The sequence below is a fragment of the Crocodylus siamensis genome, chromosome 5, assembly GCF_052110815.1.
Source record: "Crocodylus siamensis isolate JL-2025a chromosome 5, ASM5211081v1, whole genome shotgun sequence".
NCBI lineage: Eukaryota > Metazoa > Chordata > Crocodylia > Crocodylidae > Crocodylus > Crocodylus siamensis.
The window spans coordinates 11,853,549-11,979,980 of NC_143399.1; the positions used below are offsets into that span (position 1 = coordinate 11,853,549).

The window sequence follows — 126,432 nt, forward strand, 5'->3', positions numbered from 1 at the left end:
AGCCAGGAGCAGGAGAAGGTAAATGAGGCCCCAGCCCGGCCAGGTGGTGGGAGGATTGGAGCCTGGGGAGGCTACTCCAGGAGTGTGGGGGGGCTCCTTCCTCATCTCTGTGGGGGTGGAGGTGGAAGAGTCTGCTGCCACTGTGCCTTGAGTCCCATTGCACCTGGTCACATGCGGGCAAGGCTCAGCTCAGGAGTGAGGACTCATGTGGGGTGGCTGCGGCCAAGCCAGGTCTGGGAAGATCTGGTTGTCCAGGGGCGCATGTGCGCGGGGCTTGTGCCACTGAGCACAGGCAGTGGACCTGTGTTTGGGGCACAGTGGGAAGCCCGCAGCAACAGCCGCCTCATCCCGAGCACAGGTGTGGGCGGCATTGGTCCTGGGGCCTTTGCCAGGCTGTGCCCAGTGGCATGAGTCGCAGCCCCTCATGTGTAGAGACTTCCAGACCTGGCTGGGCCAGGGCCCAATGCTACACTTCTCTGGCTGCCAGGCAGGCATGGCTCAGTGCAGCCACAGCGCAGAAGTGGGATTGGGTCCTGGCCCAGCTGGCTCTGGGACACTCCACAGTCCAGGGGTATGTGGGACAGGGGGTGGGGAGGTACAGTAGATCCTGCGGTAACCTTTAGTTCCAAAAAGTGATCATCACCATAAAAAGGTTGAAGACCACTGTCCTAGGGGGTATGTGTGGGTGGGAAGGAATGGAGCATGCCCTGGGCATGGCATCTCCCCTGATAACACTGGAGTTTTAAGCAAAGTGAATGCAACGTCGTCTATCATGTGAGTATTATGTATTTTCTTGAAATTGTATTTGTATTCCCTTTGTGAGGCCTCAGTTGGGGTCCTTTTTTAAATCCGTTTGATACTGTCTGGTTTCTAATAAAATGTTACCAAAAAAAAAAAAAAAAAGCATTCCCGCACATCGTCTTGTACCCAGGGGAGGGATGCATTGTGCACCGCTGGCCCCATACAGCACACCATGGTGCCACCCCGCCCCCTACCCCAGCTCGCTCTTCCAGCCAGGCCACCACCTTCAGCCAATAGCCAATGGCGAGGATGTGCCACAGGTACCCCCTGCCTGCGGAGCCATGAGGGCAGCAAGGCACAAAGGGTCTGAATGATGGGGGGAGTGTGTTTCCGTGCCCATTCCCAGGAGCAGGGGGTGGGGTGTGAAGGCAGTGGTGCCCTTCTGCGGATGGGCACCGCTGCCGCCACCCACTACCCCGAGTCACCGCTGTGCACCACTTCCCCATGGCCAGTTGCATGTGCAGCTCCACAGGATGCTGATGAGCAGTGCATGCCCAGCCTATCACATGCCACTCATCAGCAACCCACAGAGCCACACGTGCAACTGGGAAATGGGGCGCAGGGGTGGTAGGTAGTGGTGGCATGGGGTGTTGGCTGCGGTGGCTGCGCGCGAGCCCCATCCCCTCCTGCCTCTGGCCACTGCTACCAGAAGGGGTACACTTGTTAAAAAAGGTTGAAAACCCCTGGTGTAAGGGGTGATTGGAGCCACTTAATAAGCCCCTAAGGCAACAGGTGCCTCAAGGCATGTATGGACTGCAAGAGCCCAGCTACAGACAGACTAGGTTCGGGCTGGTGAAGTCCTGGAGGGGGCCAAAATAAGGACTGCTGACAAAGGATAAGGACTGGTTCTAGGACTTCCAGCCCCCTTTCCTTTCACAAATTAACAATTACATCAAGGCATAGCATGCAAGAGCTGAGGGGAGAGTACCCAGAATCAGGCTGAGGCAGTGGCCATCTGGCCATGGGGGGCAACAATGTCATGCCTGGGTCCTGGTCCTGCTACAGTGTATAAGAGAGAGCACACAGGCATGACTGCATTAAAAAAATCTGAATAAGTAGTCTCATAGATTAATAATGATATAAGACAGTCTCATTTTATACATCTATTTATTGGATTTTCTGTATGCTACACATTTAGTGGTTAATAGCAGGACAACATAACCCGCACTTAGACATGTATCTCTCTCTTGTTCATAAGTTGCTGAAATTTTCTCTCATGGAGAGACCTGGGTATTTCATCCACTTGTTTTATAAGGAAAATATGTTTCAACTTGTATGACTAAGAAAAAAACATTGATATTTTTCACATCTGGATTCTTCATCTTAGCCTCTTATTTCCAGCCAGTTGTTCTGTGTAATTTTTTTCATCTGCTCTTTTCAACTAAGGGTGCATGCAGTGGTTTTGGGGGGGGGGGGGTTGGTTTAGGTGTATTGCATCATTTTTATTATTTATTTTTGAGGGCTTTATTCATACTAGGAACTTTTTGAATGTTCTGATAGGATCAAGTTGGTGCAAACAACTTTTAGGGGTATTTTTTACTTCCAAAGTAATGTAAGGAAGACAAATGAGAAATGGGCTCATTAATATCTTTTTACTTCTTGTGCTAAACACCCCCCCCCACACACACGTATATGTATATGTATATGCATATGTATATATATATGTATGAGCTGGAGACCGTGAAAGAAATAGAAAGGGTAAAGAGACAAAGAGTGTGATCCAAAGCTTGCTCTCATTTAGGGGAAATGAAAATGGCTTATAGAGAGCAAGGATTTGATATTTTCAGTGATGAATGGGAGGAACATTCCTGCCCCTGCTTTAAAAGAGATGTATCCTGTTATCTGTTTATATTTAAAAACATTCCTTTCTGGACACCTAGGATAAAGACATATCTGTTCAGATTAGCTTAATCAGAGTTGTTAATGAACTACCCTCAAGGCCAGCATTTTCCAACCTGGGTGGTTAAAATTAGGCTCCTTGGCTCTGATCCTGCAAATAGTTATGCACTTGCTTAGCCCTGAGTTTGTGCAGAGTCTCACTGACTTAAGCAGACACATTAGACTGGGATCTTAGACTGATTTTTGTGATTTACTTGGCCCTATCACTGCAGTATTTGAGCATCTCCATGTCCTTGATCCAGTTGTCCTCAGAACTTTGAAAGACGCAGAGAATTAGCATCACCCCATTCACCCATGGAGACTGGAAACACAGAGGGGCAGATTTGTCAGGGAGTTTAGGCATCTAAGATTCAGATAAGTAGGAATTTCAGATGTCCTTCGGCAGAGGCGTAACAACCAAGGGGTCTGCCCTGAATGGCAGCGGCAGTGGGGACTGGGCTGGTTGCAGTGGCTGTTGTTATTCTGCCCCTTCTAAATGGGCACTGATGGCTGGAGCCCCAGGCACCCGCCTCTCATTACACCACTGTCCCTTGGTCCCCGACCACTGCTGATTGCAGTTAGCATGAAGTCAGCTCCCAAGAAACTAGTGCTTTAGTGTTATCCGCTGGAGCAGTGTGCTTCGTGCAATTTGTCAAGAAAACGGACACTGTAAATGTTTGACTCTGTTGATGCCACAGGCTGAAAACTTTTGAAGCGCCAGCTACTCAAGCTGGTAAAAATCAGAGACGGTCCAGTGATGTCAGTGCATATCTTTAGTGTTCAACGGGAGATGATTTAGACCAGCTAAGGATCTGGCCTTACAACCAGTTGCCTCCACCCAGTAGATTCCTAATGATCTAATGAAATGCAAGACAAAGAGCTCACTTTGTAAATATATTATCCGTCATGTGGAGTTTTTCCACTGAGTTTCTTCCATGAGAAAGGTACGTGGGGCCCTTTTTGCAAAACTCCTTTCCTAAGGGAGTAGGTGGTGTCCTCTTCATTACTCAACTCTGGGGAGCTCAGGCCAGAATGAGAACATACCCGGCCAAAGAAGAGTTGTCCTCTACCCAAATAGACTGTATCACTGAAAACACAGTGGAAAACACTCTGAAAAGACTTGTTTCTCACATGTTTTCTGGGATTAGCATTCTCTTACACAAGGAAAATGCCACATCTGTAGAGCTGACGGGTCATTATTCTCACTCTGTCTCTCCCTATGTACCATGCTCTGACCCATGCCCCATCCACACTATGGAGCTGGGACACTGGAAGCCCTCAGAGTCCGACTTCTATCTGGGGTCTGGTTTTCAGCTTTGGACAATCTGAGGACCCTAATTCAATCCACAGAGTCTGGAAACTCTCATCAGAAATTCCTTGAAACAGGTACAGTTCCACAAATCATTTCCGGTTTAATGAATTTGCATTTTCCAACCAGAAACTGCTTTGTCAGAAAATGCCCTGGCCATCTGTATTCAGGACACAGCTTGCTGATTTTATAGAGATATGTACACTTTTTCGGGCTAGAATCACTGTCGGTTTTTGCATCTGTGTGTACTGTTTGACATATGATGTAAATTTACTTTTACAACGTACATACTTAAAAGCTTCTGCACGTGCTGAGCCTAAAATGTACAGATTGTAGACCCTGCCTACTGGATTGGCTTGTGCATATCTTTCCTCCCGGTGCAAAATGCTTAAGATGTGAAGCATGCAAAGGCAAATTCTGCTCTAAATCACACCTATCTGACCTTCTTAAATGTCATAGTTATAAATGAGCAAAGGATTTGGCCCATATTAGGTTTTAGTGAAGGGACCTTTTTTTTTTAAAGAGCCCATTTTCAGTGCACGCTCTGTTTTTACTGTCTCCACACATCTAACAAGATTTGGTTCAAGAAAAAGGTCTGTATGTGAGAACTATAAGACATAAATGTCTCATAAAGAAAAGATATTTAACAACTATTAAACAGAAAAGTATCATGCAGCTGTAGGTTCAGGCACCCATGAATACAAGGCCATACTCTGAAATCAGTGGGAGTAATGTCTGATTGAGAAGCACAATGTGGTGTTTATAGCTATTGAGCTGGTGGGGTTGGGGTTTTTGTTATTCCTATAACCTGGAGATTTAGATTTCTATGAACTCTCCATGTGCGTGGACACTGCAGCTGTTTTGTCCTCAGAGCTCACTGCAGAGACTCCCAAACCCTGCTCTTTGTGGCTTTTTCCTCGACTGTTCTCGTGCGTTGAACGAGGAGGCACTAGACTGTTCTTGATGTGTTGGGGAAACATAATATACACAAATCTTGCCTGTAGCTTTTATCAGCTTCATGCTAGGCTTATATCTAGTCTGACTTTACATTCAGACCAGTTTCATTCTTGCAAACACATAAATAAGCTATTGAATGAGCCATGCGCATATGCATTCAAGAGAATGTGTTTTGCTTAAAAGTATCATTAAGGCAATTTCCCATAATGTCTGGCAGGGAGTAAGTTTCTTTTAATGATTTTATTAAAAAAGTGAATTAAAGGCCAAAGGTTGCTTTCCTACAGCCCTTAATTTCCTGTTCCAGTGCCAAATGCTGTGTGCATAAATTGCTTGGAGCACCAGACAAGTGAACTTGCCTGGAAAATCAGCTTCCACGGAGACAGGCACTCCAAAGTATGAGCGCTACGATGAAAGTATGAATCCAGCTCCGATCTCTTCTCTCAATACTATTAAACATCAGTCAAACACAATGACAAAGCACCTGATTATCAGTTAATTACAGATACAAGCCTGTGTATGCAAGGAAGGAGTGTTATAGTCTAAAAATTAGACCCAAGCATTCTTGTTAAAGTCCAGGACAGGATTTCTTTTTTCTCTCAAGCACACATTACTTCTACATCTGTTTGACTCTGCTGAGTCTTACAGAGTGACAGGAAATTCAAGCCCATTGTCCTGAAGGAGACCCATTCCTGAGGCTTAATTTACATGCTGGGATTATTAATATAAGATGGGTTGCATCTTTATACAGTGCAGCCTTAGTCAACAATTTATGTACTAACTTGCAGTTCTGTTGGTAGTGTAAAAGTGATGTTGTAGCCGCTATGATGATCTCTCAGAGAGCCCTGATGAAGGAATGTCTTGCAGTCAAAAGCTTGTCTAACTTTATTCAAAGGACATAGTTGGTCCAATAAAACAAGTCCTTGCCTCTTACAATCCTGAAGCACGGTTCGTGCTTTAACTTGATTAGCTGCATTGGGAAGGCAAATCTGGAACAAAATTTGTCTGCCAAGAAGTGGACAAGTTACTGGAATAATGAAAAGACATGTGCCTCCCACCTAAGGATCTAACAGCTTTATGCCACCTGTCTGCAGGCAAAGTATCTTTATCTGCTCATTATACAGGTAAAGAGCCATTAATGGTCCCAGTGTTGAGAGGCTGACCTGAAATAGAGCCCAAAAGACCAGATTTGTATGGACCACAATATCTCATGAGTATGAGGAATCACAGAGGACCAGCACTATTCACCAAGAAGCAACACTGATCAGAGACACTGTCCAGTAACTGCATCCATTCAGCACTTTCTTTCAATAGCCTTAAAAGGTAACTTTTAAGTAACTTTTAGTAGTTACCCCCTGAGCGGAAACTGTAGGGATGGATGACTGCTTGATCTGCCTTGGGTCCCTTTTCCTCCACTAGGAAGAGACATCAATAACTCCCTCCAAGACGTGAAATTTGTATCTTTTTAGCTCTGCAGTTTAATGTGGACCTGGCCCACTGTTGGCAGGCAGTAACTGTCAGGGGAAAAAAAAAAACTTCAAGCTTTACAACACAGTAATAAAGCAAGAATAATTTACCCCACTGCAAGAACCATAAAAATGTAACTTAATAATGTGTTTATAAGAGGGTTTTTTTTTATTAAATGCTTTTATTGTTACTGAAGAAATACAGTACATATGACTATCTAATTGCTAAGGAAACAGCCTGGCTATTATGTTCCATATAGTTAACAAACACTAGTCACTCTGAGAAATGGAGCTGCATGCTAATAGGGAATAGGGAAATTCGTGCAGTATCAGTCTCTCACTGAATGTCCCAGAAACGCTGCTTTGAGATGATATTATGCCTTGTGAGTGCTTGAGCCACGCTGATAGCTGGTCTACATGCTTGGTATAGGAAGTTATTACTCCTCCTTGTTTATGGACTTGTCACATAATCCACTGTACGTTCAATTCAAAAGGCTGCTGATTTGAACAGGAAATGGAGAATCCTTTAGCTCAAGAGAAAGAAGAGTCTAGGTTCAAACCCTACTCAAACGTCAAATGAGACGCGTCCTAAAAGTGGAGCACAGCAAAATGCTTAACTCGGAGACGGCATGAAATGGCTGGATGCCCAGGGAAGCTGCTACACACAGGGGCAGCAGCAATAACTGGGTGCCACTGCCAGCATGATGGTGTGGTTGCAGCAGCAGCTGTTTTCCCTCCCCTGTCCTTCCCCTGCCCCCGGTCCTCCCCCACCCATGACAAGTCAGGATTGCCCTGGTCACCTTTATGACCAGTTAAGCCACAGCTTGAACTCTGCTCAGTCCCATATATTGGTGGCCAGGGATGTGCGTAACATATGTTAAGAGAAACTAGGGAGCTGAGTCTTTGTCCCATCCTAGTGTCTCTTCCACAAAAGAGAAGCAGCTTGGACACTAGACTTGGGACCTGGGAGATTCAGGTTTTATTTTTTTCTCTCCCTTATTCTGCCACTGCCGTGCTGTGTGACCCCACACAAGTCACATTACATTTCTGGAACGATTTTACCTTTCACCCATTTACAGTCATATCTATTTAAACTACAACCTCGTTGTCAGCTGAGAACTTGGGTGTATGTGTATATCTATATCTATTTCAATATATGTGTGCATGTATGTATAGTGTGTGCATATATATACATATATATCCAAACATGGGGGCTGCATGTTTATATATACATACAGCATCTAGGGTATGTGTGTATATATATATATATAATACATAAGCACATACACACGCGCATATTTATATGTGTGTGTCTGTACAGACAGACACACACTATACATACATGCACGCATATGCACATACACACGCACATATTTATATGTGTGTGTCTGTACAGACAGACACACACTATACATACATGCACGCATATGCACATACACACGCACATATTTATATGTGTGTGTCTGTACAGACAGACACACACTATACATACATGCACGCATATGCACATACACACGCACATATTTATATGTGTATGTCTGTACAGACAGACACAGACACACACAAATATGCTAGATGCAGTGTATTCTATAGATATAAAGGGCTTAGTCTGTTTGTCTGTGTGTCTGTCTGTCCATAATGCTTTCGGCCAACTGCTCGTGCACTGCCGAGAGGCCAGGCGGCGATTCGCTGCATGGGCCCGGGCTGCACGGGCCCAAATTTGAGCTGGGGAAGTCTGTGACACTCAGTGAACACGCCTCAGCCACCTGAGCAGTGCAGCTTCCCTGTGCCTCCCTGCCTGGGGGTGAAGGGGGGGTCACAGCAGCAGCGCCTCCTCACTGTCTGTCCCCGACGTCCCCCAAAACAGCCGGCATAGAGGAGGAGGCAGGGAGGGGAGCGGGGCAGGGACAGGCAAAGGACGGGTCATGGTAGTGGCTGTTGTCAAGGCCGGATGGTGGGGAGGGAGGGAAGGAGAGAGGGGAGTGGGAAGGGGGACCCAACAATAGCCAGCAGGAACAGGGAGGCGGTGGGGAGGGTGCATGGGCCTGGGCAGGCATGGGGCGGGGGGAGGCAAACGTGGGGGGGTCAAGGTGGCAGCTGTTGTTGGGGCCAGACAGCAGGGAAGGAAGGAAGGGAGGGGAGCAGAGGGGGTGTCAGGGTGGCGGCACCCCCCTGCTACCCAGCCCTGACAACAGCTGGCAGGGAGCGGGGGATGGAGGGAAGTGGGGAGAGGAAGAGAGATGGGGGGAAGCCCCTCTGCGAGGTGGAGGCAGGCAGAGGGATGGAGCCCCTGCACCGGAGGCTGGAGGAGGAGGCGACAGCAGCAGAGGGTGTCTACATGGCAGGCCCCGAAGGGTGAGTGGGGGCTGGGGGGCCATGTAAACACTCCCTTAAATCCATTATTCTTGATGGGCAATTAGCTAGTATATATATAAACATGCAACCACCATGTCTATATATATATACACGTGTGCATGCGCGCGGGCGCACACACACACTACGCATACCTATATACATACACATACACATACACAGAGGGCATCTAGCTTATTTGGCTCACAAATTTCTTGGGATGCAGGGGATGCAGAGGTACCGCCATTGCAGAAATAATAACATAATAGCAATCACCAACATTTCTGAATTCTGTTTTGCATATTTGACTATTTAAAAAAAAGCAAACTAGCTATGGGTAAAGTTCAGAGGGCCTTTTGCTCTATTTAAGAACCATGTGAAGGGACGAATGCTTGTGTTACTGAAGTCAGGCCCTGACCCTTAACTTGGAAATACAAAGCTAAATTTTACCCTAATATTCCCACTCTCGTATGCTCCTGGTTCCCTACATGGCAGTTGTGTATTATGATCCTTTTAAATAAGCAGCCTGTCATTAGCCTTTATCCCAGTGCTTGCTCAGCCAGAGTAAAGTCTAGGGCTCTTTGTTTTTAAGACTTACATGGTGTGTAAGTGCCAGATGTTTCCCATCTCTTGGCTCCTGGTGAAATAAACAAGAGCTGCCATAACCTTCACCTTTCAACTTTTACATTACCTATTCCTAAAGTACAAAAAATGGATGTGTGTTTACGCAGGGAGGCTTTGAACTACCTTCCAGGTTTATGTCAAAAGTCCAATTCTCTGGGCAAAGACAAGCACAGGAGAACAAACCTCAGTGTGACTGCAGAATTCACCTTCCCTGCGAGCAAAGATTCAGACTCGTAAATGGGGGGAATTGGGGAAAGGGACATCTTAAGAAATTACAGGCCCAGTTTTACCACGTACTGCTTACCTGAAAGTTAGGGCACACGGGGCGCATCTACACGAGACGCTACTGTGCATTTATTTAGTACTTGTATAAGCAAGTACTAAATAAATGTGCAGTAACTGGATTTACTGTGCAGCAGTGCTGGCACACGGATTTTAAGTGATGCTACTGCACATTAGGATCACACTACTGAGCAACAGCATGTTAGCACTGTCAGTGCTGCGACAGGCTACTGGGCAGTAATATTTGGCCATTGCACAGTCAGCATCTCGCGTAGACATGCCCATGCAGACTGGTGCAATGGCATGGAGACTCGACAAATTAAGGGAGAAACAAGGTTCTTTTTGCATTCAAGTTAATGAATACTGGAATACCTCCACAGAAGGCCATGCAATCACATAGATGTAAAACCAGTGTCATGAGCACAGAATGAGAGATTAAGTGTTTGTTCAATCTGTCCCTGCTTGCAGATACAGTAAACAGTCATTTCTTTCTTGCCCCTTTTTTTCTAATACTCTTTCAGCCAGGGGTTTTCCTTCCCAAAATCCCCAGGGAGTTTATATATAATCTTAGGTGGTAATTGAAAATTTTTTGTTGTTGTTCATAATAATAAATAGTATATTAATCTAAATGTATTCTGGGCTAGCTTTTCCTTCTGGTTATCCTCTTCTACTTCCCATTTTACAACATCCATCTTGAAGGTACTTTCAGCACTTGTTATGCAACTGAATGTAAAAATCTCCATCAAGACAGCTACTCTGTGTTTTTGAAGGAAGCACCGAGGCAAGGTACAGACATTGTACTTTTACCAGTATACGTGATGGGAAACCAGTCTATACCCAGAACAGAACAGAAGTTTGGCACGCATAGACTGGATTCAGAATGGCAGAACCGGGTCTAAGATTTGCCCCTACATCCCCACCAAAAGGCTAATATGTGTTGCATTCTGATCTAGACTTCTCCACTTACAGAAAACCACGTAACTTAGATTCTGCCTCGGGCTTTTTGAATGTCTGTCTCTGGGCGGAGAGTGTGTTGCTTCAAGGCCAACTATCTGGTGACACAGGCTTAGATCTTCCAAGAAATGAAAATCCATATCTAGCTCCCAACATCAAGTTTACTGTATGGAATTGTTTGACAAAGCCCAAATACTGATTTGACCTCAGCTGCAGCCTTTGCCTTTTCCTCTTGATTATGTAACCTGGGTGTACCGGAGTGTGTACTCCCCTCTCCTATAGAAGGGGATGGTCAGCAGGGTGTACATGCTGGAGATGGAAACTGCAGCTTGCTTGCAGTTTCCCCTTCTCCAGCATCTCTATAAAGAAAGACCAGGATACTGTAGCTTAACTATATACAGCAAAAGCTGTGTTAACCAGCACCTTACAAGCCAGCATGCTCTGTTAATCAGCATGCCAGCTTGTAAGGGGGTGTAAGAGAAAAGTGAAACTGGAGGTACCCACTGTGGCATCTCCAGTTTCACGGAGCCTCCACGGTCCAGAGGAAAGCAGCTTGCGCTGCCAAGCCCCCATGGCCCAGGGGCATAGCAGACAGCACAGGTCACCCCCCCATCCCTCAGAGTCCATGGGGCCCATGGAAGGGGCGGCGATGTGGCGGGAGGGGCGACAACACCCTAGACATGGCAGGACAGGCGGTGGCCCGAACAGGCAACGCGCCTGTCTGGGCTGCTCAGTTATCCAGCATATTTTGTTATCCGGCACCCTCCATTCCCCGTGAGTGCCGGATAACAAAGCTTTTACTCTACATGTTTTATTCAGGTGCAGAATAAAATGGAAAATGATAGAAGAACTGGATAGGTGATAAAAATAAATATTTACATATAATATATTCAAGTCAGCAAATAACAGAACAGGTAAGTATAGCAGTCCCCAAGACCCACGAGGGAAACCTTGCCCGCGGATCCCCAGAGGTTAAGTATGTCCCAACAATCGATGGGTAAGCACCCCAACATATAAGACACAGCAAACAATCAATAAACACTCCAAAATGTAGACGCAGCAAGCAATTACTGAACACCCCAAAATATATGGCACTCCTGAATACCCCCCTCCTCTAGAGGAGTTTCTTTTTCTCTGTCAGGAACCCTCTCTGATGGGGCTATCCACTGTGTTCCTCCTCAGTGGGAAACCCCTAGCCCGAGAACTCGCACTTCCCGGCAAGTAGGGGTCCAGCAAAGGTTCCTGGTGCTTCATGCCCAGCTAGGCAAACGGCTCCCGCGGAGGGTGTTCTGTCTCGGTCTCCTCGTGGGGCACGTGGCTTGTTCACATGCCTGGATGGCTTGGCCTCCTCAACAGGTTGCGGGCCAGGGCAGCCTCATGCGTGCCCAGGGCCGGGGCTCCAGTACAGGACTGCCGTGCTGCAGAGACTGCACTGCCCAAGGCCCCTCACACCCAGCAGTGGCGAATGGGGCCTAAACCGCCCCCTTCCCCCCCCACCAAAGGCTCTCACCCCATCCGTGACTCAGTGTGCCGTGGTATCTGCACTGGTGCAGGGCTTGTGCCAGGGTTGGAGACCCGAGCTGCCTTGAGCGGCTCCCAAGGTCCCGGTCCTTCTCAGACCCTCCATGCAGTGACACGTGCACTGGCTCGCCGTGCTCTCTCGCAGTGAGGATTTGGGCACACGGCCGCCTGCCACTCCTGTCTGATGGCAAAGTCTTCGGGCTCTTCAGGGCAACTGGAAGCACCCCTTGGGTAGCTCTTTTCCAGCTCTTCCTCAGCCCCAGCTTCTTCTTTCTTCTCTGTCCCTCTACATGCTGTGCATGCAACTCCTTATATACACTTTTGGGGCCCCGCCCCAAGATTGAAGACTGGCCAATCGGGGGGAGGTGGAGTGCAGTCAATTAGGTCTGCTCTTCACTTGGCCCCAACATAGGGGTGGGGTGGACTACTGCTGAGGCTCCTCTCCTGCTGATCTCTAATTGGTGGGTTTGCCTCACCAATTGCTTGGCAATTTTCTAAGCCCGAGGAACTGGGCCAAGTTAGGCAAGCCCACCACAAGTAGTATAATACCATTAAATGAGGAGCAAGTGCTGTTCTTAATTGCAAAAGAATCTCAATTACAACTGCCTTTGTTTGTACTGACTCAGCATGCCAAAAGACCCTCTCCTGGGACTAATATTTCCCATGTTTAGTCTCAGTTACAAGGTGAATTTAAAAAAAAAACAGAGGGGAAAAATATTTTATCCATTTATCAGATGCACATAGCTGAAAAATATCCATTTTTCCTCACTGTAAACAACATTATTGCTATACTTTTTCCCATAAAACTAAAAAAACAGCCATCTTTTAGAAGCTTAGGCCAATGCAGAGTGACCATACTTCAATGTTTCTTCTATCTGAAAGCTTCTACCAGTTTGAAATATATTTTGCTATGTTTAGAATAGCCGAAGATGAATGTTAGCCCTCAACCCATACTTTTGCAAACGCTTCCATTTTGAAGCATGTCCATTTTGGAGTGTGCCCATGGGAAAGGTTTAAAAATATTGGAGCTATTAAGTATATAGTAAAGGATATTATAAAATTGAAGCTTGAACACTAGCTGCCAAATATTCTCACTAGACATACGGAAGATTCTCAGCAGGGCTATGGAAGGCCGAGACACTTCTAGTATGACATCTCATTGTGTGGTTTCTTGGCTTGGCTTGACTTAGAGATCTTAGGCAGAGACCAGAGCCGCTGTTGGGATAACTTGACTGACAAATTTCAAAGGTATCACTGAAATGTACATAACGAAAAAACCTCACGTTTTTGCCGTAACACCTGGTCTACACAGCAGAAATGGATATTAGATAGTACTAAAAAATTAGAAGACAGGAATAGGCATGGCAAAAGGTAGAAGTAAAAGTGTTCTCACTGTATTGTGTAGTATTTGGCACGTGTCATTCAAACTTTCTATATGCCCCTCCCTACTCGGTTAGTTCTAAACCAGTGGTTTTCAAGCGGGGTTAAGTTTAGGCAAGGGGTACATGCCTAAATTTTAATAGTGACAGTGGAGCTTCTTTTTAGGTTAACACATAGAGTAATGGGGGCTGGGTTCCCTGCTTTACCTTTTGTCTTGCTTACCTATTTACATTTTCACTGACATCCTACCACACTTTTAGCTTCTCTCATTCCTTGGGGTCTCAGACCAGCAGAGACTCCCTATTTCTGACCAAGGGTGACTGCCCCCGAAAGCTTGCTAAGAACTTTTTCCCAACTACTCAGCTGGTCTAATCAAAGATATTACAACTACCCAAAGTACTTTGCCTGCCACAAAGAGTAATGGCATTGCTGCCCATTGGCGTTGCGTTGACTCTCTTCCTAAGGAATGAACACACAGAGACTCATCAGCTCTAGGGAGCAAAAGCAACAATATTTTGCAAGTAAAGGATTAAGGATTCAGTTATATTCTTAGAATCTGTAACTCTTATTCATGCTGGGTAATAACTTGACATTCAGAAGTGGCCCCTACTAAACTTCAAGGGAGTTTTAAGGTGGCCAGCCCTTTAAAGTATCAGCTGGTTATACAAAGCCTAAATATGAAGTTTTCAGCGTGGTGCTAGGCTCCTGCTTTTTAAAATTGTGGCCATTGGGGTTTGTTCCTTTGAGGTACTCATCTGTGAAAGTTTTCAGTGCAGCAAAGCGTGACTATCTTTAGAGATTTCTATGGTTTCTGCTTCAATAACTGATACAAATAATGTCCATTTCCTCTATTATTAATCAAACACATTTGTATCGGTACATGGTCATTTAGCAAGAGATATTTGCCCAGGAAGCAGCTGGTTGCTCTCAAAAGAACACAATGCCCCACAAAATCCAGGGCAAAAGACCATACAGCCAAGCCAAGAGCAATTTTGCTCACATAAAAAGATCATTTAAAGCCCTCACTTGGCATCTTCTTAGTCGAGTGAAAGATGACTTAAGTGCCGCACAATAAAACAAACTGGGATTGCTTTATTACTTGAAGGCTGTAAACTGCTGAGTTACAGATGTTACCTCAGCTGGGATTAAAGCCATCACACTTTTGCATTGGTTTCAGTAAAAACCTGTATATTCTGTAATCACCGGCCAAAGTTTCTGGCTGGGGTGCTTTGGAACGACTACTACACACTCGTTTGCCATTGCTCTCTGGAGCAATTGTCTGCCTGTTAATTTATGCATGTCACCGGGAGTCTACTTGACTCTTGCATGTCAGCATTAAACCTTGTCTGTTTTTGTTTCATTAGCAATGTTAAATGACTTGAACTTGAGCGATGCCTGCAAAGGAATGAAAGCAGTTGAGCCCACTGCAACTCACCCGTAGCGAGTACTCGGCTTTCCTCAGGAGTCAAATTGTTTCTGATATGACCTCAGTGTCTCTGCCTTCATGACTGTGCCTGGCGCTGCAGGTCACCCCTCACGTCTCTTATCCTTTGATGGGAAAAGGGCTGCCTAATGCTTAGCCCCTGCATTTGTTTTCGCCAGCTTCCCTTGCTTCCACCTCGGCCATGATCTTTTAGGGCTAGCAGCAATAACTCTTACTGATGTTATCTACACCATTTAAAACTTAGACACATCCCAATTACTCTCCCCAGCTATTTTAAGGTTTTTAAGTTGCAAGCATTAAGAGCCTCCAGTCTCTTCGTGTAGCTCATAACTCTCTCCGGCCTAGGTCAGCTGCCCCGTTCTTCCCTGCACTTCATTAAGGTTTAGGTTTTACATTTGTATATGTAATTCTTTGGCTTGGGAGGTCCTACAAATTAAGTTTCTATGTCTCATTTCACGTGTGGCTTAAAAAAAAATTCCATGTTGTGAATCTTAAACTCTTCAATGCATTAAGAGAGAAATTCCTAATGGCCTTTTTTTTTTTTTAATTGCCACTCTCCCTTTTGTTCCTATTTGTTTCTATGTAACTCAATTATGAATTGTGGCAAATGAGCAGATTTACCCACAAAATTATTGACAAAACAACAGGTACCAACACAGATAAGAGCGTGTGCTATGTACCCATGCGCTAGTTTTATCATAAGACTAGTGCAAACTCTTCCTTCCCCGCCATCTCCTCAACATGCTTCAGTGGGGACTCAAGGAGCTGGCACAAGGCGGTGCCTTTCACTGGCGCCTTTCGAAGGAAGCGATGTTATTCTTCAGCATCTCAGCTTTCAATTAAAAACACTGAAGTCTCTGGCTGTTATGGCTATGAAGAAAACCTCAAAAATGTGAACCAAGTGGAAGGGATGCAGAGACAAATCTGACAGCAGCCTGGAACAATACCTCTGAGAGGTGTGAACTTTCTCCATCGCTTACCGTGATTTTAACATCTTGTCCTTATTAACTCTTTCACTCCTCAGCTGAGAGAGGAGAGGGAGAACTATACAATTTCCAATGGGTGGTGTCCCCTAGTGCCACGGGTACAAAGCATTTGGAAGATGCCTTCAAACGTTTGCGGGAGAAAATCAGGCCCCAGGACCATAGCACCACCCTTGGGAATAAGCAAGCTGCACTCCTGGTGCAGCAAACTCAAGGAGTACAAGGGAGCTCAGAAAGCTCATGTAGCTGCATTTGAAAAAATCTGCACCATCTGCCCTGCTGGCATCTCATTTTGACCACTCTCCTGGGTGGAAATGATTCTGTGGGCAAAGCTGGGAAGAGTACCACATTTGTGTTTCCATTAGCATTACCAAGAAGAAGGCCAAGTAATTTCAGCCACTAAGATCCTTTTGTAATGTGGCTATCAGCCCATTAGGAACCAGGGCTTATTAACTGCATTTGAATGCAACCTGGGGCTGTGGATAGAAGGGTGCCTTCTGATAGATGTCTGTCCTGATGGGGATTTTTGTTCCTCCAGGTCTCTCTGCCTCATACAAGCCCACACACTAGCCCTTTCTTTTTGCACAGGCATTTCATAGCGCTAACGTATGAGCGTGGTAAGTGGCATTATTTATGGATTCTCAGACTGCCTCCCTTGTGCTAGTCACTTATTAATGAACCTATCAGCTTCAGCACGTGGATTTGGTGTAAAGGACAAAGCCTGTTTACATATGGGAAATATTTCCTCCTGTAGCAGCAAGGGAGCTGCATTGTTTCTGGAGCAGCTTGACAATAGATTGCGAAGCTGCAAGTGCTGCATCTGCTGCAAACGTGCGTGGGTGAAAACAGCAACGCAACATTTGCTGTAAAAGAAAGAAACATTCATTATTATTTTTATTGCTCCCAACTACTGTAAACTGTGGAGGAATAGAGCTGCAAAGCTAGCCATTAAACTGTCTGCTCTTTCCTGTTTAAACAAGGCCTCTCCTGGGTTTTAGCTGCCTCAACCACTGTGGGTCAACATCCAGGAAGGAAGACGTTTCTAAGGTAACCACCGTGGCCTTCTACTAAGGTGGTTCCATGAAAGCGCAGAACTGGTGAGAGTGACAAAAAGCAGTTCATTGGATAATGTACAAAAAGGTAAAACGTTATTGCATGCAGACTGTTTTCATAATGAGGCCATTCAGGCGTAAAATCACTTTAAATAGGTAGTTTGTTTCCACATTGCAGAATTATTTTTGTCCTACTCTTTCAAGGGATAGTTTATCTAGGCACGGGGGTGTATAAATAATTAATAGCCCTGGGGGCGAGATGTTTTTTCTCTCCCCCACTGGCATCCTGTTGCAGTTGGTCAGAGGCGGCAGAATAAAGTTTGGAGGGTGGGGGTGTTAAATATTATTTGCATTGAATATAGTGCTTTGCAAAAGGCCACACATTGTATTTGCAGTTGCAACATCCCCAAACAAACAGCAAATTCTCAGTCCGGTATTGTCATTAAATATTATTTCTGTGGCAGATAAAACCATCAGTAAATGCAAGCGCAGTTCATTCAGACCAAGGATACTTCTGTGTGTAATGATTCACCTACACACCAATAGGTAGGAACACATGAATGGATACTGTGAAACCTACTCTAGGTACCAAAGGAACAGGCGTGGTACAAAATATCTGGGTAACAGTGGTAGATGAACAGATATTATGCTTGGGTCTGTTCCTTTAGGAAGCATTTTATGCATAATTGTCACAGTGTCATCCAGTCAGGTTTATCAGCTGACGATGATCACATCTATACAGGAAATATATTTTAAGAACAACAACATCCAGGACGGCAGCCACCAAAGTGGTGGAAATAATTTAAGCAGACACAGTATAATATCTGCCCTGAGGTTCAAACACTCTTGAGAGCATTTGATAGCCCAGTGTCTGGCAAAAATATTCAAGAACTTGTGGTACTCAGGTGGAGTACCCAAAAATTGGAAGAAAGCCAATGTGGTGCCTATCTTCAAGAAAGGGACGAAAGTAGATCTGGGGAATTATAGGCCAATCAACTTGACTTCCATCCCTGGAAAGACTTTGAAAAAAATTATTAAAGAGACCATTCTAGACAACTTGGCTGATGGCAACATCTTGAGGGGCAGTCAGCATGGGTTTCTTGCAGGTTGGTCTCGCCTGACCAATCGCATTTCCTTCTATGACCAGGTGATATATCACCTGGACAAGGGAGAAGAGATTGATGTCTTATGATCTCCTCAGGGAAAAATTGGCCAACTGTGGCCTTGGATGCTTCACAGTCTGATAGCTGGGGAATTGGTTCCAAGGTCAGACCCAGAGATTGGTAGTCAACTGAAGTGAATCATCATGGCCCTCCATGACCAGTGGTGTCCTTCAAGGCTCTGTCCTTGGACCTATACTCTTTAACGTCTTTATTAACAATGTGGACACCAATGTCAGAAGCGGACTGGCCAAGTTCGCCGATGACACCAAACTTCGGGGTAGAGTGTCCATACCCGAGCATAGGCTGATGATCCAGGCTGACCTTGATAGGCTTAGAAAGTGGGCGGATAAAAACCTGATGACAGTCAATATGGAACGATACAAGGTACTCAACCTTTAGGGGAAAAAACCCCCACATCACACTTCTAGGCTCGGCACTGCTACACTTACTAGCACCATGGCTGAAAGGGACTTGGGGGTCATGACTGACCACAAGATGAACATGAGCCACCAATGAGATGTCACAGCTGGTAAAGTGAACAAAGCTCTGGCTTGCATCCATAGATTCATCTCTCCATATTAAATTCCATCAGGTTTTCATCCACCTTGGGGGAATGATTGGGGGTCATAGTTTCAGAGTTAGTAGGATCGGAAGGGACCTGAGCAGATCATCAAGTCTGACCCCCTGCCATGGCAGAAAAGAGTACTGGGGTCAAACAACCCCAGCAAGGTGATTGTCAAGCCTTGTCTTAAAGACCCCCAGGGTAGGATCCAGTACCACTTCCCTTGGAAGTTGGTTTCAGATCCTAGCCGCCCTGACAGTGAAGTAGTGCCTCCTGATGTATAATCTGAATTTACCCTCTGCCAGCTTGTGACCGATATTTCTAGTCACTCCTGGTAGTGCTCGGGCGAACAGGGACTCCCCCAACGCCTGCTGGTCCCCTCTGACTAGTTTGTAACAGGCCACTAGATCCCCCTCAGCCTTCTCTTGTGGAGGCTGAACAGGTTCAGGTCCCATAGCCTCTCCTCGTAGGGCCTGCCCTGCTGCCCCCTGATCATGCGAGTGGCCTCCTCTGGACCCTCTCCATGCTGTCCACATCCCTCTTGAAGTGCGGCACCCAGAACTGGACTCAGTACTCCAGCTGCAGCCTGACCAGTGCCGCATAGAGGGGGAGGATCGCCTCCTTGAACCTGCTTGAGATGCATCTGTGGATGCATGACACGGTACGGCTGGCCTTCCTGACTGCATCCCCACACTACCTGCCCATATTCATCTTGGCATCAATGATGACTCCAAGATCCTTTTCTGCTTCTGCCCTGACGAGAAGGGAGTTCCCCAGCCAGTAGGTAAGGTGCTAGTTCTTCCTCCCCAGGTGCAGCACCTTGCAATTGTCAGTGCTGAATCCCATCCTATTCTCATCCTCCCACCCCTGTGACCTGTCTAGGTCTGATTGTAGCCTATTCCTCCCTTCTAGTGTGCTCATATCCCCCCACATCTTAGTGTCATCAGCAAATTTGAACAGGTGCTTTTTACCCCCTCGTCCAAGTCACAGATGACGATGTTGAACAGTGCGGGCCCGAAGACCGAGCCCTGGGGGACCCCACTGCCCACATCCCTTCAGGTCAAAAATGACCCATCCACCGCCACTCTCCTGGTGCAGCCCTCCAGCCAGTTGACGACCCATTTGACTGTGTAGGTGTTGACACCACAGTCCCCCAATTTCTTAATGAGAACAGGGTGAGAGACAGTGTCGAAGGCTTTCCGAAAGTCCAGGAAGACTATGTCCACTGCTACTCCTGCATCTAAGGATTTGGTGACCTGGTCGTAGAAGGCCACCAGGTTGGTCTGCCATGTTTGGCTAACTTTGTGTACTGTCAGTTGAAGCCCAATCCAGTCCTTACTGTAAACACAGAAGTGAAAATCTCTTTATTTCTAGTGATATTTTTGTAATGTTCCAAATGTAATATTCTGTTATATCCCCACTTCCTCTCTACAGAGCGTTCCAGTAGGCTATCAAGGGAGCTGACTTGAGACTGGCTTGAAAACTGGTTAGTTTTTTTATATTATGACTTAATATTTACTAGCAAATCTGCTTTATCAGTAGCTTCAGGTTTAGGAATAATTTTGAAAACTTTAAATTAAAATCATAGAATCGTATCATAGAAGTAGGGTCGGAAGGGACCTTGTAGATCTTCAAGTCCGACCCCCCGCCTGGGCAGGAGAAAAGACTGGACTCTAATGAGTCCAGCCAGGTAGTCATCAAGCCTCTTCTTAAAGATCCCCGGGGTAGGAGCTAGCACCACTTCCCTAGGACGTTGGTTCTAGCTCCTAGCCGCCCTGCCTGTGAATGTCTGTGTTTGCAATGTTTTCTGTTTCTTTTTTGTTTTGTTTTGTTTTATTCTTTCTGGAGGGAAGGGCTTTGTACTGTTCAGTTTCTTTGGGGTAAAATGTTATTTGTGGAGATGTAGAAATTCAGACTTCTTCGGAGCAATAAGAACAAGGGGTTTCTCTACTGCCACAACCCAGCATCCATCATGGAAGGTAGATCTATCTCCTCCCACTTCAGTTAATTATAAGTCACTTCCTCTACTCAAGGTCCCATCACTTCCAAAACTAGCTGTCATGCATATATTGAGCCTTATTATATATCTTTGTAAGACTGGGGGTGCATCTACACAAGACGTTAACTGTGCAGTTGACTAATTAATTGTACAGTAAATGCCTTGGCAACTACATGTGCGCCCCTATTAGGCTGGAGTAAACTAATTTACTAATTTACTAATTTGTGCTATCCTGCTGTGGAGTAAAAAACTCCTCAGCAGTGCAGGTGTACATGCTGCCCCGGCTGCCTGGGGCATGAGGGTGCTTCAGTACAGGGGCTGCCTGCCAGCTAGGCCCACATTGAAGCACTCTCATGCCCCAGCCAGTCCCTCTGCAGCATGTTGAGCTAGGGAAGCAGCCACGGGCTAGCAGGCTGGCCCCCTGGGCCACCTGTCAGTTGGGGCTGCTCTGATCCAGCTCAACATGCTATGCATGAATAACCTCCAGAGTTTATTGCTCCCAGGCACATGTTCAAACAGCGTGCTCAAGAGCAATAAACTCTGGCACAATACTGTGTTCAGTTTTGGGCCCCCCACTACAGAAAGAATATGGACAAATTGGAGAGTCCAATGGAGGGCAACAAAAATGGTGAGGGGGCTGGGGGACATGACTTATGAGGAAAGACTGAGGTAACTGGGCTTATTTAGTCTAGAAAAGAGGAGACTGAGAAGGAATTTAATAGCAGCCTTCAACTGCTATGAAGATGGAGCTGGACTGTTCTCAGTGGTGACAGATGACAGAACAAGGAGCAATGATCTCAAGCTGTAGCAAAAGAAGTTTAGGTTAGATATTAAGATATTAGGAAGAATTTTCTCACTTGGAGGGTAGTAAAACATTGGAACATGTGTTTCCACAAAGAGGTGGTAGAATCTCCATCCTTGGAGGTTTTTAAGACCAGCTAGACAAAGCTTTGGGTGGGATGATATAGGGCTGGTCCTGCTTTGAGCAGGGAGTTGGACTAGATGACCTCCTGAGAGCCCTTCCAACTCTCATTTTCTGTGATTCTAATAAGCTCCAGCATTTATTCATGCACCGTAATTGCACATGTAGACATGCCCCGAGGGACCAGTTTTGCTCCAGAGAATTGCCCCATCCTGAGCCTGTTGAGGTCAGTAGATGCTTCTCATATAGAGTGGTTCTTGGACTTAAAACATCATCCCTCATTATTACCACTGGGACAAATATTTAAAGCCAGATACCTGCTAAAGTGACATGGGCACTGAGGTTTATCTGCTGCTCACCTGAGTTGAAGGATACTCTATAAATACTGCCTGTGTCTCTAAACCTGACTAGCTGCTAATCTCTTAATAAATGAGAGAAAGAAGCTTCTCTAAATTGGATTTATATTTGAATATAGGAGGAAAATTTGTATTTATGAACATGAAACAGAGTAATTCAAAAACCAAGAAAATTATAATTGTGTAACAGGATTAAGTCGCTCTTGATAGCCGTAACTTTGATCTCTGCATTGTTCATAGTCAGTCCACCAGTCCAGCAGGAAAGAACAATTTAGACTAACTGAAGATGTGAGATACCCCTTGTACAACTATCCCAGAGCACACAAATGTCTGAAGTCAAGCAGGAACTTCCTCACCAGCACCCAAACACTCAATGCCAAACTCAAGGAGACATGACTACAGGTATGGAACAAGAGGCTGAAGAAAATATTAGGTACTGGAATATGCAGTTTTTCATTGTCAGAGTCCTTGCCATCTGACAAACCGTGGCAAAGATGGCAATGTTTCAACTGCCTACATACCAGAATTGGATGCTCCAGGGAACTAATGAAGAAGCGGGGGCTATACCATTGGTTCAATCATCTGTGACAGAACCTCAGACTATGCAGCACCTGCTGCAATGCCTGCCGCTTGAAGGCACATGTACAATGAAAGGTCTTGAAAAGTACAATGAAGGAGCACCAGCATGTCTAAAAAAATAGCCAAGTGTGATGTTGAGACATGAGAAGAAGTCTACCTTCACTATATAAGAAAGCTTCCAGCATGTTTAATCTACAGTATATTGTACACCAAAGTAGATACGGCTTTGCCTTATAGGTATATGGGTTATAAGTTAGTGGCAGCCAAGAGAACCTGTAACAGGCATCCTGAGGAAAAAATATTGGAAAGATGGGAAGGGTGTTGTAAGTAGTGGCTTGCCCACAGTAACAATTAAAGTATGTGTCAGAGCTGTAAATAGAAACCAAGAAGCCCTGCTTTACCCACCATATCATCCTTCATCCCAACAGAAGACAAAATATTTGTATTGCTATCTTGTCAAGTGAGATGTAACTGGAAACAACTTCTAATTGAGCAAATGAGAAAATAGAAATTGGGTTCTGCTTGCCATTGGTTACAAAGCTATGTGATCTGGGCTAAGAACGTCAATAGTGAAGAGTGGCAGTGCTGCTCATACCCAATGGGAGAGAGGTGACGGTGAAAACGGAGAGGAGATATACTATAGATATACTGGTGGAAGAAAGGACGAGGTGTCATCACCTGGACTTAGAGGACAGCGGAACGAAACATGGAGTTCGGTGTACCTGAGGGTGAAGCAGGTGATTGAAGCAGAGGCTGAAATGGGGAGGGAGTGGTAGTTTTGGTTTGCCCAAGAGGACATCCCTGTTACATGATATGTCAGAGTTTAGGTGTGGGGTAGCACAGGAATGGGAGGAAAGGTGAGTAGAAACAGGTGGAGAAGGCTCCAAACATGAAAAGAGGTTCAAAGTTGTTGGAAGGGGAGAGATAAAACAATAGGTTATCATTAGAGTACAGGGCCTTCAAACTACAGTCTAATTTCCGTGCACCAGATATTTAAGTGTTGGTTCAAAGATCACCATGCAATACTATTCCCCCCAAAAAGGATGAAGCTCATTTTCACTAAAAACAGAAACCATGGAGTAAGGTTCTGTCCTCAGTTAGTTAGTATCAACAGTCAGATCTGGACATGCTCAATGCTAGAGAGATGTCTAGAGATCAGTAGAAAAGCAGCCAGTGCCAAAACAGATGCTGATTATGTCACTGGCACTGAGATGGGGTCATATTTATCTTCACTCACCACAACTAAGTATAGACCTGTCAAATAGACTGAAAAAACTGAAGATGAGGATGAGAGAAGCACAGACAGCTGGCCCCAATTACACTGAGATCCAGGAAAAAGTGCTCAATCAGGAACAGGCACAGGAAGATAAGGAGCCTGCCTCACTTCCCTGCCTGGGCTACCTATATTAAGGGAGACAAATAGAAGAGGGGGACGTGAAAACAACTCCCTTGGGCTGAGAAGGTCCACTATTCTTGATACGCTGGCCAAAAGAAATAGAAAGCTGAGACCAAAAATGCTAGCACAGAGTAGTTCTTCCATAGAGCAAAGGGAAAGCTCTGCTCTGCTTATGGATGGCCCTTTGTGACAGCAGTAAAAGTCTAGCCCAGGTCTAGCACAAATGCAAACAGACCTGCCTACTACGGGTGTGCAAAGCAGGCCCTACTCAATTCAGATGTGGCCCAAATCAGGGACAGTGATTCAGTTCATTCATTCAGATCACTGTCCCTGATTCAATTTGTCTGAATCTGAAACTGAAGATTCAATGCTGATTAAGAGAATCAGCATTTCAAACATAGATACAGCTTTAAACATTTTTTCTATATACCTCAAGGTACCAGCACAGCTTGTGAATGCTGCAATGCTGAAGCACATGGAGCATCCCATTGGAGTGTGGGAGTGGGGCCCTCCATGTGCTTGGCAGCGAACCCAGAAGTGGACCGGAAGTACTCTGGGGAGCTTGTGGGGGAACCCCTGTGCCCTCCCAGCTTGGTGATCAGTCACGGGGAGACCCTGGGTACCCCCCTAGACCCAGAAGGCACCAGTTGCCAAGACAGGGAGAGTGCAGGGGGGAGGCCTAGCGCACTCCCCAGGGGACACAAAAGTGGACCTGAAGTGCTTCTGGTCCACTTCCAGGTCTGCTGCCAAGCACTCTGGGGAGCCCCACACGGTTCTGTGGGATACTCCGTATGTCCCGGCATCTCAGCATTCACGAGCCACCCGTTACCTAGAGGTATGCAGAAAAAACATATAAAGCTGTGTTCATGTCCAAATCGCTGAATCTTTCTGAATCTCTCTGAATCAATTTGGAAGGTTCTGATTTTATTCAGAGAGATTAAAGTGTCCCCTGATTCGCTTCAGTTTTGGAGATTCAGCCACCGAATCAGGCCAAATCTCTGCTGAATCAGGGACCAAAGCTTTGCACAGCCCTACTGCCTACACAGAGACATCTTGGTTGTATTTGTATAAAAAATAAACTGACAGTTTTGTATTCTGAGGCACAAGGGCAGGCTGGCATTTTTAACGTTAAGCTTTTTTTCTTGGTAAAAATGCAGAATTGGTATATACAAGTGGTATATAAATGCAAGGTATCTTTTTTTTATCTTCCCAAAATGGTGGTTTTAAAAAAAACAAACAATTGCAAAGAATTTTGGACAGACCAATTCTGCTCCTTTCAGTATGAGATATTTGGATGTTGGCATCTGAAATGACTTTCTGTTTCAGGAACTTATTTTTTATGTTTTTGAGTTTAAAAAAGCAAACATTTAAAAAGCAAAAAAACCTTGATTGAGTAGTCAATTTTTTCCAAATATAAGATTCATCAAAAAAATTGCTTTTAGTGTGAACCAGATTTCTTTCTTTTTTGTTTTTTTGTAATTTTCAAGTTGCCAGTGTAAGCTCTAGCTCATAGAACTACGTGATAAATAAATGAGGATGCTATAGTAAGAAATTCCTATCCAGAACAAGTGAATTGAAAGTTAAGGCCAAAACCACCATCCACTGTACTTTTCTGATTAAGTTCAGCTCGTCTATGAAGTCAGTCATCTTCTCCACCCCTATTTGACCTTAAAACCCCCTTTCTAAGTAGTCAGTTAATGATTTGTTCTTTGCTTTGGGTGGGGGGGGTGGTTTTTTGGGTTGAGGGGGTGAGGTTTTTTTGGGGGGGGGGTTGCAATCATCTTTACTGGTTCTTGCTGGGGATAAAAGCAACCATTATGGGTGAGGCAGGAACTTTGGAGGTGGTGGACATAACAGGACATGCCTTTCGGAGACAGGGGCTTGGCCATATCTTCTATGTCAGAGGTTGCACTTCCTAAACCCTCTAGTTGCAAATCAAAATCCTGACATGGCTGGGAGCCATAGAACACACAATATTTTGAGAAACACTCAAATAATATTTCTTTATCAAATGTCTTTAAAGAGCCATATTTAAACTGGGAGCTTGAAAACTGTGGTTTGACCCTCCCTCCCCATAGCACGTGTCCCTGTCTTTGTGATTCATTGGTACATCAGCACTATCATTGTAGAAGACCCCAGAAGGCTAGCGTGGTGTCCTGGCTTGGTGCTGTTACAGTCATGGTGGCAAAGATATGCCCTGTATCTCCTTCTAGGCTCCTAGGTTGCATACAGCAGACTTTGCTCCTTAGTTGCATTACAGATGCTGCAACAGTTAATAGGGTGCAAAACATTACAAGATGCTGCAACAGTTAATTGGGTGCAAAATAGGTTGGGGGATTTTTTAATTATCAAGGAATGTGGGTCAAATGCTCATAAAAGTCAAATGAAAACCCTTCTACTAGTGAGATAACACGGCAAAAGCAGCCTCCTGTGACCACCCAAGGAATAAGCAAAGCTTAGTTACAGCGTAGAGGTGCATCGAATAAAATGGTCCTAGATATTGTTCAGGAGGCCTATGTTAGTTCAGTTCCTAATGCAAGTTTGTCTGGGCTTTGGGCTTTCTCTCTGCCTTCATTGCCCTAAATAGTCCTTTCTGTTAAACCAACATGATTCTAAGATTCACCATTGCTTTTCCTTTAAAAAATCTGTGTTTATTGCCAGGGGTTGTTTTATTTTTTTCTCTGCAACAGTAAAACAAACACAAACACCAACTATGCAAGTGACTGAAAATCCCTGGGCTCTCTGGGGCTTTGGTGGTGGGCTGTGAAGCATTCTCTACATTTAAAACTATCCACTGCTGCATGCACTATAAGCAGCCTTTTTCTAATAAAAAAGTGATCTATTTTCCTGATTTAAACCCAGCAGATTAAACAATCAGGCAGCAGGTTTGTCTTAACAATTGTTAACATCTCCCAACACCTAATTAATCTACGCAAGAAGTGTTGGTAAAGGATGAAAACAACCTGCACTTAACTGGCATTCCCAGTGTCCTTTATTTTTATCTTCCTTCCATGTTTTTGCTGATGGCTGAGTGGCAATTAATTTAAAACAACCTAGATAAAAGAAGGATGGAAACTGTATTACTGGTGTTATGTTTCTATGCCGGTTTTGCCTAGGGACAGTTTCCCAGAAGCAAAGCTAATAGGCAAGCTATTAAAGCCTTTTAAACTGGAAAGGTTATTTACAGGGTCAGACAGGCCTTACTAACTGGGGAGTCTCGAATTCATCCTGGGTTCCTTTACTAATTTAAAAATCAAAATGACCTGCGTTAAAATTATAGTCAAGCCAAAAAAAGTACAAGAAAATCGAGGGCTGCAAATTGCAATCCCAGCTTCAGAAAGGTTTTCTTGTAAATGACAACAAAATGTTTCTTCTCCTTAAGAACTGGGGAATCAAATCCTTCACTAAGGACTGACCCGAAACTTCCACTGAAACACAAAATCTAATCGTTTCTATTTCCAATGTCTTAAAAGGTAAATTTAGCATGTTTCTCCATTTGTGAGTCATCATCACTCACCTCTGCTCTTTCTGGTGCCAGCTGGGATATGAAGCAGGAATGTCTTGAGGACAGCTCTTCTCTGGCCTTTATTAGCCTAAGTGGTAACCAGAAAAACTGCAAATCTCAAGGAAAATCTCTTTCTTTTTGAGATCCGAGGGATTCAGGTGAGCATTTGAGATCCCTACCGAGGTGGTGGGGGAAGCAAGTGGTGATTGAACTAGATGAAAACCATTATATCGGTGTCTGTTTCTACCCTGAAGGATAGGTCTAATACAGGAGTGGGCAAGCTCTGTATGTGGCATGTGGCAGGTCAGGGAGGGAGCAGAAAGCAGAGGAGCACATCCATCGGCGATGCATAGGGGGTGAACGCAGGTGCATGTGCATCCCCTGAGAGTGGTGGTGAAAGGGCACCACTGACACTGCTGATGGCATCTGCAGGCAGCCTGCGACCGCGGCTGGCCTTTGCCAACACTGCCGGTGGCATCTGCAGGTGGGAACTGACCACTGGTTGGAGCTCGCCACCCCTCCTGCCCCCGCCGCCTCCGCCTGTGCTGCAGCTGCCTTTGGGACCTCCATACTTACCGCCACCACACTCCTGCCAGGGGTCACCATGCCCCCCGCAGCTGCCGGAGGTACGTGGCATTCATGAGCAGATCAGTCAAGGGAAGCGGGTTGGATTGGTACGCAGGGAGGGCATCGGGCTTAATTTGTAGCATGCCTGCCAAAAAGGTTGGCCCCTACTAGTTCAGTACACTGCTCACAGAATGAGTGGGATCAGCAGGCACATCTACACGTGCCCCTATGGCACCGTTGTTACTGTGCCATCATTTAGTACTTCTTTTTGGAACTGATGATATGTTTGGAAGTACTAAATGCTGGTGTAGTAACAGCCCGTGCTGTGCTGTAATGGTGGCACACAGCTTTTAGCCGCTATGTTGCCGTAGTAACGTGCTACACCGAGGGTGCGCATTGCCAGGTGATGGAGCTGCAGCATCACAGTTTGTGCCCGCTGACACTATGTCACCATAGCACAATGCTACGGCATATTGTAACTCTTTGGTCCTCCTGCTTGGGCTAATATATTGCTGGGATTATCCACGTGGATATTAATGCTCCCCTTTGCACTGATTTTAGTAATGGGGATGATACAAGCATCATCACATCTGCTGTGAAGCCCTTGATGTCGCTTAGAGACCTCTTTAATAGAAGAAACCCCATAGTGCAGTTATCCCAGTTTGGGCAGGTCAGATTGAATGGATGGAGAGATTTATGTCTCTGAGATCAGATGCAAACACAGACTCTTCCACTTTTTTGGAAATCTTAGAAGGATGCGGGACAAAGCAACCTGGTGGCATAAAACGAGTTAGGATGCTGTTGGCCAAGGCCACAAATTGGGTGTCAGCGGTATATAAGAAATCAGATGTCTCATATGAGACTAGATCACAAACCATCCCGTTTTGTCAACAACTGATCCTGCATTGTTCTGAGGATGATATTTTCCTGTTCTGTACTGGATGTGTTCAGGGATGGAGCACAGCTGTTTGGATCAAGCTCTGTTTCTTCAAGCTGCTTTTTCCTTCTTGTGGTTCCTTAGGCTCAATGTTGTATGTATTTAGGACTTGCAGATGTCAAGGGGGTGACAGATGTGCTCCATTTAGTGCTTACTGTGCTGACAGGTTACTTTATTAGACACAGAAAGCAAAAGTTGGACTCATGAGTATTTCAGCCCAAGGTAGGAATATGGGGCAGGGACCTTTTGTGTGTCAGTGTGTAAGGGCGTGTGCATGTCCTCAGATATATATGAGAGAAGCCTGGTGATTCTGGGTGCCAAAACTAGGGGTGTGGATAAATAATTATATCACTTTAAAGGACAGGGGAAGGAAGAGGCATATCAACTGAGCGGATCCCAGATGACCTGTTGTATTTCTTCCATTTGTAGGCGCCTATCCCATAGCAAGTGGCACAGAACTACAGTAATCTGCCCTTGAATGAAAAAGCGGGTAATTTACTGCAGTTTCTCTTCGACTTCCTGAAAGATAGGACAGACAAATGATAAAGCTATACCAAAATTCAGCTGAGTTACAGTAAGTCCTCCCCTAACTCCACCTCCAAAGCAGTTGAATCATTTCATCTGTCCTTGTCCTGTGCAGTATTACAAAGGGGAGATTTTCCGAGGGAGCGTGGGGGTTAAGCTTTTTCTGAAAAGCCCAAGAATCACTACTCACTTCTAAATATCTTGGCTCTGGTTTTCAGACATTCAGCACAGAAGCGGGGAGAATTTGATCTTCCAATCATTAGAGAAAATGTGGGAGCCAGAGTTGTGGACTCAAAGCCTTTGGCATCTTTTACACCAGCCTTGATGCTCCCAGTAGCTCCCAGTGTCATTTCTGGTGCAACTGTAATACTGCAGATTACAGACGGTCAGAAGTATGCACACTGTGTTGCATCATCAACCAGATTGTACCATCAGGTTTTGCAGGCAGCAGTAATGGTCTTTCTTTTCTTTCCATCTGGCCCTCTGTATCCTCCAGCAACGGAGTCAGAGCTTTGTAACTACAGCTGTTACAGAACCCAGATGTCAAACCTTGGATCGTTTTCTTCCCAGCAGAGGCAGCTGGAGCTGTGGCTTGCTCAGCTAATAGCTTTGCTGGCAGGGCCTCCGAAACAACAATGGGACTGAATGCTGATTATGAGACTTGCTGATGGACTCACCTGTCCTCCGACACACTTTTCAATGCACTCTTCCCCTCACAGAGCTTGCATCTTTATTGTGGCAAAAAGTTCCCTAGACTTTCAGCAGAAGACACTGCAGTGGATATTTTGCATAACTGCACTGCTCCTGCCTTCATTTGGAGAGACTGCTTCTAGCATCCAGTCTGTCCTTACGCATTGCTTTCTATGAAATGCACAGGCAGTAGATCACGTGGAAAGCACGTGGGATTTTTTTAATGCATCGCACCATTTTTAAGCACGAGGAGCAATATTTCTTACCTATTGGCTTCCCTGAATTGTAATCTTAAGTCATAAGGGAGGAAAACTGTCAAATGGGAGAATGAACCATAAGCTTTTCGGTTTCCTGTCTTATTGGGATGACTTAGCCATTCGAGCTGCAAGTGTATGTGGTACTGGGAAGTCTGAGTGCATGTAGCAAATTTTCCACTGAACCCTTTTTGCCTTTGGAAAATTGTTTTGTCTGATATTTTTCATTGGACAGCCGCAGTTTCCCCACCCCTGATCTTGATCTTGATTCAAGAAAACAGAACATTTTCAGAAAAAAAACAAATATTCATTCAAAAAATAGTGACTCCTTGACTGATATCATAATGTTTCATCTATGATAAAGTAAAAAGCAGACTTCAGGGAGGTGAACTTGATGTTCAAGGAGGTCCTTTCCAGCCCTGCATTCCTATACTGCACGTTCCTGGTATATATGTAAGATCTTAAGCCTTCAGGAACTTCCTTCCAGCACCTGAGCTATTTCTTTCCCGTTCACTTACATTGACTTCCATTTACCTAAATATACTTTAAGTTGGCCACAAGTATCAAAACCCCATCTTACAGATGTGAAAACTGAGCCCCTGAGTGCCGAAGTGATTTATCCACAGGGCCTGGAACAAATCTAGAGAGTTGCTAACCAGTGAGTTACTCATTTATTAACTCGTGTATATTAGCATGTCCATCTTCTTCGGACAACATGTGGGGTTTGAAAAGCGTTTAGGGTTTGGGGTGGGGGTTGCCTCTGCTTTTGCTTTTGCTGAGCTAAAGTTGGAATTTTTATACTTTAAGCAGCACTCACAGGGCTGGAAAATATAGGAACCAACGTGATTAAAAAATAAGCCAAAAACCAGGTGAGCAGAAAACCAACCTGGTCTATAGAGCTTTGTACATGAGTTGATTTGTGCAAAGGATAATGTGTCCAATCATCTTTCATAATTACAAACAGTGCTGTAGCAAGGGGTGGGGGTGAGCAGGGTGACCGCCCCGGGCGCTAAAGCAAAGGGGTGCCAAACAGGCACTGCCCAGCTGAGGCGGGATGCAGAATGGAGCCATGAGTGGCTCATCTGGGGGGGCACAGGGACAGGGGAAGGGCAGCTCCTGCTGCTGCATGCACCCCCATGCAAACATAGCGGGGGGGTGATCTACCCCCTGGATCTGTGCTCAGGGCAAGGGCGAGCTGCCTCTGGGCTTTGCCCCAGGCGCCAGACCTCATTGCTATGGCACTGAATACAAATGCTGTGAATATTTTCCAATATGGCTAATGACATAGTGATTGGTGAGGTGATTAGATAGATGAGTAGGCAGAAAAGGGAAGTTGAAAGAAATACAAAGCAGAGCATCTGCCATGCAGCTTCTGAAACTTGTTGCAGAAATGATCGGTTTGTTCAGACCGCAGTGTGCATTTGTTTACCAGACAAAATTGCACATCAAAGACACTGTGTTCTTGCTAAGCAACAAACATGACATTTTATCATATTAACTTACATTTCTTTCTCAATAGGGATACATGTTATGATGACACTCTTGAGCAGATGCTTCCAAGTTTGCCAAATTGAAAAGCAGAAAAACACCACTCCAAGACCATCAGCTTCACTTCATTTGTGACCTAAACCACACTAGACTGAAGCCTTTGGGGTTTTGACCCTCTGCACCAATTAGCTCTCTGATATTTTGAGCTGTTTAATTTTGTAGTCTAGTAGGAGTCGGTTTACAATCTTAGTATCAGTAGCTATGAAATTATGGATCAGCCCATGGAACAAGACATGGCAGAGCAGATATACCTGCTCCAGCAGAGCATAATAAAGCCTGGCAATCTCAACCTTTCTTTTAAGGACAACAGCTGGGTTATAATTAATCCAGGAGGTATATGTGAACACTTGACTAAAGGGAATCCAACAAAAAGAAGAAGCGTGGTGCATTTAGTTAAGAAAACGTGAATTCAGCTTGCTGAAAATAACGTCTCACTAGATTTTGACCTATTGCTGGCAAAGAATATATTTCACCATTATCGAGACAGCAAGGAGTTGGATTTTTTTTTCTCTTGTAAATGAAAACCAGTTGAAAGAAGCTGGCAACAGACAAATGATCCTCATTCCACTCCTGCGTTTGCTTAATGGCTGATTCCTAGATCCTCCACACTCATCAGTGACACTGCTATTAAAAACATATTTCTTATCTGACACTTATTCCTACAAATAGATTATAGGAATAAATCTTCACTTCAGAAACAGGGTGTGAATAGACGTGGAAGGAATGAGGGCTTGGAGGACAGCTTCCTAGAGCAGCTCTGGTGTTCACTTCAGACTCCTCCAAGAGCCACATCCCACAGATCATGATACATCAGATACCTACATGGCCTGTTGCTACCATTTCTTCCCATGATGAGTAACACTGGAATATGCCCTTTTCTATATTGAAAGCAACACGTTGATCCATAAGGACCATCTCCTCCGACCAGCACACAGCTCAAATACACAGGGAACTGGATGGAGGAATTCTGACCTGCAGGCCACAGACTGCAATGGCTGGTAAGTTTTGGGGCCTGAATATTACAGATACAAGCACTAGGTATTTCACATAAGAACACATCTGTTGGCCCATCCCTGCCATGCTGGGCCAAGAGCTCCTCATCATGGAGGAGTATGAGCAACCCTCACCAAAGCAGCCTAGCCCTCCAAGGTGCTGAAGACAAGGGAACCCTCTTCGTGAGTTTTGAGGCATGAGCTGTACTTCCCTCCAAGTAGTCATGGCCTTGCGCAGTTAAACTGGTGACTGGCAAACATTAAGCAATGAACTTGCTTTTTTTAGCTAGAGCTGGAATGGATGTTCTTGCTGAAATGGTGGCTCCAACATTTGAATGTTGGTGGGAAGCAGACATTAAAAAATGTTGATGAGAATATTGTTGAAAGTGTTTTGGTTTTTCAAGTGGCTACAGGGCTTTCTAGAAAAAAAAAACATTAGTCAAAATTTCAAAATACCAATAAAACATTTGGAGAAAATGTTCACTCCCCTTTCTCTGATACCCCAAACAACTCCAGTTGTAACTGATTATAAGGACACACACATTGTATAGATGGCTGCAGACATGTACTTCAAGCGGCATTTAGTGATGATATAACAAGGAGAATAATATTCACTGGTCAGTGAGTTTAGATCTAGAGTTTCACCACAAAGAAGCTCCATTAGAGGTTTCACTGCAAGACCTTGCTATTTCGTCTCTAGCACTCTCAAAACTGGAACTGGCTGGCCGGGCTCAATTAGACTACATGTTGCAATAGATACTCTGAGATGAACAAGTATCAGCTGCAAGGCAAGTAAAAAATACTAAGTTCATTTTTGTTGGTAATCTACTGTAAGATTTCACTAGCTTGTTCTCTTCTCAAAGCCAGGGGCGCATATATATATATATATATATTTGCAATAACCCAAGAACCTGTCTTGGGAATAGTAAATCTAATTAATAGACAGCTATCAAGGCAAGCTCCTGGTTGTTTTCCAGTCCATCCTGGGTTATTTGCCAGCATTGGCAAAGGACCTGACCTAGGCCATCCCCCCTTTTTGCCTACTCTGCCAGGGAGACTAAAACACAAATACCCCTTTAGGAAGAAGAGTTCCTTACACCAAGTTTCTTGCAAGTCTATAGCATCATGACTAATTAAAAAGGCCTCAAAGTTGCTCTCATTTAATTTACTTAATAGTCCTGCCATGTTTCCAGAGATCATTGAGAATTTTCAAGGGCTATCTTGGTGGGGCTTTCTGAGTCAGGATGATTTTATATCCTCGACTTATATCTCAAGTGGGGCAAGTAAAACTGCATCATCGTAGTCCAATGGAATTGCCTATCTATAACATCTTGTTTACTAATTACTATTGGTATGGAAATTGCCAAGGGGGGAGCTTTCTTGGTCCTCTCATTATTTATGGTACATACGGTTCTATTGTTGGATCGATTATCATTAGAAATGTCCATCAAATAGATTTCTCTGCTAATGTAAGATTTAATCTTCAACCTCTAAAGAGAAAGGCTAGTGCATTAATCCACTCTGCCACTCACCAGAAACGTTGCAGCAGTTTATGCTGTTCCCCAAAATATCAGAGGTGATGATGCAGTAAACTGTCAAGGCCAAAATATACCCAGGAGATGTATGCTTCACTATTCTGGAAGGCACACACATGGTGTTTTTCCTCTCAGGTAAATGATAAGATGCTTTTCACTGTTGTACATTTTCAAAGTACTTCCTATTGCACTGAACTCCCATTAAACACAACACAGCATCCCACCCAAAGCCATCCTCTGAGATCAAAACTACATTTGTATTATGAGCCAATAAAAATGTTACATGAAATTCCAGTTAATTGCTCTAATACGTGCTGTAATCTTTGCTTTTTTCCCCCTCAAAAGCTCTTTTATGGTGGGACATGATTAAATATTTGGCAATCATTCCAACCACAAAGAAGGTTTTTTTAACCAAACATAGACATGAAGCGGACTAGAAAAAATGTAAATGCTTTAAAAGGCTGGATTAAAGCACTAAAAAAAATGGCATAATGAACATTAATGTCATACACAGAGTGTGGGAGAATCTAATGAATCAGCTGAAATTTTGTGACAGGGGATCTTTGGGTTTTTTTCCATGTAAACTTACATCCCTCCAATTGGAGAGTATGCCTCTATTCCAGTTTATCTAAATCTCTAAGCTTATTTTATTAACTGTCCTTGAGGCACAGCAAAGGTTTACCTGGTTATCCAGACTCAGTGAAGAAAAATATCACACCAACTCCTTAAGAGCTAGAGAGAAACTCCTTTTTGAGCCCCACCAATACATGAATAAGTGGTCAAGTGGCTGCCTCCGAGACTATGAGCGTCTCGTGACCACAACAAACATCTTCCTTTGAAATAGATATCATGATGGACAAATATGAGTGAAATGGTGGGAAGCCTAAATGAAGAGGAATGCTGAGGGCTCAGAAAATGTCTAGCAGAGTTATTTCTGTATTCACATCAGCTGCATTCACTGGAATAAATGAAAACAGTAGGGCCCAGATGCCGCAATGAGTGGCACTCTATAAATATCACCAATTAATATGGTAACATTGGACAGATGTAGTAGCCATTATGGTCCAGGAAATAATGCGAGAGGAAAGGATTTCTGCTGGGAAGAGCAGTCAGCCAGGTCTGACCGCTCACGTAGGTTCCTAGCCCAAATGCAGGATCTCTATCTAACCCAGGAGGTGCACAGCCCCACCAGGGGAGAGGCCTTGTTGGACCTGGTGCTGGCCACGGGTGACGACCTGGTGAGGGGGCTGCGGGTGCTCGACCACCTGGGCGACAGCGATCATCGCCTGTTGGGATTCAACATCCAGTGCAAGGTGGCAAAGGCCTGCAGCAAGGCAGCAACCCTAGAATTCAGGAGGGCGGACTTCAATGAGCTAAGGAGAATAGTTGGGGAAGCGCTGAGGTCCCAGAGGGGAGGGGAGCCTGGTGTCATAGTTTCATAGTTTCATAGTTTGTAGGGTCGGAAGGGACCTGAGCAGATCATCTAGTCCAACCCCCTGCCATGGCAGGAAATAATACTGGGGTCAAACGACCCCAGCAAGATGTTCATCTAACCTCCTCTTAAACACCCCCAGGGCAGGAGCCTGCACCACTCCTCTTGGAAACTGGTTCCAGACCCTAGCCTCCCTGACAGTGAAGTCGCGCCTCCTGATGTCTAACCTAAACCTACCCTCTGCCAGCTTGTGACCGTTATTCCTGGTCACTCCTGGCAGTGCTCGGGGAAACAGTGACTTCCCCAATGCCTGCTGATCCCCCCTGACTAGTTTATAACAGGCCACAAGATCCCCCCTCAGCCTTCTCTTTTAGAGGCTGAACAGGTTCGGGTCCCGCAGCCTGTCCTCATAGGGCCTGCCCTGCTGTCCCCTGATCATACGAGTGGCCTCCTCTGGACCCTCTCCATGCTGTCGACATCCCTCTTGAAGTGCGGCGGCCAGAACTGGACGCAGTACTCCAGCTGCGGCCTGACCAGTGCCGCATAGAGGGGGAGGATCACCTCCTTGGACCTGCTCGAGATGCATCTGTGGATGCATGCCAAGGTGCGGTTGGCCTTCCTGACCGCATCCCCACACTGCCGACCCATGTTCATCTTGGAGTCAATGATGACCCCCAGATCCCTTTCCGCCTCCGTGCTGATAAGAGGGGAGTTCCCTAACCTGTAGGTATGGTGCCGGTTGTTCCTCCCGAGGTGCATCACCTTGCACTTGTCTGTGTTGAAACCCATCATATTCTCATCCACCCACCCTTGTAACCTGTTGCGGTCTGATTGTAGCCTGTTGCATCCTTCCAGTGTGCCCACGTCCCCCCACATCTTAGTGTCATCAGCAAATTTGAACAGGGTGCTTTTTACCCCCTCATCCAAATCGCTGATGAAGATGTTGAACAGTGCGGGCCCGAGGACCGAGCCTGGGGGACCCCACTGCCCACGTCCTTCCAGGTTGAGAAGGACCCATCTACTACCACCCTCTGGGTGCGGCCCTCCAGCCAGTTGGCGACCCATTTGAACTGTGTGGGTGTCTACACCACAGCCCCCCAGTTTCTTAATGAGAACAGGGTGAGAGACAGTGTCGAAAGCCTTCTGGAAGTTCAGGAAGATTATATCCACTGCTACTCCTGCATCTAATGATCTGGTGATCTGATTGTAAAAGGCCACCAGGTTGGTCTGACAGGACCTTCCACTGATGAACCCATGTTGGTTGCCCCTAAGCATGCAGTCTCCTGCTGGCCCCTCCTGGATGTGTGCCAGCATAATTTTCTCGAACAGCTTGCCTAGGATCGAGGTGAGATTAACCAGCCTATAGTTTCCCGGGTCCTCCTTTCTGCCTTTTTTGAAGATGGGGACCACGTTGGCCCTCTTCCAGTCCTCTGGTACCTCACCAGAGCACCACGAGTGCTCATAAAGTTGTGCCAGGGGTCCCGCAATGACCTCGGCCAGTTCCTTTAGAACTCTAGGGTGGAGATCATCCGGGCTGGCTGACTTGAATACGTCCAACCCCTCCAGAAGCTCCCTAACTAAATCCTCGCTAACCCGTGGCCCAGGTGTGCCTCCCCCGGGGCCCAAGGGGGGCCCGGCAGGGAGGTGGCTGTTCTGGTCCCTACTTAAGAAGACAGAGGCAAAGAAATCATTAAACATGTTAGCTTTGCCATCTGGTGTGACGACCAAGTTACCCATGTCGTCCTGCAAGGGCCCCACATTACCCAGGACCTTCTTTTTACCCCCTACGTATTTAAAAAAAGACTTCTTATTGTCCTTAATCTGGGAAGCTAGTCCCAGTCCATCTCTGCCTTGGCCTTCCTAACTGCCCCCCTACATCGCCGAGCAACTACAGAATAGTCCTCCCTGGTGATGACCCCTTCTTTCCACTGGGTATAAGCCTCCTTTTTAGTAAGGAGACATTCCCGGATGCTTTTGGTGAGCCACAGAGGCTTGTGTGCTCTCCTGCTCCCTTTGATCCTCGTTGGGATTACCTTCCTTTGGGCTTGGAGGATCGTCTCCTTAAGGAGCGACCACTCTCCTTGGACACCTGGGTCCCCTCCCCCCCGGGACCTCAGCGCTTCTCCAACTATCCTCCTTAGCTCATTGAAGTCTGCCCTCCTAAAATCTAGGGCCGCTGCCTTACTGCAGGCCTTTGCCACCTTGCGCTGGATGGTGAATTCCAGCAGGCGATGATTGCTGTCACCCAGGTGGTTGAGCACTCGCAGCCCCCTCACCAGGTCATCACCTGTGGCCAGCACTAGGTCCAACAAGGCATCCCCCCTGGTGGGGCTGTGCACCTCCTGGGTTAGATGGAGGCCCTGCACTCTGGCCAAGAACCTATGGGAGCGTTCAGACCTGGCTGACTGCTCTTCCCAGCAGATGTCCGGGAAATTCAGGTCCCCCATGACAACCACATCCTTAGCCTTCACTACCTCTGTGAGCTGACCCAAGAATTCCTGGTCAAGTTCTTCTCCCTGGTTGGGAGGTCTGTAGTAGACTCCCACCATTAAGTCCCTTTCCCCTCGACTGCCTTGTACTCTAACCCAAAGCACTTCAGAGTGCCCCTCCCCTGGCTCCTTGCTAATTAACGAGGATGTGTATTCCTCCTTAATATAGAGCACCACGCCCCCACCCCTCTTTCCTATCCTGTCCCTCCTGTACAGCCTATAGCCCTTGACATTGACTGCCCAATCATGCGTTTCATCCCACCACGTTTCCGTAATCCCCACTATGTCCGGGAAGAGTGGTTGCTCCTTAAGGAGACGATCCTCCAAGCCCAAAGGGAAGTAATCCCAACATGGATCAAAGGGAGCAGGAGGGCACAAAAGCCCCCATGGCTCACCAAAAGCATCTGGGAATGTCTTCTAGCTAAAAGGGAGGTGCACACGCAATGGAAGGGGGGGACCATCCCCAGGGAGGACTATACTGCAGTTGCTTGGGGTGCAGGGGGGCAGTCAGGAAGGCCAAGGCGGAGATAGGACTGGGATTAGCTTCCCGGATAAAGGACAAGAAGTCCTTTTTTAAATACATAGGGACAAAAAGAAGGTACTGGGTAACATGGGGCCCCTGCAAGACACGCTAGGAAATTTGGTCATCACACCAGATGACAAAGCTAACCAATTTAACGATTTCTTTGCCTCCATTTTCCTGAGCAGGGACCAGATCAGCGCCCCCACCGGGTGCCTCTTAAGCCCCAGGGGAGGCACACCTAGGCCAAAGGTCAGGGAGGATCTAGTCAGAGGAGTTCTGGAGGAAATGGATGTATTCAAATCAGCTGGTCCGAATGATCTCCACCCCCGAGTGCTGAGGGAATTAGCTGAGGTCATTGCAGGACCCCTGGCATGGCTGTATGAGCACTCGTGGTGCTCTGGTGTGGTGCCAGAGGACTGGAAGAGGGCCAATGTGGTTCCCATTTTCAAAAGAAGGAGTAAGGAGGACCCGGGGGAACTATAGGCCAGTTAGTCTTACCTCGATCCTGGGTAAGCTTTTTGAGAGAATTATCCTGGCATATGCCCACAAGGGGCCAGCAGGGAAGATTATGCTTAGGAGCAACCAACACGGGTTCATTAGAGGCAGGTCCTGTCAGACCAACCTGGTGGCCTTCTACAACCAGGTCACCAAATCCTTAGATGCAGGGGTAGCAGTGGACATCGTCTTTCTGATCTTTCAGAAGGCCTTCGACACTGTCTCTCACCCCGTTCTCATTTAGAAACTGGTGGACTGTGGTGTCGACACCCACACAGTCAATTGGGTTGCCAACTGGCTGGAGGGCCACACCCAGACAGTGGTGGTGGATGGGTCATTTTCAGCCTAGAGGGATATGGGCAGTGGAGTCCCCCAGGGCTCGGTCCTTGGGCCCGCACTGTTCAATATCTTCATCAGCGACTTGGACGGGGGGGGTAAAAAGCACCCTGTTCAAATTTGCTGATGACACTAAGATGTGGGGGGATGTGGGCACGCTAGAAGGGAGGAACAGGCTGCAATTGGACCTAGACAGGTTACAGGGGTGGGTGGACAAGAATAGGATGGGATTCAACACGGACAAGTGCAAGGTGCTGCACCTGGGGAGGAAGAACCAGCATCATACCTACAGGCTGGGGAACTCCCTTCTCATCTGTGCAGAGGCAGAAAAGGATCTTGGAGTCATCATTGATGCCAAAATGAACATGGGCTAGCAGTGTGGGGATGTGGTCAGGAAGGCCAACCGCACCTTGTCATACATCCACAGACGCATCTCAAGCAGGTCCAAGGAGGTGATCCTCCCCCTCTATGTGGCACTGGTGAGGCTGCAGCTGGAGTACTGCATCCGGTTCTGGGCACTGCACTTCAGGAGGCATGTGAACAGCATGGAGAGGGTCCAGAGGAGGGCCACTCACATGATCCAGGGACTACAGGGCAGGCCCTACGAGGAGAGGCAACGGGACCTGAACCTGTTCAGCCTCCAAAAGAGAAGGCTGAGGGGGGGGATCTAGTGGCCTGTTACAAACTAGTCAGAGGGGACCAGCAGGCATTGGGGGAGTCCCTGTTCGCCCGAGCACCGCCAGGAGTGACTAGAAATAATGGTCACAAGATGGCAGCGTGTAGATTTAGACTAGACATCAGGAGGCGCGACTTCACGGTCAGGGCGGCTAGGGTCTGGAACCAACTTCCAAGGGAAGTGGTGCTGGCTCCTGCCCTGGGGGTCTTTAAGACAAGGCTTGACAATCACCTTGCTGGGGTCGTTTGACCCCAGTACTCTTTCCTGCCATGGCAGGGGGTTGGACTTGATGATCTGCTCAGGTCCCTTCCAACCCTACCAACTATGAAACTATGATTTTTGTGGGTGATATTTTTGTTGGACCAATTGAAAGGTTGAGAGAGTTTTAGACAACATTTCAAATACAGGACAACCTTCTTCAGGTCACTTCCAGTCAAATCCCTGCAATTAATTGAGAGAGATTCCAGTCTCTCATCAATCCCTACAGGAAAGAAGCTCACCGGAAAGAATGTAGAATCGAATCAAACAAATGTTTGGACAACAACAGCATACAGAAGACCCACCATTCACGGGGATACAATCTAGAGATCCCTGCAAATGGGGAAATCTACAGGGCATGGCTGCGCTGGTGGTGGTGGGAGCATGGTGGTGGTGGCAGGAGCCAGGCAGCGGGAGCCCAGTGACAGCAAGCGTGGAGCTCCCGCAGACACTGCCGGCACTGTAACAAAGTGTATACCATGAATACTTGAAACCGCAAATGCCAAATCCATGAATAGCAAGGGTTTCCTGTAGGTTGACTGGTTCAGTTTGCATTCGTATACCAGAGTAGCTTTCCACAAGAAAAATTAATGAAACCAGTGAACTAAGTGTGACTGAGAACAACTGCCAGATTTAAAAGTTTTCACAGAGAGCAGAAAATACTCTCCACGTTGCACAGGCATGAGTACTTTGGCCAGACAATGAAGAATCAGGCCCCATTTGTCATTTGAAACACATCCTCTTTTGCCAGTTAGGTCTTTTTCCATCCAGATTGGCTCTCAGCAAGAGTATAATGTCATTTTGATTCAGTGTTGAAGTGAATCTGAGACTGATAGTCTTTATAATCTTTTTCTGAGAAAAGACAGAAAGCTACTTATTTTGGCAATATTTCCTACCATGATGAAATTATTTACCTAGGCATAGCAACAAAGCAGGCCAGTAAAGAGGGAAAACTTTTGATCCACTTGTAAATGTGGGATTAAGAATAATGAAATGCTAGAAGAAGCATTTGCAACGTGCTGTAATCCAGGAACTAGCATTAGCTCAGATACAGAGTCAAATAAAGCCTTTCAGTTTGTACTGTAAAAAGGTATCTTCCTTGGACTCCAGGGCTAACCATAAAGCAGAGAAGAGAAAGAAGTGTATCTCTCCCCAAGTCAGTCCTTTTGACCCAAAGACCTGTTAGCCCCATGAAAGAAGCTGCTCACTTGCCCTCATAAAAATAAAGCAGAGAAATTGCTCCTAAAAATACTGGTCACCAGCAATGCCAAAGAAAGATAACAGGAGGAAAACTTCTCTGTTCATCAAACAGCTTCACCGCAAACCTCGGAGCTCAGGTTTCATGGGTTGTTGACATCTTCTTCCCAATACTTGGAGCTCACAGTGCGTCCTTTATATTTATCCCTTTCTGGAGTGGAATGAGGCCAAAGTGTGTGGACAGCATGAGTTGCCGTAGGTCATCGGCTTGATAAGTGGGGAGTTCAAGTTGTAATCCTTGAGCCAGAGGTGAAACGGAAAATGTAAAGAGCAGCAGATGTGGCTGTGCAAAGAAGGCAAAACCAAAAAGTTTAAATAAATGCTTGTGCAAGAATAAGCTGTTCTGCTGCAGTCTGGAAAAAATGGAAAGCACATTCATAGCAGATGGTATTCGCAGCATAAGATTCCAGGGAGAGTAGAGGCAGAAGAGACTGCAATGTCTGTGGATACTATCTGAGCTCTGCAGATTTGCTGAATAATATTAGAAACATGGGTGTTTCAAATGCCAAGGAAGAAACGAGATTAATAAAGCAGAAAAGGGAGAAAACAAATAATCCATTTCCTCCCTCTCCACCCCCTCCTCCAACCTTCTCTCAACCAACATAACAGCAGCTACCCACAAAAAAGACTGTGCATGTTCAACTGAAGAAATAGCTTACTCAAGCTACAAGGCAAAACTTGGTTCTATATTTAGGTGCCAAATTTAGGTGCCAAATGAGAAATGTAGGTGCCAAATGAGAAATTTTTATTGTTGTGGCTGGTATTTGTATTGGGTTTGCCTTCAAGCTTCATCAGAAATCAGGGCCTCATTGTGTGAGGTGCTGGACAAACACAGGTTTTTTTTCCCTAAAGAGCTTAGGGTTTAAATTGAAAATCCCAACCATATTTTTGTATTCTTCTTGCACCTCAGTTCCCCAGGAGTGTTTTAATACTTTTTTCCATCTGTCTTTTTAAGGCACAGAGTGGTGGTCTCACTGTTCCCAAGGCAGGTAATGGGAGTTTTACTATTGATCTTAATGGGAGTATAATTAAGCCAGCACAGAACGTTCTTGAAAATCATGCCCTAAATTACTTGCTCAAGTTCAAATAGGGGAACTAAGGCAGACATTGGCGTAGAAACCAGACCTCCTAATTTGCAAGTTAATATCTTAATTTTAGGACTCAGTATTGAGGATGAGGCTAGTGTTTGTGAAGCTACCTAAGAACATGAGAAATGGCAGCTTGAGTCAGCCCAGCCTCCTGTCTCCCACAGTGGGAGAGAATGGATATTAGGGGGAGGACTAAGCAGGGCATATTCAAAATGATCTGCCCCCAAAACCTCCCGCTACAGCTTCCAGCATTCAGTGATCTAGGACAGGGTTTCTCAACCTGTGGGTCACGACCCAAAAGTGGGTTGCAAGAATATATGAAAGGGTTACAAACAAACTTTAAAAATGGAACCTTTTTGCATACATTTTTGAAAAAAAAAGGCGCTGCTTTTGCTTCATTACATGTTAACACTATGCATACTAATAAACAGGGAGCCAGGTTTTCTCTTTACCATGGAAAAATGTGGATTATCTCCTTTAAAGGAGAAAAATGTGGGAAATGATGGGTTTCCCCTTGCAGGCTGGCAGGCTCTACCCTGGAGGGGAGATGAGGTGGGGGCAGTGTAGGTGGCCTGAGAGGAGCAGCAGTGGTGGCGGCAGCAGCAGCTGGGTTATGGCAGCAAGATAGAGCCATGGTCTGGTGCATGAATGGCTGGTGGCAGGAGGACGAGTGCAGCCCCCCTCCATTCATTACTCCTCACACTGCCTGTGGCACGGCTGGTGCAGGGGTCCCAGTGACAGCAGCATGTCTCACCACCCCACTCCACCCTCCCATGCTGGGTCCCACCTGCTGGACTGTGGAGGCAGCACCTCCCCATGCCAGTCCAGCCAGGCTGCAGACACATGACTGCTGTAGGCACACAAATCTGTGGTGGGGGGGGCACATGCCCCCCCACCCTGCCCCACAAACTAGGGGCCTAGGGCCTGGGGGCAGCAGGTCAGGAGTGAGGGGCACCAGCAGGGCTGGGGGAGTGGGGGATTGTAGGTTGGGAGTGAGAGGCATCAGCAGGACCAGGGTGCTGTTTTCTACTAAAACTATATATTGTGTCAGGACTGGCCATTGATGTTTACAAATGGGTCCTGGTACAAAAAATTGTTGAGAACCACTAGTCTAGGAAGTTCTGATTTTAAGAACCTAACTATGACGTTGAACAGCCACTGATGGACCTTTCCTCCATCAGTGAATTTGCCTAATCCTATTTTGACCATGACCATAAGCCATAGAGATGAGCAGAGGATCTGTGAAAAATTGGAGATGGGTGTGTCAGGAAGAAGGAGGAAGAGTCATGATTAATAAAACAGAGAAGGAAGACAGTGGAGAAATCCTAAGAGGGTTTCTTTATCAGCCAGAACGAATCCAGCCACCCACAACAGAAGCTCCATCCTGGATTTCAGATGCCCTGACAAGCTGTTAGGGCTGGCGCCTTGGCAAGAAGAATGATTAAAGTAGTTAACTTTCTGTGGATGAAAAGACAGTCCTTCACTAAGAACCATCATATATTTAAGGCAATTATTTCTATTTGTACAGTTTGTTTCTTCCTTCTAGAAATTAACACTATTATTACATTTTCACTTGATAAATAAGGGTTTGTATGAGTTTGCAGACAGTGGCTCTGAAAAAAGCCATGTTCATCTGGTTTTTATTTCTCCTGATCACATCCCCTTGCTAATGCCATAACATAGGCATGAAGTTGGTTTCCATGAGATGACTGGAAGCTGAGGTGACATAAGAGGGCACACTGGAAAATACCATTTGGCTTGCTCTATGCAAACATTTCTAACCAAAATGCTCCTAAATGGAGATGATCGGCCAGAATTAGCCTGAGATTGTTCACAGATGCTGGGATAAAATGAAGGAGTTCATATCCGGCTTTGGACAAAGTGTCTCAAACAGGAACAAAACTTGTGCAGCAAATCTCTGTTGGTTCATGGATCCCAGTTAAACTCTAAACAAGGCTGATATCATATCTGCTTTTAACGCAGATCGCATATTCCTCGCAGGCCCACTTGAATTAGGTTGAATTTAGGTGTAATTGAGCATCATGATTTAGAAGACGCTAGTCTTATAAAATAACTATATTTCCGTATATTTTCCAGATTGTTGCTTAATGATGGGTGGATTCCAAAGTGGTTAATGGTCCAAACAGATCATGGTTGCAAGTTCCTGGGAAAACACACAGCTGAAGCAGCAGTGGGGCTATATATTTTTCAGTGTTTGGATGGTTTATGCACATATCTTGAGTCAGCAGTCTGTGTCTCCTGGGTGAGAAAAGATATTTTATGCAAACTTGGCCATCCTGTTCTTGTTTCCTGTGTATAAGAAATGACCTGAAGGCAGATAATAATATAGTCTAGAATACTGTGCTACATGGTAATATACTGTCATCTTAACAAAATGCTTTTTTTAGCATCTAGATTATTTTGGAGCCATCTTCAGTGAAGCACAGGAACGGGGTGTTGGGTATTTGTGGCATGTTACCACAAACAAATAGTCAGGTGAGATATAAAACTAATCAGGAACAGAATAGTTGTATCCTACCCAAGATAAAGAAAAGAAGTGAATCAAAAGGAGAGAAAATGAAGCTTTTATAGCAGATGCAAATGAGGACTTACTTAAAAAATGTTGATATAGACCTTATTAATTGGTAAGCGAGACTGCAAAGCCCTCCACTGATGTTTCAAGAACTCCTTTGAGAGCAGGCATATGTATGCTTAAATGCTAACAAGAAAGTAGCATCAGAAGAGGCCAGCAGAGCTTAAATTTTCTTGAATTGCTCAGGATTTCTAGAATTGGTTAATCTGTCCTGGAAACAAAACTGCAAGATGTGAACATTTTTTCCCATGTTGATGTCTTTGCTATTATTAAAATGATAGAGTCACGTGTCTATCACAACTTTAAATGCCTTTTGTTGCCAGTACCATCACTGCCCTTACTTTTTTTTTTCTTTGACACATTATCTTATGGTAAAGGCTCCTTAAAAAATATCAGCAACTCTAGTCAAAGGTGAACTTTATTTCCTTTTACAATATAGTAAAAAACAACGCATGGAGGTTTTGAGTATTCCCTGTCCCTAGCAGCTTCTTTCCAAGCGTTAACTCAGTCTTTGGGGGTTGACTCTCCCTAGCAATGCAACACCCTGAATTGAAGGTGATCTTCAGCTTTGAAAAACACTTCTGCCTTGTCTTATGTGGGACACAGAAGTTGAACGGGCAACATTCAAGCTACCACAAGTAGCCTTTGGTGGGTAGATTCAGCTAAAATTGGGGTCATAGATGGCAATGAAATTCCCTACGGTCTTTGTGCAAGTAGGTATAATATCCTTGCAGTCAAGGCTAAATTTGAACTGGATGCTTGCTTTGGATCTGGCTCATTCCATCTACTTCATGTCTCCTCCCTTTGCTACATATGTACAGAATATCCTTTTCCTGGCCTGGATTATTGTGTGCGCTGTCCAGAGACTAGACTGCCACAAACACACCAATATGAAGATGTTTTTTATCAACAGAGAAATTCCTCCATGACAATAATTTGCAAAATGTGTCAAGTGCTTTGGGATCCTCAGATGAAAAGTGCTATTGAAACATCAGTCATCAGCATTATTATTATTGCTATTGCTCCCTACTGCCAGGGACCCAACAGAGGTTTCTCATGTGAAATTCTTTGAGGAAGTTAGTTAATGTTCCCCCCTGCCCCACCCAGGAATATAATACATTTCTTGCTGCTTTGATTTCTCAGGGCCCATGGAGTTATTTTATTGCAGCAGGATATACATGTACCAATGCACCTTTTTATAACTTGGAAATAGGTGTCAGCAATGCTTCTAATCATCACAGTCCCCCTTTTGCATGTTTTTAATTGCCTTTTTTGAAAAAGGAATAGAAACAGTTATGAATAATCTAGTAAGCATACCAGCCACCTGTGAAACACCAGTTTCCAGCTGCACAAAATCAAACCCAAGAACAGAAAGCAGAGCGTACTCCATGGCAGCACACATTCACATTACAGGCGCGCCATTCAAAAGCCACAGAAGAAAAATATATTAATGCCAGTTTTGACTCTTCATATATACGCTGCTCTGTAAAAGCATCTCACATGACTGCTTGTTTTAGGAACATATAGGATTGACTTAAAGTAAAAGGATAAAAGCCCAAGGTGGAGTCGGAAAAACTTTTTGTTTGGCAATGCTAAGTGGCGGGGGGGGCGGGAAATAAAACACCTGGTATTTATTCATTTGAGGAATTGCAGCCCAATGGGCAAAATTACTCCTGAGTAATTAAGCATGTTTTCCTGATCCTTACATATGCAGAAGTGAATGTATAAGCAAGGTGAGAAAGCAGAGCATACTGTAAACCTGAGTTTATTCAAGAAGTGATTTGCCTAGTATGAAAAGATGGTAATGTTCTCCTGCACCTTGGAGCACCTAACATACGTCTTGATTTTTTTTTTTTTTCTCTTTCATTTCATGGGAAGGAACTGTTTCATGGAGGGGAAAATGTAACATCCTGCCATCGAAGGAAAAAAGCGAATGATATTTTCAAGGCTGTTTTGACATGTTTTTCTTCCACACAGACCCAGACTTCAAATAGAGCTTCTTAACCACTACAGCTAAATGACCCACCCGGAGAACTCTTTTTCCACAAACAATATGGGGTTGCGAGAAGAAGTCTGAGAGCAAAAGCAAACAGTGCTTAAAGAAAGGACTTTGTTTGGATAGTTCTGAACCACTGCCATTTGGGGCATGTTTAGGGAGGTGGGCGGATGGGTGCGAGGGGGCGGAAAACACTCATGGCTTTGATTTGAAATAGCCACATCAAAACCTGCTCCGTTAAATGGTACTGCAGTATTCTAAAAAACACTGACTGTTTAAAGTGATGTTAGGGAAAACTTTTCTGTAATTTATCCCAAAGCAAGGGCGTTGGATAGGACAGTCATTCTGGTTGGGAAAGAAACCAAACACCTGTAACTGAGAAACTCAGATAAGTGATAGTTGCTGGTTGTACCCTTCCCAGTCATGGTAATACACACTAGTTTAAATGTAATCTTTTGCAAATTATGTGTCATTTGATCCTGAGCAGCCTCCGATGGAGCTGAATGAGCAGACCATGAGTAAAAATGTTCCCTCGCGCCAACCAGTTTGACTTTAAAAATCTCATTCTGGCACCCAACATTGAAGATCTCTTGTATAAAGAATGAAGTAGGCAGTTGAAAGTAGTGCAGATACTTGAACTGATCATCCGTTGATTAGTCCATCCAGCTTCAGTATACCTACACATCAGTTCTATAATTACCACTAACGAAACAATGAGCCCCTAGAAATAAATGATATTGGGTAATGATTTCAGGCAATCATGGCAAGAAACACTACTACAGCAAAAGCTTTGTTATCTGGCACCCATGGGGAATGGGGGTGCCGGATAACAAAATATGCCGGTTAATTGAGAGGCCTGAACAGGCATCTTTGCCTGTTCAGGCCGCCACTTCTCCCACCGTGTCTGGGGTGTTGCCACCCCTCCTGCCATGTCACTGCCCCTCTTGCCGCATTGCCAACCCTCCCACTGGCCCTGCGGGACAGGGAGGCAGGCCCCGCGCAGCCTGCTATGCCCCAGGCCATGGGGGCTTGGCAGCGCAGGCTGCTTTGCCCCAGGCCATTGGGGCTTAGTGAAAGCAGAAGTGCCACAATGGGCACTTCTGGTTTCGCTTTTACTTTACAAGCCGGCATGCTGGTTAATAGATCATGCCAGCTTGTAAGGTGCCGATTAAGGCAGCTTTTGCAGTATCTTGTTGTTATGAGAAAGTCAATGTCTTCCTGAGCCTACTAGCCCATCCAGTTATTGTGGTTGACACACCAGTTTCTGTAGCCACTAGCACACAAGGGTATAGTAAAGCTGCGTGCTTTGGCTCCCTTATCTAAATGCCCAGGGACCTGTTTTCAGCTGAGTTAGCCAGGTGCTGGCCTTCAGCAAAAGGCCTGAAGATTTTAACTCAGGTATCTGGCACCAGACTAACACTTCTACTACCCCATTCCTCACTAAGAGGCACTGATTCATGGATTCATAGATTCATAGTCATAGGTGCTAGAGTCAGAAGCGGCCTCAACAGATCATCGAGCCCGACCCCCTGCCTAGCCATGAAAGAGTGCTGGGGTCAGATGACGCCAGCTAGGTGCCTCTCCGGCCTTCTCTTGAAGACCCCCAAGGTAGGGGAGAGCACCACCTCCCTTGGGAGCCCATTACAGATTCTGGCCACCCTTACTGTGAAGAAGTTTTTCCTGATACCCAGCCAAAATCTGCTCTCTGTCAGTTTGTGACCATTGTTCCTTGTTACCCCAAGAAGCGCCCCAGTGAACAGAGCATCTCTGATCCCTTGCTGCATCCCCCTAATGAATCTGTAGGCGGCCACAAGATCACCTCTCAGCCTTCTCTTGCCGAGGCTGAAGGGGTCCAGGCCCCCCAGTCTCTCCTCATAGGGCTTGTCCTGTAAGCCCCTAACCATACAAGTGGCCTCCTCTGGACCCTCTCGAGTCTATCAACAATCTTCTGTACGGCACCCAAAACTGGACTCAGTACTCCAACTGCGGTCTGACCAATGCCGCATAGAGGGGAAGTATCACCTCCTTGGATCTATCTGTCGTGCATCTGCTGATGCATGATAAAGTGAGGTTAGCTTTGCTGATGATTTCATCACACCGATGACTCCTGTTCATCTTGGAGTCCACTATGACTCCGAGGTCCCTTTCCGCTTCCATGCTCCTGAGAGCGTCACTTCCCAGCCAGTAGGTGTGCTGGGTGTTTTTGTGCCCTGGGTGCAGCACTCTGCACTTGTCCTGTTGTACTGCATCCTATTGTGCACTGCCCACTTCTCTACCCTGTCCAGGTCTGCCTGCAATCGTTCCCTACCCTCCGGAGTGTGCACTTCACCCCACAATTTAGTATCATCTGCAAACTTGGACAGAGTACACTTCACACCCACATCCAAGTCACTGATGAAGATATGGAAGAGTACAGGTCCAAGGACTGAACTCTGCGGGACCGCACTACCCACATCCTTCCAGGTCAATACCGACCCATCTACTACCACTCTCTGGGTGCGACCGCTAAGCCAATTTGCCACCCACTGGACCGTGTAACCACCTGTGTCACAGCCTTTTAATTTATTTATAAGAATGGGATGAGTTACTATATCAAAGGCCTTGCTAAAATCTAAGAAAACGACATCCACCTCTACTCCTGCGTCTAAGCATTTTGTGACCCTGTCATAAAACAAAACCAGATTGGTCAGGCATGGTCTTAGGAGTCTTAAGTAGATTCTACTTAACATTTTCTGTAAACACTCACTCATACTTAGGTGTCGTCTGACAGCCTTCAGTCTGATAGAGGTGATATTTTCTATTAGATTAGCTAGACAGTTGCCAAAAGAAGGTCTTTATTTGCAAGCTTTTGGGCTCATACACCCTTCCTCAGACAAAGAAGAATGCAAAGATTGTAAAATTTCTCCCAGGTAGAAATAAAAAATCATATTGCACAGGAGAGCTGGAGGGTGGTGCAAGTTCTTCTGGCTTGAAAAAGAAATCATTTAATGTAAATTAGGTTCAGATAAAAGTTGGAACAATTTATTCATCTCAAAGGTGTCTGTCAAACAGGATTTTGTCTATTCACCTCAAAGGTATCTGATGGCAAGCAGGATTTCAAGATTCCTGAGTGTTTATAAATCAGAGGATGGAGGAATGTGCCTTGAAAAATTTCATTCTGCTTGCCATCAGATACCTAGATGAAATGCTGCTTGCCAGACACCTTTGCCATCACACATCTTTGAGGTAAATAGACTGTTCCAACTTTTATCCACCCCTAATTTACATAAAATGAACTTTTCCAGCCAGAAGAACTTATACCACCCTCCAGCTGTCCTGTGCAATATGAATTTTAGTTTCTAGCTGGAAGAAATTTTACAATCTTTGCATCCTGCTTTGCCCGAGAAGGGGCACGGGAGCCCGAAAGCTTGCAAGCAAAGACATTTTTTTTTTTGCAACTAGTTGGTCTACTGAGAGATATTGCCTCTACCACACTGACTGCTTTTACTTTTAGACCAACACGGCTACAACCTTTATCCCTGACGTTCTCATTCTCATTCCACTCATGCCTAACCTCATCTCATTTGCAAAGTCACACTTTTAAATAAGATCACATGATCTCTCTCCATGCAAACCCACAGACGTTCTAGGAAAGCTCATTGCCTACATTCCCTGCAGAGGGACACCAGATACCAGAAGGTCCCTGCTATCTTTCCTCAGCACTTGGCACCTTTCAATGCTGAGTGGAGTTGTTTAGTAATGAAAAGTTCTGGGCATTACATCTGAGTTGGTAACTAATGCCGAGGGCAGAGGACTCAAAGTTAGAGGAGCTGCTATCCTCAGCTCTGCCAGTAACTTATGTACATTTCTTAAAGCTTGGTTGTGCACTGTACACTAACACCTGTCCGGGTAAGTGGGGCACAGCTGGGATGTTGCACTTTGCTGCTGCTTTCCTTGGAGCAAGGGAAAAGCGGAATGAGTGTAGGACTGTACATTTCCAGTACATTTCCTCTCTCCACCACCTTTTGTCCAAATTAAAGGTGGAGACCTCAGCTTCCAACCATTCACTAGGTAATTACCTGATGGGTTTTCCTGGTGGTTTTCTTTGATAAGTCTATTGCTTGTTTTTGCTTGCACTGCGGTGTAATTTTGCTATGTGAGGTTATAGAACCAGAGCGTTCTGTGCCCAAGATGGCTGCATTTTGGGTGTGTTTGAGGAAGCGTTGTGAGGCTGGGCTGCTGTCATCTCTCCCGTACTGGGAAGTGAACCAGCAAGAGCAGAGGTTATGCGATTTCTCTTTCTCCAGCGAATGCCTGAGCGCACAGGGCTAAGGATCCGACAGCAGGAAGAAGTTTATGCTCGGTCATTACTCAGATGAATCATTTTCTTCCACAACGACTTTTAAGATTTTGATCATTCCATTGTGAGATGAAAGTTTCCACAAGCTGGCATTTTGTCGATACATCTTCTTTTCAGGTTGAAAAGATCAATTTATTTAGGCATTTTCTATTCAGAAAATTTTCTGTGAGAAATCCTGGCAAATATCTCCACAAAATACCTTAGTTTTGATGAAATGGCATTTCCTGCTTGAGTGGAAAAATAAGGTTTGGCAAAAATGCAGTGGTGATGTGTAAATGCAGTGAGAGTCTGTGTGCACCTCCTGACAGGCCACACTCTCCACTTAGGTGATGGGCGGGGGGGCAGGTGGGAGCACCGATGCCTCCCCTGTGAGCCCCAGCCAGGGAGTGGGAGCTCCGGCCACTTCCAGGAGCATTGCAGCTGCTTCATGATTGGCCATGGGGGGACCCCCCTCAGTCAGCGACATTGGCTATCGGGGGACCCCTCAGTCACTGACTGGTGGCTGGAGGGGCATGTGCCCCCCTGATTAAGGTGGTACCAATCACGCACGCAGAAATGTTTTGCTCAAATTCTAGTTACAAATCTAGTGATGATTTTTAAAGCTCTTTTGAACCTTCTAGCAGTCCTATGACAATATACTATTATCCCCATCACTTTTAAGTAAGGTAAATATAGTGTTCTACTCTATTTATGAAGCCACTGTATGGGGTTAGGAATAGCAAACCTTCAGCTGTGCAGGGGGTTCAACTTGAAGTCCTTTCCAATTCTGTGACTTTTGTCAATGGAATATCATCATCATCATCGTGCTACACCCGCAATCTGAAAATGCCTCCAAAGTTTGTGATCAGTGTAACCAGAGATCCCATTTTGGTCATTAATTATGCATATGTAGTTCTGTATTTGGAAAATTCTAGCTGTCCCATTTGAATCCCAGCTGCCCCACTCATCCACCCGTAGTTACACTGCTGGCTAAATGTGCTTCCCTTTCCAGAAGCCTGCCTCTGCCTTCCTTCAGAAGGGGCATGGTAAATGGTCTCAAAATCTTCAGATGTAAAGCAAAAAGAAATTTAATCCATTCCATTCCTGTTGAAAGGATACTTTAATATACCCCTTCTATTCCTGCCTCCATCATTCTCCTCTTTTGGCACTACCTTTCCCCAATACAATCTTAAAAGGACTCCAGAAATAGGGTCCTCTCACTATTATTTAAGCCCAATAATTTAGGACAGTACCTAACGGTAGCATTGTGACTGGATGAGGAAATCTCTGGCTATTGCTTCAAGCCTTTCTCCAGTCCTTGGCTCAATGTTTTGGTCCTTGACCTGGGCTCCTAACCATCAGCTAGTACCCCTGTCCTTGCCTTGCTGTCTGACCCCTGGATGGTCTGCTGTTTCAGTTCTTAGTTCTACCAGACCACCTAAATCCTCTATAACATCCTTCTCATTATGAAGCCTGAGCTCCCACCACTGCTGCTCCTCACCATAATGTGTTGTTGGTAGAAATCAACACTCCTTGCTTGACTTCAGTGGAACAGTATTGGTTCACATGAAGCCCTCAGACCTAAAAGGTGCTGGGCTAGGTGGCCTTGACTCTGCAGATCCCTTAACTTGAAGCACAAGTCAGTCTGCCAAGGTAACACAAAGCCATGCAGTTAAAGTTAAGCATGGCCCACATGCTGAGGATCTGGCCTATTCCTCCCTGTTCTTGAACATACTTTAATATACCCCTTCTATTCCTGCCTCCAGCATTCTCCTCTTTTGGCACTACCTCTCCCCAATAAAACCTTAAAGGGACTCCAGAAATAGGGTCCTCTCACTGTTATTTAAACCCACAGCATTTGAGCGGGTTTAAAATTTTCCAGGGCACATTCCTCCCCCTGACTTCTAAACACTCAGGAATCTTAAACACATACACTCCTTTTCCCCTTATTGGTTGCTTCCAAAAATTTCAGTGGTTAGTTGCTTGCTACCTGCCACACGTTCATCAAAATCATTGGGGAACAAAGTGAGAAGAGGAAAAAAAGAGGGTCTCTGTGGATTCAAACTGCTGATTGTGGTAGTAAGAGGAGGTATTTTAATGACAGGTTTAAGACTTGCTAAGTAACTGCCATGAGGATTATGAATACAGTTTGTAACAGGGTAAGATTAGCAAATAATCCTTTAAAAAAACGATGGTGACTGGCTTTTAAAAAAAGAAAAAAGCTAAAATAAAAAAAAATACCCACTGAAAACCTTTGGAAATTTTTCATAAGACAGGAGACTTCTAAATATAATAAAGCCTGTATACTTAATTGGCATAAATTGGGGTAGCTTAATTCCAGTGGAGCTATGCTGAGTTATATTCATTGATTATCTGGGCAGTTAAGTGGTACGCTTTCTTGATTAACCAGTGAACTTTTTGCTCACAAGATTCCTGGCATCCAAAGTAACTGAGAGTTCAGTCAGAAGCAAATCAGTAGCATTTCTCAGAAAAGCAGCTATCTGTATCGAACAATGGTGTTATTCATGCCTAAATGTCATATGGGAATTTCAAGGATACTTGAAGTCTTTCTTTTTGCTGACTTGAGATGCCTCATCATAACTCTGCCTCATCTGAACCTCTAGCTGGCCCTTAGCTTTTATTGGCCCTGTTAACTCCATAACTGGTTTTTCATCATTATGCACTATGAAGTGAGTGTATTATTCAGAGGATTTCTTTTTGTCTATTAGTAGTAAGTTAGAAAGCTTTTTACTGGAGGTATGAATTTTGTTCGGTTTGTAGTTTAGTCCTTACTCAAGAAAAGAACTCCATGCAGAGAGACTTGGGCATCTGTGTGGAGCCCTATTAAATGAACTTTGATTTTTGCAGACACTAGGGTCCACCTATGTAGAAAACATTGCTGAATCATACCTTTGCACCTCAGGGGAGTACAAACTCTGCCTACGCAATGTGTAAGAAGTGACTGATTTATTCCCACAACTGTAGGGGCTGTCTTGGGTCTTGCTGACACTAGTGTCCATCAGGACTAATTTCACTAATAGCAATAGCATTACCCAGGTGTAAAAATGTGTATAAGAGAGTATAGGATTGGGCCAATGTTTTCCATGGGGATAGTGTGGTGCTCCTTGAACTTTGAATTACCATAGGAAACTCGGAAGTGATCTTCACCAGACATATTTTAATATATCCCTTAGTCTAAAATTGTCCAGATAGAGGATTAATGAATGTGACAAAGCTTAGTTCCTAGTCCAAATGACTTTTCCACAGGATAAAAAATATGTTAGGTGTTTCAATTGGTGAAATACTAGTAGTATTTATTTATAATGTTGTAAGAAATATTGTCAAATATTTGAGAATGGTTGTCCACTAGCAAAAATTGCACACATGAAACGTCAAGAGGAAAAAAAATATCCCTGTGGAAATTATAAGGCTATTGCTATATTTCTCCAATTATAAGTCAACTCTACATATAAGTCAACCCCAGTTTTTCAAGTTCAGTTCAGTAACTACAGATTTTCAATTCAGTATCTCCCGATAAAGTTCTTGAACTGCTCTTGCCTGTATAAAATCTCATAGGAGAATAAAATAACCAAGGAAAAGATCCAAGGAATCAAATGCACTAAAATTACTAAAATGAAAGCTTCATTGAAAAAAAAAATTTGATTTGCTATTTTTATTGCATGCACAAAAATACTCCAGCCACAAAATTCAAGATTGTCGGGAGCCCAAGTATAGGTTGGCTGTGTTTATAAGTTGAGTGCAATGTTTATGGGTCCTTTGGAATGAAAGATGGTTGGCTTAAAATCAGAACACTATGGTAATATTGAATACCCTAGAAGGATTCTTAACAACCTTCCCCTTCACCTGAGGGTTAATCAGCATGCCTATATTTTGCAGGAGAAGCTTCAAGGGCTTAAAGCTTCATCCTTTGACTTTCAGTGACTCTCTCATCAGCAGTGCAAGGTATCCCCCTTTCCTTCAGCAAAGAAAAGAGATTGTGGTGTAGCATCCTGCCAGTGAAAATTAATATCAGTCACCAACCAAGTCTAAAGTCACAGGCTAGAGGAAAGGCTCTACTGTAGTAGACTAAGGCCAGATACATTCATTACATTTCTACTGGGAGAGTCACTGCTATCCTGATAGAAATTACAAGCATACAAACATTCATTCATTTTCTCCCAGGAGACACATGCCCCCTCCAGGAGAAAGATCTTCCAGGTGTCAACCTGGTGTCTTCTTGTGAGAGATACTCATCTAGGATGGAAGGGAAGCAGCAGCCACAGCTCCCCACCTCATCCCCCAACTGGAGCCAGCTGAGTAACAGGGGTGGTGATGGCAGGGCCAGGAGATGGGTTTGGGGACACTCTCCCCAGGCCTGGTTCCCAGCCCCACTGGTTTCCCTTTGTCACCCAAACCACCCACCTGGGCAGCAGGAGTGATGATTTCAAAGTCAATGGGGGCAGGAAGCAGGTTTGAAGAAAGCCTCCCCACTGTCCCATCCCCCAGATTCACATTGCTCTTCCTGTTACCCAGCTGGGCGACAGGGGGTCATTTAAAAATCCGTGGGGTCAGGAACCAGGGGTGGGAAGCTCTTCTTGAGGCAGTCGTACAATGCTGTCTGTGCTTCCCCAGACTAGGGACTGCAAGGTCTGGGAAATGGGCTCTAGGCTTTGTCCCACTCCTCCACTCCCTGCCTGAACCAGTCTACAGAGAGGACGGGAAGGGCAGGGAAAGACTCCCCAACTGTTCCTCAAACCTGGGTGGCCCCAGTCTGGGACAGTACGGGGAGCCTTATCCCGCTGCTTCACTGCCCCCTGGGAACAGCAGGAGTGGAGCAGCCATTGCCTATGCCATCAATCATGGCCTAAACTGCACCTAGAGACCACAAGATAAATGGTAAGCTAATCAGCAGAAGCAATTTGAAACACAGTGAATGTGGATAACTTAGGGAAAGGGGATATATACTAATGTTTGGACAGGATCTGTTCTCATGGACTTTGATAGGTTTCGGATTAAGCCTATAGTTGAGACTCTAGGCATGTTTTTATCTGGGCCACGCCCATAAAGAAGGGTCTTAATTAGGACTAACTGCTTTTCTGCCCAAAGAATCAGGTTCTTGCCAAATATCTGCACACAAGAAAACAAACACATGGGAAGCACTGTCGCAGATACCTTTGGAGATAAGCTGCAAAAACATATGCCGTGGTCAAGAGTGCAAGGTGCAGAATGAGAGTTCATGATCTACATGTGTTCTTCACTCAGCTCTGTTTATTTACACTTGGTTTTGATGTGTTAAATCAAGGGCCAGTTCATTGCCATAAGCCGTCTTATTGCTGCTGGAAGCTGAATGGTAGGAAGCAGGTATTGTATACACCGAGGGCCAGATGTTTTCCATGGGGCCTTCAAATGGGCTTCTAGCTACAAAATGATCAGTAGTTCCATGTCTTAAAATCACAAAGCAACTCCAGAGTATCAGAAATAAAAATAACTCTGGGACCCAGCTGCAAATTATCAAGTAAGGGAAAACATCTCGTCCTCTCTGATTGCCGAGACTGTTATTGATATCTCACCGTTAATTTTACTTAATGGTTCTACATTGTTTTTATGTTATGGATAAAGCCAACAGGTGTTCACTGAGATTAGAAACACATTATGCTCATCACTGTGCAAACAATGATGAGTCCTTGCTTAAAAGAGTTTACAGTGTAAAAAGGAGTGATGGGAAACCAGAAGTACTCTTACTTCTACCTTGCAGACAGGAAACTGAGGCACAAGTAGATTTAATTGATTGCTAGGGGATTCTGTAGCAAGGCAAACAATGGAACACAATTCTTTTGAGTCCCAAGCCAGTAGTGAGACCACAAAGCCCATCATCCTTACTTGAGCTAATTAGCATGGCCAAATTTCAAGGGTGGTGCATGAAGTCAATGGAGTTACACCAAGGATGATGTTAGTCACTTATAAGGATAATGTCTGTGCAATGGTCAAGCAAGACAGATGTCTCCCTATAGGAGTTTGATTCCCTTTCATCTTTTTTTACTTTCACATATAATGGGACATGCTTGTCTTTGAAATTCATCACACCGTGAGAAGCAGTTCTACGTTTGCAACTTCACCATGCTCTTTGAAAACCAACATGCATCATTTTTATAAATGTGCTACAGAGAGTGGTTAAAACACTGTTCCTCTGTCTAAATTTAGGGAGAGAAATCCTCTCTCAAGTATAAGGATAAAATAATTGCTTCATTTAAGGGTAAAATAAGCATTGAGGACACTAGCAAAGGAACAGCTATGTATTTTCCCCCGTTTCTTTAGAAAAAGCTTTTGCATGTAAAAGTTGGATGCATTATAAAATGAATCAATCTAACCTGTAACTAGTTATAAAGATATCTTGGATTACTCTGAGACATTTTTTCCTATTCACAGGGCACTGTTACATTTTAACATACTGAATCCTGGCTCTTTGTGGTTAAATATCATGAACGGAATATAAGAGTTTAATGAACCCAATTTAAGCAGTAAGACACCATGTTATGCACATGACTTGCATATTAACATCCAGCAGGCATGTTATCAACCCAAAAAGCTATGTCATGCTCTAATAATGTCTACCATGTATTTTATTACTATCATTATCTGTCTTTTGTTTTACAATAGAAAGTCAAAAAAGGCATAACCTCCAGTGAGGTAATTATGAGAACTCAAAGTCATGCTGAAGCTGATGGGCTGCATGAAGGGTTATTGGAACCCTAAAAATTGTCTGGCACATATGTTATAGGCTGAGTAATAAAAAAAAAAAAGTATTTTCAGAATAAACATGGTGAACTACTTATTGTATTATTCATTCTTTGGAACGACGCAGGCAGCCATCAATTTGTCCATGACAGCATTTCAAAATTATGATGTCTTAAAAAGGTTAGCATGAAGATTGTTCTTCTGAAAATTCAGACCGGAAATGAAACAATCCTTATTTGTTAGTCAACATTCAGTATTTCAGTCACGAAAAATATTGAACTTTTGTTTAAGCCATCATTTCTATAGAAGGACTGATGAATAGTCAAACTCAACAGTTTGGGCCAAAATTACTGGCCAAAACTACTGGCCAAAATCTGTCCAGATATACTATGTAAAAATAATGACTTCTAATGGAGAAATTCAGATTCAACTATTGGTAGGAAAATAGGCCAAATTCATCTGGCAATTTGCTGCCGATGAATAAAATAATCTAGTCAAGATCTTGTACATCTGAAAGGTCCGTCACAGTAGACTATAAAAAGGGGTCTAATTATACTAATTTGTTTGTGTAACTCCTCATTACAGCTAGAGGTTGATTGATACTGGCTATTTCAGTGATATCGCTAACTCAAATCCAATTACAGGTACACCTGTGTTGTGGATGGTATAGAGTTCATAGCACTCCTATATGTTTTCCTAAATCCAATTTAGAGTCCAAACACATTTTATTAGCTGCAGACAGAATATTTAAATTCAAAATATATTTTTTTAAGTATCATCTTTTGAAATGGCAATTGGTGATATTCAAGCCACATGTTGGCCACTTGTTTTGGGGACTTGGGGGTGTATCTAAGTACAAATCTTTCTCTGTTTCTTGAGAAAACAACAATAAAACACCCCTTGCCTTTTATCCACATCTGGCTGCACCAAAAACCAGAAACAGTGACCCATGGAATTCAAAATTTCATACTTCGCTGCTGCAGGCTAGGATCCAGAGGTTATTCTTGCTGTGTTTATGAAAGCTCCAGCCCTGTCAGGAGGAGAAGTGCTTATTGAGAAAACACATGGAGTTTCTGTTTAAAAAATTATGGAATTAGCCAGTGATAAGAGACCTTTTTTAATACCCTCTAGACATTCATGGGACTTAATAAGGAATAGCTGTGTTGTTAATTGCAAAACAAGAGTAAACACGGCAGATCAAATCTCATGCATGTTCAGTCCTACCACCAAGACTCAGTACATTTGTGCTTCAGAACAAATGCCTCTCAAAGGGATGGAAAATTCCCTTTCACAAGGAATTTGTGAAACTTAGCAATATGAAGTAATAATATTTTGACCTTAGCATTGTCCCTTCCATCTCTAGGAGCTCGCAGTTTGCAAATGACATTAATGAATCAAACCTCATAACAATGCAATGCAGTTGGAATCTATTGCCCTTCCCAGTTGCCAAGCTGAGTTTAAGCAGCTTGCTGGGAATTGCATGGCGAAGTATGAGTGGAGTTCAGTCACAAGATCATCTTTCCCCATTTTGAAAAGTTCTCTCTATAAACATTACCTACAGGTCCATGTGGAGGAGTGTACATTCAGAACCATGTCCATACCCCCCAGTGTTCTCAAGTCACTAGAAATCAGTCTGCGAAAAGGTCTAAGGGGGTCCAAACCTGCAAACAGTACTGAACATAGTGTTTCCTACTATAGCTATTCTGGATGAAGTCAGACATAGTTAAGTTACCCACTAATCACTGGCTGTGCACTTGGGCCACGATTCAACATTACCCATTGTCTTAATGTTTAAAAATTCCCTCCCTCCTATAAGAAAACATGGCTGTTTTTACCAGGCGTGCATGCTTACTGCATGCAGTACACCTTGTAGTGCAGGATTTTCCCTCCAGGAAGAAGGGCTTGAAAGGGTCTACTATTTTACACTCTATTCCTTTCTGAGGCCCCAGTGGAAAGCCTGGAAATCTGTAGCTGGCTGATATATCGGCTGGACAGAATGATAGTGTTTCTTCAGGCCGGAAGACAGCTTGTGGGAAAGCAATTGCGAGCCAAGGATCGAACATGGATGTCATCAGCAGCTCTATCTCTTCTGTATTGACCACAGAACGGCTGGTGAATATGAGCTGCCAAACAAAAGGACACTATATTACTATTTCCCCCCAGATTTGTTGCAGTTCTTTCAATCATCAGTGCAATTTGGTAATTGCATAAACACTTTGTGAATCGAGTTCTTAATGCAAACACATTAATACTCCTTCCATTAACATAATGAACATTTTCATCTGGCTCTTCAGAGGTAAACCTCATCCCACGCAGAATCCAAGAACTTGAGGCTCTTGCTAGCAACTAAGAGCTCTGGATTGCAAGTTGCTGTGCACTTGGGCCCCGATTCAACAAAGCATTTAAGCATGTGGGTAGTCCCATTGAAGACATTCCCTTCCTGAAGTCAGTGACACAGGCTTAAATTTACACATGTGCTCAAGTGTTTACTTGGACTGGGGCTAGGGTGGCCATCATAGAGGACATTGCAGTTTTCTGCTACTCCATCCTCTGTCCTCTATTGCTACGAAACCAGGCGCCTTTATGTCCTATAGTTTTGTCTTCAAGAGAAAATATTATTACTCTCTTCAAGAGAAAAAATAGAGGACATAAAGGCGCCTGGTTTCATATCAATACAATACAACCGGACTGTCCTCTATGATGGCCACCCTAATTGGGGCTGAAGTCCACGGCACCGGGCCTAGGTAGGACTGCTTGTTGGGAAGAGCTGTAATTCCTGTGTAGCAATTTCTCAACAGCTCCTCGTTGTAGTCAGTGAAATTCCAAAAGCAGATGCCAAAACCCCTCTCCTAGCATATGAACAAAGGCCAATGCTGTGCTACTGTGTAGGCAACATAGAAAACACCTGCATTACATGTGTGGGTGGGAAATTCTTTTCAGGCCTTCAGGCAGAATCACGGTACAAATCCAAGCCTGGAATTACGATGTTGTTATATTTATAATAATGTAGAGCACTTTCCTGAGTCACCAGTCAAGCTTATTGCGCCAATCAAGCCACAGGTGTCTGAGAATGAGCTGCAGGTGAGGGAGAGTCCTCCTGAACAGCAATAGTTCACCCTGCTTGTGAAGATGAATCAGCATAACTTAAAAGTCCATGTGCACCTGGGTGGATTGCCTTTTACATGAGTAAATCTCACATCACATTGGAAATGAGCCAAATTTGAAAGAACCCCACTCATGCATGGGACAAAATTTCTCTTGAAAACCTGTGGTTTAAACCAATGGGAGCCAACCTTTTTGGCAGGCATGCCACAACTTAGCCCCCTCTGGGCGCATCTGCACATTGCCCAATGGTGCGCTACAATGATGTAGTGATTACTTGGGTGTACACACGGTCACTAGCTACATTGCTGTAGCAGCGCACTCTCCCAATATAGCACGCCACTATGGCAATGTAGTGGTGAGATCTAACCATATGCCATGTGCATGGCACAGTAGCTGCCCATTCTGCGCCATGCTTTAGTACTTCCAAAAGTACTAGCAGTAGTAATACTGGTATTACTCCAAAAGGAAGTACTAAAGCATGGCGCTGTAGCAGCCTCGCCGTTCAGAGACATGTAGACACACTCTGTCAGTGCCACTTGGATCCACTTCCCCTGACCCATCTGCTGCTCTGCTTTCTTCTTCCTTCTCCGTGCTCCCTGCCCAATCTGCTGCCGTGTTTGCTGCTCCCTCCTCAATCTGCATGTGCCACACACAGAGGTGCTACTTGTGGTACCTGTGCCACAGGTTGGCCACCTCTGGTTTAAACAGAAGGGGAAGATTGTTCTATAAAACCCTTGCTTTTGAAGGGGAAAAAAATAACAGAATTGCAAAAGACTTCCTGAATGCCTGGATTTCCAAATTCCTAATTGTAAGCGGTTACAATCTTATCACATTTTTACCTTCGGAGTACACAAAAAGTCCAGTTTCTGAGCAGTTAGTCATGGGCACCGACTGCATGAGTGACAGCTCAATGCACAGAGGGTCCATTCTTTCCCAGAAAGGTTTTTTTCTTTTCTCATAATATGAATGTATCCCTTGGTGAGTTGTACTGGCAGTGTCAAACAATGTGAGCAAGTGAGCTTCACTAATTCTCCCTAGATGTGTAATGTGACAACTCCTCAGCTGGTTTAACAGGGAGAGAAGAGGAAAACACACTTGTTTTCGTTCTCCTCTTTTCGGTGTTCACTGTTTGGGTTTTTAATTATGCTTTTTCCTTCCAGAATATTGATCTCCCCAAAGCATTGTGAAATACTCACTCTTGGCTCCCCCAACACACTGCCCCCGGCATTTTTTTTTTAGTGAATGTGCTCTGTTCTTGTTAACTGTTTTGCATTGGCAGCAGTGTATAGAGTTGAAATCAAAAGATGATCATGAACTTCATTTTCCTGGTAAGAAATAAAACAATAAACCAAATGTGTGAGCCAGACCTCCTGAGCGAGCTGCCCAAAGGGGACGGGGTGGCAACGGGCATCTGACCAGTGAATACCACAAGTATTCCAGTTGTGGGGTGCTGCACACCGAAAATATCTGGGAGATTTTCCTTGCCAGCTGGGAGGTGCATGGCAATGGGATCACTGTGTCTCCCCTAAGCACAGGTGATAATAACTTTTAGCCACAAAGTTTCTAAGCTAAACCCTCTCCATGGAGCCTCATAAGGAGTTGTTCTTCTGGCTAGGGAGGTCTTTGACCTGTGAAGACCTCAGTAGGCAAAACCAGATCCCATGCTGACTATCCCTGTGTGGATGCCCCACGGCTGCCTAGCCCCTGCAGACCAAGCTATTGCAGCCTCCCTGCACTGGGAGCTTTCTGCAGCCTCTTGGTCCCTTGCGTAATTTCCATCTCGAGGGGACATATATTGAGTATGTGCACAAAAGGTGCAAACTAGGTGGGTTCTCCTTTCTCTGCAGGACTCTTGTGTTAGTCACACAGGGACACATGTTCGTGGGCAGCAGGTGATAAATCATAAGGCAGGGGAGTCAACAACACAGCCTACAGGCCAGATCTGGCCTGCACAGGATCAGCCCTGAGTGCTAGATCTGATGCCCAGGGCCAGTCTGCGAGTCCACTCCATCCCCCAGAGCTGAATGAGCTTGCCACCCCTGCCATCAGCTGTGCAAGAAGGTGGAGTCCTGACTCTGTTTTATTTATTAGACTTGCAGAAGTCCGGGCAGGGTGACACTACCCCTCTGTATTAATCATGTAATCAGTGTTAAAGTAAGATGTTTCCCCTTTGCTATGAAAAGACAGCATTTCCCAGGAGTCTAAGGAGAAAATCAGCATCTGCTCTGTTCCCTCTTTGTTACTCCTGGGGTGGAGGGTTACTCTTCCAGCGTGGAGGACACAAGCAATAGTAGCTGGGTTTCTCCAGGAGTCGTGCTTCTGTGGAGCTCTATGCAGAGGATACCTTCACCTGGAAATAAGTGAGCTGCTCTCGGTTTTGTGTGAAGACTCCAGCATATACACATGTAAATACTTATGTCCCCATTTTCCCTTCCCAGTCTTTAGTAACCCCAAACTCAGACGGACGTTTGGCTGTTCACTTGGTAAATGAACTCTCCCAAAATGTATACTAGGCATTTCATAAACGACAATTCCCATCTCTGGTCCTAATTTAGGATGGCATCCTTAATATGAAGCACATGGTTAAGTGATTTCCTTAATAAGAATGGATTCAACCTATGTTTAAATGGCTTGGGGTCTAAAACTGTTATGACGTGCATAGATAGTGTGGTGATGATTGTATTGAAACGCACAAAACAGTTAAATTGTTAAAATTGTTCAGTATTTGGGTCAGAGACTGTATCTTCATATGTGTACGGTGCTTAGCATATTATTAAATATAATAATAGAGTAATAGACCACTCTAATGAGGAAAAACATGCTTCTGATGTACAGTGTAATCTGCCAGTGCTATTAGATGAAGGAGTTTCTGTGTAATGAATGTCTTATTTTTCCCCAGACCAGTCATAAGTTGTATTGTATCAGTCAATTTAAAGCCATACTGATACTATTTTTTTTCCATTTGGCCTTCCTAAGAGTTAACAAAGAAGGAAAGCAGACCATGCAGATGAGACCAACTCTATGCAGATACATATCACATCCTTTCCAACTCAATCACATTTGGTTTATATCAACATTGATGAATTCCTTTGCAATTCCCAAAATTGCATTCCATCTGGTTGACATCCACATTAGTTGGATACTAATTCAGTTAAAAATAAATTCAAATTTTGAAAAGAAAATGAGCTCATCTGTGGTTGAAGAACAAGTTATTCCCACTTTACTCTCTTTCTGAGGAAATCAGCCATCTATCTTCTGCATTCCCTTCAAGATTATTTGAGTAATTTGAGTCATAAAATATATTTTTAATAAATGATTCCAAAACAATGGGCTAAATGCTGTCCTTCCACATGCAGAACAGGGCAAATGGAGAGAGAAAACATCCATTTTTTGTCAGTCATTTTCATTGTTACCTTGAGATGAGGTATTTTTGTCTGTACAGACAGGATGAAGGGAGTGTCTTTTAAACTTCTGTGGAGTCTCAGGATCAATAGAGAGATCATATCACAACTCACAAAATCCCAGAAGACGGCCTGTCTCTCCATATTACTCCCCATTCCCTCTACACACTATTCCCTCTAGTGTTATAAAAGTTTTGGACAGTGTGCTTGTTGCCTTCATATTTGCTCTATAGAAGGGAGTATGAGATATTCCCAGAGGCAATTAAAAAAATTTACAAAGAGGCTAAAGGTTGCTGCATAGTAATGTGTTTTCTACACCATCAAGCTATTCAGTGTTAGTATTACCAACTCTTTTGATCCTCCCCAAGGCATTCAAAAAAGGCATAGGATCTGGCCCTTGGTTTGAAGCTCAGTCAACCCTGCTGCCTAGTCTTGGTCACAGAATGTGCGAATTTGTCCCTCCAATAAAAAAAAAGCAAAGAACAACCTCTTATAAGCCTCACACAAAAATTCATGCCACAATAGGATGGAGCCCAGTTCCAATCCATGTATATTGTTTCATAGCAAAATACATCCCGTATAACTAGAGCATAGTTAAAAACAAGAAGATTGTGGTGTCGCATCGGTAGGCTTTTCATTAAAAAAATGCCAGGGATTTTTCAAACTAAATAACTACTTTTTATTATTATCATTCTTTTTAATGTCAACAGCAAATAATGATAGATTGTAGTAGCAAAACAATGTATTTTGCAGAAATACGCTAAGGTGGAGTCCCTTGAAGATGCTGTCTAGGAATGTTTGAGACACAAAATAGTTGTTGCAACTAATCTACCACACACTTGTTTCCTGTGGTAACGTAGTGGTCTGGAAATTGGTATGACATATTCTTGGTTTTGAGACTTGGTTTCAAATGTAAAGCGATGTGAGCATTTTGGTCAATTAACTCCCCTTGGCATCTTAGAAAATCCCAGGCTTTGGAGCTCCTTTGAAACTTATCTTTCTGTTTACGAGAAGGTAAGCATTTGCTGAAGAAATACGAGGGCTTCTCCCTCACTGCTCATACGAGAATCCAATCAACATTTGTTCTATGCTGGAACCTTTAAAGAAAGTCTTCCAAGTTTTAAGTTTCTGGGATTTTTCTTCTGGAGAGGGCCAGAGAGGTGCTAGAGGGGTGTCTGAGCAAATATTCAGTCTAGGGAAAAGTTGCTTCATGGTTTTAGCTTTTGTTATGCAGTGTTCTGTGTAGAGGGAGAGCAGAGGGAGTCATGCAAGTAACAAGAAAATCTCATTTCAACTTGGGTCCCAAATTATAGTCAGTCTTGAGACCAAATTACTTGATGAGAACTGAGCATTGCCATCAGGCTGAGATTGCTAAAAGCTCCAGGACCTATGTATGTGTCACATAAAGCAAGTACTAATTCACGTTACTGCTTTCTCCTCTGCTAACCTGCCTGTTCTTGGCCAATCACTACGAGTGTGCAAAATGGGCCCTATTCGATTCAGATTTGGGCTGAACTGAGGACAGTGATTGGATTCGTTGATTCAGATCACTGTTCTGGATTTGATTCGGCCAAATCCGAATCTGAAGATTCAATGCTGATTCGGAGAATCAGCAATTTGGAGGACATGGACACAGCTTTAAATGTTTTTTCTACATACCTCAAGGTACCATTGTGGCTTGTGAATGCTGTGATGATTGGGCAGCTACAGTGTGCCACAGGAATGTGGGGCCGGGGGGGGCCCTCCATGTGCTCGGCGGCAAACCTGGAAGTGGATCGGAAGTACTTCCAGTTCACTTCTGGGTCCACTGGGGAGCATGCAGCCCCCCTCCCCCCCGTATCCTCCTGGGTCTGCAATTGGCCATGGGGGGACTCTGGGTGCCCCCTCCCCCCAGACCCAGGAGACACCAGTCATCGATCCAGGGGAGGGAGGGGGGAAGGGGGGGCAACACGCTGCCCCGTGGACCATGAACTGTTTCTGGTCCACTTCTAGGTCTGCTGCCAAGAGTGCTGGGGATCCCCATGCACTTACATGGGATGCTCCATCTGCCCCACCATCGCAGCATTTACAAGCTGCCTGCTACCTAGAGGTATGTAGAAAAAACATTTAAAGCTTTGTCTATGTCCAACACGCCAAATCTTTCTGAATCTCTCTGCTTCATAGATTTCATAGATTTTATAGACATCAGGGCTGGAAGGGACCTCGGGAGATCACTGAGTCCAGCCCCCTGCCCAAAGGCAGGAAGTCAGCTGGGGTCATAGGATCCCAGCAAGATAAGCATCCAATTTACTCTTGAAGGTGTTCAATGTAGGTGCTTGAACCACCTCTGCTGGCAGACTGTTCCAGACCTTGGGGGCTCGGACAGTAAAGAAATTCTTCCTTACGTCCAGCCTGAAGCGGTCTCACCGTAGTTTATGACCGTTCGACCAAGTCATCCCTTGGGGCGCTCTGGTGAACAAGCGTTCCTCCAGATCCTGGTGGTCACCCCTGATAAACTTATAGGTGGCCATCAGATCACCCCTGAGCCTGCGCTTTTCCAGGCTAAAGAGTCCCATGGCTCTCAGCCTATCATTGTAAGATCTGTTTTCCTTACCTCTGATCATGCGCGTGGCTCTTCTCTGGACTCTCTCAAGCTTCTCCACATCCTTTTTGAATTGTGGAGCCCAAAACTGGACGCAGTACTCCAGCTGCGGCCTCACCAAGGCGGAGTACAAGGGGAGAATGACGTCCCGGGATTTGCTCGAGACACATTTATGGATGCAAGCCAGCATTTTGGTCGCTTTACTAGCCACAGCATCGCATTGGAGGCTCATGTTCATCTTGTGGTCAATGATGACCCCCACGTCTCTTTCTTCTGTAGTGCTATCCAACGTAGCACTGCGAAGCCTATAAGGATGCTGCAGGTTTTTCCTCCCAAGGTGGAGAACCTTGCATTTTTCGGTGTTAAACACCATCAGGTTCTCGTCTGCCCATTTGCTGAGCTTGTCCAGGTCAGCCTGGATCACCCGCCTGTCGTCTGGCGTGGATGCTTTGCCCCAAAGTTTGGTGTCATCGGCGAACTTAGCCAGTCCACTCCTGACTCCAATGTCCACATCATTAATGAAGATGTTGAACAGTATGGGTCCCAGGACAGAGCCTTGAGGGACCCCACTGGTCACAGGGCACCACAATGAGTGACTGCCATCAATCACAACCCTCTGGGTCCGACCACGGAGCCAATTTCCCAGGCAGCGGATAATGGTGGAGCCAAGGCCACAACTGGCCAGTTTGGCCAAGAGGTGATCATGGCATACCAGATCAAAAGCTTTTTTGAAGTCAAGATATATGACATCACTCTCTTCTCCCTCATCCAGGTGATAGGTCACCTGGTCGTAGAAGGAAATGAGATTGGTCAAACAAGACCTACCCGCAACAAACCCGTGCTGGCTATCCCTTAGGATGTTAGCCTGGGCCAGTCCCTCAAGGATGGCCTCCTTAATAAACTTTTCTAAGATCTTCCCCAGGATAGAAGTCAGGCTAATGGGCCTGTAGTTAGCCGGATCCACTCTCCTCCCTTTCTTGAAGATCAGCACCACATTGGCCTTCTTCCAGTCTTCAGGCACTACACCAGAGCACCAGGAGTTTTCAAAGACCCGTGCCAGGGGCTGGGCTATGACGCTCGCCAGCTCCTTGAGTACCCTGGGGTGCAGATTGTCAGGGCCAGCTGACTTGAAGGTATCCAGCTTCTCAAGGTGTTCCTTCACGAGGTCAGCATTTATGGAGGGTAGGGGATCCCCATCACCCGGATCTCCCTGTCCCATAGCAGGCATGGGCGTCCTGTGTGACTGATGAAAGACTGACACGAAGTACCTATTTAATAGGTTGGCTTTTTCCTGGGCGTCAGTTGTCAGTTGCCCCATCTGGTTTAGCAGGGGTCCAACATTGCCCTTGCTTTTCCTCCGGCTCCCCACATATCTGAAAAAGGACTTTTTGTTGTCCTTGATGCCTGAAGCTAGTTGGAGTTCAGTTGCAGCCTTAGCTTTCCTGGTTTACTCCCTGCAGGACTGGACCAGTGCAGAATAATCCTCCTTGGAGGTGAATCCCGTCCTCCATCCTTTGTAGGCTTTCCTTTTTAGCTGCAGGAGGTCCGCTAGGTCCCTGGAGAGCCAGGAGAGCTGCTCTGCATCCCTGCTGCCTTTCCTCCATGTTGGAATAGATTTAGCTTGTGCATTGAGGATTGCTTCCTTGAGAAGCAACCACTCTTCTTGAACTCCCATCTCCCTGGGGTCGTGGTCCCTGAGGGCCTGACCAACAAGCCTCTTGAGCTTGTCAAAGTCGGCTTTTCTGAAGTCAAGGACTTCTGTGTTGCTGACTGACTTGCCAGCTTTACGGCGGATGGTGAAGGTGATCAGCTCGTGGTTGCTGTCACCCAGCTTCCCATCGATCACTAGGTCGCCGATTAGGTTGTCCCCCATAGCCAGTACCAGGTCGAGCAGTGCTTTGCCTCTTGTTGGCCCATAGACTTCTTGAGTCAGGTAGAGGTCATCCATGCACGAGAGAAAGCTATGCGACTGCTTGGATTTTGCTGAGTGATCTTCCCACGAGATGTCCAGGTAATTGAAGTCACCCATGACAACCAAGGTCCTGGAGCAAGCGGCCTCAGTCAGTTCCTGGGCAAACTCCTGGTCAAGCTCAGGACTTTGAGTGGGAGGTCTGTAGTAGACTCCCACCATTGTGTCCCCTGTGCCATATTCCCCATGAATTTTTACCCAGAGGGTCTCTAGCTGTCCATGCCGGTCGCCAACATCAGCTTGCAGGGAGATGTAGCTTTCCTTCACATAGAGAGCTACACCCCCGCCCCTTTTGTCAACAAGATCCCTCCTGTACAGGGTATAGCCCTCTATACCCATGGTCCAGTCATGGGTGGAATCCCACCAGGTCTCCATTATCCCAATGACGTCATAATTCTTTGCACTGAGCAGGAGGATGAGCTCCTCCTGCTTGTTGCCCAGGCTCCTGGCATTAGTGTACAGACAGGCAAGTGTGCCCTGGGGGGCTCTTGCCTTGCCCACAGATTGTGGGAGAGCTGGGGCAGGGGTGGGCTCCCTTAAATGCGTTTGGTCTGCTGGCTTTGCAAGGGTTGCTCAGCAGGCCAGCAGTGGCAGTAGTCCCCCCATCCCCCAGAGGGCTTAGTTTAAAGCCCGGTGGAGAAGGTCAGCCAGCCTGGCTGAGAAGAGCCTCCTCCCCAGGGGGGAGAGGTGGAGGCCATCTCTTCCCAGCAGCTCGCTGCCTCTCTCGCCAAAGAGCGGGCTGTGGTCGTGGAAGCCAAAGCCTTCCCGATGACACCAGCTCCGCAGTCTTTGGTTCACTACATGGATCCTCCTCTCCCTCTTCAGCCCATAGCCCGAGACTGGGAGGATCGACGAAAACACCACCTGAGCTCCCAGAACACTAAGGCCCGCTCCCAAACCCCTGTAGCACCTCATGACCTGGCTGGGGGTGCTCTGAGGCATGCCATTGGTGCCCACGTGAATAAGGAGCATGGGATAGTGGTCTGTGGGCCGGAGGAGCTCTGGGATCCTCTCTGCAATGTTTCGGATGTGGACCCCCGGGAAGCAGCAGACTTCCTGGGCTAAGGGGTTGGGGCGGCAGACTGCCCCCTCAGTTGCCCGCGGGATGGAGTCTCCCACAACAAACACCTTTCATTTTGTCTTGGGGAGAGTGGGGGCAGTAGCTGTGGTTGAGCCTGGGTTGCCTGTGGGAGCCGGTAACTGTGCAGGCTCTGCTGGGGCTGCAAGAGGTGCGAACCTGTTGCTAAGCTCCGGCGAGGGGGGGGCCTTGGTGCGGCGGGCCTTGGGGCCCTTGACCACCTTGGTCCATGCTCCTGACTGGGCAGAACGGGAGGTCCCAGAGTCCTCCTTAGTCGTGAAGAGAGACGGTGCTCTACCCTGCAGCTCCTGGGGGAGAAGGGCCTGGCAGTAGGAGTCTATCTCCTGCTCGCAGTCCCTGATGGCGCGCAGTCTCTGGACTGTGGCCTGGAGCTCCTCTAGTTGGCACACCAGAGACCCCAGTAGGGAGCAGACCCCGCAAGGGGAGGTGGCCATGCTCCCGGGCCCCAGAGCCTGAAAAAGAGACAGGCAGCCCCCGCAGCCAAGAGCCAGGGGCTCCGTCTGCGTGGAGCCCGGAACCATGGGCTCCGTCTGGGTGGCCTTCTCTGAGGTGCCTGATGGGGGGGCCACAGAGCCCGAGGGGGCCCTCAGGGTGCGGCGCATGCCCATCCGTGTCATACCTCTGGTAGGCTGGCTATGGCTGGGGCTGGCTATGGCTGGGGTGGTCGCAGGCAGGGTCTTGTGGCCTCCCACGCCCCCTCCTGCGTGAACTCCATGCTAACTCAAGTGCCTGTTTACGCAGCCTGTTCACGCGGCTCCCTGTGGGGCTGGACCAAGTAGGGGCCTGGGCCGGGGCTTGACCTGGCCCGGCTCCACGCAGCCGCCTCCTCCCAGGGAGCGAGGAGTTAACGCCTTCCCACCACGAGCCCACTTACCTCCGGCTGTGCTGGGGGTCGGCAGGGGGCTCTACGGCTGCTGAGGGGGTGTCTGGGGGCTTCAGGGGAGTGGGGACGCAGCGGGATCCAGTTCAATTCAGAGAGATTAAAGGGCCCTCTGATTCAGTTCAGGTTTGGAGATTCGGCTATCAAATCAGGCCGAATCTCCATTGAATCGAATCAGGGATCGAAGCTTTGCAATATCCTAGGAGTCAAAAAATAGATAAGCAATCACCTATGAGTGGATAAAATATCCAATCAAACTATGAGACATAAAATAGATAAGGTTGGTATCAAAGGAGCTGTTGACGTCAGAAAACATGGCAACAATATTTTAATTTCTATTTAGCAATCTCCCCTTGACTCTACTGACAATCCTGTTCTGGATGGCATTTAAAGAGTTGAAGTTATGCAGTAGGACTCACCAGGGTCAGAAGTAGCAACCTGTTTATATCACCTCTAAATTATTGCGAATAAAATACTCCAGTTCTGATCTGTGTTGCAACCACAGATGCCATGCAGTGCTCCTGCCTCCCAACGATGGGGACAAAGAGTTAATAAACTCCACTGTGCTAATCTTTTTGCCAGCACTGAACTCCATGGGCAATTGGGTAATCAAATAAGGTACACTTGAAAGAAAACAATGTTCCATCTGCAATTCTCCCTTAAGGAGAAACACAGATGAGATCCTATTGTTTGTCTTTAGTAAACAAGCTGGGAATAAAGATCAAAAGTAGCCTTGCTTGAAATGTAAATGGATGAAACATTATCTGGGAGAAACAAGCATCAAATTAAAACTCTATGGCCAAGTTACCAAAGAAGTACATGTGATGTGCAGCTACACCAAATAGGTAGCTTCTTCCTGTACAACCATGGGATATCAGAGTGTGTTTTCATAGGAGATAAAGGCATAACAAAGTATAACCCAATGGCTGGAAACTGAAGTTAAAAATATGTCTTATTTCTATTTTAAATTACTTGACAGTGAGTGTAATTAACCATTTGAACAGCTTCCCACGGGACATGATTATTTCTTCATCACTTGGTGGTTTTAAATCAAGATTGGATGCTGTTCCAAAAGCAATGCTTGCGTTCAACCATAAGTTATGTGGTTAGATAAATGTCCTGAGTTATGCAGGAGATCAGACTGATAAACCACAGTTTCTTACGATCTTTAAATTGAAGAGACGGAATGATCAAATCCCAGAAATCATGGGCTGATAAATAAAAATTAAACTTAGCTGGCACTCAAAGCAAAACATTTCCTAATAAAGACCAGATGTTTTAAAGTTATCAGTGCTAATGAATATCATTTGCTTCTATTCTTCCAAAAGAGCTTTCATTAGACCAAAATAGAAAAGAGCATAGCACAATACAACAGATATAATTATTTCAACTTCAGAAAATTGACACTTGACAGAAAAAAATCAAATACTGCTAGATCTGTGTGTTACATGCATTCATAGATTCTTAGTGGTGGCAGATGACAGAACAAGGAGCAACAGTCTCAAGTTCCAGCAAGGGAAGTTTAGGTTAGATATTAGGGAGAATTTTCTTACTAGGAGGGTAGTAAAACACAGGAAAAGGTTACCCAAAGGTGGTGATGGTCTCTCCATCCTTGGAGGTTTTTAAGACCTGGCTAGACCAAGCTTTGGCTGGGATGATCTAGCTTGGGTGGGCCTGCTTTGAGCAGGGTGCTGGACTAGATGACCTGAGGTCCCTTCCAACCCTCATTTTCTATGATCACCTGGAACTGAGATTGTCCTACTCTATGGTATTTACAACCCCAACACATGGATCTCATATAAATTATTATCGTGTCCAATCCATACTACTGCCAAGTACATTTAACAGTTGAAATATGAATGTATATTGTATGCATCAAGATAAGAAAGTTATGTCCTTAGGCTAATGCAGTTCTATTAGGACAATGCATATATCATTGATGAACAAGTGCCTGTTGACTCTCCAAATTGCTCAGACTTGGAGGTAATCTAGAGCAGGCTTTCTTATGATGGATCTAGCACCTCCAGGTATTGTCCAGATGTGATAAAAATTCTGGGTTATAGTTCTACTATTTCTATACTTCCACTGTTTCCCCAGTGAAAAAAAAGAGTTGGATTTGGTATAGTTTTAGATAAACCCAAAAGCAGTTTCTTATTTTATCCAGACTTGTTTGTCTATCCTTGTTTAAAAGGTCATTACTGTTGAATTAATTCAGGCCTAACATTAAAAAGATTGAGAAACCATTTATAACAAATCCTAAGCATAACAGAAATAGTTGTAGGGTTTTTTTTTTATTCTGCTGAAGCCATGTTTCTTTATTTGATCTACTGGTGATTCATCATGGCATTGAGCAAAAGTATGAGAGCTTGCAAGTGAAATGGATTGGAAGCAATATTGAAACTAATGTAATTCATTTCATTGTCCAAGACACTAGAAATGCAAAAAGAAAGCAAACATGGAAGAGTAATTAGATACTTTTAAAGAATATTTTTGGGTTTGTGAGCACCAGAGGCAAGAAGAAGGGGTTGTGCAACTAGTATACAATTCATGACTGCTTATGACTGTTGTTACTCTGTGGCCACTTAAAGATTAACAGCATTAGTAAGGGTCAAAGGAATCAGAACTCATGGTGGTGGTGATATCTTTTATTAGATCAACTAGATTTTTTTAAAATGTCTTTAATTGTAAGCTTTCGGGCACAAGCACCGTTCTTCAGGCATAAGACAAAAGGTTGTAAAAGTTCTCCCAGGTAGAAATGAAAGTTCGTATATCATAAAAGAGTTAAAGGTGTGGTAAAATCTCGTGTTTGGCACAGTTTATTTTATGCAGGTTGGGCTCACGTTAGGATGTAATCATACGAAACGTGACTACTTCCTGCTTGCCACCAAACAACTTCCAGGTAAACAGGCTATTCCAGCTTTTCCCTGAGACTAACCTGCATAAGAGGAACTGTGCCAAACAGGAGATTTTACTGCACCTTTAACTCTCCTATGAAATATGAACTTTCATTTTTACCTGGAAGAACTTTTACAACCTTTTCTGCTATGCCTGAAGAAGGGTGCTTGCTCCCGAAAGCTTGCAATTAAAGATTTGTTTTGCAAAAATCTAGGCAGTCTAATAAAAGATATCACCTCTACCACGAGTTCTCATCCCTTTTCCCTCTACACCAATACGGCTACAACCTGGATACCTTAGTGGGGTAAGTCCTCTCAATCCAAAAGTGTTACAGACCCTGCTGCTTGACTATGTATGTATTTGGTGAATACATATTTGGTGCTATCATTGCAGAACTGGCCAACGCGTTTAGAGTTTTCACATTACTATCTTTATTATTTCTCAATTTTTAACTCAAGCTATTATTTTATCTGTTTCTTCTTTTTTTTTCAGCCAGCTCTAGTATAACAGCTGTATGACAGGCATGGCAAGGGCAAAAACCTAAGCAGTTAAGATGGGGTTTGATCCGTTTATGAGAGCGATTAGGTGATGGAGGATAGTACCTTGTATTCAATGGTCCAGGAGGTCCACTTCAGTTTGATGTTCATAAAGTGTATGACCCCATTTGGTAGAGCAACATTTCACAAATAAACAGCAAGTGCACGCATCACGATGGCCTCTGTTTTTCAACTTCAGAGTACTATTTTAATGACTGAAAAGGCAAATAATCCAGCATTTTATATAGTGCCCCCTTCATAAACAGTCTCAGGTCTAAAGATCATTAAATTCATTATACAATGTGGCACGATAATAAAGAAAATCCTCGAAAACCAAAGCAATCGTTGGAGCTGCATAAAACTCCACAGCATAGGTTACACCTGAGATTCACAAATAAAACATCTTTGACTTCAGTTCTCATGGGTTTAATGCTCAGGTGAGTTTGGGTTTACCTGAAACGGAGTAAACCCCAGTCAGTTTGCCCAGTCATGCCTGCTTTTATGTTGGGCTCATTCCCTCTTACATAGTAAACCCTATAGGGTTTTGCTGGATTTGTGAATCTGACTGAACTCATACATGAACTAGAGTGAGTTTTATGTTTCCTACAGCTCCAGAAATAATACTAATGTACTTTGAAAGCATCAATTTTTACAACAAAAAGTGTCAGCCTTGTGATTTTTTTTCTTTTATGCAGTAACAGTATACCCCAGATGAAAATCAATGTTCCTCTCCAGGAAAATTCTTCATTAAATAAATTGACTCCATGTGGGTACGTAAAAAGACTTTCTTCTCAGCAGCTAATCAATACGCAGGAAAAGTTAAAACTAATAAAAGCTGCTTCCATCACATTCTGCACATCCTTCTTTCAGCTTGTATTTCTCCTCAACCCTGACCCTGCCATAGATCCCTGCAGTCCATAATCACTTCTGAACTGTTCCATATCCCACTAAAGCCAATGGGAATAGGGTCTTAAGGCCCAGTTATGGAAGCATATGCACAGATAAGTAAATTTACTTCTGTGAATAATTCCTTTAAGTCAATGGGACTCCTCAAGTGTGTAAGGGTTATGTAAACAGATCTCTTGTACCTATCTGTAGTGCTTCTGTATGCCAGAAGCAGGAGGCTATGTTAATTGCCTGAGTTAATGGAAACTGTGTTTTGCAATTCCTCAGGATATAGTGCTTTTTTGCTGTTATATATTACTCATAAAAAACAGGAGTAGGTATTTATATAACCAAGAACCGTGCCTGTAACTATACGAACAATAGTCACCTCCCCTGGTGGTTTTCAAGAGGAGACTGGACAGTCACCTCGCTGGGGCACCCTGGTAGTCTTCCTGCCCAGAGCGGAGGGAAGAGGCTGGACCCGATGATCTGTAAGGTCCCTTCCAGCCCCTAACAATGTATGAATCTATGAAAAAAAATATGGGATCAATCATGAAAAAACATGTCAAAGTCACAACGTACCATGTAGTCATGTTCAGGATAGTTGGTAGGAGGGAAGGAGCTGCCTTGCTCTGAACCCATCTTACACAGTAGATGCCTTGCTGTGGCCCCAGTAGCCTGAACGGTCCTAGCTAAAGCAGTGATCTAGTCCAATAGGTTAGTGCCTCCAATAGGTCCCATTTTGTCCTCAAAGATGTATCCACTGGAAGGCTTGCCCTGTCCCTATGTGTTCATCCAGACACAGTGTGCTCATCCCAGCATACCTTTAGCTTGTCATCCTGCTACAGAAGGAGAAAAGCATTTTGTAAGCAAGGAGCACAGCACAGGACCTAACATGGGTGGTAGAAGTCCAATAATAGTAGGCATGATCCCATACCACTTCACCACTAAGCAATCTCCCATACCAGTGGAGATGCACTTCTGTTCTAACCATGCCATAATTAATACTGTTATACAGTGCTCTAATTCTCTGGCTGAATTATACTCTGGGCACAGACTAATTCCCATAAGAGGTAATGGCAAACTTCCCATTTATTTCAACAGCAGCAGAATCAGGACACAGATCCTTACAATAGTCTTGTTCTCAGTATACCAAATAACTGAACATTTCCTTATCTTGTGTGTCCCCCGCAATCAGTTTGGCCCAAAATACTACATGTGAAAATACCACCGTGAATTGTGACATACCCACAGTTTAACCTTTGGCACAAGAAATGCACAAAGAATGTTTGAAAGAAGGTAACGTTTAACACAGTTATAATAAAGGGTTTCCAAAATTAATGACAAGCCAAGGGTTTTGTATGCACCCAAGAACATGAAGTATTTTCCAGTTATGTGCCTTCCATCTACTGTGGAAGCCAATCTAACCTCAGATCTTACAACCTCTGCTGTGGTGTGGATAACTGAAATACCCAATATTTCTTTCTTCTCCCTGAAGGCTGCAATATGTTCACCAAGTTAATACTGAGCTACAGTTCCCATAGCACCCAGCTGTCTTCTTTTCTGTACTAACAGCCAACCACAAATAACAAATTATCGTAATGATATCCTTTGATGAGCTTCTTCACATCCCCAAACAAAGGCTTACTATTATACAGGGCTTGCAGTGTTAGACAATCCAGCCATCTGGGACCTGGAGTCGGTCACAATCACATCCTCTCAGCCAAGGTTTCAAGTGTCCATATGATAGTCTTCAGCCCCAAGACAATTAGAAGTAATGTCATGAGATGACTGGCAGATTGACGGCACTTCCATTGCAGCTTCTGTTCTCTTCTGAGCAACTCTTGTTATTTATGATAGACACTTTATGGCACTTGCCCTTATAAGCAAAAGCACTCACTTTCCTAACTCTGTCCTTCCGCTGACATCAATGAAAGGACTTCATTTGTCATTGGCTTCAAAAATATGAAGGCCCAAGCATTACTCTAGTTCAAGGGTGTCAAATATATGGTCTCCATCTGGCCTACCATGTGACTCCCAGTGGGGCAGGGAGCTCGGAGGCATAGTCAGCAGTGGGCATGGCCTGCCACAGAACCTGGGTCCCTGGGGGGGACATGTTCACTGGCAGTAAGGGGGCGCACCGGGGTTGTGCGCATGTAGCTTTTGCTCACCTCACGGCCTCACCACCACTTGTGCCACCTCCACCATAGCAAGTAGTGGCCACTGATGCTACCACAACTGCTGTGACCAACATCGCAGTGGCCACTGCCTCTGCCAAAACCACTGCCTCATGCCCTAGGCCAAATCCAGCTTGGGGCACAAGGTGAGTTTGTTGCACCTGCTCAAATCTAATACATGCACTGGTGTTTGAGAATCCCAAATAAGGCAACTTGTTGAACCTGATTCCCCTCTCACACTGGTGTAAATCAAAAGCAACCTTATGGAGTGGAGTCAAATGGGTGTGAAAATGATATATATGGGAGAAGCTCTACGCTATCACTGAAAAAACTGGCTTTCTAAAATGGGAGATTTTCCTCTTGCCACCAATTGCATTTTTTCCAATTCTGGAATGAAATATCTCGGCTAAGATGTTTATTGTATGCTTAAAAATCAGCCGATTATTGACATTGGTCCTTCTGAGGTTGAACAAGTAACACGTATCTTGACCACAACATTGCAGTCGATGTAGGTAAAATTCAAACATGGGTTCTCCTCCCGTTCACAGTGGTGTAAAAGGAGTAGGAAAATTCAGAATCAGGCCTGTGATTTTTAGCCATATTTAAGATAAGTGGTTGCTTGACTTCTCTCTCATTTATTCTGGTTGTGCACCCTAAAACCAATCAAGCATTATCTTTGTAACTCAGAGATCAAGCTCTGGGCTATAGCGTTACCAGATGTCGTTCATTCCTGCCCTGGCAAGTCACCCTAGAGTGCACGGTAAAAAGTGTGAATAAAATGACACAGTCCTCCTAACTGAAAGATTAGTGAGCGTGTTTATTTACTCAGCGTTACACAGTCCTTGTTTTATACTAAAATACATATGACTAACAACAAATATTTAAAGCTGGTGCCAGCTGGTTCACATAAGCATCCAACTTCGTTTCCATTTAGTGTACATTTAAAAAAAAATGGGAAAGCCTTCCCACATAGAAATCAACCCACCCAGAAGTTCGAAGTTCCAGAGCTGTATAGATATTTATTTCATTACTTGTTTCTACACGTTTCCCTTTTTCTTAAGGAGGCCTGGTGAAAAAGTCGGCCCAGGAATAGGCAATTTGAAATATTTTCAGGATCTGTCTCTCCATTTTTTTTTTCCAGATACTTCAAGGTAACTTTTCTCTGCAGTGTTTGCCCTTTTCTATCTCCTTCTCTGAATGTTTCTGCTCTGCAGGACAGTCCTTGCTTTAAAGTTCTTTTTTAATTCAGGACTTTGGTGGCCAATCCTCCTGGTTCCTTCTGCCCCACCAATTGATTCCTAGTAATTCATTTTTATTGCCTGTCCGAGTCATCTCCAAATCCCTCAGGAGCTCCACTCTCTATCCCCAGCTCCCACTTGTGTAGTTTGCACACTAATCGGTCTGCCTCTCCACTCAACTCTCCACTCACCATGTCTTTTCTCCTGAACTTTCATGGGCATCTAGCAAAAATATGATGCCCAAAAGAGTGAAAAGAAACCTTTTTCATGCATGTAATGTGTTGATAGGCCTTAAATGCTGGAGACTGCAAGTGAAAGAGGAACGGCAGAAATGCTCTGTTCAGCATCCACCCTCTGTCACTGTGTAACATAGGATTTGGGGCACGACGGACTTGTGGTCTGACCCAGTAAATGGAAGTTCTTATGTTCTAATGATAATGTCCCCTTAAATGATTCCCCTTGAATTTTTGGATCATTTAGGAGCAATTTGACTGGCAAGCTACCGTCAAATGAGTATTATTTCTTACAATCACTTATTAGGTTTTATAAGTCACTTCAGGCTTTTTTCCCCCTTCTATATCTATTGTGCCTTTTCACAGAAGAAAGACTCAAGATCTCAAGTGCAGCAATGCAATGTTGTTTCTTAGTCCCGTGCATTACGTGTCCTTTTGCACTTACACTTTATAATAGTACTGAAATCTGGGGAGAGTGGCCTGTCTTCTGCAATTTGGGATATCCAGGCTGGATGTGAAATCTTCATCCTTGGGAATTTATAAAAACAAGTTAGATAGACACTTGGCTGGGATGATTTAATCGGGGACAATCCTGCCTTGAGTAGAGGGCTGGACTTGATGACTCCTGAGGTCCCTTCCAACTCTGTTAAAACCCCTGCTTATCTCTGTTAGTCAAGTTTTCTGTCATAGATTCATAGACTAGAAGGGACCTCAGAAGATCACTGGGTCCAGCCCCCTGCACCAAGCAGGAAAGGTAACTGGGGGTCAGGTGACCCCAGCAAGGTGACTGTCTAGTGTCCTCTTGACGATTTCCAGGGTAGATGATTGCACCACCTCTGGAGGGAGCTTATTCCACAGTCTGGACTGCGAAGAAGTTTTTCCTAATGTTGAGCCTGAACCCATCTTCCAGGAGTTTGTGGCCATTACTCCTCATTTTCCATTGTAGCTATTACTCCTGTCTTTCTGCACTTCAGTTCCCTATTGTAAGATAATAGGCACCTAGCTTCCATGGGCACCGTAGAGAGAAATGCATTACAGAAGGGAGGATCTCAGATACTATGGTGTTGAGAACCACTGCGTACTGATGTGTAGCACACCCAAAATATACAAGTCATTCTGTGCTGTAAAGTGTGTTTCGTGTTGCTGTGTACCCTTCTGGCTGTAAAGCATGGTCATGTTTTTTGCGCGACATAATTGATGTATATTGTGCCTCCTTTAGGACTGGAGGGAACCACCTTCCATCGCCCTGATTGTGGCCAGACCAGTGCCTTACGATTCCTCAGCAGAACCTGTAAAACCAGTTTAGTGACTCTGGCCAAATCCCACCTCTGAATTGACTGGTCTGCATTAGCCATGTTCCAATGTGATGAGGTCAGGAAAGTTATTTAAGGTTCAGACCACCTGGGCTGGGGAGCTTACTCTTTGTTTTTCCCCTGGGTCCTCCGTGGAGGGGAGGGGGAACCCAGGAATGCTTGCTGGAGCCTGTGGGCAAGGTGGTGCAGAGAGTCAGGGTTTCAAGTCAAGTAGCCGGGTGGGGGTTTTGGACTGGGAATCCAGGACACGACCTGGTCGCTCACCTCCACAGCCACTCAGGCAGGAGTAGAGATCAGCGCTGCACAGCAGGTCAGCGGACTCCCATCAACAGGAATCCAGGGCAGGAGCAGAAATCAGTGCTCCCCAGCAGCTCAGTGGAGTTACACCAACTCACCGAAGGGCCCTTCGCAACGCAGAGGGAACCGGTGCCCCCAGCGGGCAGTGACGGCGAGGGAGACAACACACCCCAGTTCCCAGGAACTAACCTCTTTTGGGTTGAGACTCCCCGACTCTCAGACTGCAGAGCCTGGGTTCAAAGGCTCCCCAGCTGGGGAAGGGGTTATACAGGGTACACTTTGAACCAGGACGGTGTTTTTGTTTTGCTTGACCATACGGTGTGTTCTGGTGTTTGTCTCTGTAATAAATTTTGTGTTCATACGGCTTTGTTGGACACCCTAGTGATTCATTTAGCATTTCCCAGGTGGTCTGGGTGGGGGCTTGAGCCAAGGCGATATATATTTAGTACCCCAAAATTGAACCCAGACCTTCTTGCTGCTGACAGGTGCTCAGCCAAAGGGATACATCTGTACCTTAGATCAGCAGTTTTCAACCTTTTTCATTCGCAGAGCCTGAAAAAATTTCAAACAGAGGTGCAGACCCCTCTGGAAATTTTGAATGGAAGTGAGGAGCTCCTTTAATTGTAAGTGTGGGTACTCACATACTTTTAATTGATTATAGTCATCTTTCACAGAGCCCATAGACATGGTCTGCTGACCCTCAGGGGTCTGCAGACCACAGGTTGAAAATCACTGCCTTAGCAGTATTCATAGTTAGTACTATCTGAAGCTATAAACTTTTTTCAGAGTGCTTCCAAACATGAAGTCCTTTGTGTCCCCTTGAATTACCTAAGGATATGCCCTGTAAGTTCTTCATCTGGGATAAATCAGTATAGCTCTATTGACTTCACTGGATTCGCATCAACTTTCTCAAGCTCAGGATTTGGCCCAAGGTATTTTGCTATGCTGATTTGTTCATTGTCTTAAATGATCACCAGTTTTAGCATTAAGAGAGAACTTTTCTCAAAGACAGAGACCACAGATGAGCTTTGTCTTCTTTTGGAGCATAGGATCACCCATGTTAATCAAGTGGTTGTAACCTTTCTCGCCGCTTTCCTGTTGTACCAGGGGACCAAAATGTCACATATTCTCAGCTACTGAATGGGCATGCACTTCCTGTTAGGAAGTATGATTGAAGCAGAGAATTGAACAGTGGGTTTATTTGCACAACTGTAGTGGTACACCTCAACTCTGAGGGGTCCATCCATTCATGCCCATGAATGCTCTCCAGAGCCAGGTATACAGCTACTCCTTGCTTAATGTCATAGTCACGTTCTTGAAAAATGTGACTTTCTAACAAAATGACTTTAAGAAAATCCAATTATGCCACAGTAGTTGCCTACTAGCAGGTGGCGGCCAAACAATGTTATAACCGAACATTGCGCGACTTTAAACAAGGATACTCTCTAATAGATCAGCAACGTAATAATGAAACATCATTAACCGGGACCATGTTAAGTGAGGAGTACCTTTACAGGGTCCAGGGTCATTCCCTGTGGCCTTTGTCAGACACACTGGAGACCAAAAATTCAAGAGGAAGCACGAAGGGACAGTCCTAGGACACCTCAGGGGTATATTTTTGGGTGTAAAGCCTGACAGTTATGAATGTGAAGGGGGGACCCACTTGGGCCAATTATTCTGGGACCTGGTGCTGCGGTGGAATAGACAAGCCCTGTCTGAACTAACCTATCAATGAAAGAGCCATTTGGCTGGTGTGCAAAATAAAAGTGCTTCCTTACCCCACTTCTTCTGTCCTGATGCACATGGAGAACAGGCAGTAAGATTCAGCCCTGATTCCTTATTATGCTTCTTTACAAAGAATCATAACAGATGGCCCAAAAAACCAGCTACATATAGTCACGGCTTTCCCCTTTTGCCCTATGTTTCACTGCATGAATTTGCATAGGAAAAGCACTGCAGTCTAGTGAGTGTTCTCCTCCTGGGTGAATAAGCTCAGTGATGACATTTGTGAAGATAAGCTCATTAGACATTTGTGATTAGCTTTAGCTCCTAAAAATGCTTTGAAGATGGTAAGCACAATGCACATGCTAATTGCTGCTCAGAGAACTTAACTTACTGAACTTTTGTGCAAAACATTTTTAATTGCTCAATAGAGACGGCGCACGGTGCAAAGGAAAAAGCACGGACCTTCCTCCTTTGAGGTAAGAAGGTAACAGGGTTGGATTCAGAACTCAAGAAGTGCGTCAGAAACCGGCCACGGATGCAGGCAAAAGGAGTTTCAGTTCATCAAACCTCAGGATCAGAAGAGAACCCAGAGCTGAACTTCTCCAATTCCACCTGTCCCTTCTAAAAAGTCTGCTTTATTGCAGTACATTGTGCTTTATTACAGTACATAAGCATATACTAAACAGAGCATGAAAGACAGACTGCAGAGTGCTATAGAGAGCTCTGATTGACGCTGGTGTGCAGTGATGACAGCATTATGTTTAGCTTTCATTTTTGGAGGCTAAGTGGCTTACATGTGGTCCTATTTAAAGAATATCTGGGTGGCAGCTGCACACTCTTGTTTGCTTGTGAGAGGGAAATGAACTTTTAAGTACAGAAATGTTGTAAAGAAAGGGTGCTGAAATGCAGGGCTCCACATGGTTATCACCAAAATAAACTCATCACAAAGCAAGGCGGTGTCCTGCTTGGCCAAGATTTTCAAAATGTGACAAGTGATTTAGGTGCCTCAAATTCAGGTGTCCAAGCTGAAGATGATATGATTTTCAGCAAATAAAGAGGTTTTGCCTTGTGAAAATCTGGCTCTTTCGAAGTTGGGCACTGAAAATTGCTGGTCTTTTTTCACCATTGTGGAATTTATGTTTAAAAACACTGAGGACTGGATCTTCAGGGAGGCTGAGAACCTACTTTATCGTTGTAGGGCATTCGTAGGATCTACAAGAAACAATTATTTTGATGGGTTGGCATCCCAGCTCACTGACAACGTGTCAGTTCACCTACAACCTACAGATTTCTGGCTCTGGGCAGTGTCTGAAGGATTTTGTCCCTTTCTTCTCCATTTGTAATCACTGTGTTTGGCGTTACCAAGATTGTAAGGCCAGAAAAAAGGTGAGCTGATACACACCAAGGCAAGTTGAGGTAGGAACATTTGTAACGGTTTCTGAAAGCGCTCCCCTTAATGTAAAAGGGGTGGCGGTGACCCCAGGAACGTTTCTTTTTTGGGAAGTGTGGTGGGCGGGCCATCCTCTTTTCATAAAATGCCTTTATTCATTAGGCCTGGCAGACTCTTACATCTGTTTATTGTTTGATGGGATTTTAAACCCCCCGGGTGGCCCGTGGTCGAACGTATAAACGTGCTCCAGACTTCTTCTTATGGATGATGGCTGAAGATGACCTCGAGCAAAATAGCTCTGCTCTTCCCATTTATCCTAGCAAGCAATATTTTTTGTTCCTTTTCCTTTTTCTTTCCTGTGGCATGGAGTGCCCCCGCAGCTCAGCGGTCTAGGAGCCAACAGCAGTGGCAGAGCGAGGCTTGTCTCGCCTTCGGCCTCAAGTAAGGTTTTCGTAGTAGGGCTGCAGAGCGAGCGAGCCCTGCCAAGACGAAATGGTCACTTGCAGCAGGGTTGTGGCCTCCGGTGCCAAAAGACATCGAGGCTGCCAGCAGAGGGCTGAACCAGCAAAATGTCAGTTTATTTATACTTTCCAGCGTGTGCATAATGTTTGCACTGTACTCTGCTCTCCGGGGAGCGCCGAAGGGAGGGAAGGGGAGGGAAGTCTGTGCAGAGCAATATATTGTTTATACATCATAAATAGATATTTCTTAAGGGAACTGGTTCACGGCTGACGAGCAGGAAAAACAAAATCTTTTATTAGAGCTTAAGGATGATCTCCTCAACCGTTTCTAGCCACCCCGTTCCTGTTTGGGCTGTGGGCCCCTAAGGGGAGTATCTGTGCCCTGGTGTCACGCAGTGCCATTATCCTGGCAACGCCCCATGCCCCCACATGGGCTGACATGCTCCGAATCCCAACATTTGCTAGGGAGACCTGGCAAGGATGGCTTCAAGTGGCCATTTTCAGGCACACCTGAGGCAACACGACCTCGCTGAGGAAACGAGTGGCCCCAACCCAGCACTGCCATGGAGGAGACAATGCCTAAACACTATTCTAGATCTAAACCTGGGTTTTTTTATCGTGCCCAGTTTCCCCTAGGCACCCATGAGCACACGGGTTTGGTTACAATGACCACTTTCTCTGCGTGGCCCTGATTTTAGGCAGAGCTCAGAAAAGTCTGGGAATGGTCTGACAGTGAGCCACAAGGGACTATCCAACAGCTGGGGATTTGCAGACTGTAGCAGGGCTCCTCCTCTTCCTTTGTCAGGTCTCCGGGTCCCTGGCCTGTGGAATGGGCATGGAGGCACTGAAGCCAGCTCTGTTGCTTTTTTCCCACTGAGACATTCCCATGCCAGTGCAGGCTCTGTCAGGCTACTTGTGGCCAAGCTGTCCTCTGGTGGACTTAGCTAATGGTGGCAAAAAAGAAAGCAGAATCTGTACCTGCTGCAACAGATCAAGCCTGAACCAATTTGACTCTAATTCCAAGACTCCGTGAAAGTTGGGACCCATTATGGAATGAAAACTCTAGTTTTAACACACAACAACAAATATATATTCACAAATCTACATCTGGATTGTTTTCATTTTGTGCATAACTTATCTTTTCTATTCCTCTTTAAATAACGCACAGTATTTGCAATAGCTAAATTCATAGGGGAAGACGACTGCCTTCAGATGCAGAATGAAAGCGGGTCCTAGCAGACTTCTTGGCCCTGAGTGATCACTGAGCAGCACATTTGTCCATCAGAAAATTTGCCTGAAGTTTACGTGGATGTCTTCAGCCTTCAAAAATGCACTACCATTTCTCAAATGTTGTTAGTTGGGAAGTGTAGTGTTTGTGGGCATCATGTTTTTAGAGCCTCTTCTCTGAGTAGCAGAGATTCAAATCCAAGGCTTGCCTGCAGCAGTGGAAGAATGATGTAACCCTCCTTCCAGATACGCTGTAGAAGAATTCAAGTGACCCAGGCATAACCTCGTCCAACTCTGAATAGCATCGTGCTGTACCATTTCAAGCTCCTGTTCATATCAGCTGTGGTAAGTGTTTTTACTATTTAAATTGACTTTTGACATCTATTTCACTCAGGGCTTGCTAAACTGCTGCCTCTAGTGTCGTTAGAGGGCTATCTAATTCCATCTCAGGTTATGCAGGTTTCTGGAAGTATGTATTTTGTCAGACAGAGACGAATCACTGTGCATCCAAGCAGATGTCCTCAGCAAGGCTTTAGGGTATTAAAAAATGTACAAAGGAAACTTCTTCATTCTGATAAAACCCAGAAGTAACTTGACAAGGCCAATGACAGAAATGTCAAATTAGATTGTGGGCCGTGCTACTGGGGGAGTTCTCGTTCACACGAGAACATTGCTGGGGTTGAGGAACCAAGTGGTGCAGGGCACCCCTCCTCTTGCTTGGCTGCAGAGGTCAGCATCTTTGATATGGTGAGACCAAAGCCATACAGGCAAAGGATATTGCTGATTTCTGTAGTTATAGATGGGCTGTGGACTAGCCCAAGGGAGGCGAATTAATGAATACATCTGTCATGCTGACAGAAGGAATAATGGGAACAAGAATGGAAGAAAGAAAAATCCAGTTATAAAGGGCTCGTGTTCATGGCTCTGAAACAATAAAAGGTTAAACTGGTAACAAGATAGTTCCTCTGACAAATTTCTTCCGAGAGCTAGGTAAACCTCTAAATGGCTTCAGTGTGTAATGACTGGTGCATTTTGAGGTGAGAAAATGAAAAAAGGAGAGAGACTACAAAAGCTTAGGTGAAATCCTATGTCATTTCACTCTGGCATTATCTAATCCTGTTAGAGCTTCTGGATTCTCTTCTCTGAGACTCACTGCTTCTGCTAATCAGGAAAGCCAATGCCTTATATTAGTTTGCAGAGTGAGAATCCAGATGTCAGAATTTGAGGTGGTCACTAGAACTGCTGCTCACAATCCATGTACCTTGGAAGGTGACATTTTGCATGGATGGCACTTACTTTGGATAGAGTATTTAGCCAACGTCAAGAAATGGATAGTTAATGCAGGCTGTATCAGCTTTTATGAAAGGAAATGGGTACCCAGGAAGGAAAATGTTGATGGCAATGCTGTATCCAGAACAGAGGCCTAGAGCCATGCTTCCACAGAAGTCACTAGGAGCTGATTAGCGGTGTTATTTATCATTCGGTGGTGTTGTTTACAATATTCAAAGGGCTGCGCGGCAGGACAGTAGGAGGCACTCCTGCATTGAGCCACCTGCCTCACTGTGCCCAACCAAAAGCCAAGCTCTGAGTGCCTCCCCTGGGGCACCTCACGTCTGGCTGACCCCTTTCCTGGAGCACACCCACAAGCCTGGGCTAACCACTGCCGCCACCCAGGGTCTGTTCTGTACTCAGGCCCTGTGCTCCCCCGGGGTACACAGGCCTTGTAGATCCTGAGGGTGCTTAACCCACTGTAAGAACTTGGGGTTCTTCCTTTAACCTGAAGCTCCAAAAGTAGCTTCCCTTAGCTGTTGTAATTATTTTGCCCTTGCTGTGTGTTATAACCTTTTGTAATAGGTGGCCATGTTCGCATACATCAGCTAGAGGTTTGCTAAGTGAATAAGAGACTCTAGGGCGGCAGTATAGGAGAAACATGCGGTTGGGATTTTCCACACAGGGTTTCTCAAGGGGAAGTCCAGGGTCTGTCAGTAATGTGACAGTCACCGCTCCGAGCCAATGAAGAAGTGCCACACGCAATTAGACCACCCTGCATCACTGAGGGTATAAAAGACATTGCGCTGTGAACTTTGGGGTCTTTGCGCGCCGGACGGAACGTACCCACGGAGCAGTTCGAACACGGAGCGACCTTCGGCCCGGCCAGCCGGAGGGGAGGACGCCAGACGCGCCTGATCCTGGCGACCAACCCCGGAAACACCTCGCCAGAAAACAGCAGCGGTCTCACCTGTCACTAGGGCGCGTGAGACGTGGTGAGTGTGTGCTCACTGGTGGACACAGCACCATTGATTTTGTTTTGTTTTGCACCTCATTAATAAAGTTGAGCCTGACCACCTATAACAACGCAAAGCGTGATCTGCTGTAAGCCCGACTATTGAAAGATCCTGTAACATTAGCCAGACAAGCCATGGGGATAAAAAGATATGCCCTACCCTTCTCCAGCATGTACCACACAGCTTGTTACAGTGGATAGCTTTATTGGGTAGAGAGGGTAGGCTTGGAGAGAGGTACCAGTCAGAGACGTATCGAATGAATAACCTGAGCAAACAGAAGTGGCATGGTAGCTTTTCTACATGCCTTTAGATCTGGCTAAATTTCAGGTAAGTTAAGAGAGCTCCAGAGGCCGTGTGCTTGCTCCATATTCACAAAATATGTCTCCTCCCCCTTATACACCTGTCATGACCTCATCACTAAGTTACCACCAGAAGCATCCCCATTGGATCCTGCCTGGTGCTTCCAAATGACATCACCTTCCCAGCAGGCGAGGGGACTATTCACATGACCTGCAGTGGTGGGGAAACTGAGACGATGGGAGCAGATCCCTCTTCCCTCAGGAATCTCTCCAGCTGGGTCACAACTCAGTGTTAAATAAAGCAGATTGCAGACTGGAGGGGTTATTCCCCAGTGTTAAATAAAACTGCAGACTGGAGGGGTGATTCCTCCACAGGCAGCTTCCCTTGACAATGCATTATACATCTAAAAACATTATGTTTTTGTCACTGGTGAGGTAAGTCCTGGTGCTCCCTAGCCAATGCAGAATTGTGATCACTTCATGAGTGCTATATGACTGCCTTTAGACAAATCATAAGATATGAAAATGATATTTCCTGTACTGGAGTGCACATTTTTTAGTTTGCTTTAACAGAAAACTATGTCTGAGAAAACTATAATATCTCTCCCAGAAGCACCTTGACAGATGAGAAAATGTAGGACTAGGGAAAAAATATTTAAATATACCAACGTACTGGTCTGTAGTTACAAGTCCACTTTTTTTTTTACCCTATTCTGCCTAAATAAGTCTCCATGCAGCTTTGAACAATGATGGGTGTAACAGTGGATTTAGATTATAGCAATGTTACTCAGACTAAGGATGATTTGCAGATAATGCCTCTCTTCCCACTTTCCTATTTAAATGACTGGATGAATATTGTCATTTTTAATGCCACTTGAGGGAGACAGCTAACAGACCACACTGTGGGGAATGGTTTTTCCTTGAAAACTTAGCTTTTAATTCTATCAGGGCACATCTACATGTGCCCCAATGGTGCCGTTGTTACATCGTCATAGCAATGCACTATAATGAGGGAGAGCATTGGTATGCGAAAGTAGCTACGGCATTGCAGTTTTTGCCCACCAATGCAGTGCGTTGATACAGTGACATATCATCACATGTAGATGTGCCTTCTGTCTGGTAATGCCCTCACAGCAAACCACTTCACGCGACATGGCTTTGTACTATTTCACTAAGTTATTTAAAAATTTTAATACAGAAAATAGTTTAAAAACTGTTTTAAAACCTTAAAAAAGGGCAATCCTTTTCATATTTTTCGAAGATTAGGCTACAGCTCAAGTGCGAGGTATGAGTTTACAGCCAAATGACTATGAAATTCTACAGACTTTGGTATGAAAGGGCAGGTATACATGAGTGTGGAGGCTGCTCCGATGTGCTGGACTTCCAGTGCCTTGGACCAGACTTGATTAATCGAGTCTGCTGGAGGGTGGCAATTGCTGCACTTCAGTAGCCTCCTGCGTCTCAAATATCAGCGTCTCTGTGCTTAAAAATGGTGGAGGGGGCCACTGGAACTAAACTTGTTCAACGAGCTTTCATTCAAACACCCCCACCTCCATTTTTAAGTGTGGGCATGGGCAACTGGTGCCACCTTAGTCAGGAGAGGCATGTGCCCTCCCCAAGGACCAGTCAGCGATCGGGGGGGGAGGGCAGTCCCCTGTGGCCAATCTCACCGACAGAAGGGAGGCAGAAGAGCAAAACTCACTGACTGGGAAGCCGTGCTACATCCACCGTTCCCAATCCCAGCTGGGGCTCGCAGGGGGGCACCAGTGCTCCCACCTGCCCTCCCTGCCCATTGCCTAAGCGGGGAGAGCAGCCAGTCAGGGGATGCACCAGTGCTCTCAAGGGGTGCATGTGCACCCCCGCCCATCCCCGTGCACCCCCTGTGCATCACCACTGAGTGCGGGGATGCTGACATAGCAGACGTGGTGGCGCTTTAATGAAAGCTGCTCTCGGAGCCACTCTAATTAAAACACCCCCGCCACTGGAGCACTTGTAAAAGTGCCAAAAGTGGCTGGGCTTAAATGATTGTACTGGTCTCTTTTTGTTCTGTGTGTCACAGAGGCCAGAGTATGTTGCAAATATTCATTTTTATGTGGCTTTCAGTGTCACATTCTTATTGATGCAAGTATTTGACATTGTTTCTTCTGTCATGATTCCTACAAAAGCATTGGTTTTGATTCTTTTGCCATGTTCTGAGATATCTTCCTATCAGGGAGGTCAACGTTGTCTTAATGTTTTCATGGCCTCCCCCCATCCTCTGAATCAGCCTGTGGTTTCGTGTTTTGCACTTTTATCATATTTTTTTGGGGTGGGGATGAGGACTCTTGTTTTATTCTGTGTTTGTACAGCATAACAAAGAGGGCTCTCTCTGGATTGCAACTACTATTAAAAAATAACAGTAATTAATAAAGCACTCACAAGTATACCAGGATCCAGAACAAGGCAGACAGAGAAAGAATGAACAGAGTAGCATCTGAGGCAATCAGTTTAACAGCAGACATGATGCAACATGTGAGGATAAATAACAATAAGGAGAGGAGGCCTCTTTCCAGTAAGAGCCAGGAGCACGCCAAAATTAAGTTCAGGTCTTTTTTGACCTTGGACTCCACGAAGAACTGTGGTACTTCAAGGTCCTGTCATATTTTTGCAGGATTATATCCTCTCTCCTGCCTGAGAACTTAAGGCAGAAATACAATGTCTTCTTTCATGGATAATGAATTATTTTGTCATGATGGTTACAGAAGAACTTGACAATGAATAAGGTATCCGGGTTGCAGCCATATTGGTCTAGAGAAAAAGGCAATCAGGACTTGTAGTAGAGATGATATCTTTTATTAGACCAACAAGATTTTTACAAAAAAAATTCTTTAATTTCATAGATTTCATAGACGTTAGGGCTGGAAGGGATCTTGGAAGATCATCAAGTCCAGCCCCCTGCCCCGGGGGCAGGAAGTCAGCTGGGGTCATAGGATCCCAGAAAGAAAGACATCCAGGTTTCTCTTGAAGGTGTTCAATGTAGGTGCTTGAACCACCTCCGACGGCAGGCTGTTCCAGACCTTGGGGCCTCGGACAGTAAAGAAATTCTTCCTTATGTCCAGCCTGAAACGGTCTTGCAGGAGTTTGTGACCATTCGACCTCGTCATCCCTTGGGGCACTCTGGTGAACAAACGTTCCCCCAGATCCTGGTGGTCACCCCTGATAAACTTATAGGTGGCCATCAGATCACCCCTGAGCCTGCGCTTTTCCAGGCTAAAGAGCCCCATGGCTCTCAGCCTGTCATCGTAAGATCTGTTTTCCTGACCTCTGATCATGCGCGTGGCTCTCCTCTGGACTCTCTCCAGCTTCTCCACATCCCTTTTGAATTGTGGAGCCCAAAACTGGACGCAGTACTTGCAAGCTTTCAGGCGCAAACACCCTTCATCAGGCATTGGAGAAAAGATTGTTAAAGTTCTCCTGGGTAGAAATGAAAGTTCATGTTTCACAGGATTTCACAGAGGAGCCAATAGATGGAAAACTCCTCTGGGCAGTCCGTTCATAGCACAGTCACAAAGAATAAGCCACTGAAGTGCGGAGACTCCTGTCTGCTGTGCTGCCTAATATTGTCTAATTGTTTTTTCCTTGTCTCTTGTCTCTCACTGAGATTCTAAATTCTTCAGGACACATTTCTCTGATTTTTGCAATAATTCTGCTCCCTTTGAGGCTCAGCTTTCAGAATGTGCTGTAAAATTCAATGATATCATACTTCTTTGGATCACCCCTTTTTTAAACAGCAGAAGCTTAATTCCGCTAAATTTTAGTAGGAACTATGGTTTACTGTACAAGCAGTTGTATTGAGTTACGAGTTCTTTCCCGACAACTTTATAACCATGTTCTTAAAGATGGTCAGAATTATTCAGCATTTGAAATATAACTTGCGCTGGCCTCCCCCCGCCCCTTGAGAATAATTTCCTGATTGTTACAGGTTGTTAAAAAAATCAGAAAAGATTTTGTTGAGAAAAGCAGTTTTGTGAAAAATCGAAATGTTTTGTGGAAATGTGTCTACTTTGATGAGATAGTTCTACAGAAAAAGAAGGTTGGATATTTTCCTTTAACTTTATTATTTTTGTTCCTTTTGTTTTGATCACATATTATTAAAATATTCAATGCAATAGCACATTGTGTTTTATATATTTAATATTTTGGCATAATAAAAAGTCAGTGACTTGACATTAAAGAAACAAGTAGTTTGATATTATCAAAATGAAACATGCCCATGGTTCCAAATCTCAATCTACTAGAATTTTCCTACCAAGTGAATTTCAGTGTTTCACGTTTTTGTTCTAATTCAGAACATTAAAAACAAAAATTCGAATCACCCACAAAAGGGGAATTCTGCTTTTTGAGCAGATATATTCACTTATATTTAAGAGTTATGTATCCTTTCATGATCAAGGCTTATGCTAGGGGCATATGTTTTATCCTGTACCAGAAACTTCAGCTCTGACTCTCGTTAAATATTTTCTGAGGCTAAGGACAGAAGTTAGGCATAATCTGGTATAAGGGATCGGAAACTGGTTCAAGTCTGTAGCACAACAGAAATTCAGTGCACATAAACTGCTTTTCAAATAGCCAAAACCAATTTAAGATAAACCTGGATGGATGTAGTATCAGACTTAACTGATTTAGATTAAATTCGTTTATTGAACTTCTGTCCCAGATCCCTCCCAGATTCAAATTAACTCACAGCCCCCTCAACAACCCAGGATGTTTTGCACCTCCCCCAGAAGACCCTCTCTTAGGGTGGGCAGGCTAGCCTTGGCCCAAGCTGTCTGTTTCAGCCCAGCAGGGAGCTGTGCTAGCACCCCCAAGCTTGTGGCCTGGGCAATTGCAGGCATGTGGCTGCAAATCTGGAATCAAAAGTGAATGTTTGTTCACTTGCTTATTGGTTCAGTCTATGCAGGTGAGACTAACCTGTGAAGATTGAATTGATTCAGCCTTGGACTTTTTGACTGCTTGTACTTAGCCTGGTTGTTTGTCAGCTATCTGTATGCCCTGATATCTCTACATAGCAACTCTAATAAATATGGCTAATTCTTACACTACTGAAAATGAGGGGACAGATTCTCTGGCCTATTTCCACTCTTTCCTTTAGCCAGGAATTCCAGCACAGAAGATAGAGCTTGTCTCTTCCTCCTGCAGTCACCTATGGACGTGATAAGCCAGGTGATGTGGGAGGCAGACAGGGGGAGGAAATAAGCATCACTTTCCAATGATCTCAAGATAGTGGACAGTAGTTTCATAGTTTCATAGTTGGTCGGGTCAGAAGGGACATGAGCAGATCATCAAGTCTGACCCCCTGCCATGGCAGGAAAGAGTACTGGGGTCAAACGACCCCGGCACGGACACCCTCCTCTTAAAGACCCCCAGGGTAGCTAGCACCACTTCCCTTGGAAGCTGGTTCCAGATCCTAGCAGCCCTGACCGTGAAGTCACACCTCCTGATGTCAAGTCTGAATCTACCCTCTGCCAGCTTGTGACCATTATTCCTGGTCACTCCTGGTAGAGCTTGGGGGAACAGGGACTCCCCCAATGCCTGCTGGTCCCCTCTGACTAGTTTGTAACAGGCCACTAGATCCCCCCTCGGCCTTCTCTTGTGGAGGCTGAACAGGTTCAGGTCCTGTAGCCTCTCCTCATAGGGCCTGCCCTGCTGCCCCCGATCATGCAAGTGGCCCTCCTCTGGACACTCTCCATGTTGTCCACATCCCTCTTGAAGTGCAGTGCCCAGAACTGGACGCAGTACTCCAGCTGCGGCCTGACCAGTGCCGCACAGAGGGGAAGGATCACCTCCTTGGACCTGCTCAAGATGCATCTGTGGATGCAGGACAAGGTGCAGTTGGCCTTCCTGACTGCGTTCCCACACTGCCGGCCCATGTTCATCTTGGAGTCAATGATGACTCCAAGATCCTTTTCCGCCTCTGTACTGAAGAGAAGGGAGTTCCCCAGCCTGTAGGTATGGTGCCGGTTGTTCCTCCCCAGGTGCAGCGCCTTGCACTTGTCAGTGTTGAATCCCATCCTGTTCTCATCCGCCCACCCTTGTAACCTGTCTAGGTCTGATTGCAGCCTATTTCTCCCTTCTAGCATGCCCACATCTCCCCACATCTTAGTGTCATCAGCAAATTTGAACGCGGTGCTTTTTACCCCCTCGTCCAAGTCACTGATGAAGATGTTGAACAGTGCGGGCCCGAGGACCGAGCCCTGTGGGACCCCACTGCCCACATCCCTCAAGGTCAAAAATGACCCGTCCACCACCGCTCTCTGGGTATGGCCCTCCAGCCAGTTTGTGACCCATTTGACTGTGTAGGTGTTGACACCACAGCCCCCCAGTTTCTTAATGAGAACGGGGTGAGAGACAGTGTCTAAGGCCTTCCAAAAGTCCAGAAAGACCATGTCCACTGCTACCCCTGCATCTCAGTACTTTTAGACCCCTTTCCGGTTGGGCTAGGTTAGCCTATAATGGAGCTAGGAGGTGGCCTGAAGAATTGCCCCCCTCCCCCTGCTCCCAGTTCACAGAATATAATGTCGGTGAACTACAGAAGACATACATAGGCAATGTTATACACTGCAGAAGGCACCAGCTCAGTGAGCTTCACGCTCGATTTTATTCCTTTCACTTAGCAAATCCCTGTTCGAGTCAGCAACTGGAATCTTTCATCACATCTGTTAACGTCTTTCACAAACATTCTGGCTGCTGCTATCTTTTCATCATGTAGCATATTCTGATCAGGAGATCAACAGAAATTCCCAACTCTCAACTTACTGCCATCCAAAAAAGACTGGCTGAGCTGTAGTCCCAGGGTGCAAAGGGGCTGCTAAAGAGCTGAAAACAGGCTCCTTTGTATTTTAACAATGTGGTGCCTCTTTTGCCTTGCACAAGTGATGCAGAAGGGGCCTGAGCACTTGCATGGGAGTAAGGCCTGTGTTTAGAGTATGATTAGGCTGACAAAGAGTGACTAAAGTGCTGTATCTGTAGACCTCAGTCCAAGCAGCTGTGATTTAGTCTGTTCAAAGTGGTGCTGACAAGGAACCTCTCAAACTTCTAGTGAACTGAACTGCCACTGTATTGACTCAACTGTATTCGGAGCAGCCACATTGATGCACTCTCCAGTAGCAAATGACTGGGAAAGGATATAATTTATTGCTTCTAGTGGCCTCCATGATCAATGCTGCCTTGGTACAAGAAATATTGCTACTGCTGTTAGCATTAGAGGTGCTTGGAACAAAACACTGCAGACACTGATTCGTCAAAACCTTTTTTTTTTTAAATCCCTTGACTGATTTGGGACAGAGAACACCATAGGAAACAACCATCTCTTTTACAGGCAAACGTGTAAAAATGGCAGCCGTTTACTAGATATTCCAGTGTTTTACAAGATTAACGCAGCTCAAGTAAAATTTACTAGGGGAAAAATGTACAACTTCAAATGGCAACGTTTCCTTGAGCTCTGAATCCATGTGTTTTGATCCCAGCGTCTTTTGATGGAGGGGCACCAGTCGTACAGTTGGTGTAGTGCAACTGCAAAGCTGAAAACCAGTTATGCCTTGTGCAGATGAAAGAGACTGATTTAATGCTTCTACGTGGACCACTTACATGTTGCAAAGGGATTCTCGCAATGCTGTTATGGGGACTGGAAAGGGTTTCCAAGGACCTGCTTTAGAGCGCAAGTGCTGCAGAGGTGTTGTTAGCAAAATCAGAAAAAAGCCACTTTGTATTCTGCTTATAGCTTTACTTCACATTAGCTCACTATTAGCTAAATCACTAAACTACACTAAAATGTTGCTTTTGTTAACATTTTCCTACAAATATTTTGGTATTTTCATTGAAAACCTGGTTTTCCAGTCATTGCTAAAAAAGGTCACCAAGTCTTTTTTGATTTTACAGTAAATGTGGTCTCAACCAGCTTCCAGTTGCTGAGAACTGCCAATACCTGAAACATTTAGGGAGTCTTTTTTTAATGAAAACGTCAACACATTATCAAAAGTGGATGCTGCCCATGGAAGTTATTGTTTTTCTTGAGGGTGGTGTGGAAACATGTATAATAGAAAATCTGTCAGTTCTGGTTATGTCATTAGCAGGGATCCTGTTTCTTCTGATTTTAAAAAGTCCCCAATTTCCGGTTAAAAAAAAGTCACCCCAAATCCACATCTTTCCATGATTTAAACAAAACACCTTGAAAAAATTACATCTGTATATAACAAAGCACCTTTAAAAATGTTTATATACACACCAGGGATCCTGGTTTTCTCTGATTTAAAAAAAATCCCCAATTTTTGGTTGAAAAAGTAACCCCGAATCCATATTTTTCTGTGATTAAAATAAAACAGTGCTAGATATTAAAAAATGTAAACCCAAATCCACATTTTTCCATGATTTAAACAAAACACCTTTAAAAAATTACACACACACACACACACACACACACACACAATATGACCAGGGATCCTGGTTTTCTCTGATTTAAAAAAAATCCCCAATTTTTGGTTAAAAAAAGGAACCCCGAATCCACATTTTTCCATGATTTAAACAAAACACATTTACAAATGTATGTATGTGTGTGTGTGCGTGTGTAATTTTGTACACATAGACACATACATTTTTAAAACGTGTTTTGTTTAAATCATGGAAAAATGTGGATTCGGGGTTACATTTTTTAACCAAATATTGGGGATTTTTTTTCAAATCAGAGAAAACCAGGATCCCTGGTGATTAGCCTGCAACCTACCAACTATGAATTTTACCGCTGAACTGTACAGAAACTTGGCAGATGAAAAGCTTCCACATTGTTGGAAATACACTAAAGGACTATATTTTTGTTCTGTGTTTATATAGCACTTAGCCCAGTGGAATCCAGTCCATGACGGGGGTTTATAGACACTACTGAAATTTACTGATCTAATCAAACCACTTATTGCTTTTCCTAGCAGCATCCCTTCTCTCCTGCCCCTTTCTCTTGTATATAAAGATCTCTGCTTTATGCCAGTCCATTCCCAGTATCTGATGAAGTACATTGTTGCCTATAGACATTTACTACTCTCTGAACCAGTTAGTCTCAAAGGCTATAAACAAGTGTCGCTAAATGAAGTGGATAGCTGTCAGAGGAGACATCTGTTTTCAGCTAAAGCAAGGTGCCACCCTGTCCCACCTTCTACTGCAATGCAAATAATATGTAATGATATTATTAATAACAAGTGCTGCCTGCTGATCTATTCTTGTTGGAGCTCTGCTGGTTAATTCCAGCACGGCTTTCCTATACGAGGTCCGATCTTACTGTCATTCATCATGTCAGTAGTCCCTGTCTCCTCTGTGTAAGTAAAGCCAGCAGGATTGCACTCATAACCTTAACCTTGAATGGTTTTTTTCTGTTTCCTTTCAAAGGGCCTCAGTTCCTCAGGAGGTAATCGCAGTTCCACTTTTCTTTACCACTGTGTTTTACAGTAGCCCACAGAGATTAGTTGAAGTGGTAAACTCACTTCCGTGTCCCGAGTTTTGGTTCTGTTTCCCATCTTTACTTTGTCATCCTCCTCACGCAGCTGTGGTATATAATCTGGAGCTGTATATGGAGCTTAGTGATATACAGATCTGAATCTGCATGAACATGTACATAGTTCTACCTAATCACTGTTTGATTTTTGCCTGTTGAGCCTTTGGCAGGCGGAGGTAGGTGGGTTAAGATGTAGGCATCCCTGATAGGTTTCCCGCTTTTTGAATCTTTGCTTATTCCTGAGTTCCCATTCACAATATTCTGCATTGTTGCTTCTCCGGTTTTTACTCTCACCTTCACTCTTGCAAATTATCTCCCCTATCTCAATGCATCTGCTTACTGAAAATGCATGTCCTTCTCTGATAACACTGGTAGAGAGCCATTTCTCAAAACTGTACACATGTTCTGCTTGGGGTAGGTGGCCAACAGGAGGGAATGGGAAACCAGATGAAGGCAAAGGGGTAGATAAATGGAGGAAAATGAAGACTAAAAAAATGAATAACAGCCTCGCAATGTCTCTTAGATCAGTGGTTCTCAACCTTTTTAGAGTCAAGGCACTCTTTGACAGGCGTGAATCATCCCTCGGAAAATGCCAGCTCTTAGTGTTCACTAACTTTTTTACTGCAGAGAGCTCAGAAAGACCCCAGCAGGCCGGTATGATTTTAACACTACAGAGTCCTGTTTGAAAACTCTGGGTTTATCACGTGAATCAGTGCTCACGTTGCGCGGCACCCCACGATACCCATGAAAGCATCCTCAGGGCGTCCTAACTAAGAATCACTGTCTTAGATCATCAGAGAGGTTGCCACATGGTTGTGATGCTATGGTGTTACATTTCTCTTGTCCATAATACACAATTGTCGCACGTACAGCAGCACAATAAATTTAAAAAGGCAGGCATAACCCTTCCCTACCAAATATGAAAACCACTGGTAGAAATATTCTCCCTAGATTTCTCCTGTCGCTTTCTCCCCACCCCCGGCTGAAACCGCAGCTATGTCTTTTCAGGTTGGACACTGCTCCCCTTCTCTTTAGACACAACTCTTGCATACAATACCCTACGGTATTGCTTGTCAGCCATGTGTCCAGGTTCTCATGGCAGGCCTGCTGTTTGCCAAGCAGAGCGCTGCTCAGATGAGTTTGCTCCCCTATGTGGTTTTCTTCATGAAGTTTTCACCTGATTGTAGTAATGGGATCTCAGAGTACTTAGGACAGGGGTGGGCAAAATGTGGCCTGTAGGCTGGATGCGGCCCGCCAGGCCATTCTATCCAGCCTCCTAAAAATTTAGAAAATTAATATTTATCTGCCCCTGTTGGCCTGTCATGTGGCCCTTGATGGCTTGCCAAAACTCAGTAAGTGGCCCTCTGCCTGAAATAATTGCCCGCCCTGACTTAGGGGGTCTCTGAGATACAAGAAGAGCTCAGTAGGTATGACTGTGTGCCTCTGATCTCATCCACCCCTTCCAAACAGCTTATCTTAATCTATTTTTTCTAGTCCTCCTCCAGACCTGAGCTTCTTCCAGAGAAGCATGGAGGACATTTCCAGCATGCATGCCCTGAGGTTCCCATGGCTCTCTCAAGAGCTCAAACAGGAGCTCTACTGAATGAAGGACGCAGCACGTAATCAGAGAGTCCCTAGAGGAAACAGAAAGAGATGAGCATAATGCACCAGCATCCCAGCCCATCCCTCTTCTTACATATGGGTCTTCATTAATTCACTCATTTTTTTATGGATGGAGAGATCTTCTCCGATTTAGCGAATAGTACGTGGGCATGAAGAACGTGGCAGGTAGAGATGTGCCCTCTGCATACAGATATCCAGGGAATATTTGCTCCCAAATCATTTTGCCATTTTGTAGACTGCTTACTTATCTCCTGATTACTGAAACACCTGCACTCTGCTATCACTGAGCTTTTCTCCTTAAGACACAATAATTCCTGCCTTTGCCCCAGTATTTTTGCACCTAATGCCAGCAATTAATGGCAATGAAGGTGTAATGAAGCCAATCATGACTGCATCAGACATGCCTCAGACTATCTGATGGGACATCCCTCTCTACTCTGCCTTTACCAGGCTTCTTTTACCTTTGCCAGATAGTATTTCTATGCCTTGTTCCCAAAAGACACAGCCCAGCTAGAAAGAGTGTAAAAATGAATTTTCTCAGGCCGGTTGGTGTGAGGTTATAGCAAACAATCACTGAAAAAGGAAACATTAAATGGTAACATTTGGCACTCGATATTTGCCCAGTGCTCTAGTTTTTCCTCTCTGCAATTTTTTTGGCCATTTGGATATTCACAGCCAAACCAAATCTAGATGTTCACAGCTAAACCAAATCTAGTTCACAGCTGAACTAGATCAAAGGGACATCCTAGCAGGGTTCATTCACTTCGTATCAGCTTCCATTTCCCAGGCACAATACTCTGCCTAGTCTCCATTCATATCTCACAGTAATCACCTCCCATTCACACTGCATGCACCTCACGATTCATGTATTGCCTCTGCCAGTTTCCAAGTCAGTGCCATATATCATAGCTAAACAAGTTCCCATTCAGAGCATGAATGACAAGCACTCTGCTGGCCTCTTAAACAGACATTTCACATCCTCTCTTTCTTTCTTGTTTGCTTGAGTCAAAATTGATGACAAATACATTTTTAAACCCGTCTAGGAAATTACTTCAGTATTTATGTCATTTCCTTTGGCAGCTTTCAATATTTAAATATATGCGTGCTTCCCCCTCTTGCCCCTGCCCCTCTCACTCCTACCTCTGGTAAACAGTTTTCTTCATTTAAATGAATAGGAGATGATATCACAGCTTAGCAACCTGTTCTTGTTGCTTTAACCCTCCATGCATTTTAAATGCATGACTCAAATTTCACCAAAGTTGGCTTCATTTCAGAGCCCAACATGATGGATCACTGACCTAGATTTCCAATCTTGCTTCTTACCATTCAAGAGGCATAAAAATCAGAAGTATTAAGTGCATAATAATGTGGTTTTACCAGGCTAGTGTAGTACATCGTCAGCCAGTCCCAACTGTATAATTTAGTCGCTTCTATGGCTCCCATTACCGTAGGGCAGGTGTGTCAAAGAAAGGGCCAAAGGCCAGATCCAGCCTGCAGAGCCCCGTCATCCAGTCCTACCCCCAGCGCTGCCTCTGGGTCCAAAGTTGACCCACACACCTCACACAAGGGCCCAGGATGCAGGCCTCACACAGCACCTGCTCTGGCCAGCCTGGGACCCATGCTGTACAAGGCTCCCAACCCCCAGCCTCTTTGGGGCCATATATGCTCGATCCAGCATGTGGGGCAGGGGTGGGGGGTGAGTCTATGGGCCTGATCTGGCCCATGGGCTGGCCACGGATCAGCTCTGCACCACTCATGCAGCCTGTAGGCCGATTAGTTTGACCCCCGCCCCGCTGTAGAGTTTAAGCAGTTCTCTCTCCTTAATGCATTTACCTTCAGGAAAAGGTAGAAAATACTCGTCATTAATTTACAGATGCAGATGGGAGCCACAGAGAAACCCTAAGGGCCAGGTTCAGACTGACCTTGTAACACTCACATGAGCTTCATGGCACCTGCCATTTTGGAGCCTTGCCTTAGCTTGGTGATCCAAAGCGACTGGGTTAGATGCCTATATGTTGAGTCCCAGTGCTTCCAAGGAGTGATCCAGATCGCTAAAACGTTCGTAAGGATGTGCCTAGAATTAGCTAGTAGGAAAGGGCTGTGTCTGAACTGATGCTCCACCTCAGAGTTTAAGCTTTAGACTCAGGGCTAGAAGGGAGGTGCTTTCCTCTCCCCAGGACAGAGGCTGGTCAGAGAAGGGGCACCTACCTGAACCAGGATGGGCTCAACAGTTCAATGGTCAGATGGATGGGAAACTGTCTGCAGGGCTGGGCCCAGAAAGTACTAATAGACGGATCTGTGTCGACCTGGCAGAAGGTAGCCAGTGGGGTCCCCTGGGGTTCGGTACTTGCACCAGTGCTTTTCAACATCTCCATCAATGAACTGGATGTGGGGGTGAAAAGCGCACTGGTAAAGTTCACCAACGACACTAAGCTGTGGGGAAGTGTGGCCACGCATCAGGCTAGGCTGATGATCCAGGCGGACCTAAACAGGTTAGTTAGATGGGTGGACCAGATGCTGTTCAACACTGAGAAGTGTCGAGTGCTCCATCTGGGGAGGAAAAATCCACAACAAACTTAGCTTGGTGGTGCTCCGCTAGCTAGCACCACATCCAAAAGGGACTTGGGGGTCATAGTTGACCATAAAATGAATATGAGCCATCAGCGTGATGCTCCAGTTAGCAGAGCAAACAATACGCTGGCATGCATCAACTGATGCATCTCAAGCAAAACTAAAGAAGTTATTCTTCTGCTCTACTTGGCATTGGTGAGGCCACAGCTGGGGGACTGTGTCCAGTTCTGGGTGCTATGCTTCAAGAAGGATATGAAAAAGCTTGAGAGAGTCCAGAGATGAGCCACTCATATGGTTAGAGGCCTGAAGAGCAAGCCATATGAGGAAAGGCTGACAGATATGGGACTGTTCAGCCTGGAAAAGAGATGACTTCAGGGGGATTTGGTGGCAGATTACAACAATATCAGGGATGAGAATCAGGGGCTAGGTGAACAACAATTCACCAAAGTGTCCCAGGGGAAAACCAGGAGCAACAGTCATAAACTCCTGGAAGAAGGTTTCAGACTGGATATAAGGAAAAACTTCTTCACGGTTTGTGTGACCAGACTCTGGAATAGACTTCCTGCAGGGATGGTGCAGGCGCCTACCCCGGAGATCTTCCAAAGGAGACTGGACACACAGCTTGCTGCGCTGATTTGACCCCAGCGGTCTTTCCTGCCCAGAGCAGAGGGGCTGGACCTGATGATCTCGTGAGGTCCCTTCCAGCCCTAAACTTTTTTGAATCTGTGAGCCTGTGGATGCCCTGCTCACTACAGCATTGATTTCTGTATAAACTACACCACTCCTCAAACACATCTGATGATACCCTTTTGCCTAATAACCACATTTAAAGACCAGTTGTCTGGAAAATCAGAAACTCTAAGCTCTGTCCACCCTGTGGGGATTCAAATCCACATCTCACACTTCCCTGGAGAAGGTCCTAACAAACGGGCCTTGGCCTAGGTTGACCCCTGTTGATATTGTGGCACTGAGCCACCAGGAATACAGGCTTCCAGGGGCCAGAAGGAGAATGAGCAAGAAGAACGTGACTAAGATGAGTGTTAAAGCACTTTTTTGGGAGAAGGGAGTCTGGGCTGTGCTAGCTGCCAGGGTTATTTCTGCTTTTTATTGTGTCTCTAATATAAAATGCACAAGCAACTTGGCAACAAGGGTGGAGGCTGTTTAGGAGAAGAGTGAAAAATATTTCATGAGCAGGATGCTCTTTTCTAACCAAAAATTTAAATTCGCGGTACGGTTGTTGCTATATTTTGAGTATCAAGAGAGGGCTCCCCTCCTGTGTAAAACAAGGAATAAACTGCAGCTCTGAATGCTTAATTAGCAATCAGCAGGATAACCCCAAGAAACTCATGTATAAGTAAAACGTGCTAGATACATTGGGTTTAATGCGAAATCATCATGCAACTGTTGATTTCTTTTTCAATATTGTTCCCGAGATCCATTGCTACATTATTTCAAGCTATACGAAACCCAGTTTGGAGATGTCTGTCCCTTTGGGGTTTTTCATCTGATGTGACAAAACCGGCACCATTGTACTCCATGTCCTGCTTACGTGAAAATCAAGGGAAAGTCGTCTGTTGGCTACCGAATACTGTGGATCGGGATCCTAATTACATTGACTCGAGCTGTATCTTTGAGTGAATTTAACTCTTCGGAAAGTATCTGAACATCTCAGCGGCTGAACCATGCCAGAATAAGAGTGTGTAAGAATTCAGGGCCAGCCCTTCAGAGGGTGTAAATCAAAGTAACTCCATTAAAATTAACATTGGTCTCTACTGCCAGATTATCTAACCCTATGTCTGGGGAACCAAAATTAATCTTTCACTTCTATGGCATCACCATTGGAATCATAGTCAAGCCGATATAAATCTGTCCAGGCACAAATGGCAACACAGTCTGTCAACTAGTGAAGAATCAAGCTCTCTGTTTTAAGATCCTAGGGGAAGAGGGTGACTCAAAAATGAACATGAAAGAGTTAAGCAGAAGACCTTTACACACGTGCAAACTCCATCCAGCTAACACAAGGAAGGCTAGGTATGTAGGATTGCTGAAGAGCAGCAAACAAAAGAGCAGCTTTATTGCTCTATGTACTGTGAAGAACAGCAAGTTTTTCTAATTACTTTCTAAAACATCCACCTAATTTACATAGGAATACTGATACGACTTCTTGGAAAGATCTCTTCCAGCAGTTTGAGGCCTATTTCCCAGCCACACCAACGCATGTGCAAGCTTGGACTTTGAGACTACCCTGGATAGGCCATCGTGAATCATACCACCAGAGGTTAGCGGCTAATTCTAGTCATGTAACGAGGTTTTGTTCTTGAACTGTGGAATTATTCCATTTGTGGTTGAGGTTCATCCTGTTGTTTCACTCTGAATTAAATCACGTTGCTCTGGCGAATAGCAAGCCGATAACCATTATTCTTTAGAGAATCAGTATGTCCTATTAAGCAATGATAATTATAAATATTACGGAAGACGACAAGGAGAACGGAATGTTAATCTTAGCACTAAAATAAAATGAACAATTGCTTTGTTCCTGGAGAAATCGGGATGCTTTAAAACTACTGCAAAATTTGAATGTGCGAAAGAGATGTCATCATTCTTGTGGCATACGCTTGACAACTCCTGTTAACACAGTCTTATTGAACTATTTCTACCATTGAGGGAAAAAAAAACCCCCAACAACATGAATTATTGCAAATGAACTTTTAATCTGGGAAGGAACAGGAAAAATTACAACTTCAAAAGAGCAACAGACTTCAAAAGCCAGGATTGGTTTTTGCCACGTCTAAATGTTTCATCTTCATCCACACATTCATGAGCCTTGCTCTCTGAAACCTATGAGGTCAGTCAACAGCAACGACCAGGATTTGGGAATTTATCTAGTGTCTAGTCAGATCCTTCCCTTTGACTTAGTGGCCATTGAATTAGGCCTGAAGAAGCAAGCCATCAGTTTACTTGTTTAGATCTAGGTAAAACTATTCACACCCCCCCCGTGCAGCAACTACAAGTCATTAGTAGGTTGGGGGGATTTTGACTTGTTTGCATGAGCTGACAGCCCAAGAGCATTGGCCAAAAATTGGGAAAGTGCCAAGTTTTCATTAAATCTCTTGTAAACTCAAAACTGCAGTCCTGTGAGGCTACATCTGGCAAGGAAGCCATCTGTGATTCGTATAGTCTTGCTCCAACAAAACGACAACAGTGTGAAAAACTCTTTTCTCTAGTCGGCAGTGAACTGTAAAAGTAACATTAGTAATAGCTTCTGCAGGCTTGGTAATGACATAATTGACATTGGCTTAAAGCGCAAGCCCCAGCTGTGAGTTTTTGCCAAAGTTCTGGATTGATTCATATCATCCTTAAAATATATATGTCATAGTCAATAGCTCTCTGAGACGCGGCTTTCCATTTTAGCATTGGGACTGATCTATTCCTGACAGGGGCTCTGTTGCAAAGTTATTAAAAAACTTAGTAAAAGCCTCAGAAGCCCCACCAACAACAAACACTGTTTTGCTTGACTAAAGCCTTTTTGGTCTATGCATAAATGGGATTTGCATTTCCAATTGGTTCAAAACCTGCAGTTTCACACTGCACCTAGTAATCTCATATGTCTGTAGCAACATGACCCAGTGCATTTTATTTTATGCAGAGCCCTAGTGAGGCAACTGGGCTATACGCCATGTGCACATATGTTTCTTGGATGCCTGATATTTTCATTTTGCTTCAGATGATCTGAGCTGTTAGGGGCTCCCATTTATAGCATCCGGGATTTTTTCCAGAATATGAGTTGTGTCTGTCCCCACCCCCAACCGCTTTCTCCCCTTCCCCCTTTAAAAAATACAAACCCCAGCAGATGTCCTTTAAAAAAAAGTGAGACCAAAAGCACTGATCTACTCAAATATCTTGAAAAAGAAACTATTCCCTGGTTTCTTTATGTTTAAAAGTTTGACGCCCCTGTTTTAGAGAAATCCTAGAAATGCAGTTTAAAGATCTGTATGGGACCATGCAGCATTAAGAGACTGCCTGCTTTTCCTGATGGGGAGTGTTTAGAAAATGCCACCTAATGCCACCAAGACTTCCATTCTCACTTCTCCTGTTCTTCAGTCCTCATGGATAGGTTGAGTTGAAATGTAGGAGCGTTTCTTCTATTATTTAGATAAGTAAGTGGCAAAATATAATGGACTGGATCCCAAATTTCTTACTAAGCCTTTAGTCCTTCCTGTGTTAGGTGGCAAAGAGAATTTAGCCACAAAAAAAAAAAAAAAAGTGGAAACAGGACAGTAAAGGGCCTTCACATCCCTGGAGCGGTAGGCACTGGCTTTGGCCAATGGGAAGGAATCAACAGTTGCAAAGAGGGAAGATGACATTTCCCAGAAAATTACAGATATTCAGATAATTGGAATTCAGGAAGGGCCATAAACGCATCTTAATTTCATTTGCCCTGGAGTAATTTGGTGTTCAGAGAGCATCATGACAAAGCAGCAGCATCTTGCTAGACCTCCGGAGGTTGATTCAAGCCTTACTTTGGATTCATGCCAACGGCTGCCCACAGTTGCCCCAGCTGTGAATGGGTACCTGCTCATTCAGTCAAAGGAGGCCAGATGTGATACTAGTCGCATCACTTCCTTGGTTGCCACTGACTACATGAACTGTCCGCCCTGTGGGCTACTAGGCTTGGGAGGACCTTCAGCCTAGACTGACATTTTCATATGCACATATCAGTTTACTGTTGTTATCCCACAGACCTTCTCTGACACCGTTTAGTAACAGACCCTCCAAAACGGACAACAGCAGTACATGGATAGATAGATTTGAGCCAGCAACATAATAAAGGGATTATTTTAGACATGGGTACTAAGTAACATCAGCAAAATCGACTAGTGTAAGAACAAGTAATGGTTTCCAGAAAAAAAAATGACAGGAAACAGAGTTCTCTCGGTCTGAGACCATTGAGTGTCCAAACATGTTGGGATACAGAAAACAGTCATAATGCTGTCAAAGCAAAACCCTGGATCTGAACCACTCCACATTTCTGGGAAGATGGAAGCAAAATCCAGACCTTCACTTAATACTATGTGCTCATTGTGAAAATAATGGAGAATGACGGGGCTAACATTTATAGGGCTTAAACATAGGTTCAGGTTTTGCTTCCACTTTTAGCCTACAAGTTGAAAGTGTCTCTTATAGCTCCTGAACTGCCCCTCCCTAATGAGAAGTATTTCCTGGTGAGTGCCTCTCACTTACTCTTTAATAAATGATGTTGCATCAGTTATAAACAAAGAAAATATGCACTGCTATTAATTATTCTCCTGCTTCCTGGTGGAGGGTAACAGATGGTGGCATGTTATTTTTACCCCCCACCCCCAACTTTTACTGATCATTTATTTCTTCTTTAAAATGCAACATCTGCCACATCCACCCTCTCAAGAATTTTGCAGAGCACTCCTAACAGGAACCCGAGTCAGCAAACAGTACAGCTGAGAAAGAGAGCTCAAGAGCAGGTGAATAGTTTTAATTCCCTAGTTCCAGTAATCAGTTGGCACAGCTTCCTAGCAATCCATACAAGGCGGTTAGTAATGGCTTCCACATCTAAAAATCTGGCTAGATCATAATATTCCCAGAATGAGAAACTTCTGGCAGAGCTGGACTTTGGTTTGGCCCCTGACTCATGGTGGCCATAAAGAACTCAGCTGGCGACCAGTCATTGCATCACTCTTTTCCGATTAAATTCCCACAAAGTTCAGAGACAGGAAAATGTCCTTAGCTGAATAAGAAACCCTGGAAGGAAAATCTGCATGGGGGCTAGCTCTGAATTGAGGGCCATCACTAAATTAGCACAGGGGAAAAAATGGCTGCATGACTACGCTTTCCCCCTTAAGACTGCGGCATCTTTCATTTGTGTGCCACCAGTAAATGCAGCAGTAGGAGTCCAAAGACCAGATTCACGTTTCAGCCAAGACCCTTTATGTGTCTGCAGTAATGAAGAGAGATATTAGAAAGCATGTGAACTGCTGGTGTAAAGGGCAAGGGAGTCCAGATCTTTTGACAGTGTCTGTTTTCGACAAAATGAGTTGATGTGAGCAAGCTGCTTATTTTTATCTTTCCTCTGCATTTTTCTTTTACTTCTCTGATCCTTTTTCTTTCCTTATGATTTCTTTTCAGACTTGTATGACAGTCAAAGCCTAGAGGATACTTCTGCAACAAACCTTATGAAGAACCAGCACTAAATTTGGTTCACAGAACTAATTTGGGCTTCAGATTTCCCTGCGGTCCAGCAATGGTTGGAGTCAAAGTAATGGTCATTTTTTGTTTCGCCTCTAGCCCCAAGATATACTAAGACTACCAATGCTGTGAGGAGTAGCACAAACAAAAGCATAACAACAATAATAGTGATACATTATGGTACTATTAATAATCCCTCCTCATATGATGACTGTCATTATAGTTGTTCAGTAGCAGAATCCTAGGTCTTCCCTCAATTTTAATTCATAATGAAAGCAAATTACCTGAAGAACTATTAAGAAAAAACACGGGAGGGCACGGTACTGTGGTTCCTTAATCCAGACACGTTTCCTGAATATGAACTTCGAGGGTTGATCCAAAGAAAGAAAATGGGAATTTTAGTTTTTTCTCCTCCTTGTTTAATTTTCCCATCCACAATTGGCCTGCATATTTTCTGAAAAGAATTAGCCTTTTTGGGCAATCAGGCTTCTCTAAATGCTCTTTGTATGCTTTGCTGTATGGTATTTCAGGAGAAATCAGGCGTATTTTCAGGGGCCCTGCTCTGTAATCAGCACCCATTGGCCTAGGTACAGGCCCAACATAATAACAAGACAGCCCCTGCACCAAAGATTTGGCTGAGTTGTTTCACAATATTAAAACAGACCTGAAGATGCAGCTAGAAGACATGATACTGACTGTCCACAGTGTTCAGTGTACGTTTTCTCCACCTTCTTGAGTAGCAAGAATACTAATGGGTCCTGAGACAACTGAGCTCTCATTATTAAGGTATTTTCAGTATTTAGAAAGTTCCCCAAAAGCCTGGGAAACTCCACCTGAAATGCAGAAAGGAGTCTCCAGGGCCCTGGAGTCTGGTCCCCTGTGTTCACAGGCAACCAACTTTCCAAAAAGTCCTAAAACCTCAAAAGTCTGATAGCACTGCATTTCGGTAACATGCCAGTAGAGGGGTTGTGCTATAAATCTTTCGTAATCTAGCTGGAGTGCAATGACAGTGATTGAATACTTTGTAATGGTCTTCCTGTATGCATATACAAATGGAGGAAGTGGCCGCCCTCTATCAGATTTCTGCTCATTTTGTTTGTTTCCCCGTTTCTCTTCTTAACCAATGTAATATATTTCCCTTTCTTACAGTCCACTTCAAATCTTTAGTGAGGGGAAGTGAAGCATCCATTTGACCACAGATGAAGATCAATGCTTGAACCAGTGTGATTGCAGAAGAGGAATATTCAAATATTTGAACATGGGGTTTGAAGTGGGAATATTTGGGAACCCTCAGTTTTATTGCTAGATACTAAAATCACCTGTAAAAATTCTGTCTTGGTCTGAGTCACAACTCAGGCTATATGTTCCAGGCTATAATTTGGTCTTAAGGTTTGCAGTGGGCCTGTGTCATCTGTGATAGAAAGTCTGCTGTGTGTATTGTAACAAACTGCCTGCTTATGCTTGTATGGAGTGAAATCGGAGCTGTAAAGCCTGTCACAGACCCCACAGCATTAACAATTTACAAAGATTTTCCTTTAGTTCAAAGAATAGTGCTTTTGGAGAAAGAAGATCAAAGTTTTAACCTGACTGCAGGTATGAGCAGCTTTTGTATACAGCATAGTGACTGCTGGGAAAGTCTACATAATCAGGATTTTTTTTTTTTTACTGGATGCTGTCAATCAGCAATCAGCAGCAGCCTTTTCTATTACAAGTTTTAATTAAAGGAGCAAGGGGAGGAAGAGCTAAAGATGTTAGAGATAAATGCTGAGAAGATGGATTTTGCCGCCTTTTAGGCCAGGGACAGAAATTACATATAAACCAATTTAAGAGATCAGAAACTGTTTTAAACCTGTAATAGAACAGATGTTCAGTGCATATAAACCAGTTTGAAAATGGCTGAAACTGGTTTAAGATAAACCTGATTGAATGTGGTATTAGACTTAACTGATTTGGGTCAAACCGGTTTATGAAACTTCTGTCCCAGACCCGTTCCTGGTTCAAGTTAAATCACAGCCCCCCAGCATCCCAGCATGCTTTGCAGCCCTGGGCTGGGCAGTGTTGTCTGCTCCAGAGAGAACCTAGCTGGAGCAGAAAGGGCTGGCTGAGACGGGGATTGTGGGGAGCAAGCCCAGCTGGGGATACAACCCAGTCTACAAGGAGAGGGGAGGGGACTGGCCCCCCTAGGCAAACCCCAGCTGGGGGATGGGGTCAGGGAGAGGAGTTAAACACCCCTTCCCCCACTCAAACTTACTGCTGGCTGTGACCGTGGACTACAAATCCCAGAGGCACTTGGAAGCAGGAAGAGTCCTACTGTTGTGATTTTGGACTGCAAATCCCAGGGACCTCGGGACAGCAGGAAGAGGAAGCAAACACACAGCCCATGCTGGCTACATGGCAAAGAACCATGGCAAAGTGCCGCCTGATGTCTGGCTTGAGCAACTGTAGGCCTGTGGCTGCATTTCCTGAATAACAAGTGAATATTTACTTCTGTTTCAATTTAATCTTTGCAGTTTAGATTAACCTGCAAAGACTGAATGAATTCATCCTTGGGCTTTTTGACTGTCTGTACTTAGCCTTAATGTCTAGCATCTTTTAGATAATACTGAGTTGAGACTTCTTTAAGTTTTGGAAGTGTTCTTTCAAAAGTTCGGTGGTACTTGTATAAGCAATGTATGGGTTTCTGTTGCTCAACTATAATACCCAGGAAGGAATCCTTTTTCTCTTCATGAATGCGTCTGAGGTTTTCTAAACTTTCTCTGAAGCACTGGGCATTGGCTAAAGGTGGGCATTTTGAGTAAGGGTATTTGTACACGCCAAGGTGTTTGATCCTTGTTAATTTTTTTTGCCTTAAAAATTTTAAAACCCAGTTATTGTGGTGCATCATGTTTGGTAGGCTGTGCTGGTGCTCCTAAAACCATGCAGATACCTCTTGGGTGCCTCTTCCCCCGCCAAGGGTCAGACTGGTTTGGGTTCAGGAAGAAAGTTTTTCCCTCAGATCAGTTTGGTAAGGACTGCGGGGTTTTTTACCTTCCTCTGTAACATGAGGCCTGGTCCTTTTTCTAGAATCATCTGAGACTAGATTAACCTGTTAAATCCCCCGCTATTTCAGTGGCAGAGGATTAGTACTGCCTTTCCCTTCTCCACTTTTTCACATTTGGCCTGTTGTAAGGTTTTTTTGTTTTTTTGTTTTTGGGGAGCTGCGGCATGTGAGAGGGGTTGGAGCTGATGGTTTTAGGACTTTTTGGAAAATTGGTTGCCTGTGAACACAGGGGACGAGACTCCAGGGCCCAGGAGACTCCTTCCTATCCCATAACTACATTCCAGTGTAACACATGTTGAGGACACATTTGCTTTACTCCCAGGAAGAGTGTGCCCTGAAAAAAACCATACCCTTGAAAAAAGTGCAGGCTCAAGGATGATCTGATGGCCACCTATAAGTTTATCGGGGTGACCATTCCGGGTAATGTGGGGCCCTGCAGGACACACTAGGAAATTTGGTCATCACACAAAGCCAACATATTTAATGATTTCTTTGCCTCCATTTTCCTAAGCAGAGACTGAAACAGTCACCCCCCTCTGGGCCCCCCTTAGATCCCAGGGGAGACACACATAGGCCAAGGGTTAGTGAGGAACTAGTTAGGGAACTTCTGGAAGGACTGGATGTATTCAAATCAGCTGGTCCAGATGATCTCCACCCTAGAGTACTTAGGGAATTAGCTGAGGTCATTGCGGGACACTGGCATGGCTTTACGAGCACTTCTGGTGCTCTGGTGTGGTGCCAGATGACTGGCAGAGGGCCAATGTGGTTCCCATCTTCAAAAAGGGGAGGAAGGAGGACCCAGGAAACTATAAGCCAGTTACTCTTACCTTGATCCTGGGCAAGCTTTTTGAGAAAATTATTCAGGCTCATATCCACGAGGGGCCAGCAGGGGAGATTATGCTTAGGGGCAACCAACATGGGCTCATTAGTGGCAGGTCCTGTCAAACCAACCTGGTGGCCTTCTATGACCAGATCACCAAATCCTTAGATGCAGGGGCAGCAGTGGATATAGTCTTCCTGGCCTTTCTGAAGGCCTTCGACACTGTCTCTCACCCCGTTCTCATTAAGAAACAGGTGGATGGTGGTGTCGACACCTACACAGTCAGATGGGTCATCAACTGGCTGGAGGGCCACACCCAGAGAGCGGTGGTGGACAGGTCATTTTTGACCTGAAGGGATATGGACAGAGGGGTTCTGCAGGGCTTGGTCTTTGGGCCCGCACTGTTCAACATCTTCATCAGTGACTTGGACGAGGGGGTAAACAGCACCCTGTTCAAATTTGCTGATGACACTAAGATGTTGGGGGATGTGGGCACGTTAGAAAGAGGGAATAGGCTACAATCAGACCTAGACAGGTTACAGGGGTGGGCGGATGAGAACAGGATGGGATTCAACACTGACAAGTGCAAAGTGATGCACCTGGGGAGGAACAACCGGCACCACACCTACAGGCTGGAGAACCCCCTTCTTGTCAGTACAGAGGCAGAAAAGGAAGTTGGAGTCATCATTGACTCCAAGATGAACATGGGCCAGCAGTGGGGGGATGCAGTCAGGAAGACCAACCGCACCTTCTCATGCATCCACAGATGCATCTCAAGCAGGTCCAAGGAGGTGATCCTCCCCCTGGAGTACTGCGTCCAGTTCTGGGCACCGCAATTCAGGAGGGATGTGGACAGCATGGAGAGGGTCCAGAGGAGGCCACTCACATGATCGGGGGCAGCAGGGCAGGCCCTACGAGGAGAAGCGACAGGACCTGAACCTGTTCAGCCTCCACAAGAGAAGGCCGAGGGGGGAGCTAGTGGCCTGTTACAAACTAGTCAGAGGGGACCAGCAGGCATTGAGGGAGTCCCTGTTCCCCCGAGCACTACCAGGAGTGACCAGGAACAATGGTCACAAGCTGGCAGAGGGTAGATTTAGGCTAGATATCAGGAGGCGCTACTTCATGGTCAGCATGGCTAGGATCTGGAACCAGCTTCCAAGAGAAGTGGTGCTGGCTCCTACCCTGGGGATCTTTAAGAGGAGGCTGGATGTGTACCTTGCCGGGGTCGTTTGACCCCAGTACTCTTTCCTGCCATGGCAAGAGCTCGAACTCAATCTGCTCAGGTCCCTTCCAACCTTAGAAATGATGAAACTATGAAATTATGACCACCAGTATCTGGGGGAACATTTGTTCACCAGAGCGCCCAGGGATGCCAACGTTGAACGGTAACAAACTACTACAAGACTGTTTCAGCCTGGATATAAGGAACAATTTCTTTACTGTCCTAGCCCCCAAGGTCTGGAACAGTCTGCCATCGGAGGTAGTTCAAGCACCTACATTGAACACCTTCAAGAGCAAATTGGATGCTTATCTTGCTGGGATCCTATGACCCCAGCTGACTTCCTCCCCTTCGGGCAGGCAGCTGGACTCGTTGATCTCTCGAGGTCCCTTCCAGTCCTGATGTCTATGAAATCTATGAAATCTATGAAATCTTCCGAGGTCCCTTCCAGCCCTAATTTCCATGAAATCTATGAAATCTTTTCATTGTGGAATTGCATCAGACTGGCAGAGTAGAGATCTCTGGCAGACAAGCCCCTTACAGTTGATAAGCTGCCCATCTCCCCCTCAGCTACTTGAATGTACCCTGCAGGAACCAGCCTGAGGAAAAAAGAGAGACCACAGATGAGTCAAGTGCTCCCATGGGATATTCAGACCATACCAGGGTAAGAGCCAATGGCCATTACAGATATAGAAGGGAGTGTTCAGAGTAGGAGCCCAACATCATGCCTGTGACTGTTTTCTTTTTTGGGGCAGTGGGGCAGCCTATATCTCTGGCATCTGGACTGGTGAGCCTCAGAGAGCAGAAGTGACAGAAGATGACTGCAGCGGGGATTAGAAGTGCCCAAATACCTTTCAAAAACTGGCCATAAAATAGCGAAATTTGGCTCTCACACTTAGCCGTTTTTGACATATCTCCTGGGCCAATACAATGCCAACTCCTATGCAGCACCAAGGACTGGCTTTTCACTTGCTTTTGGCCTTTAACATTTTTTGATCTTTGTTGAGTCCCAAAGTTGATGTTTGTGTTCAACAGCACAAATTCACACCAGTTCTTAATTTGAATTATTGGCTCCAGCGTAACCTTCTTCTTCCCCCTCCAACATGGCCTCCCAGGGCAGATAGCACTTTCTCCTTCCATGACACCATCACAAATACCATTAAAACAAACAGTAACACTGTGGAAACATATCAAAGTCTACTATGGTGTATCGTCATAAATTATACAACAACCAGGATACCAGGGAAGATCTTTTCCATGGAAATCTATGCCAGTGATCAGAGTGCAAATGAAATGCAAAGGAGCTCTGACTCGCAGGTTCGGGTTTATTAAGAGCGTGCTGATCAGATACTTTGGAAGACAAGATATTGCTTCTCCTCAAAGGCAGAAGGAGCAATTTTTCCGTTTTCCCAATTTTAGTGCTTTCTGCACCGTAGGAAGATGGACAATTGTTGAATGATATAAAGGTGGCTTTGTACTCCCTCAGTTTGATGTGTAGGTTTCCAACAATTCTGGAGACACATTGTGTGAGAAGAGTAAACCACTCCACTTTAACCGTGCCTCAGTGGGCAGTGTGCCTGAAGCTGGCTAGAAGGGGCATGGTGGAGTAGTTGAACATAGTTAAGTCTGATGCTAAGCTAGTTGTGCAAATACCTAATGAAGTATTGAGGAAAGCTACCTATAAAGCAGTCTGTATTTGAACAGCTTGTTTCTCCATTAAGCAATTCTTAGACATCAGTAGAACATATTGTATTATATTGTGTATTACATGTCTGTGCATTGTAAAAACATTAGGAGTTTTGTCAGCTCTAAGGCTTATCCCCGAAAGATATTTGCAGCTGCTAGTGCTAAAGTTGTTATACTCTATTTTTCAATTAATTTTGTGCCCGTGGAGTTACTTAATTACCTGGTTTTACCCAGGATGTAATCCAAATTGAACACAGTGTTGATTTGTACTTTGGTAGCATTTAGAAGCCCCGGTTATGAACAAGGATGTGAATATGTTAGGTGATGTATAAACACAAAACAAGAAGTCAATCCTTTCCCTAAAGCACTTACAGTCTCAGCTTCAGTGTGGCAAATTCCACAGAGCAAGTCCTCCCGAGCAAGGTAGGCAATATGCATTTTAGATTGTCAGAATTCAGTGAATTTAGACCAATTTATATGGGAAATCTGAGCCATATGAACTTAGTGCATTGTCCTGATTATAAGTCTACTTCCCCGCCCCGCCTCCAAAATAACCATAAAAAATCAAACTGGATTTCTGAGCCAGTGCCAACCTAGAATCGGGCCCTGACAATCTTGACTTTTCTGGCTGGAGTATTTTTGTGCATGTAATAAAAATACCAAATCACTGAAGTTTTACTTCAGTAGTTGTAAATGTTGTTAACCTTTTTGGGTCCTTTTCTTGGTTATTTTGATTCTTCTGTCTAATTTTGTAAGGGCAATGGCAGGTCAAGGACTTTCTTGTATTCATCACTATCAGAGACATCCCTTGGTGGGGGCAAATTGGGGTGACCCGCCTGGGCCCTGCACTTTGGGGGCCCCACAGACACCGCCATACAGGCCCTACCACATGCTGCTGGCTTTGCACTCTGGCTACTCCCACCCCCACCTCGCCCCACGCTCCGGCCACTCACCACCCCGACCCTGCGCAGGCCCTGCACAAGCTAAAATGCCCCATGCCCCGCACATGCCTAGGGGCGGCTCTGATCACTATGCATTTTTTTCTTAAGGTAGAATTTATTTTTATTTCAAATTGAACCTGAAAATGTTGGGTCCACTTACATGCAGGGTCAGCTTAGCATTGGAACAATATGGTACTTCTCACTTCAGCAAGCAGAGGCTTGTTAGGGTCTCCATGTGTAGGTTTAATAGTTTAGCAATGGCATCTGAAGTTCAGAACAGTCAGAAATGAGACGTGCTATCCTTTTAAATATATAACATATTTCTTCCAGTGCTGGCAAAACCACCAAGTGCAGAGCCTTTTTGGTCATGCCCTGCACCCTGAAGCTAGGATTTCATCTCACATATACTGCCATTGTATTCTGGGTGTTTTGTGCTGTATTCAGGAAACTCCCTTTATGTCCTGTCTGAGCTGGAGAATGCCAATAGCTCTGGTAGCAAGCCCTTGCTTGCATGATATACTTGGCATCCTGGCTGCCTCTTGCATGTCTGATCTGAAGTAATCATCGTTTGTGACCTTCCATATTGTTTCACCCATTGTTAATCTGAGGTGCCAAGAGGTTAAGTGACTTGCTCATGTTCTGCCAGCAAATCATGGGAAAGACCTGGAACAGAACCCACTCTTTTTCTCTTGCTTTCAAACCACTAGACCAAAAATATGTATATCAAAGCTAACCTGCTCCTTCCTGGAGTGAGTGAGGCTAGAACAGGAACCAGAAGGGCAAAACACCCTGCTTTGAAGATGGGGCTTGACCACTTTATGGAAGGTTCCCTGGTTCCCTGTAATATCAGGGGACTGAACATGATAATCAAGAAACTCATTCCAGCCCTATGCCCCTACATATGATCCCCAAATATTGTTTCCCAGTGGGCTATTAATGCTAGTACATAACCACATTCAATCTATTCAATGCCCAGCCAGAGCAGTGGGAACCAATGAATACAAAGCAGGAAATATTATAAATAATTGCCCCACAGATATTAGGAAAATGATACACCATAGTATAGGCATCGTTATAGCTACAGGAGAGCATTACAGATATCAGCCTCCTAGCATGGGGCCTATAACTATTTAACAATGTGAGTCCCTAGTGCAGCTATTACTTCATCAGTGTTATATCTCCCCTCAGCTCCCTTCACCTATTGAAGAGAGCTCTGTTTGCCTGGGAAGTATTTAGTTTAACAATTCATGGATCACCCTCTCTCTTTGTACTGTACATTGGGAGCTGATATCCTCCACCTCTTCCTCCTTACTTCTGGCTCCCTGGAAGCGTAAAAGCACATGCAAGGGTCGGCACAAGAGACAACTCGAAGAGGTGGAGAGAAAGAGAACAAAGACTCCTTCAACCTTGTGAAAAGTTTGTGCTGGAAAAAGGAGTAAATTCCAAGTCAATGCTGGTGGAGGTATTAAAAAATCATCAGAAAGCAAAGATAATTAAGCTTCAATGGTCTTCTTGTTCTGCATTTCTTAGACATCATACATACCTGATTTTCCATATGTATTTCCAGAAGGGGAATGTGAGCCTTATTTATGAAAATTAGACCCTCGTTTGAGAATTTAATCTCTACCCTTTAAACACTAGCCTAATTGGGGGTGGGGGAGGGGGACATTTTGAATGGGACAGCATGTTCCTCTGATCCAGCGTGGTTTGGTATGCGCTATACAAGTCAGAAACATCTCCTTCTGCCTTCCGGACATCCATCCTTGTCCCTTCAGTCCACTGAAAGGAAAAAGCTACTACTTAACTCCCCTTCTGCACCTGTTGTTCTGGTTGTCACCTCAACCCTGTAAGAGGGGGCCCACTTCCCTTGCTGGCCCACTGCTACAGGGAAAAGGGGGCCAGCAAGGGAAAGTCAGCAGAGCCCCTTGAAGGGCAGAAGCTTTGTAGGCCAGAGGAGGGGAGGATTACTTGCTGCAAGGAAAGACCCTGCTAGCAGGGTGGAAGAGATCTCAGGGTCCCAGAGAGGCACCCAGCTGGACAGGAAGAGGCAAGCGGCTTGCCATGGGTGGGAGTGGGGACCCCCAGAGGGGAGATGCCAGGCCCTGGGCTGTGGACTTGCCCTCGCAAAGCTCAGCCTGCAGTCAGCCAGCAGCAAAAGGGGGAGAAACAGATTAGCTACCTCTAGGCTGGGAGAATAGAAACCCAGTGAGCTGATGGGGGAAGTGGCTGGCTGGGATATAAATGCTCTCCAGGGCAAAGGAGGGGGGCTGGCCCCAGCAGGGAAGGGAGACAGAGCCCTTTAGGGAGGCAAGAGTGAGCACATGTCTGGCCAGGAGAGCTGCTGCCCGAGATGCCAGGCACTGAGCCCCTGTCGGCAGAGAGGGAGGGAGCAAGAGCACAGGAAGTACTATGGACTCTATTTTTTGGCACTGGCGAGAGAGAGCTGAGAACTGTTCAGGGTATCCCTGGAGGAGCCCTGGGATGCTGAATACACCCCAAAAGAATGAGGACTGTTTGTGTTGGCCCAGAAAGGGCCCTGGGGGAGTAGGAGGTACCCTGGGGACCAAGGACTGGTTATGAGAGCCCAATAGAGGGCTACTTTATTTTTTATCTGCTTGTTGGGGCAGCTGTGAAGGGAGGCATGGAGACCACAGAGCGAAGGATCCAACATCCTGCAATTTTCCCCCGTGTTTTGCTTGTTTGTTGCCTCGTCTCCATTTCTTTTGTTGGTTTCAGAGCAGGAGACGGACAAAAGCTGCCTTTTACGCAGGAGGCCTGGGAGAGGGTCAGAGCCTTTTAGGCAGGGCCCTGACTAAAGTAAAGGGGGCCAGGACCCAAAGAGGGCTGAACCCCCACCCACAGATGGAGGGGGGTCAAAAGAAAGAAAAGGGCAAATTCCTGCACTGTCCGGTCAGCCTTATGACCAGGGGAAGAGTAAGGGGAAGCAAAGCACCTACAGCCAACGCTTTGGTTACCTACAGGCAGCCCCCTGAAATAACGTTGCAATTTTAACACCAAGACGTGGCAGGTGGGAGAGAAAGGAGCCAGACTAGGGAGCTGTGGCCCACCACCAGGGGCTCGTGGCTGCCGCTGGAGGTCCACTCTCTTAGGAACTTTCCTCGAGCCCAGCTACTGGCTCTGGTCCCCTTATGGGACCAAGTCTCCTTGGTTTCAAATGCATGGCCCCTCTGAGCTTCTCTGCTTGTGTCGCCTATTGCAGCCCCCGCTGCATCACAGAGGCCAGCCAGCACCGTGCCTTCGGCCAGTTTTTGTACAAATACTTTCAGACTTTCTTCTATACAACCCCTTCAGCGAGGGATCTCCTTTCTGGACTGGTCCCTAAGGCACTTCTATGTCCTCTTTCTAGTGGCATGCTGAGAGTAACTTGCCTAGAGTAACCTCGGCATCCTGAGCGTAACTTGCCTAGAGTAACCTGCTATCTGATCATAACTAAGCACAAAACAGCAAGGGTTACTGATGTTCATTTCATTTAATTTTGCTCCAGTGCAAAACAAGCACGCAAATATTCAGCTAGTTGAGAATCATGATTTGCCTTAGCCCCCTGTTGTGTGCAATATTCAGAGTGGGCTTTGTGTTCCTTGTGATGCCTGGTACACGGTGAAAATGAGACCGTTGTACCTCTCACCTGGCTTTCCAGCTCAAATAGCTGCACCTCAGGCTCCTATCTCTAGAGGGTGCTAATTCAGTACCTGGCGTTGGCCACGATGACAGTTGCTGCATTAGGTCTTGTCGTAGACTGACCCTACCGGCGGACACAGAGTTTACCTTCATTCACTTAAGTAAAGGGCTTGCTCACTGAAGTAAAGCTACTGAATGGGATAACCATTTGTCAAATGCATTGAAGCATTTCAAGGCCAGGGACTGGTTCTTACTTACATGCTTGCAAACTGTAGAGCAAGATGGAGCTCTGACTCTGCTTTGGTCCTCTGGGTGTTGCTCTAATACAAATAATACAACAAATGTCAAAAAACCCAACCACCCTTGATTTCCACTAAACAGGATTTCGACCTTTTATGAATGAGAAGGAAAGGAAAGGAGTTCCACTTGTAAAGAGTCATAAGCAACCCTCGGTGGAGGGGTTTTTCACATTTTAAGGTAGGCTTATCATTGAGGTGAGACTGTCTCCGCTGGGCAAGCAGAGCCAAAGCCCTAATCTTAGGGCACAATAGCAAGTTGTACTTGTTTAGCTCACTGATCACACACAATAGCTGCTGTCAAAAGACAAAGCGAGGAAGTATAAATAGGTCAACATTACTTATTCAGAACATCCCATGTAAGAGGAGAGAAACCCTCTGCTTTTTCCTACATTCGTGCCGCAATTGTTTTCGCCAGCTTTTTATATTTTTTTTTTTTTGCTTTTTTTTTTTGCTGGCAGTATTTATTCTAAGAGAAAGTGTACAGTTGATTAGAGTAAAGGACTGGCTTGGGTCTGCTCCCATCCAAGTCAATGGGAGATCTGTGTGTGGGAGGAGTCGTGGAAGCTTTTTGCCATGGAAGTGATTTTGTCTGCTGCTTTCTTTTGAGGCTGCTATTGTCTGGTGTGCAGCTCGTACAAAGCTGTCCCCAATTTGGTTTGGACCCTGCTGTATTTACCCTTCAGTCTCTGCAAGTGCTTATGCGATGCATGCATCTTCACAGACATGTTTAGGATTAGAGGTGATTTAATAACTAAAAAAGTGAATCATGCTTTTGGCCAGAAGTACCGAAATTACCATAGCAATGTGAGACCTTTCAGATAGAAGCACTGAAACCCAAACTTCCATTTTTTCCAAGGGTTGGGGCTGTGTGAACGGGACCTGGGATTGTGTAGTCCTGGGAATCAGTCCCATGCACATGCCTGCGTGTGTGATCCAAGTTTTCTATTGTTTTTCATTTCATTTTAAGAAAATCCTCCCTCTCATCCTAAGGAAATTAAATGGAAATTAAATGCAAAAATCTGTTACTCGTTAATGCATTGTAAAGGTTAAGAAGTTAAAGGCATAAAGGTATGAAGAATCAAATTTATGGTTCCCATTAAATCACTATTGTATATCCCAAGGCACAATAAATTAACACCATATACAAAATCCAAAATGCTCACCCTGCAGAAGCTCAGTTGTTGCTTTGGTAACCGTGGGTCCGAACACACGTCAGTAGTAATTAGGGGCTACTTCATTAAAATCGGTGGAGCTACATTCAGGTAAACGGGCTTGCATCACATCACATGACTGATGCTCACAGCCCTTGATCACACAGAACTCCCACTGATAGCTCACTGGATGTTTGCCTGAGCAGAGATTGCCAGATGATAGCCCCGAGGCTTTTTAAAACTAAACCAGACGATTGCATAAAAGTCCTCTTTTTTTTTTTTTTTGCACTGAATCTTTCGTTTCACTCTAAACGATTCATCAAATCACTGCATCCAAGCCTGCAAAAAGGGGGTTTCCCCCTTCCTTTTTACCCTACTAATTCTCCGGAGGTTAAAAATATGTTGTTTTGACTCCGAGATTGGAAAGCCACAGGAATAAAGCAAGTTTTGGCTGCCAGTGTTTTATTTAATTTCTCCTCCTATTGCTAAAACTCTGAGAATAACTGCTATTTCCTGCTGAAGAAGGAAACAGCGCTTTCCTTCGCTTATATAAATATTACTTCCTTGCCCTTGCATTTTCCCGGTGCTGGAAACAAGCAGGAATCTTCCCAGCCCTGAAGTTTGGAGCCCTTTTTTTAAAAATGGACCCACACCCAGTTTACCTTGGACCGACCGGGAATGTTTACAATTTCCCTTAAGGAAGTGGTGCGACTGCATTAGCCCTTGCGTTCGTGTACCGGGTTAGTTGAAGCACATAGAAGGTGCACATCAGCACTGCGGCTGCCAGCTCTCTTGGCAGCAGCTTGACTCCAGATCAGAGAGCGCTGACTTCATGTTGACCTCAAGGGAATGCTCCTCTGTGTTCATTTTTCTATGATTTAAGTCTATAGGCTGTAACATATAATCAAGACTTCCCTTACCAAGAGCAGCTCAAGCTAGAACCGAGGGAGTAAAATATAGGCTAGGTATGTAATGCAAGCGTGTGAATGTGCAATGGGAAATGCAAAAGGGAAGACCGAAGAAAGGGCTCCAGGATAAAAGTAATGCTGACATCAAGAATTATTTATATAGCATGTCCATAATCATAAGATACTGTGCTGCTGGGGAAATGTGGCAGAGGGCCTCAAACAAAGGAAGCAAGCAATACCCAGAATTTATCTACATATTTATTATATCAACATAATCACATAGCCAAACAAAAGAAAGACATAGGCCTACATTAAAAGTAGAGAGGTGTTATTATCACTGTGCATGGCAATGGCAAGAACAGGACTACACTGACAAGTTGGAAAGGGTTGAGAAAAGAGTGATGGGATTGATCTGTGGCAAGGTGCATGGCTTTTTCTGAACGCCACTTTTCAGATTTCTCTAGTTCAGGGATGCTCAACCTCCAGTACGTGGGCGCAATGCAGCCTGCAGAGCCGTGGTATCCGGTCCATGGCTGCAGGGAAGTGGTGGCAATTAATACAGCCACCCTCCCATGCTGCCAAATTCCCAAACCCCACAAGTCCGACAGTGGGTCAGTGCTGGGCCATACTCCTTTCCTTCCATGTGGTCGGGTTAAAGCTGAGCGTTACCTTTCTCCTGCATGGGGCTGGGTTGGGGCCAGGCCATGCAGCTGGATGGCGCCCTGCTGTGCCTGCCTAGGGGCTGGATCAGGACCACCCACCGGCATTGCCCACCCGGCCTGCCAAGGAAGAGGGTTGAGTGCCGCTACTCTAGTTGAACCTCCACAAACTGAGGCTTCAGAGCAGTGAAAAGTGCTGCTTTTCTCTTACCTAACAGCTGCTGCTTTCTGCCTGCTACTGAATTCCCCTCTTTTGGTTTTACCGTCTTACAGGAAGATTTTCCAGAATGCTGTCCTTGAGTTTGAGCCTTTAAATCTGAGGAGACCTGTTCATTGTTTCCTTCATGAGGCCATTAACTTCTGACTGCTACAGGTGTGATGTCCTCCTTCTCACCTTCTAAGTATTTAATGCCTTTTGAGTTGTTTTTTCCTCTGCTTGAGGTTATGGGAACTCCCTGAAATGGTCTAATCTTATGTAAGTTATCACCATGCATCTGTTTTCCTCTTTTTTCCCCCTTTACTACAGCATTAAAAGGCAAATTCACATGCAAGAAAAATCACTGCAAGCTGCATACTGTATCCATTTCGAGTAGAGAGCTGTATGTCTGAAAAGAAGGGATCGTTTCAGGTGAACTGATTTGGGAGCAATGTGCTCAGGTATACAGTTTGTTTCTTTCTTAAAATGTTCCTGGCTATTATAAAACTGGCACTGCACAGAAGTTCAGCTAGCTTTCCTATTTAACAGTAGCTGTATCCTGTCTAGCTCAGGCCAAAAACACAATCAGGTTTTAGTCTATATAATTAAGCCCATAGCTCTCCTTTTGAATTACTCTACTCCCTTCTAGCTTGCAGTCAAACTTTCTACTTCTTTCTGGTCCTATAACTCTGTTAATTTTTATTATTGCTCACATTTTGCTTTTTGCATAAAGATTTAGTGGACAAGAGCCCTTGCTGTGGGTAACACACTCAGCAGGAGTAAGGGAACAAAATCAGCGGTACAGCACGATGGGTGTCGAAAGCTGCTCTAATTAAAGCACCTGGAGTGTCTCGTGTATCAGCAGCCCCACGCTTTAAAATGGTGGCGGGGGCACTTTATCTAAAGCTCGTTGGACAAGCTCCAGCTCAGCTGAATTAAATCGAGTCTGCTCCAATGCTTTATAAGTAGGGCTGTGCAAAGCTTCAGGTGGTGATTCAGTTCGGAAGAGATTTGGCCCAATTTGGTGGCCAAATCTGTGAATCTGAATCGAATCAGGGGACCAGTTTAAAGGTCTGAATTGATTCAAAGCTCTCCAAATCTTTGGAAAAGAAAAAAAAAAATGAGAAAAGCCCCAGGACTCACCACTTCTGCAGCAGCTTCAGGGCTTTGGGGGGCTTCAGAGCCCCCCCATGTGGCACAGGGCAGTGGGGAGCAGTGGGGATTGCCCCCCACCAGCAGGGATGGTGAGTGTGGGGCTTTTCTCAAGTTGTTTTTTTCTTAAAGGGCCGTGGGGGGCTGGAGGAGTCAGGAGGGGGCTGGGGGGCTCGTGGCAGAGCTCCCTGTGCAGCACCTGGTGAGCCGGGGCTTTTTTTTCCAAAGAACCAGGAGCTGGGGCGAGTGGAGCAGGGGGGATGGGCCTGGCTGATTTGGAGATTCAGCCAAATCGAATCGGGACAGTGATTCGAATCACCAAATCAATCGCTGTTCCCTGAACTGGCCGATCCAAAGTGAATACCAGCCGCTTCGCACTGGCCTAGTTATAAGTACAGCACTTCGGAGCAACCTCCACCCTTTATGTCCTTATGTTCCTCTATGGACTTGACCAGGAGTTGGTTTGACCTAAGGTAGAGGAACTTCAGGGCTTCTCTGAACTACATGCTTATTTTCCCAAGCTGTCTATTTGAGGTTATTGAGACATAGGGATCCTCTGGTTAGGCACTGTATCCCAAAAGCCAGGAGGAAGGGTGGTATAGAGCAGTGATGCTCAACCCCTAGCCTGCAAGGCACTGTCATCCAGTCCATAAGTCTCCTCATGGGGCCAGAAATTTGGGGGAGCCGTGGCAGCATTAATTGCCTTGAACCTGCTGCCAAATTACTGAACCTGTAGGGCTCCCTGTGAGTCAGATGATACAGTCCTACATGCTCATGCCAGCACATGGAGTCACTCCACAGCCAGGACTGCACTGGCATACTGCCCTATTTGGCACACAAGGCTGGGCTGGCATGCAGGGGTGCATAGGGCCAGGCTGATTGCCAGATCACACTTGCAGAGCAACAGCATTGGTGACTCTGAATCCCTGGATCTTCCCTGGACATGGAGAGTCTGCAAGCAGTGCCTGCTTCTCACCGCTGAAACACATCAAGTCCTGGGCCCAGGGTCACTACCTAGTCAGCTGACCGCCTTGAAGAGCCTTTCCTGTAACCAGGCTTTGATTTCAATTAAAGTATTCCCTTTCTCTTAGTCAAACCCTCAAAAATTAACATTTCTGTGTCTCCCCTTCCACTTCGCACCCTAGCTCAAATACTAGGAAATGTGTTGGTGGTAGACAGCACAAACCAGAAAATCCTTTCCCATTCCTCTGTGTTTGCAATCTTTGGATCTGAAGCTTATCATGTTCCTTTTTTTTTTCATTTCTTTTGTGGTCCCCCAGTGTTGGCTAAATGGTCAAACGTCGTTTCCCAATCCTCCCCTTCCAAAACAGACAAAGAGGATGCTCAGGACTTTATATGAGCTCCTTCCCTTTGGAAACAAGCACAAACACCCACATTGTCACGTCCTCCATGTAACTTTCTCTGGCGGCTCTCGTGATCTTTGTTGAGGACTCCCAGGGACTCGAAGGGGTAAGATCCCAAGCCCGGGACACATGTTTTACATTACATGCAGGATTCTTTGCAGAGCCCCGGTGACAGTACATTTTACGAAATGGCATGTTTTTTAAAAGGGGCCACAGGTGGGGAATTTAGTCCATGAAATGTTCTGGCCTTGTTAGAGGGAAACAGAACTTAATAGTGCAGCAAGAGCTTTAAAACATTTCTGAAACGAACTTCCAGCCACGGGGAGGTGGAGGGGGGAATCTTCCAAACCGTCCAGGTTTGGGCAGTGTTCACTTTGATCCACGTGATATCATTCAGGCCGCTGCAAGAGAAGGTCTTGTATACAGACGTTACCTCATTTGAGGGAAAAATCCTTTTCCATGCTGCTCTCACATACTCTTAAATATTATTCATTCACTACATATGAAAGAATTCCCTTGTTTCCAGTGTCAGATTACAATCTCATGTGTTTTCCCCTGTGAGACCAGCCCAGCCCCTTGTGCGGCTCTTCCCTTCTCTACTGTTACGATGCTGTATGCAATTTTGTGCATGTACTTCTTACTTGCAATGATCAACGCAATATCAATCTCACAGATGCTCTGGAACTGGTCATTTTTCTATTTCCTG

General features: G+C 45.0%; 1 long non-coding RNA gene across 1 annotated transcript; it reads right to left on the minus strand.

Moving 5' to 3' along the window:
• Positions 1–59,577: 59,577 nt before the first annotated feature.
• LOC149863502 (uncharacterized) lies at positions 59,578–121,671 on the minus strand. The gene is made up of 4 exons (XR_016442608.1): positions 121,460–121,671; positions 76,466–76,603; positions 75,259–75,407; positions 59,578–60,849 (listed from the first exon to the last, which is right to left on the minus strand). It is a non-coding gene; the product is annotated as an uncharacterized LOC149863502 (long non-coding RNA).
• Positions 121,672–126,432: the final 4,761 nt, after the last annotated feature.